Raw genomic sequence first — 121,896 nt, forward strand, 5'->3', positions numbered from 1 at the left:
TGATTTAATTTGCTCTTTTTCTAGATCTTTTGTTTTGAGGTCAGGTCTCTGATTTGAAGTCTTTCTTCTTCTTTTTAATGTAAGCATGTAGAGCTATAAAATTTTCCTCTTAGCAGTGCTTTTGTTGCTCGCAAGTTTTGGTATGTTGTGTTTTCATTTCTGTTAGTCTCAAGATATTTACTAATTTCACTTGTGATTTATTCTTTGACCCATTTGTTCTTGAGATTACATTGTTTAATTTACATTTACTTTTGATTTTTCATTAATTTCTATCTTCATTTCATGGTGTCCAGAAAGATACATTGTTTTATATCAATATTTTTAAATTTATTGTGTCTTTTTCTGGGACCTAATATATGGTGTATCCTGATGAACAATGTGTTTTCTGCTGCACTAGAGAACAATATGTACTCTGCTGTTTCTGGGTAAAAAGTTCTATATATGTCAGTTAGGGCTAATTGGTTTAGAGTGTTATTCAAATCTTCTATTTCCTTAATGAACTTTTGTCTCGATGTTCTATCCATATTGAAAGTGGTGTATTGAAATAGCCTACTAATGATGTAGAACCATCTACTTTCCCTTGAAGTATGTCAATATTTATTTTATGATATTTGGGGTTCTACTTTTAGTTGTATTTGTATTTATAATTGTTAAATTTTCTTGTTGAATTGACCCCTTTATTGTTATATAATGACCTTCTTGTCCCTTGTAACAGTTTTTGAGTTGTCTGTTTTACATGATTAGTGTAACTAACCTCTAGCTCTCCTTTGATGCTCTTTGCAAAGTATATGTTTCTTCCTGTCCTTTCATTTTCAACCTACTTATGTCTTTGAATTTAAGGTGAGTCTTTTGTAAACAGCATATAATTGGGTCATGCTTTTTTTTAAATCCATGTTGCCAATCTCTGCCTTTTGACTGGAGAGTTTAATCCATTTACATTTAAAGTCACTACGGATAATGTAGAACTTTCTTCTACCATTTTGCTGTTTTGTGTTTTGTAAGTCATATGTTTTTTGACTATCAATTCTTCTGTTGATACCTACATTTATATATATATTTGATTTTTTTGTTGAGTACCATTCTGAGTAACTTCTCATTTCCCTCTGTAAAATTTTTTCAGATATTTGCTTTGTGGTTACTAAGGAGCTTAATAGTAACATCCTGTATCAGAACAATGTTGTTTGTTTTTATGTCAAGTTAACATCAATAGCATACATAAACACTGTTTCTATATGCCTCTGCCCCCCGCCACGTTTTTGCTGAACATGCCACAAACTTGCCATGAATCAAACCATAGATTTATCATTTTTTATGCCTTTTTAGTTATTTTTTTATTTATTATTATTATTTTTTTTGTTACATGGGCAGGCACCGGGAAGCGAACCTGGGTCCTCTGGCATGGCAAGTAAGCATTCTTGCCTGCTGAGCCACCGTGGCCTGCCTTTTTATTTTTGAAAATGTACAGATTAAAAGTGGAGTTGCATACCAAAAAGTACAATACAGTAGTACTAGTATTTATAATTATCCATATGATTACTTTAATCAGAGGCCTTTATTTCCTAATGCTGCTTCAAACCACTGTCTAGTGTATTTTCTGTTCCGTCTAAATAATGACCTTTAACACTGCTTGTAGTGCAGGTCTAATAGTAACAAATGCCCCCTGCTTTTGCTTAACTGAGAATGTCTCCCTCATTTCCTTTATTTATTTATTTTTTGCATGGACAGGCACTGGGAAATGAACCCAGGGCTCTGGCATGGCAGGCAAGAACTCTGCCTGCTTAGCCACTGTGACCCTGTCTCCCTCATTTTTGAAAGACAGTCTCACCATTACACAATTCTTGGTTAGCAACTGTTTTCTCTCAATATTTTACATATTTTACCCCAGTACCTTCTTGCTTCTGTGGTTTCTGTTGAGAATTTGGTATTTAGTCTTATTGGGGCTCCCTTGTTGATAATGTGTGGTTTTCTATTGTGTCTTTCAGAGCTCTCTCCTTGTGTTTAGTGTTTCTCAGTTGAATACTCCATGCCTGGGAATGTTTCTCTATGAGTTTATCCTGTTTGGTGTTCATTGGGCTTCCTAATATGTACATTCATGTGTCTCATTAAATATAGGAAGTTTTCTGCCATTATTTCTTTAAATATGCCTTCTGCCCCTTTCATTTTTTCTTTCTTCTCCTTTATGACTTCTGTAATATGTATATTAGTACACTTGATGGTTTCCCACAGGTCTTTTAGGCTTTGTTCACTCTCTTTATTCTTTTTGATTTCTGAATCTCAGTCTAAATTATTTCAATTTTCTTGTCTTTGAGTTTATTGATTCTTTCTTCTGCCAGCTCCAACCTACTATTGAAGCCCTCTAGGGACCTGTTCTTTCAGTTATTATGGTCTTCTACACCAATATTTGTTTGGTTCCTTTATAAAATGTGTTTCTCTTATTTGAGATTCTCATCATGTTCCTTGTTGTTTCCCTGCTATCCTTTAGTTCTTTCTCTGTGGTATTCTTTAGCTCTTTAAGCATATTGGAGATCATTTCTTTAAAATCTTTGTCTGGTATATCCAGTCTTTTCTTCTTCATTGAAAGTTTATGAATTTTTATCTTGTTCCTTTACATGGGCCATCATTTCTTATTTATTTATTTGTTTTGTAATCTTGTAATATTTTAAAGTGTTAGCTCTGGAATTTAGTCCCTGAGTTGTCTGTTCTTTAAGTTTGTATCCAGTTAGTTATGTGAATTTCTTTGCGTGCCATGAGCTAACAAAAGCAAAAAAAAAAAATTACAAAAAACACACTTCACAGTCTTTGCAAATTGTATCTGTGTTGGCTGGTGCTCTCCCTCAAAGTTTAGCCTTCCTATCGAGAAGATCAGCTCTAGGCAAAAGTGTTACGCAGAGTCCTCTCCATCTTTTCTGAGCCTATGCCTCATTCTGGACTATGCCTATTCATATCTTTAGGAATGCCTTCATTTACAGGAATTTGAATGTTCCTTCTACTCAATGATATAGACCTTTTCCACACCCAAAATTCTCTATTTTATGTCTTAATCATTTGTCCCAAGCCACTTTGACTTAATTGTTTCTTACACTGATTTAGTTGTCCTCATACTGCTTTTGCTTCTTGGGCAAGTGCTGGGAGTGTGAGCCGAAATGAGTAGGAATTTTTGCCAATTCTTTCAGAATCTGTTCTTTTTAAACAATGTCTATGTCCTTCAGCTCCTTTTATTTGCCAGATTCTTCTACAAAATGCTGATTATCAAGTGCAAGAAAAGTTTCCTTTGGGGGGGCTTCCTTATGAAATATTTTCTTCTATGTAGTTTTTGTTGCTATGAAGAGTTTAATAACCTGAAAGAACACTGATTTCTAGTTTAAAATTTACAGTTCGGCAAATGTGTGACAATGGCTTAACTTTTCAAAGGCTCTGTTTCATTATTCATTAACTGCTGATAACAGCTGCACTACTGAGTTCAAATATAATTTTTTAACAGCAAGGGGAGATCAAGATTGGTACTTTTTTGTGTGTTTGTACTTGCTTTGTATACCACCTCTGTACATCTGTTTATTTTCAGTGTTTTAATCACTTTGTAAGGTTTGTCTCTTCTGTACCTCGAAGGGATGGCTGTTATCCAAGCTAATCTTCTGTTTATGTATGAGTACCAAGAAATATATAATAAATATTTACTGTATGACTGAATGAATCCCTAAATAGATCTGGGGTTTGTTCAAGAGTATTTTCTGTTACTTCACTATACATTTAAAAACAAGAGTAAAAATGGAAGAAAAACAGTAGATAAAATCCCTGATGTTTAATAGAAAAAAGTTGCTTGTTTGCTAGGTATATTTTGCTTTGGTATAGATGGATGTACAACAAGATATATGGAGTTCAAGAAACTGTTGGAAATGAACAAAGATCGGGCTCTGGTGTATGTGCTATAGTGTTCTGGCCACACCTTGCAAGAGGAACACATGCTCTGTATGCAGACAAGAGAAAATTTGATTTTTCATCAAATGACATTCCATCAGAGTCATTTAGTCAGTGAGTACATACTGGGTGGCATCAGTCCTGTCTGGTTGGGACCTACATAATGCAACTAGTTAAGTATTTTTACTTTTACCTCTGAATGACTTAAAAGAGTGCTTTTTTACACTTTTACTAAATTTAAGTATTTTCTTTATTTTTATGTTATTTCTTCATATGCCAATGTTGGTATGAAATGTTAACATTGTTTCAGTCTCTGAGAGATTACAGTCTAATTATAATTACATTTAATACCTAGCTGGACTTTATAGAAATATGTATTTGATTACCAATCTTGAAGACTGTACATACCAAATTTTGTTGTTCATGTTGATATCGGCATGTTGTTGATCTTGAGTACAATATACTCACCATACTCTCAAGTTTGTGGATCATTACAATGTTCACATCTTTTATGCTTTACTTGGACTTAGTTAATATTTACACTGGTGTCTTTTCAGATTTGTTTATTATATTTACAATATTATGGTTATAAAGATTTCCTTATGGAACAAACTATTTGACAGGGTATTTTAGAACTTTTGTTTTAAATAACACCAATCATGGAAGATATCAATATCTGATGTACACATGAAAAAAAATCATGACCTTTTGACAAGTGAAGTATTCTCAAAGATTCATAAAGCATATCACCTTGGGCAAATGTCTTATGTCTTTGAAAAATGGTTTTCTTACCTGTGAAAAGAGGATAATAATTTAGCATGCTTAAAACCAAGTGAGCTACATAGTAGTATTCAATATATTGTGGCTACAGTACATAAAATATCTGAAAATGACATTTTATAATGGTAAAATAGATCTCGTAGAAATATGTTTTTCTTATATGAGTGTGGTATTTTAGATTTATTTAAACTCTAGGATATAAAGCATTTCTGTATTGTACAGCTTTAATAACTACATGAAAATCAATTAGCAAGTTAGGGAGTATAAGAGAAATAAAACTGCAAATGAGAGAGATGTGGTACGTGTTGCAAATAAACACTATAAGTAAATATCTGGAGGTCAAAGTTAATATCTGTATTGAAGTAATTTTTAATTACTGTAAGAGTTGTTTAACAAACCCTGGCCCTTGTTATATTCAACTGACCTTCATATCCCCACATTGTTCCTTTTTCTCTCCACATACACTTCTGTCAGGAAAAATTGTGAAAGAGCTTTAAATGGTGCAACAACAACAAAAAAGATTAAACAATGCAAACTTCTGGGTTATCTCTGTTTTTGCTCTTCATTTCCTTTTAAGTTATTTTACAACTGTGTAGGTTGTAAAAAATGGATAATAATGCAAGTGATTCTTCCCATAGAAATGTAAATTCCTTGTGTCCATTAGAAGGCAACTGATATTGCCTAGGATAAATTTGTTTTCATCTATATGTGAATTAATTTCAGCATTTCTTTTCTGCATATATATGTGTGGTATTTTTAATTTCTCCATAACTTTTTACTGATTCCTTCATTAGGTAAGGAAATAAACAAAATATTTGACATAACAGTTCATTTCATATTTTCATGACAGTCATAATTTTACCCTCTTTTAAAAATTTTGGAGGTTTTCCTTAGTGTTGTTTAGTGAATTCACCTGATACAGCCAGGTAACCTGCTTTGCCAGAGATGGTCAGTACACGGGTGACTTAGGCGTGTCTTTCCTTGGCTCTCAGACACCAATCCTAAACAGCAACCAAACTGCTGACTGTTTCTCTCATTTCTCCCTGCCCCAGCACCCCTCTACCCCAGCACTCCAGCTGGCTGACTTTAACTGATTTTGTGCATTGGCTGTGATTTATTTGCATGTGATAAATTATTCTGCATTGTGGCAACCGTGATTACATGTCTGATAATTTGGTGATCACTATTAATGGATGAATGGATGAGAGAGCTCTGTTCTCCATTGGGTGAGAGGAAAAGATTCATGTTTGCTTGTTCTTTCATTTTTGTGGGTTTTTTTTTCCTATTTATCTATTTAAAGCTCAATTTAATTAAGAATTGTATGACAATCTAGAAAGAGAACACCTTTTTGATATTTAGACCAGTGAGTTTTTGTGTTTCTATATCTCTTGTATCTTTTGAGCTGTGGCTAAAATTATAACTGAAGGTATAGTCTCTTTATGTGTTTGCATGTCTCTATCTGTAATCCCTGAACAACCTTCATCTCTCATTAGTGAGTTGTATAAGGTTTTTTATATTTTGTTATATAATGTTTACCTGTCTTTGGAGATCATTAATCAATTAAATCATAATGTCATTGATATGATAGGACTCTATTCTGATTGGCTTATAAAAATAAAAGGAAGTGTTTACATAAATTGGATATCCCAGAAAATAAGAGAATTGAATTTTTAATACATTAAATACACTATACTCAGTACACACACATGTGTGCATATATACATATATGTGATATATATATCAGAAAAGTTTTAAGAACTCAAGTTCATATGGTTAAGATAAATCTTTGGCATACTAGACTAGTTAAATAATTTTAGTTCAATAAGTACAACTGTGTCTTTTAACAGAAACACACATTGTATTTTCTTGGGTTCATTTTTCCAAAAGTTAACCATTGTAGCAATATTACTCCTAAGTAGTGTTTAAGATTCTGAAAAATATACATTTGTTTAACCAAATAGAATTATCCTGATTCATTTTTTGCTTCAACAGTAGTTGTGTTTTATAGTATGTCAGCTTGAAGACAATATCTAAGATCTTTAAGTAATTTGAATTATTGGACTGATATTAATTTCAGTTAATTAATGGATAATCATTGGAAATAAAGATTATTTATAAGTAAGAAAATAATGAAAAAGTCCTTACTATGCATAATTTTAACTGCATATGTCTTTCCATCTTATTTTTATATGCCCAGAAATGCTATATCTTTGGGTCAAGTTCATTTTTGCCATTTTATAAATGTAAAAAGGATGTATATGGCTATAGGAAGTTGTTTCATTTGTGTTCATGAGCTTTGTTTATCACCTAAGATGTTTCTGAAATTGAAGTTAGCTCCTTTGTTTAAAAGTTATAATTATGAAGAATGGTTGAGACTGTATTTAGGAACAATAGTGACAGAAATACGGTTGTGTGTGTGTGCTTTTGTTTTTCAAAGAAAAAGTAGTTTTTTTCTAAAGAATTGGTTCTCAGGTTTTGGATTGGTTGATTTGTTTGAACTCTGACCTGTTCACACTTTCAGGATTTATTGAAAATGCCAAAGAGCTTTTCTTTATGTAGATTATATTTATTGGAACTTACTGCATTCAGAATTAAAGGTGAGAATTTTAAAAATTATTTATATTTTGATCCATTGGAAGATAGCAATGAGGAATGCATTGTATGTTAACCTAAATAACATAGCATTAATATTTTCCTCAAAGTGTACCTGAGATCTATTATAAATTGTTAGTTTATTCAGATATAAAGGAACATACTGAAGGACCTTAGTTGTAACATGAGTTTTATTTCCCTTGGTGTCTAATAAGTCAGGCTGAAAGGAAGCTATGAATATGTTAGATTTTAGTAGAGTTTGCTCAATCCTGATTGGACCCAGGCTAGATTCCTTGGTTTACTGATTAATTTCTTTGATAAAATATGTTCTTTACTTTTTGTGTAACCTGTCTGATAGCAAAGATTTCATGTTTTACCAAATTAATTTTCTGTGCTTTATATTGACTTCACTTAATACCTTTAACCAAGAAAAATCAAAACGAAGCAAAAAACACAGAATACCCACAACAAAAAAACTGAGAACTATATCCATATTCGTTAAAGAGCTAAAATTATTTGCAAATGTGTTGCCATATATGTTTATTTTTAAAGGTGTATTGTCACTTTCATTAAATAGGTAACCAAATACATTTCCTCAGGTAAGTTTTCTTGATTTTTGTCTTTCTAAAAATCAGATCCTAAATATAGAAAATAAAAAGAATAAAATTTCAGCACATAGTTTACACCTCAAACTAACACTGAAATTTCCCAGGAGGCCCTGAATAGCTGAAAGATTTATTCTTTTGTTGTTAAAAATGATGGCTTGTTTGATGTATTACCATGGTAAGAGTTGCGTGGGAACAGTTGTCAAATCTGAAGAGACACCCGGTCTTCCCTCGGTTTAATTTGTATAGGTAAAATATTAGTATGGTAATTTCAGAAATTGTATGGTTAGTGGAAAGTCCCTGGAAGTTTGCCAATGCCTTCTCTTTCCATTATGTGTTCTAACCTTGGAAGAAACACTGATCAAAAATCTTCCACGTTTCCTATAGTTATCAGTTCCTGGTAAGACTTTACCTAATGAGATTAACAGCAACAGTAAAGTGTTATCAGCTATGATTTCAGTCATTATTTTAAATATTGATTTTCCATAGCTTTATTTCTTTTATTTGAATCTAGCGTCTTCTAGATCTTTGGTTTTCTATTGAGGATGCACATTAGTCTTTTAAGTTATATAAAATACAGGTTCTGTTCTATTAAGTTATATAAAAATACAGGTTCTAGTCTGTATTTAATCTCTTTGCTTGATGTTCTTGCTCTGAAAATATGTCTCAGGATTTCTATATGTATTTATATGTATTTTAGCTGTATTACCTTTCGACTAAATTTTTTTGAATGGTATTATCTTTGTTTTGCTTGCCACATAAACAGCCACAGTTCCTTGTCGGTTGCATTATTTTTGTTAAGAACCCTCATCACAACTTTGACTTTTGAAAATTGTCACTAATAAATTAATCACAGCCATATTTTGTTTGTTTGTTTTGCTTACTCTGGTGCTTGCCTAAAGGCTCTTCTTAAATTATAGGTCAGAGTCTGTGTCTTCAATACAGAGGAAAATCACACACTCCTAGAAAATAAATGTAGTAAGTACTTCAAACTGTTGGCATTTCAAATAGTAGATACTTAGGTACATATTTAAATTTCAGACAGTGCCACTACAAGTGACCAGAATTTTGAGAAAATGTTTCTGTTTGCAGTAGAGACAGCTTCGTAAGATTGCTAATCTGACATCCAACAGAACAAGGATTAATTTCATAGAACTGCAAAAATTTATGAAGGAAGTTTTATTGTGCTGATTTTTATAGAAAACTGTGATTTTGTTTTAATATTCTATTTGCTAGAAGTTAAGTAAGCCTATTCTCTTTCATTCTGGATATCCAACCCACAGCAATTTTATAAACATTGTTTTAAAACTGGAATAAAACATTAAAAAATAATATTAGATTTTCACTGATCCTACAAAATTTAGGGAAAAAAAACTTGCCTTCTTACTTTTCATGGTAATAAAGATGTTTATATAGTTCAATAAGAATGTGTCCACCTTCCTACTAAATATTTAATTGGACAAATGAATTGTGCATGGAAGGACGAACTGAGTGTTAATTTGAGAATGAAGGCCATCACATGATTGTCATTATGGGGAACAAAGTCTGGCTATTCTTATTGAGCAAATGCCTACAAAGCCAACCCAGGAAAATTGGCCTGATGCCTGGCTTACAAGTCCTACATTATAGTTAAAGAAGGCCAATTCCTGGTATGTCACAAATCACATCTAATTTAGGGTACCTTGAGAAAAAAATTAATTCACGCAAATTTATGGATATGGTAAGTGAAATCAATAGAGAAACTTTCTCAGGTATTCTCCTAATCTAAAGATAGCAAATGCTAGAAGTTTGAAAAAGTCCAATCTAGGATTCCTTATTACAATATCCAGGCAGAAGCTCAATTTGTAGCCTTAATGGGTGTTCAATACTCTTTGGTTCTAGATTTGCAAAACAAACTTCAAGAGGTCGATATCATAAATTAATGCTCTTTATACACCTATGTAAATAATTAGGTTAACCTTAATGAGACCAGCCATATTTTTGATCAAGAGTATTTGTTCTTTGAGATTATTATGATCAGACTGTAAGGAGAAATCGCAAACTCTTAAATAAAACCCTATATGCATTTAGGTATTATATGTGCACATATATCTCTTTATATATGTGTGTGTGTACAGTGTCTTCTCATAATATTTATGTTAGAGATATTAGAGCATCCTTTCTAGTGCTACTTGTATTGAGCTATTTAGCAACTATGTGTAAGTTGCAGAAAACTGATAATGACGACTTGATTCTTGATCATAGAAATGCAAATTAGTTATGTTCAATGGAATGAAATTGATTATTGCACCAAGGATAGAGCTATTTCGCATCTATTTGCAAATTCATATCAGCATTTGTTATATTCTCATATATATTCTTATATATATGTAATACTTTGATTCCTCTATTGAACCCATTGTAACAACTTACTTCTTTAATGAGTTAAAATCTTTGACAAGCTTTCCCTTTGTATTTTAATGAGAGCCATTTGGCTCTCTTTTAAACATCATCTTTAATACTTCTTTTTTCCTTTCTGCATTCAATAAAAAATTACACAATGAAGTTCAAAATTGAAAGTGGAGAGGAATCCTGTACATTTTAGTATTTCTGTGCATCCTTCCCCTTCTCTTGGCAAAAGAAGGAGTTCTCATATATTGTGGTTTCTTTGGACTTTTCTAGCTTGGAGAACAAATCTGTGGCTTTTTCCTAATTGGCTTATTGAATTGATTTATTGATTTATTGAAGACTCTACAGAGGGCAATAAAGATATATTCGCTGATTTTAAAACACTGTGTTTATAAATTAGATTATTCATGAGTCTAATGAATATGAATTAAATTCAATTTTAACTTCAATATTTTCATACAGTCCAAAAAGAGAGATATGGTTTAAGTAGGCATAACATGAATTTTAATTGGTCAGATATATATTGAGTATGTTTTACAGATTAAAGAAATACTGGTTTTGATTAGCAAGATTAAAACCAAAATAAAATAAGTTCACATTTAAAAAATTTATATAAGCAATAAATACAGTGCTGCGGCTCCCAATAATTCTATGTACATTGGATTACATTTAAACAAACACTAAATTCCATTATGGATATTTTATGAATAAAAACACTGGAAAACAACTTTATAATTTTTTTAAATTGACAGTTTTTTAGAAAATTAAACTGCGTTTTTCACAAGTAATTGCATAAAAATAGATCTATATTTTAAAAGTGAGAAATTCCCAAATTGGTTTTTAGATAGATAACAAAGAAGTTTGCTTTTAAAAAGTACCAAATTTTAGCATTTCTTCATGGTTAAGATACAAAGAAGATCTTAGCTAGCAATTCAACTTTAAAGAAGACTAACATTTACAAATATTACTTCTAAAAAATATGGGTACAGTACTAACACAGAGTAATTGTGGACAGCCTATACCTGAAGACTGTACAACAGATGAACTCTGACCATATAAGAAATCTCATTTAAATTTTGAATAAAGCACAATAAAAAAATACTTGAAGATTACAATATCATTGTATTAATATAGTGGTCTCTGATAATTCAACATTTCTATTACACGTGGTTGTGGCTTGACAGTTTTTCTGGAAGAATGCTGAAATATATGAATACTATTAGTAAAGATTTGAATCTGCATTTTTAATAATAATTTAATTAATTTTTGAATAATAAAAAATGAATTAATTTATAGGATTTTTAAAAATAATTTATACAATAGAAAGCCCAGAAAAGCATGTGTTCCTTTTTATGATAACTACTATGAAATCTATAAACTTGAAACTAACCTGATAGTAACTTTACATGAATAGATAAGTTATAAATTGACCATACCATTTAAAAATATGTTAATTCTGACAAATTTGAACAGTTTTCCTGGATGATTTCAAATAAGTTCTGAACTCACAATCTATTGAAGGCTTAAGACTATGTCATTAGTTTAATCCATTTCAAACATATTGATGTCCTGCAAAAATGCAAATACATGATTTCTTTCAAAAATTAACTTTTACTAATTTACAAGAATTTGATTCTTTAAAGATTTCAGTGAAAATTAACCTTAGAGAAACTGAATCCCATTTAAATGTCATTTTGATTCATAGCAAGGCTTTCTTCCTTCTTAATTTAATTATCTCATAATTGTTCTGACAACAATTCTTCCTCTATAAAATATTCAAGTCTCTCATTGATTTGTATTAGTATATAAATTAACTCTATTAAAATATTCCTCTTTTTTTTCAGGAAATCTGAACATGTAAAGTGATATATATTGTTTCTATAAGTTTTTAAAAATAAATGAACATTTTCAAAAACATATTTCTTTATATATTAAAAGTCAGTAAAGTAATACTTTTAACAGGGTAAAATTCGTAACAGTAGAAAACTGACGTTCATTACAGCAGGAGTTCTTTACCTTTTCTGAATTAGAATGCAAGTTCATCGTCAAAATAAAAGAAGAAATATGTCAAGCACATCTATTATTAAAATATAAATCACCCAAGTTAATACATTCAATAAAATAATGGTCTTGAGGATTTTTTAAATAAATATTTTATATCCTATGTAGATGTTTCTATTCTCTTAGTTCTCATACTTTTGATCTTGGTATCTGGTTGTCTCTAAAATATTTACCAAATATAGAATTCCAGACTCTATTTTCTTATAAAATTAGCCCAGATACTGTGTCTGACATTAGCATGCATACAGTGTTGTATTATGGATTTGCTTTAAAAAATTAGGTTGTATGTATTTCACAGAACAGAATAATATTTACAAGCTCAGTTTCACCACAAATTTTTACATGCTCCAAAGAAAATAAGAAATCCTTCATTAATTTTCTTCATATAAAATGACGGCTAATTTGTCTACATAGTAGAAATGGAAAGGACAGATTTCTATTTTCTGATCCAAGGAAACAGATTCCTTCCCATGTGTGTAGTAAGACAAATAGTAAAAAAGCAGCAAGGTGTTTTTTTGTAGCATCAACCAAGATGTGATTCTAATGATACAGAAGTGTGATTGCGTTTCATTGCATGCTGCTTACCAAGTCTCAAGATCACGTATAACACCAGGTATAGCTGTCATGTATCAGCAAATGAGTAGCCCATAGCAGTTTTTCTCAGTTGCGTTTCTTAGGGCAAAGAGTATAGACCACAGGAATAATTACCTCTTTATCTGGTCCTTTTGAGAGGGACAAAAATGGTTAGATCTTGTTCTGAACAAAAATATTTGCACCAATGAAAATGGGATAAAAATTAAAATAATTTTTTTTGGGGGGGTAAAACTAAGCTAATTTTCCCTCCATGTCTACAGGCCTTAGCTAGGTTTCTTTAGGCAACAATAGAATCATGCTCAACATGTATATGAACTTATATGTTCTTATTTGTTTGTGAATTCATATAGTAGTATGCTGGACCGGGTTCGTACCAGTTCACAGGAGTTGATTTTTTCTCATCTCTTCCCAATTCCGTGTTCAGTAAAAACAAGTTGATAGCTTGAAATCAGCTGTAGCAGGAGTGATTAGTTCACAGAAACTGGCAAATGCAAGGATTCTGCTATCCCCCCACTCCCTCACTGACAGAGCTCCTTGTTAAACATTTACCAGCACCCTACTGAATTCATATGAGGATTTTCTTTGTGGCTTTCAAGAAATTCAGGAGTGGTTAAAAACAAAGTTAAGCAGTGATCCCTCTGTTATCAAACATATACATTTTCTGGATTTAAAACAACATTTTCAATCTCGTGGATGCTTTTTCCATTTAAGTGTTCACTAGGGCAGTCATGACTGTAACCTTGAACATCACTGATTGTTGACACTGTGTAAGATGCACTACGGAGACCATCTGAAGGGGTAAAGCTGTTTCCAAATTGAATTTTATATTGATTCCAGTTCCTTCTCAAAATTGCTTGAACCTATTAATCAAAACAAAGCAAAAAAAAAGAGCAGCCTTTAATTGAAATGAAGATACAGTATTTAGTAATATAACTTTGAAAGAAGTTAAAAATTAAGAAAAATATTTCATTTTATTACTTAATATTAAAATTATATTACATAAATCATCTTTATATTAGGAAATACACATTGCATGAAATAATATATTTTTAGATTTCATTAATATTTTACTCTCCATGTTTTATCTTCAAAGCTTTAATAATGCATATGTAGACATCGTTGTTAAATAATCTATACCCTTCTTTCAGGATTGCTTGTACAACATCTAGTTTTATTTCAATAACTTGATTAATAGAATGAGAAGATAATTAGTAAGAGTATAAAAGAAGAGGGAAAAGAGATAAAAAGACAAAGAAATTAGAGAGACAGGGAATGTAAATCAGCAGCAACCCTTTATTGAGATTACATTACATCAGGTATTGTTACATTATGAAAAAAAGAGCAGGGTTGTGGTCCTCATGGAGCTTACTGTCTAGAAGGCACAAAGGTATTGAACATATAATTACAAATCAGATAAGTATTGTGAAAAACTTTAGGCATGTCACTGTTCTCCTGTATGATATTTGGATCCGCTCAGCTCTGATGAATTTGAAGTTTAATGACTGCCTCATTTCCCATCACATACTCTCTCCCATTTCTTTTTCCTAAGTCACTGGAAGACTAGAGATCTGTGTTAGATAAAACATGTATAGTAACTGTGGTTTTAATTATAAGGCACTGAGGTGATTTCTTCATATTCCATCATTGGAGAACAAATGAGAGTCTTCAAATACGTCTCCACCTGGACATTGCCATGTCTAATGAATGAATTGACTGGCAAGGGCAAGTCTGCTTCTATATTAAGAATGTGTAAGTCACATCCCAGTGACCTGATCTGTGTATGCCTAGAGCGTGTCTTATTTGAGTCATCTTTCACAAGCTCTCTACTGCTCTTTGATCCTTGGACTGCTTCCCCAAAGGGAACCTTAGCTTTTAAAAGCAATTTTCCAGTAATTCATGTACTATAAACAGATTCATGAAACAATCACTTAATTTTCTACTAATTATTTAGAATTCCTCAATTTCCTGTTCTCCAAATTACAAACATTCAGTGGCATATAGGTATTCTTAAGAGATCAACAGTTATGTGAGATAGTTCAAAGTCCTGTTAGTTTCCCATACTCTGACATTTAAAGTGAACAGTTTTACTGTTCATGTTTTAACATGTAAGAAAAGAAGGAACAAATATAGTCAATAAAGTTCCTTAAACTTAAAATGAGATATTAGAATCTCCAGCTAGTTTGTTTCTACTTGATTCAAAAATATATGATTAAAAATGTAATAAATAGGTTGCAAAAGTTACATTTTTTATGCAAGTCAGTGATTTGAGAACTTCTCAGCTTACTTCTTTATATGTGATTACTGTATCTAAAGGAAATAATTTATATTCATTTGAACTTCCTTTGAAAATGAAAGCATTTATAGGACAACGAATGTATAAACAAAATTATACTTTGTTTCCCTGTTGGTTTAGTAATGTATTTCTAAATGCCTCAAATAAAATATTTAAATTAATGTAATTTAAAAGTAATACATACATCTGTAATATCTTCAAGAATATAAAAAAATGATGAATGGAATGTCTTTGGAGTGTGAATTTAAAATAAATGTTCAAATATTTAAAACAGATGATTTTTGGCCAGTTATCTAAAGGATTCTCACGTGAATTGTTTTTTTTCTGATTTTTTATACAGTATATAATAATATACAATTAATGTCTTCTCTGTTACTAATGCGGCACTCATTGAATATATGAACCTCATAGTTGCTGGTAGAAAGGAGTTTGAATGTAGCTCAGTACAGAAGATTCTATATAAATGTTAGGAAGAAGCTGAATGGAGGAAATTCTTTGCTGTAAATATAGTTCAATTCTATAAGCCACCATGGCCTTTAAAATATTTGAGTGTTTATTCTTGTTATATATATATATATATACTTTGATTAAGGTCATCACCCTATTTCTTCTTTGCAACTTAAATCATCAGAAAAAGCATGGAAAGTCAATTTCCTGAACTGAGGGTACTTTTTTACTAAAAGTTAAATGTAAATCTAATTAAAGATCCGCAGGCCTTGTAGATTTCTATTTGTTTATATTATTCTTGCTGAGGATGTTGTGTTTTTTAATCTCCTTCCTCTAATACAACATAACACCTGTTCAACAGAACATTAAAGTGTCCATTCTTAATAAACTTTTAATGAGAAAAAATGTAATGAGGAAGAATAACAAGGAAAACTGCCATGGAAGGGACATGCCTGATGTCATTAAAGATATGAATATGCTTTTCATAGTTTTATGCATTCATATATAAAAATTAACAGCCAACTTTTAGAATATAGAATTATAGCTTTATATGCCCTTTTACATATGTCCTCTTTTTGCTCTTTCTATGCCCTTTGTATATAGCATCTGATAAGCAACCAATTCTGTAAAACAAATTTAATTTTTTTTAATTGTTTCAAGTAAAGGAGTATAGAGTGTGGAATAAAACTTCTACCTAATTTTCATCATGTGGGTTCAGTTGTTCTTAAAAAATATTTTTTGGTAACTTTATAAAAACCTCTCTTCAGATGTTGTTAAATATAGTGATGTGATGAGGGAAGGCTCTTCCTTATGATTGGAGTCCCTAGGTTATGTTAACTGTGCATTTTTGTCTGAGTTACTAGGATTGACTAGTAACTCAGGAGACTAAAGTAGTCTGAGCACTAGTCAAGCTACAGTTATTTGACTAGTGAGAAATGCAAACAAAAAGATCTGGGCTAAAAAAATAAATAAATAAAAGGTGAGTGTAAAAAACCTTAGAGGTATTAAGCAAAAGGCAAGCTATTTGGCCTAATGTGGAAAACAAGAAGGGAACTAAGCCTGAGCAAATGATTTTAAGAAGTACATGACATAGTTGGAACAATGCAACATGAACTTGGCAGCAGTGAGTTCAAGTTATGAGTAGGAAAAACTAAAAGGCAAAGAGACAAAAAAGGGAGGGATTATAATATTTCTTAAGATGAGGAATGACTCATACACAAACAGGGATTGTATCTCTAGAGATGAAGAGAAGCGGGACAGATATTAGAAATGTGAAGAGTGGAAGTATTTGGCAACAACCTGGCTCACAGATTTCGTATTATTGTAACTTTTCAATGCCAAAATTTTCTCAATTTTAGGATATGGCAATAGAACAAGGTTCTATGTCTCTTTTGCTTACACAGAGTATAACAAAAAGTGCAAGGCATTAGTTTAGATATTTCCTGAATACTCTTTCTAAATAAAAGAGCCGATTTGAGATTTTCATTCCGATATGATTAATGTTCCCATTTATACATGTGTTTTTGAAAATGAGAGATTTGACAGATCTAATAAAGAATCTTAATATACTTAGTGTCTGCTGAGAGTGGAGCATGGTGTTAAAACCTTTACATACCCTAGCTTGCATCAATCCTCATAAGACTTGTGTAAGGAAGGTACTTGTGTAAGGGAGGTACCAAGACTCTGGGAAGTTCAGAGGATTGTTCAAGATACCCGGGCCAGGAAAAAAGTGGCAACTTCAGGGTGTAAATGCATCTCCGTGTCAGTGTATTGTATACTATCTCCTATCACAAAATATTTTATGACTGATTATGTTTTATACATTTGAAAATTAACCTTTTGTAATAATCAAATCTGTTTCTGCATTATAGTTCATTCACATTGTATGGCATGTTCTCCATATGACATTCATCTATATTTAATCATAAAACTCTATCTTAGAAGTATACAGGATTGTGTAATTTAACTTAAACAGTAAATTTATAGCGATACATGATAAATGCTATTTGAATGTTATAAAACAAATGATTTGTCTATTCTTTGTAACTGCATTCTTTGCTTATACTTCTCATTAACTTCAGAAAAACAGTTTATCTTCTCTGTATATCAGAAACATCATAGAAATAGCACCAAATAGTATAAAATTAAGCCTCTTAAATTAGATACACCCCATTATAAGTAATAAATATATTTTAAAATGCCTATATTTTGAAATCCACATTAAATATTGAATATTAAATTTTACTTTATGCCAAAAGAAAAATACAATATTACTTAAGCAAGGGAAAATAATATCCTATACTTTTTCATAACATGTACATGATTTGCTTATAGAGACGGTCTTTCTAAAATTATGCAGTCTGGTTCCCTGTGTTTCCCATCTGAAGCCCAGTGGTAAACTTCACAGTTTCCAAGTGTTTGAATCTCACTTAGTTGCTGTCCAGATTTCTAAAGTTGTTGAATTTTGTAAGAATCCTCCCACAGGTTAAAATGTGTCAAGTAAATTAAAAATATATAAAGAACTAAATCAATGTAGCTCACACTACTGAGCTATAGCAGAGTGGTATCAGTTTCAAAATGTTTGAAGTTTCACTATTAAGAAAGCTTTTGACATATATCAAAAAATACCCAAGAGCACACTTCTAGGTTATGTGTTAAAGCATTCTAATTTTCTTAAGTTGCCTAATCCACTACACCTCCTCTCTGAATAACTGAGAATTTAATTTTTTAAATCCTTTCCTGTCCACCATAAAACTGTTTCCAAAGGCCACCTCGCACATGGTGGAGAGGGCAGAAAAAGGGGAAAGGAGTAAGTGAGCCAATTTTATTTTCTATTAGACTGTATGTTCTACGAGGTTAAGAATTGCCTGGCACTGAACCTGGGACAAAGTCTACACATAATGGTATTATATGAAAAGGTGGGTGAAAAGATGAGATGAGTGAAAATCGGTGATGGTGCATTGTAAAGCAAGGCTAAATTTGCCCTAGCTTTGAAATCTTCTGACCTGAGCTTTTGGAAGAGTGTTACAACTGCGTAAAGAACTCTTACGGCTCTTTTCCTAATGAAAACAATTTGAAATCGTTGTTACTAAAGAATTTTTAATTCTGTCCCATGCTATCTTTTTTTTTTTAAGGAAACATATACTGCAAATATTAAATGATAAAAGGAATAAAGTCAATTACCATACCTCTCCATTAAAGAAGCAGAAAATTGTAGAGACCAAAAGACCCTGTAAAATATAAACAGAATTATTAGCTTCCTAGTGGAAAAGATAAATCATTTGTAAACAACTTGTTGCACACATAGTCAAAAATAAAACCAAAGATGTATTAAACCAAATTTCCCTAGCTGCCCGCCTAATGTTGAGAAAGCCATACCTGATAGTGCATAAGGATATGCATGACGTAGTCATAAACCTCTTCAGCAATTCTTCCTTCGGGTCGCCATGGAATCAGCACAAACTCAATGCCAAGCAGTGGAACCAGGATAAGTGTAGCTCTCACAGCTTTCATGTAGAGATTGGATTCTGCCTGGTGAGTAACTTTTAACTTGGTGATGAGAACACGTACAATATTTAATAGGAAAAAGAGATTCACCTAAAAGGAAAATAAAAACTCAAATAAAAATCATTTCATATTTAATATTAAGAAAGACTATTGAAGACCTCAAATTTCATAGACCTTAGAATATTTTCAGTGTAAGAGAATGTGTTCGATTAAAAGAAACACATTATATTCATTTATTCATTCATTAATTATATCTATTTTAATGGAGTTCTGTTTTAGAAAAAAAAAATAAGGTGGGACACATTCAGTTCATGATAGTTCTTTTAAACTATAATATTTTGTTTGGGAGTATTTTTTGTCAGGTTATTTTCTTATACAGTTTTTTTTATTTTGTCATAGCAGCGAAACTAAAGCTTTTGCATATTTTTAGTTCAAATACACACAAAAAATAGTATAATAAATGTTGAAAAGTTTTAAGCATCTCTTCTGTATCAGTGACCCTATTAGATATTTCTAAGTGCATATTACAGCATTATACCCATTTTACTCAGTTTTTTATTTCTTTTTGTAACAATAAGCCTCATAACAATATTCCAAGATAGTACCATACTTCTTTTTATTCTTATAAGGATACTGAGACACAATTGAATCAGTTGTTATTCAGCATAGTTCATAATGAAGCTTAGATCTTTTGGGTACTCCACAAGGCCTTTGTTAATTATTTTCTCTAGTTACATATTTATTCTGCCATAATAACCTTTCTAAAGAGACAATATTCCTTTGAAAAGAAGACCAAACTTCGTAAATATGGTAGGATGACTGAATAACTCAGAAGACAGAGTTCTGCATAAACATACCCATTTTTCTCTCTCCTCTCATTTTCATGCACAGCTACTTTCACTGTTTCTTATTTATGTTCATCCTAGTCAATACTTTTACCTCTGTCTTTTTTCCTTTATACCCATTCCTATGCCTTCTATAGGATTATGGACATTAGCTACAGGAGAATTACTAAGGGCTGATTGTTATTTTCCTTTTCTGCCCCTATCTTGGAGCAACTGCTCTTTGTTTAACAACCTAAAACTGTCAAACTGCACATCCTAATACATAATTTATATCAACATACCTTATAAATTGGAAAAATCATGGTAGCATCACACTTAATATAGAAAAAACAGTTAACTAAAAATAGGCATTTGCTAATTTAAGGCAAGCTTTAGGAAAATAACTGGGGTATAAAAATATTTCATTACTATTCTTAGAGAGTTCAATGGAACATATGCTTCTAAAATATACACCTCACTATAATCCTGGTGGAAACTTAGCCATGAAAAGTAACATGTTTACAGACCCAGGAATGTTTTTGCTAAAGACAAAAGCATAATAAGCCATTTCAACAGGTGTAAAAATGAAACATGCCAGCTGTTATTCCTCCTATCTGAATGTATTCCCTTCTAAGCATGCATTGCTGTTTTAATAGTTTTGACTAAATTGAAATTACTGGCAACCCACATAAGAAGAGCTAAAAATGCTCTTTTATCTTCTTATAAATTTAGAATATAGGCTATTTTAGAGTCCTAGTATATAAAATCATAGCTTGGGAAAATGCCAGTAGAACTGCAGATTTATATCCCCATTAAATGAAAATTTCTCAATGCAAAATCTCCTCCAAAATGGCAGTCCAATTTGAAATGTGAAACTATAAACCAGAATTGACAATGGGATTAATCCTTATGTTAGCTATTCTATAAATAGTTGAGCTAAAGTGAAATGGACACTGTTCTCTTTGCAGTTCTCCACAGAACATAGTTTTGGGATTTATGATATTGTCATCCTACTTTATTTTCTGTAAATACTTCCATTTATCTTAAACAAAAATAGGACAGGGATTTTTTAAATTTCAAATGAACTGTATCTAAGCATCCATTTTCCAACAAAAGTGAATATTTACAGTTAAGGACAAGTGACAACTCGAAAATTATATAGTTCTTTTTTATTTTTCTTCTGCAATGAAATTGAATATATCAGGTATAAGTTATCTGTTTAAAATGTAGCCACTAAGCGCAGTTAGCAGGATTTTAAAAATTGAAATATCATTGTATATTAATTATGATTTTTAAAAATGACATTAAAGTGAGCATTATTTTGGAGAGCCAGATCTGATGTCTAACATTAAGAATTAACTAAAATAGGCCAAAAATTTAAAAAAAGTAATTATGTCTACCAAAGGCCATTAACTCAAAAAAACAAAATTCAAATGAATTATTTTGAATATAATGAGGAAAAACACTGTTTCCTCAACCACTTTACAACCAAAACCAGAACAACCTACAACTCCATCCAGAAAACATACAAGTATTCAAAAGAATTGAAGCCTAGCTGTTTAATAAATCTTCCCACAATTTGAAATTCTAATGATTGTGGATGCAAAACTGATTCTGCCTCAGTGGCAGAATTCTCGCCTGCCAAGCCAGAGACCTGGGTTCGATTCCTGGAGCCTGCCCATGCCAAAAAAAAAAACAAAACCTGATGAGTCAAATACATATTGATAGTTACCACAGAAAAGAAGATGTTTCAAATACTTAGCAACTTTAAGGTTTGTTTATATTTAATAAAATATACTTTTTTAAAAAAAGTATAAAATTATACTTTTAAAAAAAATTTGCTGATGAATGAATTCTACTCTTGCCTTTTCATGCCTGAAGGGTATATATGGAGCATTTTTTCCTCTGTGCTTTAAATGTACAGCATTTCTTAGAAACATACAACTGTGCAGCTTGTTTGTCTAGCCATTTTCCTCTAATCCATTCCAGCATCCAGTTATTGGTGCATTGCTCCTAAAATCCCATTGAATTACAAGTTTTAGAAGGGGTGATATGCTGACATTGGTCAATTTCATGGCCACCTCTCTTGCCATATCTGTCCCCTTCAGAATAATTTAAGGTTTCACCTCACAGCTAATGCTGGATTAAAAAAAAAAAGTGATCACTGGCAGTGATCTGAAAGAACAGATATTAAAAAAAATGGAATAAATAAAAGTATCAGTACACTATTTTGAAAAATAATCATGACTAATATTTTAACCTATTTCTGATTTTTAAGAATTGCAAGAGTTTGTTTAGTCCAGATAGTCATAGTATAATTGCTATCAGTTTTTAATCCCAAATAATTTTGTAGGTATAAGATTTATTCCCAGATCACAGAGACAATTTAAAAATACTCTAGTTTCAAAAAATTTATGGAACAAAATAGAAAAAAAAACACTGATAATAATTTTAATAAATGAAAGAAGAAACAATTGGAAAAACTACATTTTTTCAAAGAACTCAATTTCAAATGTACATTTAGTTTATTAGAAGCATTTTTTTCTTAAAAAGTAATTAATGTCAACACTATAGTATATATTCAGGTTATATTTTGACCCAAATTAAAGATGAAAAAGAAGTCATTCTAAATGAATGACATTATTTTAAATTAGTAGATATTAATATTTTATAGAATGTGGAAAGAACACCACACAGGTTGAGAAAACCAAATGATATAAGATTTAATGACTGATTCAAATTCACTTAAAAAAGAAAAGATATTCTTAATATATTTCCTTTCAACAAATACTTATTAACTGTCCATGATTTAGACTATTTTTAAATGCAGGAAACTTGGGATGAATAAGAAAAAAAATTATAGAATAGTACCTTTAACACCTTGTAAAATCACTCTCTTTCCACTCATCACTTTGCATATAAAATCAGCACAACTGCACAGCATTAAAAAAATTTGAATTATTTAAACTTCTTTGGCTTTGTTCCAGGCACCTAGATACTGGGGACATGGCAATGACAAGAAAAAACAGGGTTTCTTCTCTCACGAGGCCAACAGTATATAGTATAGCTGTTGGTAAGTGATACAGAGAAAATAAAGCAAAGTAAGAAAGTTGGGAAATTACAGGAATGGAGGCAAAAGAGAGATTTTTAAAAGAAAAGGCCTCTTTGGAATGGTGAGCGAGGACCCAAATGAAATGGAAAGAAGAATTCCTGGCAGAAGCAAAGGGAGAGTAAATTTAAATATCTGAGACAGGAGAGTGATTTGGTGAGATTTAATATTCCCAAGGGAATTAGCATTTTGTCTAGGGAAAGCATTTTCTAGGAAAACACTGAAACTTCTCCTCCTGCCACTGTTCCTCCTGCTCCTCTTTCTTCTAACCATTGAAGATGTTATTATCATTTTACACTCAAAGGGACCCAAGCTTGGCAATATTAGCTAAGTAACAAGTGAGGAGGCACAAAGCTGCGATGAAATACAAGTTTGTAGTCTCCAAAGCCCCTACACTGACTATGATGTTTCTATACAGCCTCCACCATAAAGAAAACAATATTCATGCCACGTACCGAGGGTGGATTTTAAAAGCTTATGTAATTGGGGGAAGGGACCCACTTTCAGGAAAAAAAGCTAAAATTATGAATACAAAGTTTGAAAAAGAAAAAGTGAGTCTTTTTTGTAGAACTAGAAAAGAAATCACAATGGATTAAAATTTTGAAAAGTTGATAATTACCAAACATATCACGAAATTCAGAAGAAATTAGCAATCTTAATGAACTGCTTGACACTAGTCGATAGTATATTTTTCCCATTTTTTTCGCTGCATATTCTTTGATTTGTTATTCCTAGAACAAACATTCTGAAATATTTTTATGGGGCAAATAGAAAGATAATTCAGTTCTTCCTACAGAAGAATACAACTATACAAGAATAGTTGTATAATTATAAAAATTGTAATATTTTTTATGATTTAGAAAAGTTTATTTCCCTTCACAATTTGTTATTGGTAATGCCATGTATATTTTTAGGATTATTGTCAAATTAAGGAAAATCTTTATAAAATTTCTTTTCTATGTGAGCTGTAATATTTTGAAGAATTTTCTGGAGAAATGTTTTTGGCTTCATGAATTTCAAATCTGATTTAGCTCCAACGTCCACAAAGTTCTGGTAGCAGGCAGGCATTACAGATACTTTGAACCATCCCTGGATCACTACAAGAAGCAGAACAAATCAGCACAAATGGTGGTAGGAGAGTTCCTGGAAACCATTCCTGTACTGCAATGGCCAGCAACCACTTACTCATGCCCAAATTAAATGTATCCCCTCCCAACTTCCACTTAGAAGGATCTGAAACATTCTGTACCCATCCCATTCATGGGGAAATGTGACAAAGAGGAAGTCCAAATGGAAAGAAACTGATTGCCATTGAAATATCTTATTTATAAAAATTGTACCAAAAAATGTATATGACCACATGAACAATTGCTAGGGTCTTTCTAAAACTTTGGAATTGATTTGGACAAGTGAGGGGCCCTGGAACTTAAACTTCCACCTTTACCAATGACAGAACAATTTAACCTGGTAGAAAAAATAGGTTCCTAATCTTTTCAGGCCAGAGATGGAAAAAATTTTATGCAGATGTGGATTTTTCACTTCCTTTCCTACTGAGCAGCCAGATAGGCTATTTTGCTATATGATATTTTACCTTAGCTGCACCATCTACTCTTCTCTTCCAAAGTTGGTGTGGATAGGCTCTTTTAAGGGATGTGATAATTACTGTTATATTTTTTCACTTGCTTGGTGCTTTTACTTACTTCCTGAACCTCTGACATAGGAACTTGAATTTGCACAGTTAGATCTCTTGTAATAACATCGTGCCTTGTGTTTGTTTTGGAATCTCCTGGGTGGCTCAAACAATGCATCTTAATTTCTTTTGCGATCTTCCCAGTTTGAAATTATGGTATCACACGAATTTCAAGTATAGGAACCTTTTAAAACATTTTTTTAGAGCTGTTTATATTCTAGGCACTGTTAATCTCTTAACAACAAATATCTCGTTTAATCTTCACAACATTCCCTGAGGCATTTGCACTCATTATTTCCTAATTGCACATGAGAAAACAAAGTTACAGAAAGGTTAAAAGAAAAGCAAAACAAAGCTTGCCCTGAAATATACAAGGATTGTAGAGCCAGGAATCACAGCTGGCTCTTTGAATACAAAGAATGCCAAGCCAGGCAATCTCAAGGCCCAGTTTAAATGCAGAGGGTCACACAGGCTACCTAGCATGTGGAAGAAGCAAGGGAAAGAAGAGCTTCTGCCTTTGAAAATGTCACTAGATTCTTTAGGTCGCCACAGAGGGCCAATAAATTCTGTTTATCTTTGAATAAATTTAATCCATATAAAAAAACTGTGTAAATTCTCAGTTTAACAAATGAGGGAATTGAGGCACAGGGTGGTTAAATAAATTGCCAAAGTTCACACAGCAAGAAATAGGTGAAGGCAGCATTCAAACCCAGGCAATCTGCCTCCTTAGTTTCTAATAAAACCACATACTAAATTGCAACTAGTCATATAGTAAAATAATAAAATATCTCTGTATAAAAATAGTCTTAAAAAATATGGAAGCTTTGAATTTTAGTTAAGAAACATACCACCGTTATCTTTTTTATATATATAATTTCATACCACCTGTAAGTAAAGCATCACTCTTAGAGACTAGAAATACATGTCTTTGTAATGCTCCATGAGAGAAAGCATGTTAATCTGGATTAGTTTACTAACCCATTCAGACAATAAAATAAAAGCATGAAACGTGACTTCTGTTTCCCTGCGACCACACTTAACAATTATCGATTGGTACACTTACATTAAATGATGATTAACATAATAATAAAATAAAATAACAGTTTAAACAATACTCACATTTTCTAAATTCAAGACTTTTAAAAAATTGTAATACTACTCTGATAACTAAGATAAGTGTATTGCTTTTTTCTGTTCTCATTCTCACTTCCTAGATCCATCCTCTGCCTTCTCTTTTGCTCTGTGCAGTAGGTTGACCTTTATGGATGAATTCATCCCTGAGGCTTTCTTGCTTTCTGATATTTGCTGCATTTGGCCAATGAGAGGAAACAACACATCAGAGCCTGGGAGGAGAAGGAGGTAGGAGCATTTATTTCCCCTTCTCCTTCCCTATTAGGATGTGGTTTTGCCAGTGTAGTGGCTTTCCTCTACCCAAGGCCTCAGTTTCTCTTGGTCAACCCTTCCCACTGTTTGCCCAGCTCCAGTAACACATTTCTGTCCCCTCTTCAGCTCCAGTGGTGATTCTCACCATTGCTGATCTCTGTGTGGCTGTCTGTCTCTTACCTTTCCTGCCCACACCTCCAAAATAGTACTTAATTAAACCCTCTTCAAGTAAACACCAAGAGCATGTCATCTGTGTCCTATTGTGATCCCCATCCGTCCTTTAGGGCAGATGATTCAGAAAATACCATTGAAATACAGCAATAATGAAAAAATTAGAATTGTTATTACATACCAATAAAGCAGCACAAATTGGACCATGGATAATGTACAGAAGATGGGTATCAGAACTGATCCAGCAACTGGGAGAAAAACAGGGAAATCATGTTGGAGATTTTCATTTTACTTAGTTCCAATGGAAATCAAAAAGAGAAGTGATCTTACTTGTCATTGTAATATAAGCTTCTGGCAACAGCATGTATAAAAGCAGGAATCAGTGGGAATCCTGTAAATGTCAATGAAAAAGAAAATAAACAGGTAAATTTCCCTATAGATGGAACTCAAAAATGTTTCATGAAATAGGAAAATCAGACATAGTCTAGGAACATATATGTATTATGTAAATATCTATTCTAGTTAAGCAGTAAGCATGATATTTTTTGTTTTTGTGTATTTGTATGTTTTCTTATAATCTAAGTCATTTTTTAATTAGGTGGTCTGTGTCCTGAGTCTAAGCCCATTAATGTGCTGTTAAGCCCTGAGGCTTAGAGGAAATTCAAGATCTGTACATGTTCTGTGAGTTGGAATTGGCAAACATTTGGTAGATGATAAAATGTGGGAAAAAGTTAAGATAGACTAGAATTTCTACTGTAAGTGACCATATTAATAGCATGCCATCGTCTGAAGAAGAGATGGAGAAAGAGATGGTTCATGTATTAGATATTTGCTTGTTTTGAACATCCCAAATAAAAATTTTTAAACATGAAATAAAGAGATACTCTTTAGAAGTAACTCAAGTTTACTAAATATTGTGCATGTATACCTTTCTATATCTCTCTAAATATTGTTTCTTGATTAATTTTCTGTTTTTATATTTTACATTATTTCAGTTTTTCTTTTTCTTTTTTTTTTAAACAATGTCAGAAATGTTTTCCTTTTTTTTTGTGAACAATACCATGTGTTGGTAGGCATTTTAAGTGGACAAGTTATTTCACATATTTAATCATAAACAATGGAAAACATTTAATTCCCCTAGTAATTTTTTTAAATACAAATTGAAAGTCTATCTGATTGAAATAAATTTTTAAAGATAATATTTAATACTACTGGCAGTGAGAAAAACAGCTATTCTCATGTATTTCTATTGGAAGCTTGGAGATATATTAATATATATTTTGGCTACAAATTAAAAGCCAAAAGTGTTCATATTTTGAATTAATAATAGCACATCTAGAAATCTATATCCTAAGAAAGTGATAAATGTCATAAAAGACTTCAACACAAAACATTTATCACCCAGTTATAATCCCAAGTAGGGAAAGATATTTCGTAGAGATTAAAGGTCATCTTTTGAAGAATATTTTATAACATTCCTGTTTAAATGGAATATTAATATTAAAAACATGGTACAAGTTATATATTTTTAAAATGTTCTTAATTCCAATTCCATGAATGTGAGCCCATTGTAAACAGGACCTTTTGAAGATGATATTTTTAGTTATGGCCAAGTGAATCAAGATTTGTCTTAATCCTTTTATTAAAGGCCACAAGAGGAGTCAAAGCCAGAAGTCAGTGGAAATCCAGAAAAGAAAGGAGAGGAATCTGGCACGTGGCAGGAATGCCACAATACTCCAAGGATTGCCAACCCCCAGAATCCTATCAACCCGGGAGTAAGGCAAGTCTTCTAACCTCTGAAACAGTCAGACAATCAATTCCCATTGTTAAGCCAAAATCATTGTGTAGCAGCTGAGAAACTAACACAACATGTCAAATAGGAAAATGTAGATCTTGTGGATACCTTCAATTACTGACCCATCTACTTTTACCATAAAATGACAATATTTTTTTAAAAAACAAACATTTTTAGAGCTCATTAAGCACAGTGCCCTTATTTTATACAAGAAGAAAAAGGAGATTCGGAACAGTGCAAAAACTAGGCTCCTAATTGATGATTCTGATTCTACTGCTTTAGTCGCTACATGTTCAGTCATGACACATTAATTCACTGGAAGAGTAAACAGAAAAACATGCATTATTAACTTACCTGTGACTACTGAAAATGATAAATAAGCCAGTGGTACTTCGCTCTAAACATTTTCATTTACAGCAGTATGCAAAAGTTATTCTCCTGATTGTCTTTAAAAATGATTAACCATAAATGCATTTTTATTAGAAAGGAATCTTGCATCCTCCAAGAGTATTCTCACTTAGATGAAGCAGCAGATATGTGCAATGGTACTTACCCCAGCCAAGAAAATAATACCACATCAGGTGCTGTTTTTCTGCAAAGACAGCCACCACAATGAGTGTGTGTAGGTAAATGCCTTCACAGAGCATCCAAAAGTAATTACAGCCCATTAGATAAAGATGAATGAACTGGAATACTTTACAACTAACCTGTGTGAAAAAAGGAAGCAATTTAGTTTTAGTTATTTATGGATTCACATACAAAGTAAAAGGTTAGTTTAGATCAGTTATATAGAAACCTGGCATTTTTCTCTCCTCTACACAAAGTTTTTTATGCTAAAGATTCATATTCGTAAAATGCCAATCTTCATATTCACGGACTCTAAAGATTTATAGTGGTTAACTCCCAGAAAATGTGTGAACTCTAAATCTACTAAATTCAGTGGATATGTGTTTTCTTAATGTCTTAGTTATTATATGTGCTTTAGTTATTGTATAATGGCTTTACATCTATATATATCTATTAAAATTATGTTGTCATGAATCCCTTGATTCTTTCATTCTGTTTGAAAGTCACTAATACTTTTAAAGCAATTTATTAGAAGTGTACAATGCTTGGAAAGTCTTGCAGATTTCATGTTACCAGTACAAACGCTTATTAAATAATGAACGTATCCTATCTTATTCAAACACAGGGTTTCATATGGGTTTTCCCTTCCTCTTTCTCCTCTCTTTAAGAGATAGGAAGAGGGAGTTTCAAATATAAAGAAAACACAGGAGGGTAAGATATTTAATGTTCTCCCTCATCAACAGTGATAAATCTAAATCTCTCCCAGAAAAAAAATGACCAACAAGCACCATCAAGTCCAATTTCTAGTCTGGGACTCAATAAATAATTAAGTGGCAATTCTCGTTATTTTTTTAAAAATATTTTTCATAGAAAGGACAATTGGAAATGAAATGAACTGGAAGGTAAATATTGAATTATCATAGAATAATAATAACATTTGCATGGGAGTTAGCTTACCTTACAAAATATTTTACATATATTGTTTTATTGAATCTTTAAAACAATTCTATCAGGTATGCATTTTCACTGTTCACATATTTTATAGATAAAGTGAGCCCTAAAGAAGACAGTGGATTATTAATGCTCACACAATATCAATCAAAGCTATACTGCAAACACAAGTCCCATAATTCCAATTCTATTTTCACTACTTCATGTTGCCTCCTGATGGAAAGGTATTTGTAATACCTATTCCTTCATAAATACATTCACAAAATTCATAACATTATATTTTGAATAAGGTACCTTAATGTCAAACACAATATTATATTAACAAAACAATATTATATTTATCTCTCAAAAGGTAAAAAGTAAATTATTCAACTATATTACATAGTCTATTACATAGATTTCAACTTCAATTTTCTTATTTATATATTTTTAAGTATTTTCAGTCACTCTTATCTATTTGAGTTCTAATTCTTGATTTCATTTTTAAAATACTATCTATAAATTATTACAATAAAAAGAGCTTAAATCATGCTTTACAACAGTTTAAGTATAGGCTATTGGTGTTATAAAAAGACAGTAAGTTTTTCCAAGAAGATATTCAAAAAAATTATACTAAACTTGTAATTTATATAATCAAACAAAATATTGTTGTATATAAATAGAAGTATTAGAATCTTTTGCTCTGCAGTTTCCTGAGAAAACTCTAAATCTCTTTGCTCTACAGAAATTAATTCCAAAACAGCAGGATATTGGCCAGTTTTTTATACTGCTAATTATACTCCAGGGTGTTTCCTTACCCACTGACTTTAATGGAACATATACAAGATTAAGCAATCCGGATGCACATGTGCAGACAATGCAGGGGATTTTAGGCTTTTGGAAATAGCCCTAAACACACACATAAAACGCATATGACAGTGTTGATTTTTTTATTCATTGAATGAAAATTCCTTCCTTTCCTTGATTTCAGTACCTAGATAAATTAATCATTGAAAAGAATACTTTATATACACACACACAAATCCGTATGCACTTGCATAAAGAATTTATGAAAGCAGATGATTTTTTAAAATTAGCATGCATGTTTATGTGTGCTGTTATTTTAATTTAGATGTAGCTTATTACATGTGTGTAGCATATATAAAATTTATACACTGTATAAAGAAAATTTAACTTGTTTTAAAAAAGCTGGCTGTTACAATAGTCTCTGTACTTATTTTTTACTATCTTTTGATGCTCCTTTTAAAAATTGTGCTTCCAAAGGGGTTGGAAGAAAACAGTTTATAAATACCTTTTTAAAAGGCAATGAGGACTTGGTAGATCCTCTTAAATTTTTGCGTTGCTAAAATTTAACATTATGTATGAAATGTAAAATTTATTTCTTTTTATTGCCATTACTAGGTCAGCTTGATACCAAAAATATTTTTTTTATTAAAACTTGCCATTTTCCTGAACTGTTTTTTGTAAGTACACTTAATGGCTTCAGCTGATTTTGTTCTTGAACTAGGTGATAATGTTATATAGTCATAAACCCTTAAGTCCAACTATTAGCAGGATTGGATAGCCATAAAATGAGAAGGAGATATGTCTAAAATAACAAAATAATGAGAACAAAGAAATGCATTCTTCCCTTTGATATTCAATCTTTATGTCTTGGGGAAAAATGGAAATATTCCCCATAGGAAATAGATTAGAATATAGCTCCATATATTCTCTGTGTTTCAGGACTTAAAATATACACATAAATGTACTTAATTACATATAAAAAAACAAATAGTAAGACTCCTACCTTTCCCTCCACCCCCACACTAGTCACCACCCCTTGAACCTAAAAGCACTTTTTCATTTTACTTACAGGATTTGTAGCCACAAAGGGCTGGTTGTTGGCCACTGCAGTGAGGTGGATGATTGTGACAATGGAGTTACAAACGAAAGAGAAAAACAGATTTTTGTGCAAGGTAATCCTTTGGCAACTTAGGCTCCTAAAAGGCAAGATGAATCAAAGTGTATTCATTTCATAAGATGTTTCCATAATTTTGATTAATAATCATTCAAGTAACATAAATCCTTCAAGCTGTTAATTCAAAGTAGCTGCTCCAGATTTGGAAGAATGTTTTTTCTCCCCAAGAGTCACTTCTGAGAAAAATCTTAATTAGGGAAAACCCATAATTCCTTAAAGGGTAGACATAAGTAAGTTGCATCAATGTAGGTGGTCATATTTAGAGAGGGCGTCTATGTCTGTACAAGATCTCTACATAAATTTCTTCTGTTAATATCTCAACAAAGTGAATATTTTAATTCATTTTGGAAATGCACAAACTGAGATTCAGTAAAATTTGATAATTGGTCAAAAGATCATTCAGTACATTGCATTGAAAATTTAGAGTTTCTTTTCAATTTCTAGCAAAGATAAGGCTCTTTCCAATACACTACATAGGTTGCTCTGTTCATAAAGCCAATGTGATGTTTTGTTTTGTGGAGCTGATTGTTATGTAAACCAACCACGAAAAAGGTAATATGTTGTTTAGAATAAATGAAATGATAACATGAAGATATAGCCACCAATGGGTCTGTTCAACTTTACTGAATTTTTCTAATTGGTCTAGCCAACTACATTCTTAAAATACTGCTTTTTGGGCAGGCCACAGTGGCTCAGCAGGCAAGAATGCTTGCCTGCCACGCCAGAGGACCGGGTTCGTTTCCCGGTGCCTGCCCATGTTAAAAAAAAAAAATACTGCTTTTTAGCAGAGTTCCTCTTGTATAAAACAAAAGAAACAAACTGGCTTTTTGGAGTTCATATAAGAAGTCGAGTTCAGGAAAAGATATTAATTATAAGCAGTCTTGCTCTTCAGATTGAATCTATTCTAAGGTTTCTGGTATATGACTTGCTTACCTACACTAAAGGGCCAATTCAAGTGCCTCCTCTTCCATGAAGCCTTTCTTCAGGGGCTTTTTGTAAACAATGTTTTGAAATAATAGAATGGAATCCATTTGAAACTGAATGCTTAATATCAAAACCCAACAATGAATAAGAGGACACAAGGAATCATTTCATTACAGACACATAAAAGCTTATTATGAATATTTTACAGAATTATCTATTCTAATTTCTAACCTATATCATCCATCCTATAAAACTCATACCAAAGACTTCTGCTTTGGAAACTCTAAGGAGGCTTTCACAATTTGTATTACTGCATTTCTTTATCCTAAATGGATTATGTACACAGGGTATTACAGTTAGACTGGGAGACCAAAATTTTCTGCTTTTAAAATGCAGAGTTTAGGCTATATTATATCTGAAATTTCTTCCAGAAATAAGTCTGTGGCCCATATATATAGCTGTAGTATTTTAAGGAAACTGGAAGTGAATGTAATCAAAATCATAACTTATGAATCATTAATATATGCAATTAAGGGAGGCTTCAAGACAATTGACTCTTGAAGCAACCTTTCAGTGTGGGTAAGTTAGTCATATATGGATAAATATGAGAACTCATTCTGGATTCCATCAAAATAGAAACAGCTGGGAACTGCTGGTACTTTTATAGTAGAGAGTTGTTTACGTTGTCTTTGCAGCACATGGGGAGTAGTGAGATGCAGGCAGGGTTCAAGCCACAGAGTATAGATGATATTTTGTAGAAATGAAGAATTCTTGAAAGTATTTGAACAAAGGAGTGGCATTATTCCTGTTATTATTTAAGGAAATTCAACATAAGGGTAAAAAGGCCCATTTTCAATGAAATGCCACAGCAGCACATGATTACTTTGTGTTCATTAAGAATGAAGAGAATTGATGAATATAAGAAAAGGCCTGGTAAAAGAATATTCTTTTCAAATGACTTATGTTACTTTTAGTTCACTTCTTATAATTTATTCTTTCCTACTATGATAAAAGTTAAACGAAGTATAAAATTTGTCAACATGATCTTATTTTTAAATGCCTGCCTTAAGCTTACCCTGAGTCTATGGAGTGCCAAGTATTGTTTAGGGAGGAAATGCTTATCCATGCAAATGTGTATTTTTAGTAACAGAATTTGAGTACCTAACTTACTGTCATGGGAAAAGAAAATGTTTTCTTTAACGGGCTATTCTGCCCTCTCTTGCTGAACACACTTATATTCAGACCCATGGGTAAGATATATATAAACAATAAAATTACATACTTTTCAAATTATGACCAAAAGACTGGGAAATTCTGCCTAGACAGCAAATCTAACATATGTGTAAGGAGTAAATTGGAATGAAGGAAAGCAAGTGTTAAATAAGCCTTTCAGAAATAGCAATTCTTAATAGAAATTAGACCTGAAAGATAGGAACAAGGAATGTAATATGAATAGCATTTATAGTATAACGGTTGCTATTTTTAATATTCACATGTGACAAGTTTGGACAGAAGTAAAATAAAATGCTACCTCTAATTAGTTGAAAACAATCTAAATTTTACTTGTGCTTACTTAAGTGTCCTGCTCTTCTCTTGTGATAGTCTATTTCAGGTCTTCTCAGAATTCCCTTTTTTATCTTGACCCTGCTCCCACCTCAATCTGCCTCGAAAGTTAAGGATTTAAACATGGTATGTGCTTTCTTCTAAGGGTATGATTAGTCTGAGTACAGTTAAGAAAAATAAAGGTTTCTTATCTTCTTATTTGTGATAAAAGATTATACTGTTTTTCCCTCTTTTAGACCCAAACAATATCATGCTATGGCAAAGTTTTGAAATAGGAGAATGTAATCCACTTGAACAATTTCAAAACCAAATAAATGCTTAAGAGGACATAAGGAATCATTTCATTACAGGGACATAAAAGCTATTTTGAGTGTTTTACAAAATTGTCTGATTAATATGGTTGTGGTTTAAAGCTGTATATACTCCAGAAAAGATCATATTCCATGGTCCATTCCTCTGGGTGTAGACCTATTTTGGGTGGGACCTCTTGAATAGGATATTTCAGTTGAGGCCTGCCTCAGTTGGGTCTTAATCCTCCTACTGGAATCCTTTATAAGAAGTTGAGAGAGAAGGACTCACACAGAAGCTAATAGAGACCAATGGTAAAAGGGAGAAACACGCAGAAGCTCAGAGAGGAAGCCACTGAGGCCAAAAGCTGGAAGCAACAAAACCTCAGGAGAAAAGGAAGAGACAAGCCTTGAGCCTTTCCATGTGACAGAGGAGTCCTGGATTGCCAGCAGCCTTTCTTCAGGAAAAGGTATCATCCTGTTGATGCCTCCTTGATTTGGATGTTTTCATGGCCCCAGAACTGTAAGCTTGTAAGTTAATAAATTCCCATTGTAAAGGCCAACCCATTTCTGCTATATTGCATTTCATCAGCTTTTAACAAACTAAAACAATGGTCAACCTAAGTAATCTAGCCCATATAACTCAAACAAAAGATTTCTGCTTTGGAAATTGATAGCCGGTTTAGCTGTCCAAACTGTTGTATTAAATTGGACCACTGCCAAATGATTTCACTTCATGTTGAATAAATATATACTACCGTCTCATATATTAGCCTGTTGCTTTAGTTTCTTCCATTTTTGCCTCAAAGTACTGTGGAACAAATAAGTCCAGACAGATGCTATCTGACATACGGTTTTTATCAATGCCTAGAGGTAGAAATAGCTTTGATTTTTCTAGTGCTACAAGAGGTAGAAATAGCTTTGATTTTTCTAGTGCTACATATTGTTTCCTTTTAACCATATTTGTTAAGACATGTAAGTGGATTGATATAAATTATCTCAACTTGTAAATGAAAACCAAGAACATGTCATTAGTAAACACACTGGTTTCTTTAAATGAAACCCTAAAATATTTCTGTATTTTTTCAAGTGCTGACCTGCAATCAATTTTACTTACCCTAAATTCTTAAGTGTTCTTATTTTACTCAAAATATTAGAAGTAATTATTTTATAAGATTAGAGAGTATATTATAAAAGAACTTTCTGTTTCATTTAAATTTTATAATATCCCTTTCTATCCTAGTATAACCACAGAACAGAAAATGTGGTTTGTGCAAATTGATTGTTTCCATTTCACATTCTCTACATATGATTTTTTTAGTAGCGAAGTTGTAGATTTTGAGAGAGAAATGCAGAAAATACAGAGTTCTTACACATCTCTACAAATGGCTTTTTTAGAACACAATTTCAGTATCCAGGTTTGAAAGTTACAGAGGCAGTTGCTACAAGCGTGTCAACAAAAACATCACACTTCATGTGCAGTGTAGCCATATCCCGTCAGCTCTCTTTTGGAACAATAAGAGTGAGATAGCATCAAGTCAATACCAGGTGGTAGTTTAGAGAGGGTTTTAGAGTCTGACCTAAATCCAGGCTCTGCCAGGTACTGACAGTCCAACTTTAGGCACACTTTTTAACATCCCTAAGCTTGTTTCCTCATCTTCTAATATAGGGATAATAAAAGCCTCATAAGATTCCTTTGAAGTTTAAATGAGATAAATCATGTAAAGTGCTTAGCATAATACCTAACCCAAGGTGAGTATTTAATATTAGCTAGCTATTTTGAGGGGTGGAGGGGCGGGGGAAGGTGCATGGTCCGGGCATCGTACCCAGGTCTCCTGCTTGGCAGGCGTAAATTCTGCCAGTGAGCTATGCTGTTATTTTTTAACATAGTTACATTGCTGATTTTAATCAAGTTCTTTAATGATTTTCTGCCATAAATAATATAGCATGAAGGTTCACCTCACTACTATATAAAACTGCCTCTATATCAAAAGAAAAAGTATAATGTTCTAAATAACTTATGGAAATAGTAAAGAAACTATAATCCTTTGATTACAAAACACAAGGATTTAGCATTACATAAAGAGAATTCCTGAAGATGAAGGGCAGTAGGTTATGCAATCTAAATTCTGTTCCCAGAGAATTTCATCCTTGCCATAATTGTTTCCAAATTACCGCTTTCACTATTATGCTGACCCAGAGCATGATGTTGCTCTACCTTCAAAGTTCTTTCAAAGCATGAACAAAAAACTTGCCTTTGTTTTTCCATTTAGTTTTATGTGCGCTAGAAATTTCTAAACTACTTTCTTCAGTACTAATCATAAGCAATACCACTCATGGAAGGAGGAAATACAAGCAATTTAAGAAGAGCTCAGTCTACCAATTATTGCTTTCTTACTTTAGCTTAACTAATAAAATTCCCAAATGCTTAGACCTTTTCCCAAGAAAACATTAGCCATGTATCCAGAGGGAAAGCACATATCATATCTCAACACTGCCCAAAACAGCAGGCAGTTGAAAACAAATATATTAAATGAAATAGCAGTGTGACTAACTTTTTCCACTAAATGTAACTTTGAGTTGATGGTAACACCTGGCTGTATATGTGAATGGATATAACACCTATCAGGAGCCCTCTTTTGGAGATGCTGGTGATCCATATGGCCACATCAGAAAGACCTCAAGAAAGTTGTCAGCAAAGTTGCTCAATGAAAGTCCTTGTGGAGGAGAAATGCTTGCTCTTTCACTGTCACGCCCCATCCTTCCCTACTCTCAACTTATAAGCCTGCCTATTTAATGTAACATATGAGTACAGTAGTTCATAAGAAACAGCTATGCTCATTTTGTTTGGCTAACTCATTTCCTCTCATTTGTGAACTGTCCTGGTTTCTGAATGGACAGGAAATGAAGAGAAGAAAGGTTTACTGAATGTCTGCAATTCTTACACTCAAAAAACAAACAAACAATCAAAAACACATAAACCTTTTAAAGGTAAAATTCGTAGTAATAGCAGCTACTATTTATTGAGTACTTTGAATATACCAGCACAAAGATAAACATCTTACATTCATTTTCTCATTCAACCACTCCTGTGAGTATCATCTTACTTTAAGAAACTGAGTTAAGTTGCTCAAGGTCAAAATCTTAGTAACTGTTCTATTGAATTTGAATGTTGACATTCTTAGGAAAGCAAAAACTTTAAGGCTTCTGTGTATTTTACTATCCATTTAATCATTTGTATCTATTTATTGATGCACAATAATGCATTGGGTACAGTTTTCTATGTATTGAGGAAGCAGCTGTGAATAAGACAAGCAATACCTTGATCTCATATTAGTCGTGTCACAGTGGAGGACAAATAGGCATATTAAATAAACAGTGTGACTTCAGATAGTGTTATATATTTCCAGAAACTAAAGAAAGATTAGGAGGAAGAAGAAGACTGTGGCTTGGGTGAGGTGAAGACCCAAGACAGAGATGAATCAAGAGAAGATATGGGATAAAAGTATTCCTAGCAGAAAAATGAAAGCTCTGAACTTGAAGTTTTTGAGAAGCAGGAAGGACAGGCAATATGAATAGAGGATAAGGCAGAAGTCCATGTTTTTTTTTCCCCTCATGCTATTAAGAAAATTATAATCAATGGGCATAATTTGGTGAATGATTCTTGATTCTGAAGTCACCTTATTTTGTATTGTATCTTAATGTTCTATCAGCAAATACTTTCAGCATATTACTCAGTTATTCCTAGTTTCCTTTCTTTAAATACTAAAAACTATAAGCTACAGTTGGAAGGTTTACTTTGATTTTCTCTTCAAATATAGGCATATCGGGTGGGCCGCGGTGGCTCAGCGGGCAAAGTGCTTGCCTGCTATGCCGGAGGACCTCGGTTCGATTCCCGGCCCCAGCCCATGTAACAAAAAGCGGAGAAACAGAATACAATAAAACAAGAAAATGTTTAAAAAAAAATGTTTCCCTTTCTTCCTTCCTTCCTTCCTTCTATCCTTCCTTCCTTCTCTCTGTCTTTCCTTTTAAAAAAAAAAAAAAAAAAAAAAAAAAAAAAAAATATAGGCATATCTATGGGGACAAAAACTATGTTTACTAGAGTGGAAAACTGGATTGTAAAATATATTGTGTCTCGGAAGAGAAAAAGTTATATTAGTTCTATTCTCTATTTTAAATTGCAAAATTTTAATCCATTCAAATAACTGTATAGATTTTGCACCAAGAAATGAATCATTGGCTTTGTTGAAAATATTTCTTGTCATTCTGTTCCCAAGAAAATTTAGGTATGCTTAAATTGCATTTATATTTCAGTTTGCTCAAGGATAATATCAATTTGCTGAAGGATAATTATCAAAAAATAGCAGTATAAATGGAACGATGTGATCTTTGAGATACTGTTATGGCTTTAAATAGCGTATCTGTTGTTTACATTCTCTAATTCAGTTATTTACTTTTTATTTCCATACCCGGGACTCTCTTCCTTTGTAAACTAGTAACAGATTTATATTATAGAGAAACTGATTTTTTATTAGAGGAAATGTATTACTTCTTGTACTCATCTGTCTTTATTCATATTTGATACTCTCATATGGAAATTCAATGCTTTTGTTATAAAACTACAATTGGACATATTTTAAATTTTCCAACTAAGGCACACATGATTAAATAGGAAAGTTTTCAGCTCTTACCAAGTTCAGTGTGAGGGGTGGATTTTTCAAGACCTTGATTAAAATTCATTAATTTGGAAAAAGACTGAGTGAGCATGATCTAACAAAACATTATAAGAAAAAAAAAACAGTTAAAGAAACAGTATTTAATTTTAAGATGAAGAACCTTGGATGCATGCAATAAACTAGGATATATCTCCTGATCATAGTACATAACAAGCTTACAATGAATGAAATATACATGAGTTAAGAAAGCAAAGATGATCCTGGATAGGGAGACTGAGAGTTGTGGGGTTTAGGAGCCATTCATTGACTATATCTGAACTCAGCCCTTGTTAAACCAGTTACAGTACATATTTGCCAGGTTTTAAGCAAACTCCTTAAGGGAAATTTCTGATTTCCAGTCAGATACATCAGGAAGTAATTTGTAGAACAATATTCTCCATTCTACATGTTTCATTCTAAGGTTTCTTTAACTTGTTAGCAACCCTGACTGTGCTTATAATTGATTTAAAGGTTGAATCATGCATAATTTTCAGGAGAAAAATGATCACTTACAAAAGAATAGCATACATGTTTTGATCCAAGAGAAATAAGAAGAAACAGAAAAGGAGATAAAAATTCACAATAGTGAATAAATATATTTAGGTATGATCTAAGAAAAAAGGTTAGAATTTGGATCATGTATCGTGAAAAGCAGAAATAAAAAACATTAAAGAGTTATTTTAAGAAGTTAGATTGAGAAAGTTTTGGTCTATAAACTTGATAGAGTTTTTTTTTTTTTGTGGCTGAATTTTATTACTCCTTATTGCAGCTACCTAGAAACAATATCGTTTGTCTATATAGTTAAAAATAATTCAAGTTAGCTTTAAAATTGGTCAGGATCAGGGTCTGAATTGTCAGCAAAGTGAAGATGTTTTATAAAAAAGCCTGAACCATTCTTTTTCCCATATAAGCCAGATGTTATATGCTCTCATTTATGTGCAAGAAGATGGGGCCTTTTGTCTATGTTGAAAATAAGAGCGGAGTTTTGCTATGCTTTCAGATTTTTAACAGTAATTAAGATATAATTTATAACTAATTCCAGTAAAGTTTATTTATTTTTTTTATCTAAACAGTTCTGCTTTGTTTTTCCAAAGATCATTATGACTAAGAGTCATTGCCTCTCAAGGCTTGGCAAACCCCAAAGTTATGTGTCTATCTGTCACCCTCCCTTTCTGTTCCCTTTCTTTTTATCTCCCGCTCTGACTCTTTCCTTTAATTGGCTCTAATATAAAACTGAAGTATATCTGGTGAAGAGTGTTACATGTTCTCTGTTTCTAATTTAAAGCATAGATGAGTAGTAGAGTTTTCTCTCTCTAGAGAGAGAATAACAAACAGTCCCCTAAATCAATTTTTTTGTAAGGTTCTTGTTTTTTATCAGGGTGGGTCAGTGATCCTCAATTCCCACCCACCAAAAAAGTTTCCTCTAGCAAAGACTAAGCAAGAATGACTGTAATAAGAGGAACTGACATGAGAAGCAGAAAGAATATGTTGATAGATTTTTTTATACACAATGATTTTATGTGAAACATAAGCTTCTCTAGGAATTGTCTCCAGATTAATTGAAAGAAAGCTAATAATTTTGTTTGGCTCTGATTATATAAACATTCTTCATTAACAATTCAGTAGTGGTTTCTGATATGGCTGTGGTCATCCTTTGATAGAACAGCAGTTTATATTACATAGACTACTGATTAGAATTGTAAGGAGTCAGTGAGAAGTAGCCTAATGCCTTTGTTATTTTTTGATGGAGTCAGTGAGGCCCTTAAAAACTCAAGGGATTTATCCAGGGACACAGACAGGTATGGGAAAGTTAGTCCTAGAAGTAAGCTTCCAAACCAGTTCATGTGATCATTCCTCAAAAATTTATTGGGTGCCATGTATGTGCAAGGCTCAACTAGGGACCAAGGTCCCTAGTATGTGCAAGCTTCCCAGCCCCAGGATAGGTAAAGAAACAAAGCAAATGTAATTCCTACTCTCATGGAGCTCCCTTTGTGATATTCTTTCATTACTCCTAGTGACTTGTCCTGTTTTAATAGATAGTAGTAGAGTTCTTATTTAAGTAGATATATAGAAGGGCCTTAAAGTCAAAAACTACGAAGGATCCAAGTACTGAGTAAACTATTTGGTATCTTGTTAAGCATAAAAAGTTTTATTATTTTTGATTGATTTACTTAACCACAAGTTTTCCTGATATAATTGTTTTACTAATTTTGTTTGTAAAATTTTTCATTCAATGTTTATTTTTCTACAGGAACATCATAGTAGTTTCTTTATAATTTTGGTGCATCAACATCATAGTAGTTTCTTTATAATTTTGGTGCATCTAGGACTAGAAATTGTGTTCTTTAATTTGTTTTTACATAATATGCCTACCTGGGCTGGATATTTAAATTAAAAGCTTTTAGTGGACTAATACGAAGGAACACATAAGGACAATAGTATTTTCTGAACCAGGCACTCTGCTTAGCACTGTAAATGGATATCCTCAGCCCTTACAAACATCAAAGCTATGCTGCAGATACTAATATTATCTGCATTGTAAAAATGTGTAATTGAGAGTTGGAGGAATGAAAGAACTTGCTCCATGTTACACAGGTGGTAAGTGACAAAGGTGGATTCTGAGATCAGACTTGCCTGTTCAGAGCACACATTGTTAATCATTCCCCTCTAATGATGTGTCCAAACATAAAAAGTATTTAGAATGTTATATCTGCGTCTTACTTAAAGAGGGTTTCGTGTTTAATTTAAAGCCTAAGAATGTATAAAAGAAAGAAACATTTGCAGATCTTCTTCTTTCTGTTCAGTCTTCAATTTTAGAGGCAAAGTCAAATAAAATAGCTGAGCCTAACAGAAAGACTACAAATCAAGAGAAATTCTAGGAAAGTTAATGTCTTCATTTCTTATTGCTTACAATTTTTACTTTTTGAAATTCTACCTATTTTTAGGTGCTTGATTCAATAAGAGTATCACTTCCAAGAATCATCTTCTGATTCTGTGAGTCAGAATAAGTTTTTCCTTCTTCTGGGTTCCTACAGCTCCTTGTAACTCAGCAATGCCACTTGTATTTGACTTGTATTACTAGGGGGTTAATGGTTGATGACCACATACGTGTAGTCTGTGGGCTTACCTGATTGATAAAGTCTAATGATAAAAGAAGTAACTCTGTGTACCAGGAGATTCCTACATGCCAGATGTCATGCTCGCATACTTTACCCAGGTACTTTAAACAACATTATGACCCATTTTAAAGAAACTGAGACTTATTGAAAGGCAGAATCATGAGATCTGAAAGCTTCCAGTGTTTTTAACCAGTGTATTGTACTTTCCATTAAAATTATGTCCAAAATTGGGTGCACACTAAGTAATCATTGATAGATTCTTATTTTTTTTAGTTCACTATAGAAAATGAACAATTAATTTTACTTATAGTATAGACAATGTATTAATTTAAAACTTTAATTTTCCTTTTTATGTAGAGGTCAAGAACCAAATTCTATATATTAACAGGACCTTCATCTATTTTAACAAGGTTTTGCCTATGGAGCTAGACTAATGTGTGTTTTTCATAATGCATGCTGCACATCTTTTTAAAAGCATGAAAACTTCAGCAAATAACAGATACGCTTACGCATACAGTGCTCTTGCAATAATAAAATTTCTTTCTCTTTCTGTGACAAGCAAGCACATTCACACATGAAACATGAGGACAATATTTGGAAAAACACTAAATTTCTGGCCTCTCTTTTGAAATGCGAAATGTATCTACAGAATGTATCTCAAGCTAATGTACTGAGAGTGATTGTACAAAATCTTATTTAAAATAAGTGCTTTACCATAGAGAAGATAAATTAATTCTGAAATTTTAAAATTTCAAGCCTTCAATTAAAAACTAAAATTACCTGTGAATGTTGGTTGAATGGTATTCGTTTTTTCGTTAAACATGTGACTATAGATAAAAACCATTGAACCAGATTTTCTTTCCATTCCTAATTAATAATAAATATAGTTACCTGTATAGATTATTTTTAGCTCACAAAATGCACAAATAACTAACTTATTTATTGAGATTACGTATTTTGACAAAATATTAACTCTTTCATTATGATCTTTTTTTCCCAATTTTCTAAATTACTGCTTTATTCATATAATTTGGGGCCTGGAAGGCTCATTAGAGACCATCAGGTCCAGCTGTAAACTCAATCTAGGAATCCCACTCTTCAGCCTTCCTGACAGGATGACTTCAAAGCTCTGCCTGTAAACCTTCAATGACAGGAAGTTCAATTGGTCAATTGCTGGTTCTTTCATTTTTATTTAGCTTTTAGAGCTTTGTTTTAAAAAGTTGAGTCAAATATTTTTCCTCCCTAAGCCATACAAACTCTATTACCAATTATAATTATATTTGGATTTGCAATGTCATCTATTTTACCCCCTAATTTTCTCTTTTTCTGACCTAAATTCTTGGTACCTTGATTTTATTTTCTTCAATTTCTTTACCATCCTGATAAGACAATTCTTATAACATGCTGTTTTCCTCTTTCAAAGTCAGTCTATGGTGGGTGGAGTGCGGGAGAGGTCTGATTAGAGATTTGGAATTGGATATTGAGCCTTTATAGGCATTACATGGTCTGCAATATTGTTCTCCTTTGGCAGCCACACTATTGCCTCATTAGTTCACAGTGAGCTTTTGTTCCACTAAATCTTAGGCTCTTAAACATGAAGCTTTACTAATTTCCTCTTTGACTTTATAGAATCGATGTGGAACTTTACTTACATAGTTGCTTAATTCAAACTTGTTTGGGACCACAGTACTTGGAATTCTAGGAGACCATTTTTGTCTTTCTGACTACTGATTTTGGCACACAATATAATTGCTATATTTATTAACTTCATGTCCTTCAAATTTTGCTATTTTGGCTTATTACGTGTGGAATAAAAATAGATCTTTTAATCTAAAGAGTATCAGCTATATTTGTTTTAAATTTGCAGAGATGGTGGTCCCCAAAATGGTAATAAATATGGGGTTTCCACTGCAGTTTCAGAGATACTAAAGTAATGAATTCTGAAAAATTTCACTGAGGAAATGGTGCTAAAGATTAACTCTGAAAGATGAGTAGTTCACCTAGGCCAGGAAGAAAGAGAAGTGGAAGAAAGAGCATTCAGTTATAGGGCAAGCTAATGATTTTGATTTTACATGAATTACAATGGGAAGTCTAATTTTTAAAGCAGAGGATGACAAAACCAGATCTTTATTTGATCTAAATCTTTGAAAATATCATTCTGGCTGCTAAATGGAGCACCGAATGAAGAGAGGGTGAAAGTAGATCAGACAAGGCGGTGGTAGTAGAGATCAAGAAAACGGAACAGATTAGAGGGATTTTAGGAGGTAAAATCCACAGAATATGTTGATAGAAAGATACGGAGGGAAAAAGGAGAGCAAAGCATCACAGATTATTCCTCAATATCTGGCTAATGCAACTGGATTCATTTCATTAGTCATTCTGGAAGCACACCAACTTTGAACTGGGAGAGAGTACATAATGTGAATCTGATTTTGCACATGTTGATTTTTAGATATTTTTGAGATAATGTATTCCAAGAACCCTAAAAATAGCTATACCCTTTGACCAAGTAATTCCTAGATTCTGGGGACATAGTCTAAAAGCCAATATATGGCTAAAAGCATATTGATTTTTAGATACTTTTTGAGTTGGGAGAGGGTACATAATGTGAATTTGATTTTGTACACGTTGATTTTTAGATACTTTTGAGATAATGTATTCCAAGAACCGTAAAAATGTCTATACCCTTGACCAAGTAATCCCCAAATTCAGGTGATATAGCCTAAAAAATACTATAAAATATGGGGAAAGTCATGGCTAAAAATGCCCTCTGAGGCATTTTTTTATTAATAGTATTAATTGGAAGCAATGTTAATGTTCAAAAATAGAAGAATGATTTAATAAGCTTAGTAAACCTCCTAAATGGAATGTTAGTTACTATTTCAAATGGTTGTCTTAAGAACTCTGTAATGACATAGAAAACATTAAGTATATAATGCTAACATTAAGTATATAATTATGAAAGCATGTAAAATAATTGGCAAACAAAAATTAAATCTTTATAAAAACAAATGGATAGGAAATAAAACTGGAAAAATACAAGAACCTGCTTGATAGGATATTTGAGTTATATGTATATTTATTTCTTTTATTTATTTAAAAAAGTGACATGCTTATAGATTTTTTAATTTTTATATTAAAAAATAATTTCTTATTTCTTATTTCCCAAGATTATATTTTTTATCTTTTTTTGTTGTTGTTAATTAAGGGTGACTAAAAATAGATACATTCAAAACTTACAACATTTTTCTCTGAGATTTGTTAAGATAGTCTTCAAACTCCCCCCCCCCCCGTGATTTATTCTTTATGCCTTTATGGTAGAGGCTAAATTACTTTATATTCAGCAATAGTTGAAAAAATTTTCTTAGCTTATATTTAGTTGCATTTAAGTTCATTCTTTCTCTGTGTTTGTGGTATGTGTATGTATGTTCTGTATAGTAGATATGTAAATTTCATGAACTAAAAATCTGAGTTCTAGAATACTTCTTAGAATTTGAAGACATTTGAAGTTAGTTGCATCATATTTATTCCTCTGTTCAGAGTAAAAAAAAGTCATATAGAGATATTGACTGTACTTTAGGGCTTCAGTTTCTGTGTGAGACCACAGGAAGAGATGTTTATTTGGTATAAAATTTGTATTTTGTGTGGCACAATATCTAGTTTGACCTATATGGCCAGTTTATTTAAACAACATAATTACATGGAGATTAGAACAAGGAATGAGATCTTGTTATTCTGTGCAGGTTGATGTAATACCCTAATCCATCCTAGAGTATTTGGGGCAAAAAATAAAAGTGTTTGCAAAGGCCCCTTGAGGGAAGAATGTGGAAATATTAAACTTCCCCACCTCAGGAATTCATGATATTCTCACAAATATTAGAGACTCCAGTTTAATAAGTCAAGCCCTTGATGTTGGGGCCTGCCCAGTGAATTATTCTTTCAAAGGAGAGGTTAGGCCTGCTTATAATTGTGCCTGAGAGTCACCCCCAGAGAACCTCTTTTGTTGCTCAGCCAACTCTGCAGAGAGACTCACTATCCTCCTGCCTACATGAAACATGACTCCCAGGGCTATAGATCTCCCTGTCAATGTGGGACATGACTCCCAGGGATGAGCCTGGCTCTGGTATCATGCGGTTGAGAATGACTTCTTGACCAAAAGGGGGAAAAGAAATGAAACAAAATAAAGTTTCAGTGGCTAAGAGATTTCAAATAAAGTCAAGAAGTTATTCTGGAAGCTATTCTTATGCATTATATAGACATACCATTTAAGTTTCTGGTGTATTGGAGTAGCTAGAGGGAAAGACACAAAGCTGTTGAACTGTAGTCCCATAGACTGGATTCTTGATGTGACTGTATAATTGTATAGCTTTTTATCATGTGACTGCGCGATTGTGACTGACACTCCCTTTATCCAGTGTATGGGCAGATGAGTAATAAAATAAATAAAAAATAAACAAATAATGAAGGGGAATAAGGGGTATTGGATATTTTAGGTGTTGTTTCATGTTTTAATTTTTATTTTATTTTTTTCTTGGAGTAATGAAAATGTTCTAAAATTGGTTGTGGTGATGAATGCACAACTATATGATGATACTGTGAGCCATTTGATTGTATACTTTGGATGGATTATTTGGTATGTGAATATATCTCAATAAAATTGCATTAAGAAGAGTCATATTTTCAAATTCAGACACCTTAAATTTTTTTTTTTCTTTATACATGGGCAGGCACTGGGAATCAAACCTGGGTCCTCTGGCATGGCAGGCAAGCATTCTCGCCTGCTGAGCCACCATGGCCTGCCCCGGACACCTTAAATTTTTAAACTGTAAAGATTTTGTTTTCAGGAATAAAGACAACATCGACTGAATCTTTCTTAAACTGATTGGTCATTTTATTATACTACATGGGAATTTAAAATTTCAACTTCACTTTCTGCCTTTAAATCCACTAATTTAAATTTTAATCCTGTCTTACCTATTAGGTTTATTGGTATTAGCAATACTGTTTTTCACTTTGTCAGTTATCTTAAAGAATATATCACTGTGGGCTCGAGGTATTATTTGAAACTTTTCACTTTGAAAAATGGTTTATTTTCCATTCTTTAGATCAAGTACTTTTAATCTATTAGTTAAACATAATGAAGTTTTTCCTATTTTAAGACTACTATTCATTTTTAAAATTTTGTATGAATTAAGAGTAGTCAAGAGAATGTAGAGGCAATTGATATGGCCTAACTAACTTTAAAACCAGTGACTAAGACCTGGCAGTTTGTTTGTTTTGAGCAAGTACTTTTTGGTAACTTATAAAGTGTAGCAAATTTCAGTCATTAAGAAATGTCTTCTGTATTTCAGGTTAAAAATTAATTTCAACTTATTTTGATTAATTTTGGCACACTTTATTCAAAAATATGTCCCATTTAAAAATTTATTCAGATATTTAGATTATAGAGCAGGATTTTAAAAGTGAGTTTCTAAAGGTCCCTAGATAATATCATAAACCCAAAATTCCGTTATAAAGTGTCCATGAAGATTCCCCAAAATAACTAATGTTGAGGATTCTTAAATCGCAAGTTTGCCAAAAATGGCATTCTAATGTATTCTCCAGATCCAATGATTTTAAACCCAACCAGTTCGTGTTTATTTTGTTATTTGATGGACTCTGGATATTTGATGGACTCTGAGATATAAGCTGATGCTTTAGAAACATATGCGCCTAAAATTCAACTGTCTGATAATTTCTGGATTTGGATTATTTTGATGGTTACTACTGTACATGGTTCTGTAGCTGCTAATGCTCGAGGATATTGATGAAGATGATAGTGATGCTGTTGCTACTGCTGGTGATGATGATGATAATACAATGAAATGTAGCTATTAAATGTTGTACACTGCATTCTATAACTTCCGGTAGTGATCAAAATGATGAAAACCATGTTACAACAGTAGGGAAAATAATGCATATTTTGAAATTTATTTTCCTATAAATGACAAAAGAATTATTTGTCAATTGGTAGAATCAAGAAATAGAGTTGGCTCCCAAGGAGAAAAATGAAAGGAGTAAATTTCAAAATTAGAAAATATAATTTAACCTTAAGAAAGCTGCTCAAATCAGAAAAAAGCTTACCAGATTATATTTTCAGTATTACATTTTGTATGCCATTGTGATCATTCACAAACAATTCTGGTTCCAATAATGTACCATGTACACTGAGAGTAAAGTTGACCAAAAATTGAAACTTCAATTAAGAAGATCTATAATAGCTGACAGTTCCCAAAGAAAATTAAATATTAGTGTTGCCACCCCTCTGATTACATGACTTCATTCTTACACATCTACTAATCTTGTAATACTAAGCTTAAGATATTTCCTCAACCTCCTCTCTATATACTCTTTACAAAGCCAAGATATGGTCAATTAATTTTAAACATTCATTTTATTTTAAACACTTAAAACCATCTATACTTTGTGTATTTTATTAGTACATGACAGTGTATTCACCAAAGGCTCTTGGCAAAATTTTAAAATATTTTAAATGTACTTACTTGAAATAAAAGAATATGCCAAGCGAAATAAGCAGTGATGCAATAGATAATCCATGCCCAATTATAGTCAGGTAAAACAAATTCAGTGCAGTCTGTGATTTGTATGAATAAAAAACAAAATTAAGGTGCATATTATTACCATAAGTATCTATAATTCTACATTTGTAGAAGCTCAAATTCCATTGACAATATTAGATTTTTTAAAGCTTGAAAAATGATCTGATCAGCTTACAGTCATTTGCCTGTAAACCAATAATAACTTGAATAACATGGAATGAATATGATATTATATAATATTTATATAATGCATAATTTATATAATTTGGAATTTGTATGTATACAGATTTATCATCTGGATTATCAAAATTTATAAAATTTAATGCCCTTTACATTTAAGAACTTATGAATCACATTTTAATATACAAAGTAGTCATTTTATTAATCTATGCTGTATAATATATGTAAGTAGCATTTTATATTTAGGAAGACACTGGCATTTTTAACTCATTATTTTGTGTACCTGAAATCACATGCTAATTTGATGACTGTTTTAATTCAGATCTAAATCCAGATAAGGCTTGTGTTTCTTTTTTTTCTTTGACAAATTTGAGACTCAGGGACAAATCTCAATATGGTTACTTAAAGGATCCTATGATCTGTGTATTTGTGTTTTATCTAACTTCCCCCTTGTTTTGACTTTTTATGTTTCATTTTTATTTATCTGTGTTCTATTTATTTATTTGTAGCTTACCATTTTATTGTATATTATCATAATTCTCTTCAAACCCTTTCCTGAAGGAAGCAAAGGATATATTAACAGTATTTATAATGACAGCTGCCTTTTATCAATTGATTACTATATACCAGGTAGTCTTTGACTTGTATTAAGTCACTAATGAGAGCAGTGAGAGTGGAACTATTGTTATCCTCCATTTTATACAGGAGGGGACTGAGACAGAGAGAGGTTAAATAACTTGCTCAAAGTCACAAGCTGAAAAAGCAGTATCAAGAGGAAGTAGGATATCAGGATTGTCAGTTTTCATCACTGTGACAAACCGCCTCTATATACACACATACAAATCTATAAAGGCATATTCTATCAAACCTTGATTGTCATTTCAAAGTCTGCTTAACTTTGACCTTAATATATGGTGTTAAAAGTAGGAATGTGTTCGAGAGTTACCTTCTAACTGCCAGTCAGAAATGGATCCTTTTGCTGTGTTAACCCCCTGCTGGGCTTAACATGTTTACTTGAGCACAATTCCTGAAGGTAATTTTAGAAATTTAGCCACAAATGAAAGTTTCCACTTCCTTACACTTTTAGAGTATGTTTTCTTTGTAAAATTTGATACCCCAATACTGAGACATAGACTTGTGGATTTACTATCGTTTAACAGGATTGTTTTCTCAGTGTAATGATAGAATCAATAATAATTCTTTCCATGAAGATTTCTTCATTATTCCTCTCAAATTATATTATGAAATGACTACAGTAGAATGGAAAACTGGCTAAATTTTCTCCAATAGTGTATTGGGCAAATAACTTTTCAATGGATACTGCAAATTAAACTTGAGTTAATAATTTTTCCTTACCTTCACTTTCTGATGTGTGTTGACGTTACACTGAGTATAATTTGTCCATGTTCTGTTGCTTGCTGGATGTCTAAACCAGTGTCCATCTTGGTCACAGATCTTTGTAACTTTTTCTTTATTGAAAAATTAAAGAGGAAAGCATTAATTTAATCAGCCTAGGTTTTATTCAATTGATGTCAAGGAGATTTGTATGTGGATTTCTGCTTATACCTGAAGGATCAAAGTCCTGAAAGTAATCAGGGCAGAGCTGCATTGATTCAGTTCCTGCCAGAACATCATTCCAGCACAGCCATCCATCCCAGGTTCTGTTGCAGTAAATACCTGAAGGAGAAATGAAAAAGCATGAGTCTTTAAACAATTCCCTCTAGTTATGCACAAAGACATCAAAGTCTCAATGGTGATTCTTACTCACATATAGTAAGTGCCTTCTGAACATGAAGACATCATATAGAATCTATAACAATCATGGATTTTTCACCAAGGAATTATTAAAATAGTTAAATTTCTAAAATAAATTGAGAAATAACTGAAAATATAATACCAAAACTAAAAAAGAACTACACACAAATATTGCAGCTTTTAATAACACAAATATATTGTGGGTAAACATAAGTATTTGAGATGTTATAATTAAATTGTAACCCTCAGTTGATTCAAAACACATCAAAGAATTTAATGCAATAAATTGCACTGGATTTTCTCATTCACAATTCAAGTATTTAATGTTATATTACCCATTAAATATGTATTTTATGAGGAGATGAGCTCCCACCCCAATCAAGATGGCAATTGAGGAAATTCAGATTCTCTCCCCCCACAGATGTTTTAAACAGTTGGCAAAAAATGACAGAACTATCTTTTTTCTGGAGCTCCAGGAAACAGTTAAAGGTGCACTTATAGAGTGTGTGTTGAATCAAGAAAAAGACAACTTAAAGCTGTAGGATTTCATGGCACCCCAGTTGGCCCCACCCCTACCCCTTCACTGACTCAGTGTGAATCTGGCCCATATTCCTGGTGTGGGTCCCTGGTTCTTGTTTTCAGGGGGAGATGAGTAACACTCATGCATATACTAGGACTAGGTACATTTGGCCCAATCTGTGGTGGCAGACTGAGGAACTGAACCAGGATACTCATCATAGGCTTTTCATCCCAGAATTTGTGCTGTGTGTAGAAGGCAACTCACAGAATGCTGTAGAAGAGAAGTCAGGTTGTGGCTGCCTGGGTAAGGGATTGCTTACTATAGGACGTATAATGCATTGCCCTAAACTTTGAAAAAACTGTTTCCTAGGGAAGACAAATCATTCCTTTCTGTGTAAAAGGGGGAACTCCTAGAAACACACATGCATGCCCAAGACTAGACACATGCATAGCCAGGGTCAGGGAGACCCCAATGCCTGTGTTTTGAGCTATTTTCTAAATGCACTGTATAGATAATTCTGAAGGAGAGCACTTGTACAGGTCAATCTGCAGAGGGAACCTATGGGACACCATCAAGCATACCAATATATGCACTGGGCAAGTTACACAAGGAGAAGTAAAAGAGAATACTGAAAATATATTCAAAGAAATAATAGCTGAAAACTTCTCAAGTTTAACAAAAGACATGAATGTACACATCTAAGATGCTCAGTGAACTCCAAACAGGTAATCCCAAATAGACTCACACCACAACATATTATAATCAAACCACTGAATGCCAAAGATAAAGAGAGAAGTTGGAAAGCCAAAGGAGGGAAGCAATGTGTCATGTACAAGGATTCTCAATAAGAATTGCCGATTTCTCATAAGAAACCATGGAGGCAAGAAGACAGTGGTATTTTTTGTTAAAAGCAAAAATTGCCAACCAAGAATTATATCCAGTAAAACATGTTCAAAAATGAGGGAGAGTGATATATTAAAAATGAGGGAGAGATTAAGACATTCCCAGATAAACAAAAGTTGAAGGAGTTTTTCACCACTAGACTGGCCCTAAAAGTTATGCTAAAGAGAGATGTACAGATTGAGAGAAAAGGACAATAGACAATAGATCAAAGCTGCATGCAGAATGGAAAATCTCTGGTAAATATAAATGCTAGTACCATTGTATTTTTTGTTTGTAATTCCACTTTTTTATTTGTTAAAAAATAGAACGGGCAAATGCATAAAATGTAATAATAAATCAATGGTTTTGGACTTGTATAAGCATTTATTTTGTGACAATAATTACATGAAGGTGGAGTATTGGAGGAATATAAGAAAATAATTTATGTGTACTATTGAAGTTAAAGCAAACGAGATGGTTATAGGTTTAGGATGTTAAATTTAAACTTCATGGTAACTACAAAAAAAAATCTGAAAACATGTGAGTTCATAGAGACAGAAAGTTAGGAGCAGGGGAGAGAATGGAGACTACTTGCATAATGGGAGTAGACTTTCTGTTTGGGGAGTTAGGGAAGTTTTAGTAATGGAAGGTGATGAAGGACCTGTGGGATAGTGAATGTGATTAATCCCACTGAATAGTATGCTAGAAAGTGGTTTGGATGGGAGACTATATGTTGCTATTCCTACAACTGAAAAAAAAAGAATGACTAAACATATAATGACAGTTAAGGGCAATACATAATCCTGGATGGGATCTAATAAGGGAGGAGAAAAGACTCAAAAGGACATAAGCTTTCAATGTTAATTGTCTTTTAACTTGATCATAGCACTTAAGGTAGTTACATAAATGAATGTCCTTGTTCTCAGGAAATACACATGGCAGTATTAAGAGAATGATTTATACAAACTATAGTCAAAATATTCAGAAAATAGAAAGTATGTATTGATTGTTGATCAGAAGTGTTTGATGGTAACAATACTTGACACACATTTTGCTAAATTGATTTTGCAAACTTAAAAACATACTTCTTAATATATGAAATCTACCTAAAAATTAAGCTTATAATATGCCAACCAAGAAAAGCTTTATTATGAAGAGACATTTATAGAAATGTGCAAATATTTTCTCTCAAGTTATAGACCTTATGTCATTATTCTTACAAAAATGGAATAGATTATAACACCCAAATGAGAATTTCCATGCACTGAGTAAGTCAGTACAGTTCAATGGGCACTTGACTAAGCTTCCTGCCTCCAGGAATATATCGCATATTGAATTCATGACTATATGACTACTACTTGAGAAATCTTCAGATAATAAAAGGATTGCTTTGCACATATTTGGTGTTTTGTCAGATTTTAAGTGCAAAATAAATTATGTGTCATAAAATGTTCTTTATAATTATTAACACTGCACATACCAAAAATCTATCAACTAGTCCATATTTAATCATGGACCTTAGGAACACATAATGATGCAATGGGATAGTTTTCCTTTAAAAATATATCATTTTAACAATTGAGTAGGTACTTTTACCTTCTGTTTGTTGAATGGGGTCTTGCATAATTTTTTGATAACATTCATATTGAGCAGTCATTATTTTATTTCTAGTAACACTCAACTGAATTAAATCCTCATGGCTTTCTTCTTCTGATTCTGCTATGACAAGAATCTAAAAGATTATTTTGAAAAGTAAGCAAAAACATTTTAGAATTATGAAAATATTTTTGTCAGAGACAGCAGAAAACAACAAGTGCTGTGGTTTGCTGGAGTGGTAAAAGGACTGGGGGAAGGTGTCCCTGATATGTAGCATTTGTCTATTTCAATAGTATAAATATTCCCACCATGTCCCATTTCAAGCTACCAACAAGACATCACCAGTGGCAGAGTTGGGAAGGACAATTGGGTCTTGAAAGCCTGTTGGAACCAGCACCAGCCCAACTCCTAAGCAAGTGTTCTAGGTTGCCAACAGAGCTATATTCAGAACCCTCCTCTGTTTCTCCTTGCTCTGTGAATGAAGGCAAGGTATTCACTCTCCTTAAGCCTCTGCTTTCTTATTAGAATGCAGGAAAAAATATCAAGATTACAAAGGATATATATATATAACACATTGAAAATGCTTGAAAGAAGTTTTGCTATTTTTAATCATTATGTTTTGATAATCAAAATAATGTCAATTTATTTATGTTGCTGTTGAAAAGAATTTTTATTGCATGCTTATTGGTAAGGGTTTTAGACAAGTTATATATTTATATTCTTCCAATTTTATAGCACTACTATTTTAAGCTTCACTTCTGCTTTAATTTCTATAAGATTTTTTCCCCATTTTATAATACAAGTGCTGTACAAATCTGTCTTCAAGAACATTTCTCCATCACTTTTGCTTATTTCTTTCAACGATCTTCCATAAGCAGTTTTCTCTCTACTATGATTTTTCCCTTAATTCTTAATTTTCTTTTCTCTATTAGGAAATTGAAGCTAAATGTGTGAAATTCAATTTTCACCATCATCTCACCTTCATTTAACCTTCACTCATTTACTCTTCGATTGGTTTTAATATCCTAAGAAAAGATTTATGTGGTGGTTGTGCTGCACACAATCAAGTAATTAATGGATTTTTGTAACATCAGGAATATTAATATTTAAAATGACATAGCTCCTGTTCTTTGCAGGAAGTTTATAGAATTGCATAAATTTAATACCATTTTCATTCTCATTTGAAATAAAAACTCAGATTTATACACTGTGTGAATCAAACTAGAGCAATGATCACAATTCCTTAAATAGTCAGAATCTGTTACAGAATTACCTGCAGGAAACCAATTTTGGCATGCACAGTCCTTTGGCATGCTTAATAAAGGGTGTGACCTGAAGAAACAGGAGTCCTGCTCCTTGAATTCTAATCTATTTACACAGGATAACATCTAAGAAGTAAAGAAATTGAACTGCTCTTAGACTTGAGAATGTTTTCAAATACAAATGCTGACAGGAATGAAGTCTAGCTGTTTATGCTCACTTAGGTTTTCTGTATTTGTCTTGCATTCTTTGCTTGAAGCATTGCAAGGTTTGCTTGGAAACACCATAGGAAAATTATATTCTGGCATGGTATTAAATGAGATTATGTCTCTCAGTTTCTCATACATATAGTAGGAGAAGAGCGCAGTAACTATTTTAATTTAAGGATGATAAAAATGGGAGTAAGATAGGAACTTTCAGTAAATAAAAATAAGATAACATTTATAGGCATATGGCCCCTCCAGTAAAGTGATTGCTTTTTAGTCATCTTTTGTCTATGCTCAACTGCTGGCCTTATACTCCAGTACATACATGCAAGAGATATACACTCACATGCACACCTGCCCCAAACTTAACATCAATCTCTGCCATAAAATGGACACAAAATACATATTTGAGTGAATAGATAAATAAATTAGTTTAAAGTACAGTGCGTATTTTGAACTGCCTTTCAAGCAATATAAGTAAATCAGTGGCCAAACAGGAGGAAAATCAGTAGGATAGAATCTGCTGTTTTAACAGACCTAAATTAAAATCAAGGGATCTGACTGATGATATTTTATCTATTATGTACTTTTGTTTAGGGCCATCACTTAATGTTCAAACTCCAGTAATCACTTTTCTCTGGATAAAAGCAATCCACTGTTGCACATTTGTATCCACTAATCTTCCTCACTCTCACCCTCTCCTGGCCTATCCTTATAGTACCTTAAATTATGCACTGAAAAAAATAAATGATTGCTGTATCAATTGAATTAAAAATTTTAATTAACTTATATATCAAATAAGTGCATTGATTTTATTGTTATTAATCTTTATCTAAAGTAGTTTTATTGAAAGTTAAAAATAGAAAAGCACAGATAGATACATTAGAGAAATGTATGCTTACCATAAAAAAAGGCAAGAGAAACAGAAAATACAGGATATGCTTTTTCTCCATCATTAAAGCCAAAATGAAATATGTTATATAATATAAATGAAACTGCAACAGAAAATGAAAGAAATATAATTCAATATTAATGAAATATATGTGGTTCTCAACAGAAAATTTCTTTTAAAACAATGCAATAATTTTACTTTAAGTAGATGATTAGTAGGTTTTCTTTAGATTTTTTTAATTTGTCATTGATATATTCTATATATTCACATACCATGTAATCATCCACAGTGTACAATCAGAGGTTCACAATATCATCATATAGTTGTGCATTTATCATCACAGTCGATGATAAAAACGACAGCATCATGGTTTAAGGTATGAAAGAGCTTAATACATTTTAATTTAGTTCTAATTAATTTTGCAAACAAGAACTTTTTTACATATAAATTTTAAGTAATTAGAAAGCATCTTTCTTTCTTTGCCTTTATTGGAATGAAATGATTAAAATACCAAAATTAAGATTTTTATATGACAATAAAACAAATCTTGGTAGTGTATTTTATTATAAAGATTATCTTTATTATCTGTAAATATTAATATGGTTTTTAACTCGATCTTTGGTACTTAAATGGGGGAAATTGTTCTCAGGCAAATTTTTTTCAATCAACATCCCTGCATCATAAAAAAATGGCCTTATAATTAACAGAAATTGTCCTTCATTACAGGAAACCAATTCTTTTCTTAAATCAGGAAATGAAAGATTTCATAAGTCACCTGCATTACTGAAATAATGTTATAAGAGATGGATAATATCAAATAAAAGTATTTCAGGTAAATATTTCTAATGGTATGTACAATACTGAGCTAATGAAGTAATGGCCTCTACCTGATGATGCCTGCTAGTCTCTTAATTCTAAGAAACAAACAATGCTTGGGTATAGTTTCTAATGCTTACTTCTTATAAGGTCCATGAACAAATTACTCTAACATAGTATTTTGTATGAGATATGAATTTTCATGGAATAGTCATAAAATATATTATTCATTTAACTGCCTGTCTCAAAGGAGACAAAAAAAAATTCCAAAAATTGATAGTTGTCTTTGAACTGTGAACTTAGAGTTAATTATGTTTAGAAATCTGTCATTATTTTTTGATAGGGGTAATATCAGAGTAAAAATTGTTAAGTCTTTCCCGTATGTTCTGTTTATTGTTTTTTATTATCACATACAATTAGAGCACATAGAATCTATGCCATACCTTGCCGTCACTGGTGACTCACCTGGAAGCAGTTTTCCTTTTCAATTGCAGCAATCTTCTGGAAAAATTTCTCTTCTAGCAGCTATAGGTGTTTTTTCTTATTAGATGATCTTAAGAAAAATATAACCAAAAACCAGGAGGCATTGTATTTTAAATACAACAAAAATAATAGAAGAAAAACAATGAATCAAAGTTTCTGCAATTCAGTAATTAATGAGTTGAAATTTTATTTCATATTACATTTTGTATGAAAAATCTAATTTTCCAATACTTACATGCGCAATTGTCTCCAGACTCAAATCACATTTTCTCTTGGATCATATCTGACATTGTCTTAAAGAATTTCTTAAATCCAAGGGTCATGACCTGAAATATTGATCGAGGTTGCAATAATTTAATATTATTTTAATGAGCCAATTATTTCCATGGTAAATTGGAAACTTCAATAAATTGAAAACTCCTACCAAATGAGATTTTTATTAAGCCACTCCAATTTTTAAAACTGTGTTCAGCCTACAATATATTTGAATTACAATATATTGCAAATTTATTGCATTTAACATTTCAATATGAATTACAGATATATAGATGACAAACTTGGTCTGGAAATGCATATATTTTCTATGATTAAGTAATTTCTTTTTTTGGATGCTGTATGGCAGGGTCACATTTCATTCTTTCACCATGTGAGTATCCCATTATTGCAGCACCATTTGTTGAATTTTGGTTTTGTTTTTGTTTTTTGTTTGTTTTGGGGGGAGTGCATGGGCTGGGAATCAAACCCAGGTCTTCCGCATGGCTGGTGAGAATTCTACCACTGAACAACCGTTGCACCCCCGGTTAAGTGATTTTAGAAGTGATTGTATTGTTCTCACAGAAATTTTTTTAGTTTTAGAAATACTTACTTTTTTCCTTTTTTTTCAAAGGAATCCTTAAATATCTTTCTCAGACATTTTAGGGAAATGTAATTTGAGTGAATATAATAATATTTACCTTAATTATCTTTATTCATATAGTTAAGATTCATTCTAGAACATACTGCCTTAAAAAAATTGTTTTCTAATCTTCTCAGTGGACTTTTAGTTATCACCCCCTATGATTAGAAAGAGGGAAAGGAAGCTTTTTAGTTTTTACACGTGTGTTTTTAAGTAAGATTTGAAAATAGTTATAACAGTATAATTCTAAAACTCTCTATATCATATCAGTAATTTATTCTGATTTTGTATTAGAGAATGAGAAATTAAAGCAATTTAAAATTCATCAGATTCCTCTCTTAGAAGCATGTTTCATACCTGTGGAACTAGGGAATGGAATGGCACAATCTACAGGTGTTCATGATGACTAAATGATTTTAAATGTGTCAAGGAGCTCTGAACATTTTCTAACTTATGGTATGTGCTCAGCAAAATTCTCTTTCATACATAAGACAATCTGATGGGGCACCGATTTATCTGTTTTTATTTGTGAGATTGGAATAAAAATGTACTCTGTAGAGTCTGTTTGCAAAAGCACTTATTTATGTATGCAGAGAAAAATTTTATTTTATTTTGAATGAATTACTTTAAACAATATCACATTCATTTTGCAGAACTGCAGCATTTAATCCCTGTATTATTTAAACCATCCCTAAAGGTGCAATGGTAATTTGTTTTTTGTATTAACCATCTTAAATAGACAAAGTTTATTTTGCAAATCACTAATTATTTGTATTTAACATAGTACCTGGCACAAAGTGAATGCTCCAGATATTTTTGCTGAAGAAATGAGATAAAATACTGAATAAATGATCAATTAACATAGAATTAATGTCCCTTTCTAATCAGCTACTGTGTTTCTATTTGTTACAAATATATTTTCTTATAAATTTTCTTTAACTTCTTTAATAATTATTAGTTAGTCTCTCAGTGTAAAGAATGGAGCCAGATAGTTACATATTAATGTGGAAGGCTTGACAAATTTAATCCTAAATATATAGAAAAGTTACACAAATATTCCCAACCAGTTAAGTTTATCAACACTTTTCAGATATATTTATTGTAATATTTAGTTATAATTTTGATACAAATATTTGTTGTTTTCTGTTAGATGAAGAAACTTATTGACCATAATTTTAATTTATTTAGGGTGGTTGAGAAACTGGGTAATCTAACTGAAAATTTCATGTAAGTAAATTTCAAAGAAAAAGAACACTAGAAAATATTTTTTAAATTAAACTATAGTTTAATCTTCATCTGAAGAGCTATCTTTAATCAGTTATTGGGATGTATTACTATTCTTATTTATATGTATGTATTTAATTTGCTGATGCTGTTTCTCAGAGGCAGAAACCACATATGATAGATCTTTGCATGCTTTTTGACTGGCAGTTAATGAATGCTTGCTATATAAAAGAATGAATAAATAAATGAGAAAAAAATGACTTGACAAACTATTTTAGGACCCTAAAGTCACAATCATGAATGCTAATCATAAATATTAATTAATTATTGTTTTCTCTATTAGAAAAATTGGAAAAAAACTTCTCCAAGTATATTTACTGTCTTACAAAAATAAGTCTGGAAACTATTTCAGTTATTCCAGTTTTTTGATTGTTTGGATGTTGAAATAATAATACTTAGTGTATTGAATTTTAAAGGAATAAAGGTTAAGCCGAATTTAAAATGTTGGTAGTTCTTAGTTTTCTGTATTAAATATCCAAATAAGAATGTTAAAGGGGCATTATACTTTGGAAATCAGATAGATTTTACAAAGCAATATTTTGATGGTTTATACATGAGTCAGGATAAAGTAATACATACACACCCACACACATACATATATATATATATACACACACACATACATGGGCTTAAAAATTAAAGGAGAAAGTGCTAAAAAAAACTTCTGTGGAATATTCCCAAACCCAACATATTTGAAAAATATTTCACTCGAGACTAGTAGATATTTTTGCTGCTTATCTAATAAACTTGAAAATCAGAGTTCCAAAAAGTATTTTAGTGAAATATCTTAGTGGTCACTAAATCAGCCTGGCACCAATAATTTTAGAGGACTTTATATTCTATTCACAAAATACGTATCAGTGCCAGTAATTCCACTTATATAACTTTCTTTCTTCACCCCATTCCCTCGTGATCTGGACAATGTGCTACTAGAAACAAGGTTGTATGTTTCTTTGTGTGCATTTGTGACATTCCTGATCAAGGTACAGATCTATGGCTCCTGGGTTTACCAAATTGGATGATAGTCTTTCAAGCAATATGGTGGATACCTGTACCTTCCATAAGATCTGAACAATGTCCTTCTTATGTACTGCTTCAATTCATTTGATGCATCTACTCTACCAAGGAACTATCAGAACTTTTCTGTCAGTAGACACACAGAGTGAACAATATTTAGGGAAGAATTATACTTTTTACCAAGTGTTCTTAAGTTACTAATGGTGGTGGCAGTACTGGGTATTTGGATAATGCCATTGCATATACATGTGAAGGTCAACTTGGACTGAGTTTGGTATTGATAGTGAAATAGCAAGATTATTCTCAGGAGAAGTATGTTTAATTGTCATCATCAGTTTAGTTCATTGGTTCTTCACGCAATTCAATAATTGGCTTATTAAATACGTGGGTCCCTCTTCTATATTTAGTTTACTCCAAATTCATATTTGCTAAAATATACTTGATATTAATTGACCAAAGCCATTAAACAATTTATTATAAATCTACTTCAGATCTTTTTTAAATTATTGAGCTACATATTCCCTCGTAAAATATGTAGTTCCCATTCAATTCTGGGAGAGACTAAGCAAATAATGAAAGGAGGTCATTAAGTGACTAGGTCTGCCAATGGATTTTTCCAAGTGTGCTTGGTTTTGTTCTGTGGGAAAAAGATTTCTGCAGAACTAAGAAGGCTGTAATTTGTATTGTTTGGTGAACTTGCAATCACAGTGGTATTAGTAATAGTTACAGGTATTTTCCCTTTCTGTTAGCCTTTTGGATCCTATAAGTATTATTTTATGTTCTCTTCCCAAAATTGAACAAGGAGGAAGATTTGATTCTACTACTAGAGAAAAGATAATATTCTTTGCTGTACAAATAAAATAAAAATAGCTTGTTTCTAAATATTCTACATGATTGTTGACCACAAAAATCCCCACTGTTAAAATTATAATGATTTATTTAATCACTGAAAGGACTTCCAAAAATGAAGGCTAAAGTCTTAGGATTTCAAATACTTTTAGAAAAATAACTGCCTAGTTATACAGGGCTTTGTTTAAACTTTATGATTTCATTTCCTAAAATCACTTTAGAACCACCCTACATGACAGTTTTTCATAGATCTGTATTTCCAAGTCCATACATTCTAAGAGAGCAAATTTTTGTTTTACTACAGAATAAAAACATGTTTTATTCCACCAAAAAATTGTAAATCAGTGTGATTTAGCCAATACTAACTTTTAAATCAGAAAACTATATACATCTACATATATATCTTGTAAATGCATACCAATGTCTTATAAACGTGCTTCTTATTCTCCCAAATTTTTATCTCTATAAATGAATTTATTTTTCTTTATAATAATTCTTATTTTCAACTTATTTCCCTCATCATAATATAAAATGTATGCTCACTCCAAGATTAAGGAAAAAAAAAACTTTCATCTTCTACTACACCCTTTCCAAAATAACTCAGATTTTTACAGGCCCTAAGCCATATTCTTTTCTCCATTTATTTATCCAGTCACTATAAAGTTGGCGAACAGACACATTTCCCACACATATCACTTGCCACTAAGTATCCTCAACTTTTGTGTGAGCAAAGCTAAGGTACTTCCTATTTTGTATTAACCTTCCATTACTTACGGCATATTAAGCAATGAGTAAGTAATGAGCTACACTTCTCCTAAGTTAGAACAAGGCATAAACACTCTTCTTTGATCCCAGTGTTCCACAGCTGTATGACACATTCAAACTTCTATCCATCATTCTGTACTATATAGAATAGATTATATCACTGAGAAAAATGTCAATATGCAGTAGCCTAGTTACCTTTTATTCATTGCAGTTTTATTTTTGGTAAAATGTAAGTCTTTGTGTCAGAATTATTCTAGCATGTTACTCACTGTCTTTACTTCCAATGGACTCTTTGAGTAAGAAATGCCAGTGTAAGGTTTAAGTACTCACTCCCATCTTGGCCTGAAATATTCCTTTTAAGTAGTAAGAAAACCAAAATACATAATTATAAATAAGAAGCTTCTCTTTACTGCAGTTCTGTTACTGAGTAAGAAACTCAAAATATAGGTCCTTTTTCACAGTGTTGTTTGGGTTCACATTATTTTTAAGCTATTGTATAAACAAGAATCTGGTAGAATCACTGGCATAACATCAGCTAGTGTTCTGAAAGATCAAAATCATCACCACAATTTGCTGAAAATCTTAGCCCTTCCAGGTCCCATATCCTCTGAATCAGAATCTTTGGGAGTAGAAACTGGGAATATGCATTTTTAGTAAGTGCCCAAGGAAATTTCTTGCCAGTTAAACATTGGAAAGCACAGTATAAACACATCATCCCCACTGGACCATACCAAACACTGGGCACACTTACAGTTCTGTCTCTGGATACTGGGCAGACTATTCTAGAATGGATTATAAAATATAAATGAAGAAAACTATTCTGCATATTCCCAGGCACACTTATCATGTCTCTTAACTCACAGAGAACATTATTCAGATGCCTATTTTAAAATGTATCATGTAATGTTGTAATCATTTCTTTACATATCTGTTAGTACCATTCTTCCTGTAAGCACAGGAAGAATAGAGAAGGTAGCATAGTCTGTGTGAATCCAAACCCTAGCAGAGTGACTGTCATAATGGAGCAACAGAACATGTTTCCTGAATGCATTACCTACAAAAGGAATTTAATGAAGTTGAAGAAAGTTGGTGCTTTTAGGCGTTCTTAACCCTCCCAAACACATTATAGTTTTTTGATACTCTTAAATAAAAAACTAGAAAATGAAACGATTGCCCATATTACCCTCTAAGAAATTCTGATTCAATTCATCTTTTTCTTTTTTTCTGTTTCCCAAGTGATTCTAATATACAGGGCTAAAACATCGGATGTAAACCTCTAGTATTGACAGAAGAGTCCTGTGGTAGGCAGAATAATGGGTCCCCAATTATTTCCCTGCCCCAGCCCCCAGAATCTGTGATTGGCAGATATTAGTAAGATTACAGACCATAAAATAGGGAGATAATTTTGGATTATCCAGGTAGGTTTAATCTGATTACTTAAACCCTTAAGAATAGAAGAGGAAAGCAGAAAAGTCAGTCAGAGAGCTATGACAGAAGAGAAGGCAACATTAGGAGTCATTGTGGCTCTGCGATGCAGAAGGCTATGTGCCAAGACCAGAGAGACGCTTCTAGGAGCTGGAAGTGGCCCCCAGCTGAGAGCCAGCAAGGAAATGTGACCTCAGTCCCACAACCACAAGGAACTGAATTCTGCTTCCCACCTGACCAGTCATTCCTTCTTATCTTAAAATCCATAAGACTCACTCATGAGATTGTAAAGAGGAATGATTCCATCAGCATTTGAGACAGAAAGTTGAAATCCTGATCCTTACTCCTAAACTCTTCATTCACTGCGTTTGGGCAATTTACATGCCTTCCAAAGTTTCTCATTCGTAAAATGAGAGAGTAAGATAAGCCTGTGTGTGAGTTCCAAATTTAATTAAAAGAAAAAAAATGACTAGTATATAAGAAGCGTTTTTGTTAAGAGGAACCTAAAACAAAATAACCTTGAAAAAAGTCTCTCCTGACACTGTTTTTCCTGGCTTTGGAAGATTTTTCTCTGGGTCTCCTACTACGAATAGCCCAAAGGAGTTTGTGTTTAAGAGAGTGAAAACAGACCATTTGGCTAGATGACTTTTGTTTTGCTAAACGGAAATTTAGGGGAAAAGTATCTAAACCAAAAATTGAGTCATTTATCTTGATTCCACCTCTTCCTATCCTACCTCCTTTTGAGAGCTATTCTTACTTTTCAAATGCCATTTGGGAAAAGTCTAGTTCTCTCTTCTCCATTCCAGAAAGTCCACATTGAAAAAGCAAGCATACTTCTCCATGAGCCCCCTTGCCAGACTCCTTCAAAATGGAATTTGATAAATCCATCTAACCCAAGATGAACTTATTGCCACCATTGTTGGAATAGCCCTAACATTTCCAGGACTTGGAAACTAACAATTTCTGTATTTTTAATACATTGGGTATTAACCTTTTTTTTTTCATTTAACAGAAAAAAAATGACTGTTATTTGTTTTTAGAAAATACAGAGTGATGGGGAAACTATCGAGCATGCTAGGAAATGGCTCACAATACATAAACTCAGCAGTTTAGTCAATGCAATAATAAGAGAAATTACTATATTAATTCAACAAAATTCTATGGTGAACCTAGTATATAAAATCACATTTAATAACACATTTTAAAAAGTTATAAAGGACTCCTATAAACCCCCCAGAAAATATTTTATTTTTGAAGAGACACACAGATTTACATATAATGACTATGATACATCTATTGTTAGTATTGTCCCATATCTTAACGACACATTTGTTTTCTTTTTTCAGAACTTGAAATTAAAGAAGTAACATCCAACCACTACTTAATAACTAGTATAATAGAGGAATAACGCATGATACTTTCGACAAGTAGAGGCAGTAGTTGTACTGGTTACATATACAAGTTATATTTCCTAGTTTTAAAAACTACCTCAGTTACACACTATCAAATTAAACAACTTCTATAAGCCTTGTTTTCTCATCTACAAATTCCTTAATTAGAAGGCTATTGTGAAAATACTCAATATGTTAGCTATTGTTAGTATATCGGATTAAACTTTCAGAAATATAAGTAAACTTATACATGTTTTATTTGCCAAAATTTCAATAGCTTTATAAGTGAAAATTAACCTTGCACTTCAAGGTCATGTACATCTCCATCTTGAGTTTATTATCAACTGCAGAAATAATATAATTGCTTTTTTATTTTGCCACTTAAGTCAGTGATATAAATATAAAATAAATTCAATGGTTTCAGGTATATTTCTTGATACAGTCAATATAACTTCACCTTTACTAATACCAAGTCTATATAAACCAAACTCTAGCTAAATTTCTGTACACATTGTGTAGTTGATTATAATAACCTTTATTAACATTGTACTAGAAAAAAAATGACTCTACAGTCGCTTATCTAGTGAACATTCCAGTTTGAATAACTATTAAAGAGAGATTATTTTGTGATTAAATTTGGGACTATTTTACAATCTGAAGTAGTTATTTATGGGGATAATTTTCCCATTGTGGGCATAATTAGCCATTTTCCGGTGATATGGGTCACTTTTTTTATTATTTGAAGGAGGCAAGTGGCCAAATCTCAGCCCAATTAATAAAAGGTAGGAGGAAACCTGAAAAAAAAAATGCTTTCAACTTCATGGAACAGTCTCCCTCCAGGAGAGCTAATATGGAAAGAATTAATTGTTCAAAGAGCACAGAAACAAAACACAACATTCCAGCTTTCTGGATGATGATTTATACCTAGTTCCCTTTCACAAAGTCAAGTCAACGTCTATGTGAAAACGTGCTTTTTCCAGCAACAAAAAAATTTTAAAAACTATAGTTCTCCTTGAATTTTCATTTAAATTGCAGTAGACCATCATCAAAGTTATGACATTCTTGTTAAACAGAGCTTTCTAATATTTCTCAAAATAAAATTCATATAGCATCTACTAACCTTTGTCAGCATTTGAGTGTAATTGGACTGTGTTAATTCTATATGTCTAGCACACATTTCTTTCTTTCTTCTGGTAAAATAAACTCCCCTTTTTTCTAGAGACTTTTCTCTGATTCAAGTGAGGCTGCCTTCCTGTTCACCAACATAGGATTGACTGAAATCTGGTCAGACCAGCACAATACACTGATTTGGGTTTCCTTAGTCATTGGCACATAGTCCAAGCAACACCATCAGTATTCTTGCTGGGACATTTCTATAAGTGCTATCGGAAGATTTTATCTTTCTGCTGGGTTTGCAAAGTAAGTAGTTCTCGATTATCTATTGACTGGGTTATCCTCATTCATCTTTCCTATCACGTATTGAAATCCTATTTCAAAATAGTGGAGCCATGCAGAGGCAGTCAGCTGAGCACTGAGGAGAAGGAATAAATCCTGTGACATTATTAAAAGCCCTTTGAATCTGGCCATACTTGGAGTCAACTGCAATTCTGAAATTCCTTACCAATGCAATCATTAAGTTACATTTTTTGCCTAGAGTGGTGTGATTTGGAGATTTTTCTCTTGTGACCAAAACATTTCTCCATACATTTTGGGGAACTCTGGTGTAACAGAATGATCAGTAGGCATGCATAAAAAGATAATTAACATCATTAGTCATCAGGGAGATGTAATTCAAAATCACTATGAAATATCACTTCACACCCTAGAGGATAGATAGAACAACAACAAAAAGACAGATAATAAATATATGAGAGGATGTGGAGAAATTGTGATTTTGATTGCTGATGGCAATGTAAAATGGTGCAACCACTATGAAAAACTAGACAGAAGAGTTACCATATGGCCCAGCAATTCCAGTCCTGGACATTTAACCAAAAGAAATGAAAATATATGTGCACACTAAAACTTGTACATGAATGTTTATAGCAGCATTTTTCTTAGTAGACAAAATGTAGAAGCATCCCAAATGCCCAAAAACTGATGAATGGATAAACAGATAGTGGCATTTCTACACCATGGAATATTATTCAGCTATATAAAGGAATGGAGTATCAGTACATGCCACAACATGAATAAACCTTGGAAACATTTTGCTATGTGAAAGAAGCCAGTCACAAAAGATCACATATTGGATGATTCCATTTATAATGTCCAGAATTGGTAAATCTATAGAGACAGAGTATTTTAGTGATTGCCTAGGGCTGAGATAAGGTAGAGATAGAAAGTAACTGTTAATCTTTTCAGGGATCCCTTTTAGGGTGATGAAATGTTCAGAAAATAGATTGTGGTGATGGTTGCACAACTTTATGAATGAACTGAAATCACTCTATGTATGCTTTAAATGGGTGAACTTTATGATATAATTTATATCTTAGTAAAGCTTTTTAAATAATGCAGAAAATACATGTTCACCTAAGAGAAGAGTTAGTCTGAGCAGAATATCTAATTTCCTCTCAACTCTCTCTCTCTCTGTCTCTCTTGCACTCATGTGTTGGAAGACAATAAAGTTCACATTGTAAAATAAAACACACTGACTAAAAAACTTGCCTGACTTGAACAGCAACCCATGGATAGGAAGTTGTTCCTTCAATTTGATGCATGTTCAACCATAAAAATATTAATTCTATTTTAAACGTTTGCAATTGTTTTGCTTTGTAAGGCAGAGTAAGTTTTCTTTGAAATTTACTTTCAACACCTAATTTTCAGGTCTTGGGTGAAAATAGTTTAATTTCTTTGAGAAATAAATTTTAGTTTATAATAAATAACCATTGTACAGAGTTAAGGCAAAAGGTCTAGTTATATAATTACAAAATTTCCTTTAGGTTTAGATGGGATCTACAATCTTTTTCTCCTTTTAGTGTTTGTTTTCTCTTTACATTTCCATGGCCTTCAGTTTCATTTTTTATAAGAGCGGAAAACTGGAGACATATTAAAAAATGTATGATTTTTATTACATTTGTAAAATATTTTATTTGTAATATTATAAACAATAGCAATGACAAAGAAACACCATATAAAAATGTTAGGAAGAAAGAACTAGTAACATCGTCAAAGACCCAATTTCCAAATAAGGTCACATTCACAAGACAGAAGTTAGGACTTTAATATGTCTTCTTAGATATAGAATTTCAGCCCATAGAATTTATGTAGTTAAAAGTGCTTGCATCCCAACTATTTCCATTCTATGGAGGTATTACTTGGTAAAAGAAAAGTAAAGGAATAATGGAAGGAAGAAATGAAGGAAAAGAGAAGATGAGGGAGGAAGGGAAGAAGGAAGGAAGGAAAGAAAAAGTAATGTGTTGGTCTTAGGTAAATGCATGCTTTTATATGATATTGAGTTTATTTTCCATTATTTTATAAAAAAAGCAAAATTAATACTGAAATTTATTCCTCTGCAGCCTCTTTATTTCATATAACCATTGGAACATAATTCAATCAATATTCTTAAATTTTTTGTTCATTTATTATTCATTCAGACATATATATTTAATTAGGATCTAATATGTTTCAAAAGCTATATTAAGTACCATTGATCCCAAAATGCTACAATTTCTGTTCTCAGAGATATTCAGAATCTTGTAGGGGATGGCCTGCATGTACAAATATGGATAATAAAGTATCATATGTAGTCAATAAATATTTTTAGTGTCAATCTGATCAGGGAAAATGACCACTTTCATGTGGGGCTGTTGGTATGAGTACGTATGTGAGACAGGAAGAGATAGAAACATAGAGGAAATGAGAGAAGGACATATCTATAAAGACAATGTGACACATAAACAGAGTTTGAAATATCAGTAATTTGCAAGTGCTAGGTGTTTGAGGGATGCAGGGTATATGAGAGATAGAGCTAGCCAAGCAAACAGGTAAACAAATTAGAAGTGGTCTCTTCTATCATATTGAGTAGTTTAGATTCAATGCTCTAGGATATTTTCATCTTGAATGTCCTCTCTGATTGACTGGTGATGGTAACCAGGACTCCTGTCCTGAGCAGTTTTAAAGTTATAATCTAGGCCTGGTGAGAAAGTGTAACCCGAGTTGACATCCATGGCCTGCTCTGGCAGACTTTCTGGTCATTGTGTTTAGTTTCACAACGTGAACATTACTGTCTCCCAACAAATGTCGTGTGTGAAAGAGACAGGGGCACCATACTGCTAAGGGATAACATGTATTTCAAGTATTTGCTAATCCTCCTGCAAAAATGTGGATCATAATTGTAGGGAGACTACCTATTAGAGCAATATGACAACATTATTATTTTAGAAAGCAGAAGGATGCAGGGGTGCAAGGGTAGTTCAGTGGCAGAATTCTTGTCTGCCATGCAGGAGACCAGGGCTTGATTCCCGGTCCATGCACTTCCCAAACAAGCAAACAAACAAAAAATGCAACAAATGGTGCTGCGATAAGGGGATACTCACATGGAAAAAGAATAAAATGTGACCCCTGCCATACAGCATACAAAAGAAAAAGAAAAAGAAAAAAAAAAAAAAACAAAAACAGAAGGATGAATTCAAAAGGCAAAGGCATTTATGAAGAGATAAAACTAGAAGGCTACTGCAGTGAAGCAAGCAAGTAATCATGTGGGCTAGAAACAGTAATTCTAATTCTGTTGGAAAAGTAATAATTGGGATGCAGAATGTTAAAAGGCAGCGATATTAAGAAGTTCTGATCTATAAGAATGTGAAAAGTTAGTGTAAGAGCCATAGAGACAGGAAAATAGAAATTGTATTCTAAGAGAAGTGCACATGAATTGAGTATATTTCAAAACTTCAGTGTTGAAGGGATTCAAAGTAATTAAGAATTTATACTGGCAGAAGACAGAAGGTAGTGTACAGAAGTGAGCAAAGCTTGTGTAATTAAAGGTGAAAGTAAAGACCTGTGCAAAACTCAAGATTCTTTTTGTGAATAATGAGTGGAAACCTGGATATGGGACATGGGGAGGCATTGGTTAGCACACAGTCCCACAGTGCACACTGTGAACTGCATTAATACTTTTGCACTTACACAACACAGCTTATTTTAAATTATGTACTCCTGTGACTAAGTCTGGGTTGTGATTTAAAAATAGATATCCAGTGCAAAAGGAGTTGCACAGGAAGACGCTCCTTGCTGAATTAAACTGTGCTTAAGTGAGAATTGCCATTTAAGAACAACACGTTCCCTGTGAAAAAAAGATGGCAAATCCATTTCAGTGGGTCTAACCTTTACAGAGTGCTATTATCAACTCAATTGTATGTTTTTTCCTGTTTCAAAAACATGTTCCCAAAAGACTTTTAAAATAGCGTTCTTTCCTGCTAAATTGTTGTGCCAAGCACTTTTTCTGATTCTCAGTCTTAACTGGACCAGGATGTGTTAAAGAAATGCTCTGTCAAGCTTGACATGGCATAACAGACGTTAGCAATAATAAAACACTCTTCCAACCTACCGGATCTCTCCCTGATTTAATCTGTAAAGCAGTGCATTTTTATCAAAATGCAAAATACCTTGATGAAACAAAAGAAGCAGTAGCTTCCAGAAGTAGTCACCATTTTAATGAAGACATGAAGTAGAAAATCTGTCCCCCAAGGTAGGCTTTTTTTTTCTAATAAAGAGAAAAAAACACTACAGGAAATAGAACTTTTTTCTTGTTTCTTTTTTTGTAAAAATTAAGCTAAAAGAAAATAATCTAAAACATCGCATAGAATGGTTCCTGGTACCTAATAAATCCATGTTTTTTGGTGGAAGAGAAAACGACTATAAGATTCTGAAGTCTGTCAAGGTCATTCCAAAACTAATCCCATGCATTGTTGGGACACGTTTCTCAAACTGCAGTTTCGTTTACAGTACTATGTGTGTCTGTCTTTCCAGTGAGGAGTGTTTCCTCACCAAAAATATTTCTGAACAGCGATAACAATGGCAATCTCAAGAGAGGGGAAAAAAGAGAGGAGATCATGAGAGTAAATAAAAGATAAACACATCCTGATGGATGTTTTAGTGGAGTCTATGGCTGTAAAAATCACATGTGGCTTTCTGGGGCAGGAGTCAATAGTTATCTGGATGATACACTACCTTTGGCAGCAGATAACAACAATTAAAAAAAATAACAACAGTAGGAGACTTGAAGTGGAAAAAGAAAAAAAAAAGACAGGAAAACAGGAGAAAGCAAGATGCAAGGTTGAGAACAAGTTTTTTGAATGAGACAGCTCTGGGTTTAGATACTAGCCTGTACTCCTACAAATACTTTACCCCAGTAAGATGGAGACAATACATGTATTACAGGTATATTGTGGGGATTAAACAACTTATATAAATCACCAACCACAGTATCTGAGAAGTGAAAATTGCGCAATATGTGATGGTCTCTCTCTTCGCAGGATCAGAAAAGGGTTTGCTTTAATTTGCTCCAGCTGCAAGATTTATATGTGAGTATTTTAAAATGCCAGCTTTCCCAGCTTTCTGCAAAGGAGGGCTTTGTCAGCAATAACACCTAAGGGTGAGTGAGAATGGACACAGTCTCCAAATTTCACTTCTTATCAAAACTGTTTTGCTCTGTGTACCTACTGCTGCTGACCATTTCTCTGCTGGGTGGTGTCTTTTTTTTGTTTTAAATATTACTTCTCTGCTCCAGAAGTGGTGGTAAACACTAACACTAAGTCTCACCGTACTTTAGATACCAAGAAGAGTATTCTTAAAGAGTTGAGGTATTTTATGCTTTGTCACAAAAACAAACTCTAAGGAGAATTCTCCATTTATTAATTCTTGGCATTTGTTAGCATGACCAATCACTAACACTAAGTCTCACCGTACTTTAGATACCAAGAAGAGTATTCTTAAAGAGTTGAGGTATTTTATGCTTTGTCACAAAAACAAACTCTAAGGAGAATTCTCCATTTATTAATTCTTGGCATTTGTTAGCATGACCAATTCTTGGGAGAGAAGAAAACTAGTAAAAGTGAACGTGTCAGATACATTACCTGGAAATAGCGGGAATTGTTATAGTTGAGTAAAAGAATACAAGTGAATGGTGTAGAAGAAAGAAAGAAAAGCCCACAGGAGTTAAACTTGGGAGAAAGTTTGGTAGTATTGAGGAAAGGCTGCTGTTTTCCTGAGAGCTACTAGGATGCTAAAGCTGGCGAAAGAATTTCAAGAGATTTCGCTCTCATCAAAATCCTCCTACTTGGGCTATTTAAATCATGCATCTATGGGCAGGTGTGTGTACAGGTGTGTATATATGTACTTGTTTTAATTATTTTGGACAGTCTAACATTCTATCTTTTAATATGAAATGATACTAATATAGAGCTGTGAAGGAGTAGCTCTTGATCACCTTATTAGTATAATGGATTTATCAAAACTTGATACCCTAACCATGGCTCCCACTCCCCCCATGGAAAAGAAAAATAGTTGGTATGTTTCTGTGTGGCAGAGAAACAAAAATACTAGTTTATTATCTAAACTGATTTTTTAAGCTCAAGAATGATTTAAGTAATTTCTTGTTCTGTAAAACTGCATATATTTTTGTTTAGATTTTGGTATTTTATGAATATCATTTGTAAGAAAACATGTAATTTTTAAGTTGTAAATGAATTGTGTTAAATAGTAAAGATGTACAGAATATTCAATTCAGAATTAAATTTTCTACTGAAAAGAGGTGGAGAGGAATTTTGGAGGATCTAAACTTCATCTATCTGACTGTATTCTATTTATCTCTCTATCTCTATCTATCTATCTATCTATCTGTCTGTCTTTCTAATCATCTATTAAGCTTTATTTATCTATGGTCTTTTTTACTAATCATTGCTTGTATTTATTGCTGTGTACTTAAAATAAGCAACTGATAAGATTTTTAAAAGTAGCTTTATCGCCTTTTGTTGTATGTGTGTATATATATATGTATGTATATGTATATGTATGTTGCTGTTTGTATGAGAGAGAGAGAAAAGGGGTGGGAGAAAGGGAAGGGAGCTAGAACTGGAAGACAGATGGACAGCCTTTCCTGATTTATTTCCTACTCAAGGAAAGAGTGATGGGATCAACATCCTTATATACACAAGTTAACTGTCATTGGGAAATCTTTATTCAGATATATGAAGAGCAGAGTTTTGGAAAAATAGAACTATTTTCTACAATGTTAATAATATTGTGTGAAGGATCTAATTTTCAGGACCTTTCATCATCCCCCAAACCCTCTCTGAATTATTTGTTTCTTTAGTTCCCCATCCCATGTCTACCTATACCACAGATAGGCTTAATGCTCCTTCTTTAGACATCCTTTAACAGCGTGTTATCACACTATACTAAATTAGATCTGTTTGGTTGTTGTTTTTTAACTTCCCCACTAAATGTAAACAGTTAAGGGCATGAAAAGGCATTGTCTTACTAACCTTTAGGTCCTCAGAACGTTGCCTGATATGTATTAACTGTCACTAAGATTTTTTTAAGGAATGAATGAAATGATTATCTATTGCCCATATTTATAAGAATTAACATTGTCTTAATGCTTCTTAAAGTCTGATAACTGCAAAATGTATGTTTATTTAGATTAAGTAAAAGACTAGTTAAGATAGTTTCATCCATTTGTAAAATAAAGAAAAACATTTAAACTATTTAAAGGAAGTGTCTTCTATTGCTTTTAAAGAAAATAACAAAAAAGATAGGCAATAATAATATCATGCCATTCAAAATAACAGTGAAAATTTTCATTTGAACTATATCTTTCAATTTTTGAGTAGCACAGATTGAAATCTTTAGTAGTATATTTTTGCCTATTAATCCACGAGTCCATACAGACATTAATTTGATGATTTGAGAGAAAAAAACCTGAATCTAAAAATAAAAGAATGAAAGGTCTCTGGCCATAAAGCAAAAACTGAAATACAATGCAATATACTTATACACTGCTTTGACATTAAAACTTTCTTTAACAATAAGCACATATTTAAGTAAAACAGTATCTTTTTAAAATTCAGATAGCATTAGATAAAGTATGAATAAACCTAAGGTTCTGATTTAAACCAGACCTGGAGATCACAGAGGAAATGGAATGGAGGCTGGCTCTAGCAACAATATGGTGAGTGTACCTACCATTTACTAGTGTTCCCACCTCCGTTTTGTCTTGGTTTGAGTCACTAAGTAAGTCCTGTATAATTTGAGCAGAACCATTTATCTTTTGGTAGTCTTAGTTTTGTTTTTTTTTTTTAATCTGTAAATTAAGGGTATGGGGCCATATTTTTAAGGTTCTGTTGAAAAAAAATTTATTATATACAAGACATATTTTAATGCAAATATATTAAATATTAAAAATGCCAGACTGAAAAAAGAATGAGCCTTTTCCCCATTAATTTACTTCAGGTATACATGCAACAAGGTATTACTCTGTTTGCAATATAATGCTATTTTGATATTTGCTTATAAAATAAGAACACTTATTTTTTGGATTCTGTTTTTCAGTTATAGTGTTTTTTTTTCTTTTTCGCCTCCAAATGCCTTAATAAATACCTAAGGCAACATCCATAAGAAGCATTTAAAGTTTATTTAAAATATTAGTAAGGAATAGATATTAGATATGAAACCCAAGAGCAGCATTATTTGTAACTGCCAAAAGATAGGAGTAACCAAGTGTTCATCAACAATGAATGGATAAATAAAATGTGGTATATACATTCAATGGAGTATTATTCAGCCTTAAAAACAAATGAAGTCCTAAAATATAGGACAATATGGAGGAACCTCAAAGACATCATGTTGAGTGAAATAAGCCAGACATGTAACCAAGCAGTTAGGATTTAAAATGCTTGTGATGCTGAAACATTATATAGATATTTCTTTTTACTTTTTGCTATATTCAAAATAGCCTGAGAGAAAGACCTGAATTTTCTGATCTGTAATCCAGCTGTCTTGATCTCTGATAATGATTGTATAACTATATAGCCTTTATCTTGTGATCGTAAAAACCTTGTGATTGACCTCACTTGGACCCTCTTACCCAGTTTTTCGACTTTAGAGTCTGTGGTCACTAAAGACAGTTTTTAATGTTTATTAATGAAGGGCCTTGAGTTAGCCTAGAAATAACCTCACCCCAATTCCAAACTCTCTTGCTAGACAGAGCTGGATCTACCAAAAGTTGGTCCACCTAACATGCAGTAGCTTAGACTTTAACTTATAAATGATCTAGTACTCATTAGAATACTAAAACTCAGGCCCATCATCATATTTAAGGTTGCCATTTCCTACATATAATTTATGATTAAGCGTGTAATCAGTGTGCCCATGCTCAAAAATGAGATCTCTAACCTCATCATCTTGAGCCATTTTGCACATTATCTTAAACATGTCCATCTTTTAACACTATAAAACTGTCAGGGTTACTGCAGTTCGGAGAGACAGATTTTTAGGCTGATAGGCCATCTGGTCTCTGGCTATGTGCCTACCAGTAAAGGCTTTCTCTTTTTGAAATCCCGATGTCTCAGGAATGAGTCATTTGAGTGCTTTGGGCAGAGAACCCACCACTTTTGATCAGTATCAGATACAAAATATTGTGTCATCTCTGTATTCTGAAACAGAGAATTAGAACAAGCACACTCATAGAGCAGGAATCTAGAATAGAGGTTACCATGGGTTGGGGTGGTAATAGGGAATGGGAAGTTCAGGCTTAAAATGTACACGGTTCCTGTTTGGAGTGATGGAAATGGTTTGGTATTGGATTAGTGGTGACTGTGGCACAACATTCTGAACATAATTAGCAGCTCTGAAATATACATCTGAATATTATTAAAAGAGGAAATGTTAGATAGTATATATGGTAACAGAATAAATTTTTTTAAAAACATACATGGAACTGTACTATACAATGAGCCCTAAGTTAAACCGAGGACTATAATTAGTAGTACGATTATAAAATTGTTCTCTCATCAATATTGACAAACGCTCCACACCAAAGCAAGGTGTCGGTGGTTAATTGGTTTATGGGGCTCTATTTCATTCATGATTATAAACCTACAACTTCTCTAATAATAATTTTTAAAAAATGAAACCCAAATATTTTAAATAAATTATATACCTATAAAATTATATTATGCATAGTATCTTTCTTTTAAAAAGCTAACATGACACAGGACTCCAGAGCCTATTGAAGAAATAAATGAATGAATTCACTACCTCCTGTACTGAAATTCTCTATTTTGTACTGACGAGAATAAAAACTCCCTTCTGCAGGTTTCTTTCTTTTTGTTCTTGTGATAGCCGAGAGTGGCTTTGCAATTTATATACAAAAATTCTTACATCTCAGAAAGCCTACCAGCAAAAAAAAAGAATTTCTTTTTCAGTAAAGGAAAAATAAGTAATTTAATCACTGTATAGTGGAGTGAAAGGATTATACTCCGGTAATAACCAAAGAACATCAAAACCAAGTAATATTAGATTTATAAAGGTAGTAAAAACATTTTTTATTCTATTTTGATTTCCTTCACAACTTTTCACGGAAGTATAGAATTTTTTTCCTAAAAAGTAAGTGGCAATTTCACTTTAAAGAGAGCCCGAATACATTAATTCAGAGCACATAAAATATTCACAATTACTCTTGGTTAAAGGTCTTAAATCCCTTCCTTCTCTTCCCTGCTCTATTTCCTCCCCCACAATTTTTTCCCAAGACTGTTAACAGTCCCTGTGAGCTCACTGTGAAGTAATGTTTTACATGTGAATGACTTTGACTCTGTTTACCAATTAATGATGGATAATAGCTCTGATCTCCATGGGAAATTGTTTACAATCTTAAATCTTTTCTCCCTCCGTTGATCAGCTTTTCAAAAACTTAATTGTTTTAATTCTGGGAATACCCTTAGTAGAGAGTCAGGATTAATCCCTGGAACTATAAAGATATTATGATGAACCAAGGATCTCAGAAAATAAAAAAAAAAAATTAAATTCTGATATTTTCTTTATAAAGTAGTAGGCACAAATAATTTTAAGTAAAAAGACAGTAATAACATTTGATTTGTATACACCATTGAAGATAGAAATGATCCAAAGCATAATCTGAAAAGTCCAACTGTTGAATGACATTATATATTCTGGAAAGGTTTAACTTCATTCACTCATTCATAAACTGTTTATTGAGTTTCTAGCATGGGCCTGATATTTGGTCAGGTACTGGCAAAATAATAGTGAATAAAAAGAGATTAGGTGCAGGTCCTTATAAAATTATGATATGGAAGACAAAGGATTAATAAATTCATATATGATATTAAATAACTATGACACAATAAATTAAATATTACAAATGGAGGCAAGTCCTGTGAAGAAAAGGGATTCCTTTCCTTTGAGAGCATTTTAATGAAACCTTTCTAATCTGGAGGATTAGGGATGATTAGCAGGAGGAAGTGGTATTTTACAATGCCTCCTGTCAGGAAGGCATGGAACATAGAGGTCAAGTGAGAAATCAAGCTGTATGACTTGAGAAGGAGAATTAGGGAAGAAGCAGACTAAGCAAGGCATTCTGGAACTTGTTAAAGTCTTTGGCCTTAATTCTCTGACACTGATATACCTGTGTTCTCTGTAATTGGCGGACAGAAGATTTAGTTTAGTGGGGGAGTGGGGGTGGCGGTGGGGGTGGGTAGCAAAAAGTCAGATGTGAAGTTCAGCTGTGAAAGAAGACAATGAGAATAAATAAGTCTTCTGAGAAAGTTGCTTGTAAAGGGAGATGTAGAAGAGAACAGTTTTGGATGTGAGACAATCTGTAGAGCAGAAGGAAGAGTTTTATTTTTAGTAAGCATAACATGAGCAAATCTAAATATAAATGGAGCATCCATTTAAAAGGAAGAATTTGAATATAGAGAAGACACGAGGCTCTTAAAATTCCCTAGAGGAAACAGGATGCAAACTAACATTGGCGGGTGTACAGGTGGTTCAGTGGTAGAATGCTCAACTTCCATGTGGGAGACCCAGGTTCGATTCTGTACTATGCACTCAAAAAAAAAAAAAAAAAGCATTGGCGAGCTGTCTTAAAAAAGAGAAGGGATAACTAGTCTACTTTAAGAGTTAAGAAAAAAATTTTAAAAAGTGCTGATTTAAATAAGCTTATAGGTATAATGGCGATATGAAGGTGAGAGTTGTATTCTGAAAACTTCTGTTTCCTTTGTGAAACATGGATCATTGAGAGAGAAAGAGGAGATAAAAGGGGTCATGAAGATTTGGGGAGTGTGCAGATGATTTGAAAAGACTATTTCAGAGAATGCAAGAAAGTATTTATTAAATAAAATTAGATATCTGTGCAAGAGAAACTCTATTTGATGGAAGTATTCTCTATGTTTTTTTTGTAGCAGACATCCACAGAGTTTAATGATATTTTTTCTTTCTGATGAAACATCCTTAACTTTTTAATATAAAAGAATAAATTAAATATATTTAAATTTATTTATTAAATAAATAAAACTATTTTGTTTTTTTTTGGTATGAACAAAAGGAGGGCATGAAATGATAATGAACTTCTATTACCGATGAAAGCTTAAAGGACATAATTTCTTTTGCAGATGAGAATTTTGTTATAAGGGCCCTTTTTTACTTCTTAAATTCAGATGTGCCTAGAAAAACTGAAAGTACTTTAGCATACTAAAGCATATTAAGAAAAGAGGTAGTTCAGGCAATTTTAAAACCATTCTGGCAAGTTCTAAAAAGACATTTCAATATTTTAACATTATACATTTTCTATAAAACTAAAGAAAACATTCTAAATATATTGAATTGATTGTTGCTCGTGTGTGAGCATAACAGTGTCTGCTATGCCTAAAGTGCTTTCAGGTGAAACTGTTTTCCCAATTAAAGTAACAGAAGTAAAGGATTTTTAAAAAGTTATGATTTCAGAATCATTATATAGATATTTCTTTTTGTTTTCTAGTATATTAGAATAGCCTGAGAGAAATACCTGAAATTTCTGATCTACAATCAGCTGCCTTGATCTCTAATGAGTTTCATCTTGTGATTGTAAAAACCTTGTGACTCACCCTCACTTGAGGCTCTTATCCTGTTTTCAACTTTATTCTTAAGATCACTAAAGACAGCCCCTAATGTTTGTTAATGAAGAAGTCAGCTTAGAACTAACCACACCCCAATTCCCAAACTATCTTGCTAACCAGCACTGGATCTAACCAAAGGTGGCCCATCTGACATGTGCAGTAGCTTAGCCTTTAACCTTAGACCTAAACCTCTGTAATACTAAAAATCACGCCCACCAACATATTAAGGCCGCCATTTTCTTACATATGTTCTGTGACTAAGCATGTAATTAATGTGCCCATTAATTAGATCACCTCTAACTTCATTGTCTCGAGCTATTGTGCTCATCATCTTAAAACCTGCCCATTTTTTGATACTATAAAATCATCAGTTACTACAGGTCAAGGAGACAAATTTTTAGGTCAGGAGGCTGGCTGTTTTCCTGCTTGGCACTTAGTAATAAACCCCAGTGTTGTTATTTGAGCACATTGGGCAGAGAACCCGCTGCTTTTGATTTATATCATTACTACTGTTGATTGGGCAGGCAAGGGAACTACAAACAAGGGCAGCCAATTCACAAGGTGGGAAAGCAACCCATAATATAACTAACTTATAGTATTAAAAAGTTAGTTGAGCCACTTGGAGTTTCTCTTTCAAAATTTTATAATTCTCAAAATTTTAAACTGAGAATTAATCATTTAAAAGTGGATATGTAACGGAAACAATACCTGGAGAAAAGCCAAGATGTGGAATCAGTTAATCATAACATAAGAAGGCCATTAAATACCCTGATGTATTATGATAAACTAAAGGAACAGGGAAACAGATAAATGGAAAAGCAGGAGTGTGGAAGAAAACAAGAGACTGAGTGGAGAGAACGTATCGCACCTTTTTAAAGAGAGACATTGAGAAGCAGAGCTATTGACAAAAAGCAGGTAGCTGAGACATTGATGGCAGAGATTGAACAGGGTGAAGTTAAAAGAATTCACAGGCTGAAAGACTAGCATTTCCCACGCTCCTATCAGTTCTTGAATGGAGTCTTAATCTTCATGAGATACAGCTCTAAGTCTTTTCCTAGTTTCCAGAAACATTCCTGCATTTCTTATTCCCATTATTTGAGATAGCTTGATCAGGCACCAGCTGTTGTATTTTAAACACATACATGAGTTATAATTGTATGTAATATTTTTACTAGTTTATTTCCTTTTATCTACTCCCACCACATCCCACCTCCATTAAAGAAGGCAACTGAATGTTATAGAACTATAGTAATAGACAAAAGTGGGTTTGGGGTAGACTAAGTCTCCAGCAAATAGTGGAAATTATTCTTCTCTTCAGCAATTCAGATGATAAATTCTATGAAGTAATTGTTATGGTCTTGATGTTGAAGTAAGCCTATTTAAATAAATCACAGGAGAAACAAGACTGCAAAGAAGTTAATTACTTGTCTTCAATTTTTTTTTTTTTTTGCCTTATGGCATTATTTTTATTTTGATGCAAACACATTTAAAACAAAGTATTAATCTTTAGGTTTTATGAAATTTATAAAACTTTATAAAAGTTACACTAAAAGTATTAATATAAAATCACCTCAGTACCATAGAAAAGAGGCTGTTCTAACAGTTACCTGTTAGTTTAACCGTTTATAAAATATAAAAGTGATCCATATCACAGGATTTTTCACATTTCCAAAGTATTAAGAGTTGACCTTTTCATCAACATTACTTATGTTTCCTGTATGTTTAATATCTTTGCTTAATCCCTATGTAATCAAGCATATTTCTGGGCAGTTCCAGCCTAGTTATGACCCAGTTTAGTTTACCTGAAGTTAAATCGCTTAGAAAAGGGTTTGATTTTTCAAGTTCGTGGGGTTCCCTCACAGGTCTCTCTGTACTGACCTTTTTTATCTGGACACCTGCCCACCCCCCAAAATTTGATGCGCACACCTGCTAACCCTGGAATTCTTTGTTGTTTCTGTTTTTTAATAAGTAAACCTGATTATCACCCCCTGCATCAGTTCCAAAAGTTGTTCTCCATACCAGTATTTAGAGTAGGAGATAATAATCAACTGAAGCTAGAGAATGTTCGTTTGGGCATATAATTTCACAAAGACAGAGGATTATAATAGGAATATTTGGGAACCATCCTTCATTCAAATCTTCCCATTTTTTTCTGGATCTACATGTCAGTATTACATCTTTATTTTCCATACATTGTCCTACAACATCTACTTAATGGCATTGAATCATGTTGATTTTGAGTCTCCTTTCCTCGATTAGTTTATAATCCCCTCCAAGAGGGACTTATAATCATGTCTTATATGTCTATTTCCATTGATTGCTCAGTTGAATCTTCCCAAGAAAACAGTCCATTTGAATAATCTCATTCATCCTCAGTTCTCTTCCAGAATTTCAACAGCTCATTGTAGGCTTTTGAAAAATTGGTTAAATTACTATTTAATTGAAGTAGAATAAAAAATTTCAGGCAATCTACCAAACAACAGAAAACTGAGCTACAATTATATGATCCTTCAGCCTTCCATATCAGGCTCAGAGATGTTTTGGTTTTTTTTTCTCTTTGTTTCCTCACATTGTAGAAAATTATGTTTTTATTATGGGGTTAGTGACAAAATCAATGAGAGAATTTCAGATATTGATGAGTTCTATGAAGACACTAATGTAGAGTGCAATAGAGCATTTTTTCAAGGACTATTTTAATTTAGGTAGTAAGGTAAGCCTCACAGCGCATGGGAAATTTGATCTGTGACCTGAAAGACGAGGTATCAGCCAAGTGAAGATCTGCTAGACAGGCATTTCAAATAGCGGAGGCAGTAAATACAAAGGCCTTATGGCTGGGGCAAGCTAGAAACAATGAAGAACTGGTAGGACAGGCTATCGTAAAATAGGGATCTAAGAACTCAATGTACTCAGAGAGGTAGCCAGGGCCTAGTTTATATAGGGAAATAAAGAACATAGAAAGGAATTGAGATTTTATTCTCAGTGTACTGTGAAGCTATAGAAAAGTTTTAAATGGGAGCAGCATAGTCTATTTTCTATTTCTTTAAATGTTATGTTTCAGGCAATTACATTTTGAAAGATTGTGTGGAGAGTAGACCATAGGGAAATAAAAGCAGAGTGAGAAAGATTCAGTAGCTGTTGCAATAATCTAGGCAAGAGATGACTGGAGAAATCATAATAGTGGATATGGCTAAGTGGTCTAATTTAGGATAGTTGGATGCAATGATGATGAATTAAGTATGTAAGGAAAAGAGAAAGATTGAGTTTGACTCATAGGAATTCCAGGAGCCAATGGGTGGACATTGGTTCCCTTTACTAACATGGAAATATTTGTGAGACTACAGATTTTAGAGGAAGAAATAAATAATTCAGTCTGGCTCATATGAAGTTTAGATACTTATCATGGATCCAAGTAGAAATATCAAATAGGTAGTTTTTTATATACAGGTTAGAAGCTCAAAGAAGAACATCAGGCTAGTATGTGAATCACACAACTGAATTAAATCCTCAAAGGAGGGTATGGATCAAGAGGGTAAACAAAGAAAAAAAGCAAGGATAATCACTTGGGTTTTGGCTTGAGGAGATGGGTGGCAAGTGGCACCATTTACTGAGATGGGAAAGAGTGTAGGAAGAATAGATATGGGAAAAAAACTATTTTTTTCAGTAAACATTTTGATATCAGCTGGACTAAAGATTTAAATTTGAGTGTTATTGGCATAATAGATGTTATGGATGATTGTATTTTATTTGGTGAGTCAACTCATTGCTAGAAATAGCTTTGCATTTGTCAAATAACTCTTATCTATTTCAACTATCTTTTCTGTTTAAATAATGTCTTAGAAATTGTTGGGTTGGCTCAGCTCTCAGAGCTTGATCTATAGTGATAGCTAGTGAAAAAAATCCAAGAATTTTATAAATAATATTTTAAAAAATTATCTCATTTTAAAAACTTTTTTATTACTGAGTAGGGCATTTCATTTATTAAAAGATTAAAAAATAAATACATTCCACTTTGCAAATGAGCAATTTATGTTCACTAAAGAAAATATTTACAGTATGTGAAGTTAAATTAAATGCATTAAAAAGGCCTCTCTCAGATTACTTCAACTAGAAATATAATCTATCTCTAAGGAATCCATGATACATATCTATTGGTTTGTTTGTATTGGTTTGTTAAAGCTGATGGAATGCAATATAGCAGAAATGGAACAGCTTTTAAAGAGAATTTATTATGTTACAAATTTACAGTTCTAATGCCATCGAAATGTCCAAACTATTACATCAAGGCCAAGATGCCTGGACTCAAGAAAGGCAGATGGGTCTAGAACACTTCTGTCAGCTGGAAAGACATGTGGCTGGCATCTGCTGGGGTCTTTTGGCTTCTTGTTTCAGACAGCTTCCCAGGGGCGTTTACTTTCTGCATTTACACATGTCTGAGTCTCATGTCGGTTCTCTGCTTCTATCAGATTTAAAGCTTTTTCAAAATGGTTCCCCCTTAAAGGACTCCAGTAAGCGACCCACCTTGTTTGAGTGGAGACACATCTCCATGGAAACCACCTAATCCAAAGGACCCACCCATAACTGAGTGGGTCACATCTCCATGGAAACAACTTAATCAAAAAGATCCCACCCTGCAATATTGAATCAGGATTAAAGAACATGGCTTTTCTGGGGTATAAAACAGTTTGTAACTGGCACAGTGTCTGAAGGCAGAATGACTAATAGCGTAATGTTCAATCATTATATATATAGCAGTTTTACTCTATGATTAATAACTATTAGTTTTAGAACCACATGCCTTTGTTTTAGAAATGGTAGCTGGTTCATATACGACTGAATGTCTGTTTTGCCCAGCTAATCACTGAACCCTTAGTTACTATTATCAGCTTTAAAGCTTGATATGAATTCATATCACTGAGATATGAATTCCTAATGGAAATCACTGCAAAATCTGTTAAATGAGACAGATACTAACATTTCTGAGCCTTCAGAATAAGAACATTAAAAAATAATTTTCATGTATTGGTTAAATTAATGAAATCTATTGATATTTCAAGGAGTTAAAAGACCATATTTTCCCAAAATAGTGAATTTAGAAGAGAACTTTCTAACTTTTATATCAAGAATCAGTGTGAGTAAAAGATATTCAGTTAACTAGTTCTGGAGAGATCAAAGTTCTTTCATGAGATTATGACATAATATTCATAACACATACCTTGGAAAATAATATCTCATATATTGAACCACAGTTTTTTCCAAGTATAAAGACAGTATTATAATTAAAGTGGTTAAAGGTATAGCTCAAATAGGTTAATAGTCATAACCATATTTCTTCTTCTTCTGAAAATTTTTGAAAGAAAAATAGCAAATAGATAAGAAGTGTCTGTCCCTGTGGTGAAGACCATTCTAGAACACAGTGCTTTTGTGAATTTCACAGTTTGCCTAAAGTTGCAATAAAGCTTATTGCAGCCACCAAAAAAAAAAAGCCTATTAAAAGAATACACTGAAATCAGTTGTAAATTCCTGTCAAGCATTGCCAGGAGGAAAATAAGCCAGTAGTTGCCTCATATAATGTAACTGGTGGTCTCAGCTTCAGGGGAGTTCATATGAAATTCTGTGTGGTAGATTGACTCATGTAACCTCAATTTAAATATGTTCTTAATCCTAACTTGCAGTTCTGGGGGTGTGAACACAGTATAAATGGTATCATTTAAAAATGTTATTTTAGTTAAGGTGTGTCCCAAATGATAAGGTTTAGTCATAATTAGGAATACTTATGGCTTTATAAAGAGAAAGAAACTGGAAGAGGGAGTGAGAGAAAGCCTAGGGAAGGAGGTGGAAGTCAAAGGAAGCCAGTAGAGAAAGGAGAGGATATTTCTATTTGAGGAGACTGAATTACAAGCCATAGTACGCCAAGAATGACCTGACACCAGTCACCAGCAGCAGAATGCTTCGTCTTCAGGGAGAAAGATACTCTGCAGATAACTTGATTTTGAATTTGTTCTAGCCTCAAAACTATGAGCCAATAAATTTCCATTGTTTAAGCCAACCCAATGTATGGTATTTGTCGTAGCAGCTTGGCACATTAAGACAACATGTTTGAGCAGTATCACAGGAGAAAAAAAAGGAAATTAAAATATAAGCTTAGAAGTGCATAGGTGTAGGAAAAGACTAGTGTTCAGATCAGAAAATGAAACAAAGAAAGGATCTAATGTCTACTACCTTGGACTCTGGCATTCCATTTGTTTTCTTTGCTTATGTTAAGAACATGAAAATATGCTTCAGGAAAAAAACAGATCATATTAAATAATAATGAGCAATTTCTGCCTTAAAATTGTTCATTTCAAGAGCACTCACATAAGACTTGAAACCATTATGACTCCCTTTTTTACGGATAGCAAAACAGTATGCAGCATGATTTCTGGAAGATTATGTAGCATGTTACCCGTTGGATAATCTAAACATGGGTGACTTGTTGACAGATAAGAAGATTAAGATATGGAAGGCACTTTCAACTCAGTATTTTACTCTTGCAATTAGTTATACACGCAACAAGTAACTGTATTGTTGTTTACTATTTTAGTAGAAATATAGGCCATTTGAAATAATTCAAAACAGAAACTCAGGAGCCAAGGAGCCAAGGCTTTGATTTAGAGCAATCAAAGTTAGCAAGACCTAACAATTTCATTAGTAATAGTAATAATAGCTTTTGTTTGCTGATAACCCATTATATGCCTTTTATAAGTGTATGAATTTGTTTAAATTTATTTTAAATTTATTTTATTTTAAATTAAATTTGTTTTTAGTATAAACAAGATCAATTTGCACAAAACCTTTATTTTATAGACAAAGACCCTTAGGACAAAGAGATGGAATGTCTTGATCATATTCATTCAGATGGTTAGAGGCTAAGGAGAGATTAGAAGCATGTCCTCTACCTCAAAGCCCTTTATTATCCTAGGTTGTTCTGATAACTTACCCTAGAAATGCAAAAATCCTGTGAAGTTGTGAAGTGACCTAACAGCATTCTCAGTAAAAAGTGTAAATTCTTAATTATATCCACAAGTGGCCAAGTGTTCTTTATTATTGAGATTTTCAATTGAAAATTAGTATTTTAGAAAAAAAAATATTTGTATATGCATTCAGGCAGATTAATAATAAACAACTAAAAGAGTTAAGTTTAATCAACAGAGTCTCAGTCTTTGTTCTTGCCTATTTCACCAATGTTTAAAGCAAACTTGATGCCCTCTGCTGACAACCAAACTTCATCTTGGGTAACAGGATACATTTTTTTCCCCCTCAACATTTTCCCAAAATGAAAACTTACTGTCTCATCATTCTTTTAAGGCCCTGGTGCAACATAGGTCCAACTTGATACATAAGAGAGAAACACAATACACAGAGAACAGGTAGAGCTGGTATATTGTTCATAGTAGCCACCAAGTCTCTAAGTATACAAATGGGCCCGCTGTTAACTGAGAAGCACCATGTCAGAATATGGAGAGCAATTTCAGAAATTTATTTGATGGGATCAAATTTTTTTCAATACAAGTATCAATAGTATTATTTATTCAAACAGGGTTGTACCATAATCAACAACAACTTTCCTGAAATATAAAATACAGCAGTGTATTATATGCTATTAGAAAATAACCTGATGGCAAATTCAGTGGACAACAGATTGGACATGAATCTAAATGGGGTGGTTTCTTGAAGTCTAGACTTAGCAATATGTGGCAATTTATTTAGTCACATGGTGAATGAGAAGATTTATCGAATATGTCAAACAATACTGAGAATATTGCATTAAATATTAGAGAATGCTTTGTTGAGTTCCAAATTCAAAATACAAGGATATTTCCAGAAGAACATGGAGAAAAATTAAATTTATATATAGAATGGAGTGCTACTCATTGATAACTTCTAAAAGACTTTATTAAGTAATTCGTAGCCATTTTACAGATTAGTCAATAGAAGTGTATTGAAGAGAATTGTGTACTAATCCTGGCTGTTCTCTAGATTGCTACTTTGTTTCTTTTTACTAATCTTTTCATTTGTCTGCTTCTCAGCTCAAAAGTTGAGGATTCTGGTTTTTGTGTTGTGGTCAAAAAACTGAAATGATCTTTCTGGTCTTAAGACTTAGTCTTACAGTCTTAGTCTTTATCTGCTAATAAATCTGCTAATATATTTGAAGATTTGGATAGAGTGTTTTTAAAAAGTTTGGCACCCAGAAATGGCACCCACAATTTCAAGGAATGGAATTGCAATAGAAAATAGGAATTACAACTCACATTACAAAATTTAAATAGGACTTGTAAAAGAAATCAGTGGCTCCACTGTATTAAAAAATAAGATCTATTGACACTACTAACATTTTTCAAAGATGAATTTGACCTTCAAACACATCAGACTAGACAATAATAATAGAATGTAATAGAAGAATTGTTCTGGCTACAAGTAAATAGACCTTTCTAAACCAGTCACTACAAAATATGAACTAGAAAATATAGTGCTACTCTTTTTAACTTAAAATGTCTATGGGATCAAACAATTCTTTCTCATTTTTATTGGATGGATTTTTTTATTCAGAGTGAATTTGAATTTCAACCATGTTTCACAGTTACATTGCACAAATGTATTAAAATATAATTTGCCATGAAATGTTCTATCAACTCATGTGTTATATGAGACATTATAAAAGCATTTAATATCATTTTTTCTTTGTAAAGAAACCATTAAACATATCTTAATATAGTATAGTTTGGGGCATATATTTTCAGATATCATTGTAAAGGTAAATTCTAATGTCTTCTATGATTTATAAAATTTATTCTTATGTTAGAAAAGTTCATTCTAAAGTATTTTGTGGCTTTATATGCATATATATGTTTCTAGTGATACTGAGGCTTATGTGTCACAGCATTGTTATCTCAATCCTTTATTGATATATCCAAAGCTTTAAAAAATTGACAGTAAATAGGGCAAAATAATTTTTTTCAGGAAATAAGTAGCTAAAATTAGCATATTCTGTGAAATGTAATCCTAATGATTTGGAGTCAGCACTTGTTACTAACTATACAGTAAACATGAAAAACAAGTTTACCCGAAGTGTGAAATAATAAATTTTTCTTTATAGATAGGACACTCCTCTTTAAAACTGAATTAACAATAGTCAAGTCTAATAAAAATATATAGATATGCCCAATGAGGTAATTTTTTGCCATGGAATTGATAGTTGGCTATTGATAGTCAAACTTCTCTTAGTTAAGGTTTAATATATCGTTTGGCATTATGTAGACAAAACTTTTGGAAGAAGTTTTCAATTCTCATTGAAAGATTTTGGTGTCATGACAAATAGACCTAAAAAAATGAGTGGTTATAGAGGCTTGCTTGAGTTAACTAATTGTTGGCACATCTATTTGCCAGGCTTATTGAATTGTCGCTTTACTTCCCTATAAATCAAGGTCTGTTTTTCATTGGCAAGAATGCTTTAGATTCAGCACATTAAAAGCTGCAAGTATTTATGTTGGGTTTTCCCTTGATTTATACTTACAGCAGTCTGAGAAAACAAAGAACTTTTAGTTACAGCAGGAACTTCCTGAAAAAATACTGTGCAAAAATGACTGTGCTTTCTTCATAAGCCCTTTGTTTCTTCAAGGCATTTCTCTACTACTTAAGGTGGAAATTTTCTCATTTTCATAGGGATCAAGATATGTAGAACTGTTTGTATTTGGTTTTAATAAGAGTATATATAATAAATATATTGGTAAGTAAATTAGTAGGATTTTATATGTTAATGCAACAACCACAAGGTGGAATGGCTTGCCCATCTAGCCATTTATAAGTAACCTGTGAATGATGAAGTAATATAGACAGAAAATAGATAATCTTTGAAAGGTATAAAGATGGCTAGTTTAGGAAGAACTGGTTGCAAGTTAAGAACTGGCAGATTTGGAACACCAATAAGTATAAATTAATTGTGACATAGCTGGATTGAAAATTTAATTTGGTCATATTCATACTAAGGTCTCCATATTTTAAGAAGTGGAAAGATTTTGTCAAAGTTGATATATTACATAAAAGAGACCTAATTAACTTGGAAAGAGTTAGGAAGCTTAAGGAAGGCCTGAACAGCATAATGGAAAACAAATGGAACAATAATAAATTATTTAAGTGCAGAAAATATATTTTTGTTTATTTGTTTTTAAGGTGGTGTTTTTCTACATAATGGAAATATTCACCCCACTGATTATTAGAATTCCACTAGAGTCTAATGGATTCTGATTGAGAGGTGGCCAAAGGAATCTAATTCTTAGGGTAAGTCTGGGTCATTATGTCTCATAGAAAGAACTTTCAGAATCTGACAAAACCTCTTCTAAATAAGCACCCTCTGTCCAAATGATTACTTATTTTATGGGTTAGACCATCTTGAGAAAAGATTGTGGAGCTTTCCCACATCTTATGATACATGAATAATGACAACTTCTTCTGCTTTGCCAATATATAATGTTTTCATTATTAAAATAAAAGTAGGCTATTTGTTACTAATCATAGGTCATGAATATAATATAAATTGTTGCTCTTAAACACAGTCCCAGCTGTAAGGGATCTTTCTTAACCTCCTTACAATATTTGATCCTTAATAACAAAAAGAATGTCCTTTAGTATCTACCAACCCATTGCTTGCAAAGGGTTTTACTTGCTTGAAAAGCATCAACAGCACAATTCAAACTTGGAAGATGAGGCTAGGTTTTCTGGCCACAAATGCACTGTATAATGAGAGGCATGATGCTATAAAATCATTTTCATGATAAGAAAAGTTATATGCATATTTTAATAAACCTACTGTATGTGTATTTTTCATGAGGGAGGGACTACAAAAATGAATGAAACACTTCTGTCTAAAGCATTTTTCTTCAAACTTTTCTGTTGACACCCACTCTAAAGAAATTTTCAAATAGCTTCCCCCACTTAAGTTGACAGCTAAATTGTAAAGCATGTAATTATTGGCACATTTCAAATGTTGACGTTTTAAACTATAACTGTTATATCATTCTTTTAAATGTTCCCAATAAAATATAAATACAAGAACAACTTAACACCTACCACATTCATTTAAAAATAAATGAATGTACTTTCTTAACAGTTGGAAATTTTCCTTCATTTCTTTGTCTCCCTGAAATCACATTCCATTCCAATACCTACCCCCTCCTCTCCACAGATTTGTATTCTATTGAAATGCATTTTTATGTTTCAAATTTTTTTCAATGATCACCTGAAAGAAATGATTAGGCATGATAAAAGAAATGAAGTGAGTAAAGGCAGAGTGGACCTATATAGATGGAAAAAGATGGTAATAGATCATCACCTGACCGGGTGACATTTTTAAAACTATGCTGTGTTGTCTTCTCTTTATTTTGAAGTTTTGCGTTGCTGCTTTGTAAAATACTCTGAATTTGTTCTGATGAAAATCTTCAATAGGTCTTCTTAGCTCAAAGAAGTTTTTTTTTAAAAAAAAAGTTTTTTTAGCTCAAAAACTTTTTGACGTCACAAAATATGTATGTAAATTGAATTTTTTTAAAGATTTCCTTTCCAAATGGCTATAAATGAGTGTTTGAAAAATTGTTATAATTTTTATTAGAAAAATGGTAATGATGATGTTGATAATAATATTAGCTAACCCTTTTGGAAGGCTTATGAGATTCCAAACATTGATCCAAGCACTAAATAGTTTTATCTAAGTATGGACTTAGCTACCTATTCATATACAGTGTGACTACCAAGACTGGAAGCACAAATGGTACATACAAATAATTCATTAATATTACATTATAATGTATGAAAAATAATATCATGTTCCCAGACTTTATGGTCACCTTATAAAAAACATAAAAGGTAGGTACTGTGATTATCCCAGGTTTATATATGAGGAAACTGAGGTACGAGTTTGTTTATTAACTTTACCAAGCAGTGAAAAAGTGGTGGATGTAGGATTTAAACCCAAGCAGTTTGAATTTAGTCTATGCTCCAGACCAAAACACAATAAATTAGAAACTTTGACACCTAATTCTTAAACACAAAAATAAAATTATTTTAGAAATATATACTTGAATGAGATGAAGGAAGCAGAGAACTCATATGCCCTATTCAAAGGAGATTTGGCAAACATTAATGTATCCATTTTCCTCTTATTTGTAATGGGAGATTTTTATACCCTGCAGAAATGCACTATAATAAGATTCAGGATGAGTGAAAGAATGTGTGTGTGTGTGTATGTGTAAAGAAGGAAAACGATAATTGTGTAAGGTGAGATGGAAAAGCAAAACTGGCCTGAAGCTGGGACTTTAGCAGTTTTCTAAAGCAGATCAGTTTTAGGAAGGGGTTAAAAAGGAGCCTCAGCATCTGAAAATTGACTGCTGTAAAACAAACTGTTCTTGTCTAACCCTTAAGAGTAGTCACAACCCAATTTGTAGATCCTGAGGAAAGTATAAACCTTCAAGGATAAAATTTAATTCTATGAAAACTAAAATGTAGAACCATTACACTGGACAATGTAGACAGAAAGATGAATAATACATAAATCCTATTTTAATATACAGTAAATATGAAAAGAGACAAATTAGAAGTAAATATTTTATGAAAGTTCATTTGTTTCTACACTTATAACAAGCTTCCTATTAAGTTACAATGAATTTATTTCTAGCTCATTACATATTAAATAATTGTTATCTTAACATTGGCATCAGAATTCCTTTTAAGGAAAGGACTTTCATTTTTGTTAAATACATTAAAATCCAACTAGCATGGAGCAGGCTCTTGTTCATGAATATATTCAAAATGCAATACCTATTTAGTAAATTATCTTAGACAACTGTGCAAGATTCTGAGATACCATCCAAGCAATTTTCTCTTCCTCTCTTCAAGTAAGAAAAAAAAAAAGAATAACATTTCTATGTGGATAAAAGGGAGATAGAAATTATAGCACCAATAGAATATAATATCTCTATGTAAACAAAACTCTGGGGTCTCTAGATATTATCATATCTCTAAATAACAAATTTTCTTTTAAAAAGCTAGCTTCAGATTTTTAGTCGTATTTATTGTTTGCTAGCGTGACAAAGCATCAACTTAATCAAATTGGTTGCACTGCATTAGAGTCAATCTCTAAATATTCTACAACTAAAACCCTGGTTATTTGCTTCCACATTTCTGGAGAAAGTAAATTTGGATCACTTTATATATTACCAGTAGAAGGAACCTTTCTATGTTTTCCATAGCACCCACCAAACAAACATCCTTATTAAAAATGTGTGTGTACTTTTCTGTCATCCCAGTAAGATATTAAAGTGCCTTACCTGCACCCAGCATAGTCCTTGCCACTGCCAGTTACTTACAAATGATTTGTTATGAAAATAAGTATTTACTATTGCTATAAGAAAAATTAAAAATATATTAATTAATAGAAATTAATACTATCTCCAATTATGAAAGGAAAAAGAAATTGTAAAACATTTTATTGCCAATTAACTTCTTGCCATGGGTGATTATAAAGCAATAAAAATTATATGAATTTCAAATACTGTAAACTTTGAAATCACCTTTATATACTCGTTAAATCTATCAATAGCGATGTAAGCTAAAATGCTATTCGTTTTCAAAGTACTTTTTAGAACCTGTATGTTTATTTAAAATATGTTACATTTATGGACCATCTGCTTTGGAGACCTTCTCAGAAGACAATGATAGATTGATGATTTGTTAATTTGAGGGCAAAGATTAAGCCATAGCATTAAGAGGATGTTAACTTCCCTTCATATAGTTATGGTGACTGGAGTCACAGTGATGTTAACTATTGCAATGCCAACGTAAATGACAAATGTACAAAGAAAAGTTCCTCTCCTGTTATGCTGAACTCATTTTGTAGAATCCATAATGTCTATTTGAGTTATATTTATTGGAAACACTGCTCATTACACAGCAACACAGAAAAGTTATTTCCAGATACTTTTTTTGGAAAGTACATCATTTGATTCTTTAAAAACTATAGTTTCTAGGTCATTAATTATATTTTCTATTCAGATAATAGTATACCTGTTTTAAACTGCAAACAGTAAAACACTGTGCTAAAATTTTCAAAGGATGGTAAGAAAACTGTTCATGAATTTGATACATTAAGCACATTTCAAAACACTAATGGCAGAATTTTTCTGGAGTGAATTAATACCAGTGAATTTCTATAACATAGTGGGAGGTATGAGGAGTAGTACAAGAGATTTAAAGTAGTTCTTGTTTACAGATACTTCTTTACTGTAGCTGGGGGATAGGAAACATGCACATGAAAAATTAAAGAACAGAAGACAGGATGTGAAATGTACTGCAAAGTGAGACAGATACTGTTAAGTGATGAGCCAAAGTGACCAGGAAGAGGAGGAAGAGGTAGAATTAAGAAGGAATTTAAAGTTAATTTCAGGCAACCTTCAATTACATTTTTCAGATTCAGTTTAATCTCCAATTATACAGATGTGGCAACCAAACTCTGATCTATTTATGGTGCTTGCCTGCATCAAAAGCTTAGCAAGGAGGGATGTGATGACAAACTAGGCTGGTCCCCAGAGGCCAAATCTTCTCAATTACATACCAACACCCTCCTTGTTCCTTGTTTTCTCTGACCTTTGTAGCCAATGAGATAGGTTTACCAAGTCACCTACGATTTGGAGAATTACATGTGATCTCGGAGTAAATCAACACACTCTTGGGAGTTCTTTTAAACACACACACATACAGACACACACAAGCTCGCGCACAAAATCACAAATAAAAATTAAGTACAGGACCGTGGAAAGGCCCTTTGCAAGTAAGAATCCCTGAAGCCTAAGTTTCATTAGCTTAAGAGAAAATCTACCTTTTTCTTCAGGTTTACCTTAATTTACTTTCCACTGTTCTAAAGCAATTGATTTGCTCCTGATTCTCTGAACAAATGATATTGTTTGCTGGGAAAACTTTCCTCCTGCACCACTGTGAAAGTCTTATCCAACTTTCAAGAAAGGGGTCCCCTCCCCTGCCTGTCTAAAGCCTTTTTTGAGGAAAAATGTACAATTCTTTTGACAGATCTAAAGTAAATTTTTAATAAAGAGATGTTTTTTATTTTTAGATGGGAAACTTAAAATTATGAAGATGCTTCATTGTCCCTAAAATAATCTATAAATTTAATGCAATCAAGGTAATAGCCAAGCAATTCTAAAGTTCATTTGAACAAACAAGCAACAACAGCAACACAAAAATGGATCCTAGAATACAAAACAATTCAGTTAATAGTAAATTTTGAATTTCAAGTAAATAGTAGAAAGGATGGACTTTATAATGAAAACTGCTGATATAACTCTCCATTCATTGTGTGGGAAATTTTTATATCCAAAATTCAACTTCAGTTAAGGTTCAAATGTGAAAATGAACCTACTAAATTATTAGAAATGTTTGAGTGAATATTTTTACTATCGTGGAGTCAGACCTTTCCACAAGATTATTAAACTTTAGTGATAACTAGAAGCATATCCCTCCATTGCCAAAATTGTCAAGCTAGAGGCATTGCTCTTATTTTTTTCTCTTTCCCACCTGTTACACATCGGTCAAGTTCCAGAGTCTGCTGAATATATTCCATAAAACAATGCAAAAAATTCAATGTCAGAGGAAATGAACAATTACAAATCATATAACCTGTTACAAAGAACACCAGATGATATTTGATTTCTGCCTCTTATCTCTAGTTCGGGGTAGTTACAGTCAGATTCCAGGATCCCAGCATTGGAAAGGGTCTGAGAAGTCATAGTTTAACCTTCTTCTTTAACAGATATGTAGGGTAGGAGTTCAGGAGGATTTATTGATTTGCTTTATATTTCTGAGTAGAGGTGGATAAACTAGGACTAGGAATTTTCTCTCCTATATCTTAGTTCCATGCTCGATTTAATAGGTTAAAACCAAACCATATATGATTCAAACTAATATGACAGCAAATTGCAATCTGGTTCTCAGATTTTTAATCTCCCCAGAAATGAGTTTTCAACCTCATTCTTACTGGAATTTAAGTTCATTTCCCTTTAAACTGTCACTATTAAAAATGAAATAAAAATAATTAGCTTCTCACAAACAATCTTACAGGTACTATGAGCTCAAGTAAATGAAGCAAAACCACTTTAAGTTTGGACCTTTCATTTTCACCTCACTTGCAACTTATCTTCTTCAAACTCTCAAATATATATTTAGTAAGTTGGAAAGACTTTTAGAAAGAATCTTGTCAAATCATCTTAATTTCCACCTAAAAACATGACCAATGCACACAGATAGTGGATAACAGAAACCAGTTCTTTCTAGTGAGTGAATATTCTTTCATGTTATTCTCTTATCTCACTAAGCAAAATCCAGTCCACATAAGAATGTTCAGGAAGAAAAATCCAGCTGTCAGATAGAAGGCATTCTGAGTTTGCAAACCTTGCTCTAATGAATAGTGACTCATATGAAATGTATTGTACAAAGGAAACTGACACATAAAAGGATTGAAGAACAATGATGAGTTTCCAAAGGCATGTTGTGGGACCAAGAACAATTATAGAGGGTCTATTTTTGGGTCAAGCAGTATTTTTGGGAATTTAAAAATCACTGCTTAGGTACAGACGAAGAAATTATGTCACCCAGTTTTGAAGTTAAGATAAAATAAGTTTTGAATTTAAGATAAAATAATTTATCTGAATGATCATATTATGCTGTTATAGTTTATTAGGATGACACATAATTTAATTTTTAAATACTTTTCAATGTAAAAGTATCTTAATTTTCTAGGGAAAAGTACGGTGAGATGTAATTGTACAGTTCACATGTTATTTGACCTAGTACTGTATGCTAAATGTAAATAAGAAGACGCATCCATTTGCAAAGTAATGTCTGTGTATATGTGTGTTTAGATGTGAAAATCTTCCTAGGAGGTAATTTCATAATTAAGAAGGCAAGGGTATTAATATATGCCTTCAATTTCAGCACAGAATATTAAACATTAGGTCTCGTGATCACATTGAACCATTTCTTTTTTCACAGACAACATGTTTCTCATTTCTTTCACAAATCTTCCAACATTACTTTCTAGTAGCACGGCCATGTCATGTGAATATCACAACTCACGAATCATGAGATTTAGGAAACATTGGCTCCTTTGAGCCCATTAGGGACAAAGAAAGAAGGGCAGGATTTTGCAAAGTTCCAAAATCTCTTAAGTTCCCAAGTGTCATCTTTTTGTACTACATGTTTCCATATACCACATTCTTCATGATTTTTCTTCAGAAATTCATGCTCTTCTGGATTCAAGTGAATAAGCTATATGGCTTTTCCAGAGCTCAAAACAATCTTTGACCGCTTATCTCAATTGTGATGAACTGACCTTTCTACTCTCTTCCATTAGCACTCTCAAACCATGTTTTTCCATCATGTGCAAATGACTCCAAAGAATATAGGTGATTACTTCTTAGATACAAAAGAAAGGTCTGACAATTTATTTGAACATTGGTTATCCTTTATATACTAACGTTCCTTAAGTTTCCAGTTAATGCCCAGGATTGAAATTGAAACTGCTTTGCCAGGGAGTTCTAAAAATAACAGCAGGAGCTGATAAAATTTTTTAAATTGTCCTCCCTCATTTTCCTGTTCTCTTATTTATTAATCATGTGTTCTCTTATGTTCCAATAATGGGAAAGTTTTAAATCTCTTTATAAGCAAATGAGAGTGACTATGTGAATCAGTAAACAAAGAACCATACAGAGTTCTACATTCCTCTGTAGGATAAAGGAATTTTAAACAACCAGCCTAGGCCTGTTATTTTATAACATTAAAATAATTCCTCATCATATATATATACCTATACACATATATGTTTTGCCACAAACGTTATTATATGATTATATGTGATATCCATGACTCATCTCACTAAATCTATAAGACATTCAAATTAATTTAAGGTTCCATCTACTCAAGGGAACAAGAATATTGGAGCTAAATCCACATGCCAAGGTCCCAAGGAAATTATTTCAGAAATTTGACAGATAATTATAATTTCCATCTTTATCAGTGTTTTGTTGTAATGCCTTTCTCCAAGGATTTCTTTTATATAGAAGTTAAATATTCTATAAAATCTCTTTCTTTTATTAACCAATGCATATTGTCTTTGGTTTTGTTAGTAATACAACTTATTATTTCATTATGTCAAGAATGTTCTTTTGTAATGTATGCAATACCTGAAAGTAGGGACATCCAAAGTTTTAACAGGTGGCAGCACAAGAAGTTGGTATGTCATCGTAGGACCCTGGATGACAAGAGAACATTCCTGTGAATTTAATATTATTAGTGGATGGTGGGATTTTACAGAACTTAATAATTTAAATTTATATACCAGTGTGTTTCTTTGCTAAAATTATTAATGTATATGATTAAATGTTGCATAATAGTGGGTAGTTGAGAGCAGGCACATTTAATTCAGGTTGTCACCATGCTAACTTGAAAATAATCAAAAACTTGGTTCTATCTTAATAATAGAGGATACAAGGGGCACATGGTGGAGGCAGATGATCCTTCTTGTTCAAGAGCTTAGCACTGGAAAGAGGTGAAATCTAGGTATGCCAGGCTGTAGGATAAGACAGTCCATCCCCTCATGTAGCTTATATTGTAGTGGAGAAAATAAACAATAAGCAAATAAATCTTATATAAAATTAGGAGGTAATGAATGCTATGAAGAAAAATAAAGCCAGCTAAGGGAGTAGATGATGTATCCTACACAGAATAGTCAGAGAACACCTCTACCAGGTGGTGGCATTTAAGTAGTAACCTGTAGTAAAGGAGCAAGTCCTAAAATGTTCAGGAGATGGGTGTTCCCAGATCGGATGAGATGGTCAGTGGTTATAAGTTGGGAACATCTTGGCTGTTTCAATGAACAGAAAGAGGGTCAATGTAATGAAAGCAGAATGAATGAGGAGGCAAGAGTGGTCAGGGACCTGGTCAAAGAGAGAGTCAGAAGCTAGATTTTTCTAGTAAGATTTAACTTTATTTAAAATATAGGAAGTTACTGAGCGTTTATGTTCAAAAACTGCTAACCCTTATGGATCATGGATTTGGTGCTACTGCAAATAATCTCTGAGTTTATTGCCAAGCATTTTTATGAAATCAGTTGGGATCTCTATGTAAAAACTCAAAAGTATTAAGAAAGCTTATTATTAAAAGTGATATCTGCAAACAAATTTTTGTTAACCAAAAATGGTTTTGAGTATTTGTATACCTTCATATTTTTCTAACTTATTATGTATCAGTAAAAATTGTCTAATATATTTTATAATTAGGATCATGATCTTGGCATTCTAAAGAGATGTATATTTGTACATTAACTGAAACTCTATATATTTAGAACCTGGATTTTCTGCATTCTATTTTGGAGAAAAGTAAATTATTTTCAGTCTCAGTCTTTATTAGCATGTATATGGAATTCAGAAGGTTTAAAGCTTAAGTTTATTTGGAGCACTTTCCAAACTCTCTAGAAAATGCCACTCAAATTATAAATGACCATAAAGTGTTTTTTTGTTTTTTCTGCCTGGGTCTAGAAATTTCATTTTTCATCACAGATTAAAATGCTATGAGACAATATTTCCACCCTTTTGATGATTTGGAACAAGTAGACTACACAAATATAAATGGTTACTTCTGACTATCAGAACATTCTTTAAATCTTGGTTAGTCAATGTGTTGCAAATAATAATAAAATAGCACAGTGTATGCACTTGCATGTAATGCTACCACTTTCCTTCAAAAGAATATCAATATCTGCAAGACAAAACTGTGTACTAAAAACAGATTAATGCCTAAGAAGAGAGGGTACAAAGAAAATAATTTGATGCCCTAATGAAAAAGATAACACCTAAATAAAGCAACAAAAAAAGAGCGCTAATTTTGGTCAAGCAGCATGATTGGTTGAAGGACCTGGAAAGTAAAATAAAAATCCTGATAACCTAGAAAAGAAATAAAGCAAATAATAATAATATGAAAATTCTCTTGATGTAAAGTTGCCATGGTGGTATACAACAAAATGAAAGGAATAAAGGCAAACTTAAGTGTATTTATAATGAGGAAGTCAGAACCCTGAAAAAAATATGTAGGCTAAATTCAGCTAATGGCTATAAAGACAATGAAGTGGCTTCCAAAATGAATGTATAAGACACTAATCCCAATGTCTTCTATGATGTTTTTCCATGTAAGGAATAATTTTTACAACAGTAGCAAGAAAGACACTATCACTTTCAGGAGATTTGTGGGTTCTATCAATTATATTCTATGCTGAGCAGATGAAAAATGAAAAAGCACACACACAAATCTGAGTGGATTTTTCCCTCCCCCTTTATTTTCACAAGAGATTAATAGGTTATGATTCCAGGTTCTGTCAATGTATGTTCTTGTTCATGATAAATACTATTCATAAATTACCAGTTTTAAAAGCAATAAACAGGGAGGTGCAATAGTGGCTTAGTGGCAGAATTCTTGCCTGCTATGCTGGAGACCCATGATTCCTGGAGCCGGCCCATGCAAAAAAAAGCAATAAACCATATTCCTTCTTTTCCCTAAGTCACCTTACCAAAAAGAGATAGTTAGTCCTTTTCTCAAATAATTATAAGCACATATTGGCTTGACTGTAATTTTACTATATTAAGTCACTGCCATCCAATTAGAAACAAATGTTTCAGAGAAAAAAATTCATTTAACATACAAAATTTGCTGTGATTCACAATGATGGAAATACAAATTAAAACCACAATGAGATACTATGTTACACCCACCAGACTGACGAAAATTTAAGAAGTCTGACAGTAATACAAAGTTTGGAAAGGATGTGGTGCAATGGAAATACTCATGCATTGTTGGTGGGAGTATAAATTTGTGCAAACACTTTGAATTGTGAGGACTCTATAATCCTGCTCCTTAATACATTCTGTAAAGAAACTCAGAAACATATATATCAGGAGATATGTTGTAAAAAATGTTCATGGCTTCATTGTTAGTTAAAGCCAAAACCTGGAAGCAATACAAATCTCTCCCAACAGTACAATGGATAAATACATTGTGATACAGCCATACAAGGGAAACTGCAACAGTGAAAGGAAGCACAGCTATAGACACAGACAATGATGGCTCTCAGACATATAATGCTGTATGAAAGCAGTAAGTCACCAAAGAATGTATTCAGAACATTTCTGCTTTCAAAAAAGCAAAAATATAAAGAGTTAAACTAAATGATATATTTCCAATAAACACATACATATGTGGTAAAGCCATAAAGAGAAGGGAATGATTATTACAAATTTAGCATAATAGTTTACTTCTGGGAATGTATGTATGACTCAAACAGGGAGGAGCACATGTTAGTCTTCAAAGCTGGATTCTAAACAGATGGATTTTTATTTCATTATGAATATTTAAAGAGCACATTTACACTATATATAATCTTCTAAGTGTATGAGATATTAAAAATTAGAAAATGTTTTTGTAGAATCGTATGCCAATTATGGAATCATGTATTTGTTGTGGACCTAGGGATCAAAATATACAAAAATGCCCAAAGGAGACTGAGATTTACCAGCAGGTCAGACTCAGTGAACCCTCCACTTAAAAGTAGACTTTTTGTACTGACCATTTGGGTCCAAGCCTTAGAGCCTGAGACAGAGATTTCTACCCAGGAGGTGGTGTTTGCTTTTCACAACTTCTTCATAAGCAATCCTGAACTCCTAGCAGAAGGAATACCCCATATTTAACACTCAACCCTATTCCCCAAACAAAAGATCTGATAAATTTTTCCCACCCTAAATTTTAAACAAAGCAGCTGGAAAACATTTGTGCACCAGGTTTTTGTCCATTGGCCTTAAAACCAAAGCAGCTCTGCATTTTAACTGATGGGATTCAGTGCTGACATTTTATTTCCTAAACTTCTCTGCAAATGAAATGTCTTATTGAGCCATTTTATTTCCTTTCATAGCCTCTCTCTTTTCCTCTCTTTATTCTGTTCACTTCCCTTTTCATTTTCTGGTTTCTTTTGTTTCCCAATTTCATCACTCACGCTAGTTTTATATCAGTCTGTTCATTCAATAAACTATAGTTACTAAGTACACTTTTACTGTCATATATGCCTATTGTTTTGTGTGTGTGTGTGTGTGTGTGTGTGTCGATGGGGTTGGGGGGGTGGTGTCTCAACCTTGTCTGTTCTCCTGGTTAGCCTTTCATTCACTAATCTTGTTCATTTCATTTCTACTTTCATGAACTGTTGGGTAAATTGCCAAACCCTTCATATTGCCATCTGCCGAAAGGATGGTAATGAGACCTGTAACAAAATGTGGTGATCTGGATTTACTCCATAGAAGCAAAGTTTTGAGTGTGTAAAATTTTTAAATAAAATGTTTTAAACACGTGATACATGGAGAGCTTGAAAGCACATGCAGTCCTTTAAATACATCTGAGGTGAGGATCTAGTGAGCAGTAGGAATTATTTAAAATAGGACTTATCAGAGAATGGTTAGTAATCTTTGTCTTTGGTCCAGGTCATGGATTGCAAAATTTAAGGTCATATATCATGCTGTGGGCTAGTTACATCTCTGGTGTCACCATCAATGTCTTGGCATAAAGATATATAACACTCAAGGTGATCCAACAAATATAAAAGCTGTATATATCCAACAAATATAAAAATATAAATAGTCCTACTAAAACAGTTACGAGTCTAATGCTATAGTCTAAAATCCAATATGCAATGGAGAACAAATTATAATAATTAGCAAAACTATTTAAAATTTATAGCATTTTTTACACATGATTCAATATCAATTATTCAGATTTCAAAACTGTCTTTCCTCACCCTACAAGTAGCATTCAATTGTGAAATGTACTCAGGAATATCTGATGCTTCTGCTGAATCTAGATGAGAGTGAACAAATATTTTGGCACTGCCTCTTTTTTTTTAACAGGAGTACAGAAAATATCCATTTATCTTTGTTGGGACCCAAGTAAGTAAAACCAGCCTGAGAAAGAGTGAAGGGTCTCTACTCACAGTGAAAAATTAGTCATGTCACTTAAGTACAAAATACTTGAAATGAAAATTCTCTCACACCTTCTATTGTGGCCTTTATTTATGGAGTCTATCTTTAAATAACTTTTTCAGTATTTCATCAAGTTCATCAAGATTAGAAAAACCATCTTTCTAAAATTAATGTTTGTCCCAAGTCTATTTTATAATTTTTAAAAATATTTTAAGGTACATGGTACAAAGAAAATGTTTTGTTGAATCTAGGGTTATTTTGCTATATATAAATATACTAGAAATAATCTGAATGTAGACAACCCCTAAAATAATATATAGCTTTTCTTAGGATTTTATTATTGTTTATGTTTAGGACTTTGCTTAGGATTTATATTGCGTTACACTATTCAATAAGGACCACAACAATAAATTCAGAAAGCTTGAGAAGTAGAATAAAAGAACAGGAAAGGATGTCAGTAAGAAGAAACCATTTTAGAATGCAATACTGTAGGAGTCAATAAGGGGGAGGGGATAAGGAGTATGGGATGTTTGGTTTTCTTTTTATTTTTCTGGATAAATACAACTGTTCTTAGATTGACCATGGTGATGAATGCACAATCATGTGATGATACTGTGAACCACTGATTGTATACTTTGGATGGATTGTATGGTCTGTGAATATATCTCAATAAAATTATATTTGGAAAAAAAAAGGAAACCATTTGACAATTTTATTATGTTTTGAGCAATACTTCATTTAGGACAGGGAGTTGTTTAATCCAAACAAGTTTGTTGCTTATAGTTTAAAATCCAGTCAATTGTGTCATTAAAAAATATGTTGAGGTAGCAGTAAAATTACAACTGACAGATTTTATACATGTATTTTCTCTGAAAACTATAACATCTTTGAGGAATCAGGTTATTTTTCTCAATAAAAATTATTTTTGTTTTTCTAAATTTCCTAAATTTTCTTTTGGGCTCAGAAGAAAATAAAAACTCAATTGTGATATCATTAGGTAGAATTAGTGACAATGTTGCTTTAAAAAAAAAAAAGTCAGCTATATGAGTCCCAAACACATTGGGAATTTAAGTTAGAAAAAAAAGTTGCATTGTTATAACTTGTGTGCTGTATCAGTTCAAAAGATATATTTTGTAAAGATCCATCATGCAGCTCTCAAATCATGATTTAATCACAAATGCATTTATATATATACATACATTTCAATTGATATATAGTTTATATTATATAAATATATATTATATATAATTATATATGTGTATGTGTGTGTAAAATAGTTTTTTGGCTCTCTGATTAGAAAACTACCAGAGCTATGCAATGATGAAAGACTATTGACAGTTTACATTCTTTTTAAATTTTTCTTTAAATATTTATAAAACAACACAAAAGTCTGATAAATTATAGATGAACAAATGTGTAACTCATCACTTATACAACAGAGGTATAAATTTTTCAGCAAATAAACAGAATTTGTATTTTACCAGACATGCTTTTTTATAAGTGATTGAATTCAATCTCATTGTTTTGTTTTTGCTTTAACTCTTACCGAACCTTTAGTGCTTTTCTCCAGAAAGGCACTAAGTACTGGATTAAGCTTTTGTTGGGAGGCAACACTTGGCACATTTGCCAGTTTCAACAAGAAATTTCTGCCAATTTCAGCCTTTGTTTTGCCATTTGGGAAAGTGCTTTAACGTTTTGTGTAAAAATACTGGGCAGTCTTCACATTTCCCCTAGTTTGATAGGTTACTCCTTGGAGTTGAGTGAAACCTGAATGCTAAGAACATGCTGAAAGCATCTTAATTTATTTTCCTTTACAAAAACAGTGAAGGGATAAATATTAGGTTGACCTAAGAATAATAAAATGGTAATTAGTTTCTGAACATTTTCTCTTTGGCAATGTGCTCTATTTCTAATACCTTTACAGTTTCAGCTCTGGCATCTATTGTATACTGCGTACAAAATCACATAAAATCAATATACAGTTATCTGTGAACCGGAAATTGTTTTAAAGGAAAATTAATTCATTTATTTAATCATTTTTTTCATCAATTTTTAAGAACCTAGTATATGCCAGGCACTTACCTAAGGGCTAAGGATATAATAGTGAAAAACAACAACAGAAATCCTTGCATATGTTATTGGGACAGAAAATCAACAATAATATGGCAATATATAAATTATGGTAGATCCTTTATTTAGGTGACTATTGTTATGGAAAAAACTTAAAACAGGCTACAAAAGATGAAGATGGGTAAGAAGGTTCAGGTTGTGCAAGTATATGTTGTGATTTTAAATAGTGGCCAAGTAGGCCCCAAAAATGTTGGCATTTGAACAAAGACAGGATGGGTAAGAGAGTTAGGATAATGAATATTTGAGAGAAGAGTTTTGCATGATCATTAAAAAAACCTACAAATAATTTTTAATCTTCATTTAGATAATACTTATACCTTATTTGTCTCCAAAAGTATTTTCTTGAGCCATAAATGGATTGGTCATAAGTCAGCTTAATAGAGAATTAATACTGGACATTTGATTTTAGCAAAAAAAATAAACCATCATCATGATTTGGAACTGTGCAATTCTGAATAACATCTTCTAAAAAAGCCCATTCCTGTGAGTATGAACTCTTATACATAGGACCATAGGACCTTCCTTTTGATGAGGTTACTTGGTGAAGTAACCCAGCTAACTCAGGGTGGGCCTTAATCCTATTACAGAAAGCCATATGGGGAAGGCACAGTGAAGATAAAAACCACAGGGAGCAGCCAGCAGCTGGAAATCAATGGAACCAAGAAGCCAAAAGAGGCTACCATATGCATTAACATGTTAGAGAAAAATCAAGGAGCAAGGATCACTGGCAGCTCGCCCCAGAAAACTATAGTCTTCTGGGAGAAAGCATCACCATGATGATACCTTGATTTTGAACTTCTCCTTATCTCAGAACTATGAACCAATACATCCCTGTTGTTTAAACCAACCCATTGCATGGTATTTGCTTTGGCAGCCAGGGAACTAAAAGGGTCACTAATGATGAAAACCTAACACTCAGTGTTGCGAAGAGCCACAGTGAACTAAACATCTGGATTGTTCTGGATCAGGGTCTCAGTAATTGGGGAAATGCAGAACAAGTAAGTTTTAAAATTTCATCTCCTTAAATTTGTTGCCAGTTGATGTCAGAAGTTCTAGCAAAAAGTAAACTTGCCTGATGTGAAGGACTCAACAAAAAGAAGAAGCAATACTAAAATCTGGAATTTAGGAAGTACAGTTCCCAATATAAAACAGATGAGCACTTTTTTCATATTCAGATTCTGTATAGTGATGCATATGTGATGAACAACAGAGAGAAGACATGATAAACTTAGAAATTTTCTCAGTTAATTCATTCAAATAAGTCCTTCCTCATTGGTTTTTATTATAATCTACCAATAGAGTAATATAATCTCCTACCAATAAAGCAAAATAATGCATAATTTTAGTTCTTTATTGCCTATAATAAGGTTAGTTTTATTCCAAGTAGTTTTTCAAATTGGAAGTGGTATACTATGATATACTATGATAAAGCTCCAGACATAAAAGCTCAAGTATTGCATAACATTGTATAACTATCTCTGGAAAGAAAAGGTAGACCATCCTTGAGATCTAAACTGTTTTTAGCATTCAGGAGCAAGTGTTGCCTAAGTGCAAAAATCTTTTTTTTTTTTTAACCACATGCCATTTCAAGACCTATGCCATAGTAAGATATAATGAAACCTTCTGAAGGTACATGAACTGCAGTCCCCTAATTCTAAAGTAGTAATCCATTAGCTAGATTTATTTAACTTATTCAGGGCTCTAGCTTGGGAAACTGCATGTAATATTAAAGGTTTTGAACATGTTGTCTTTTATGTTGAGATAATTGAGATCTTGTAACATCTGACTCTGTGAACAAATTCAACTTGTAGGGCTAATCTGAAAAATTACCACATTATGATAATACTATATGTGAATTTTTCTAGGGATATTTGAGTTATACCAACACTCAGAGGTAAACTGTTAATTTATGTAAATTTATTTTGAAGAAACTTGGCTGGAATCTTGTTCATTATATATGAACATATATTAATTTTATGAATTTAAAAACCTTAGTAAATTTCTTCTGATAAATTTAGAAATGATATCAGGGAACATAACATTTAAATCCTTTTGGAAAGTAAGTAATTAAGGAAGTTAACTATCATGAGGAATTCAATTAATTAAAAATTAAACAATGTTAAGGAACATCATTTTATGATTTTCACCCTGTCAGTTTGTTCTAGTGTTTATCATAACTTATATCTCATTTTAAAGGCCTTGATGTTCAAATTAACAAAACATTCTTCAAACCCTCATTCTTAAGACTATCAAAACTACATTCTGGGAAGATTTTGGAGGAACTGTGAAGAGAATGATGGAAAAAAAAAAAACTACATTCTTTTCATCCTAAAAATTATCAATTTCTGATACACATCCATAACATTTACAGTGGAATCAGGTACAAGATTGCTCGGTTAAAGTATGAAAAGTCAAAAGTTTTATGAGAAGTGTTTGAAAAGTGATTTTCCAGAATATTTTAGCCAAGGAACATACAATTGTAACCTCTGTAAAGTCCATTAGATTGCTCTTTATTTGGGGTTGTTCTGTTACTTCATTTCTAACCCAGTATTTCCCAAATATAATACATATACACAGAAGTGCCTGATTTAACAGACTTTGTCACTTTAGAAAATACCTAGTTAAAACATTGAGCCCCAATTTTGTGAAATGATGAAAAATACAATGGCATGAGCAGTGTGGATTTAGAGTTCATACTTTGATCAGCATTGTCTTTGTATCGTACTGAGGTGCAGGTGAAGTTGTCCAGATAAGGGGGCCTGTCTTACTTACCTTTAACACCTAGCATAGGGCCTGATGTATCATAAGTGCTCTTTAAATGGAATGTCCTTCAGTTTAATCACAGCATCTCCTAATAGCAATAATTGCATAGTCGTATGAATTAAAATGTAACTGTTCCCTAGTGGGATTAAACTTTGGTATGAATAGAAATCAGAATGGTTTCTTCCCAAAATAAAATATACTGCAATGATAATAGATTTTTATTTGGTTAGAGGAAGAACAATTTTGGAAGGTCCTATGTGGATGATGACCTCCTGACCATCTGACACCAGAATGTAGTTAATGGGCATTGGTTCAGAGGACAGTGAGGGTTAGGCAGGTGAAGGTAAGAGAAATAAGTGGAAAGAAAGGGTTGCAGAAATGGAGATGAGAAAATACCAACTGCAGCATTTACATACTGTGTAGTTTTTTTCTAGAACCCTGCTATTTTTATGTTCTCTGGTTGATGGAAGCAATCTTACAGGTCATTTGTTTTTAAGTGCTGTCACTTAATATATGATCTAAAAATTATCTGAGCTGGCTGAGAATAAATTACCTCATTCTAAAAGAATGATTCTCATTTATATTAATCAGAACACAGGGTCTTAAACTGAGTCCAAACTTCTAAAGGATCTATCAAAAAGTGGAGATCCCATAAATCCCCTTTAAATATATGCAAAATGTGACTCCTGGAGAAATTGTTCATAGTTTCATTACATACTCAATATGAGCTATGCTACATAAAATATATAAAACCAAAAACTTAGAATAAATTATTTCAAGCATGAAAGCAAAAAGTTTTCACTATTCCATAGCATATGTACTCTTTCTTTATATTTTTGATATGTAAAGCTAAGAGAATATAGGTTTGTGCCGTTAGGCAGTTTCTAGAAGTCCCTGCAATAAAGACATTTAAAAAAAACAAAATAGCCCCCCAAATTTGGAATGCTACAGATTAAGTTCAATTTTCTCTTTCTTAATGTTCTTTTCATTTTGAGCTTCTGCATCTATTATAGTAAAATTTCTCTACAGACATCCAAATTTGTCACCAGCGTAGTATTTTCCACAAAAATCACATAAATAACCCAAGTAGTTTTATTGTTATTATCTATCAGAAGATTTTAAGTTTAAATTTGGTGGATCATTATTCTTATTAGACTTTGTGAAACATTAGTAATGAGAGGTCTAATAATATACAATAGACAATAATATAACAGAAAACATTTAGGATTTAGAATCACTGTAGACCTAGTTTAAAGTCATAGCTTTGTCAATGATGATTGTGTGACTCTTCCTAAATCCTCAAATTCTATAGAAATGGTATTTCAAATATCAATTTTTTAGGTTTTGGCATGCATTATATAATGGAAAAATTGTGATTACTCTAAAAGCTAGTTACAAATCACGTGTTCACTCTTCTGATTTTATAAAGAGGTTGCATTCTTATAAGTCTGTGCGTATGTTGGTTATTTGCAATTAACTTTCTCATAAGAACAAAATATGTCCTTAGTCCTGTTCACTTAGGATGATCACTAAAATTTGTTAATAGCCACTAAACACCAAATGCTGTGCTCTAAGTACTGCTCATGTATTATTTCAGGTATTCTCCACAACACTATAAAACAGATGATTTTATCGCCTCCATTTTATAGATGAGAAAAGGGAACTAATAAGTGGTGAATTTTGTGTTCATAGGTAAGTGATCTGAATCTAAAGTCCATTAAACTGCACTTTAGTAATATAACTTATATTGCAGCTCTGCTCTTTCAGCTACTTTAAATAATCCATCTTTATTGCAATGGACAAGAAAGAAAGTAGGAACAAGAGACATTATTTAAAAAGACAATCTTGCTGAACACGTAAACACATGGTTATCCTGGGAACCTAAGCTTGTTTACTCCATTGTTGTTTCAATACTGACAAATTCTGCACTTTAACCTAAAGTTTTGAGAACAGAGTTCACTTGCAGGAGGGACCTATCAGACACTAGCCACCTGGAAAGGAAAACAGGGTGGTTAAAAGCTTGAGCTCTGCACCTAGCTAGATAATCAGGATTCAATTCTTGCCTCTGCCCCTTAGTAGCGATATGACCCATATGACCTTGGGAAAGCTACTGAGAAGCTCTGTGCCTAACTAATCTTTGTAGTTTATCATCTACAAACAAGGATAATAATATTTCCTAGGGTTGTTCGGATAATTTCATGAATTAATATGTGAATAATTAATAAATATATGGCACATGGCAAAACCTCAAAAAAGAGTCAGCTGAATAACCTTGCAGCAAGAAGCCACCTCTTAAAAAGACTTCTTTTTGTTAGTGCAATGTGCAAAGTCTCCTACCACAGCAGGGAAAGGTGGACTTTTATACCTTAGGTGAAGAAAGATGTTACACAACTACTTATTCCTCAGGGATACTGAGATATATACATCTAAGTTGCTGTTTCATCTAATGATGTCTAGGACCAATGGGTAAAGCTGACGATAAAAAACATATGCTTGACAAGTTCCAAGATATTATAGTTAGTTAACTAGGAGCCTAAGGGAATTATATTCAATGTCCTCAAAATTTAGCAATGTCCTATAACCTCTTAAAACCCCTATGCTATATACGACACGAATATTGTCTAAGATGAATCCTTTCCAGACAATTGCTTTCAAACAATTATACCTAAATTTCTAAGACAGAAATACATAATGCCTTAGCTAATTATATATTGGCATGTTTTAAAAAAGACAAACAAAAATTTTCATTGAAAGTGAATTTAGATTGATTAATAACATTAAATGTGTCGTTCTAACATTGGGTGTTCATTAACTAAGCTCAAGTTTGCCTCAACTTGAATAGAGAAATGACTATAGGCTTCTACAAATTTTACGCCATTTTAACATTTTTTAATTAAAAGAAAATTTCCATGTTAAGGCAAGTGAAACTCTGCTGGGAATTTGGCTCCATCCAACAACGTTATAAAATCTAGAGCTATAGCCTCAATACCATAGAAGTTAGTTTATTTTGTTTGGTTTCTGTTGGGTTAGGTTAGTTTTGGGTTTTGTCCTCTTAATTGGTAATAAGGTAAGAAAGATATACATTAATTAAAACTGTGAAGGAATAACAAAATAAACCTTGTTTTACATTTTAAAATTAAATACATTATTTTGACTATTCTTCAAACAATGATACTTTAGTTTGTTAGTTTTTCATGACACTGTTTCTTTTAAGTAAACAATTCATTTAAGAGAAAATATGGAAGAAACGTGCATTCTAATTTAAATATTTGCAATTATTTGCAATTTATTATCTGATAATAATACTAGTGACCTAGTTGAGTATGGACTGCAACTGAGTTAAAAGCAAGTGATTATATTTTGTTTTATTTCACAATAGAAAATAATTACTTTATTGTGTTTTTCAATATTAATCAAATATTTCTTTTTTCTAAAATAATTTATTAAATTACAAAATAAATCAATTTGATTTTAAGTTTTCTCAAATATGGCAAAATGCAGAGCTTAGCTGACCTAATTTGGCTTAATGAATAATATCATAATCCCAACTAGACATGAAAAAATAATAATTTGGTTTTATTTATTTTCTCTATCTAAACTGGATTTGCAAAAAAATGTATAAAAGTGTATTTCTTATTTTTAAAATATATTTATTTTCCCTTGGGAGCCTTCACTTAAATAGGTTTTCTGATTTAATTATTGTATATCTGATCTGTATGTTCAGATATATCCATTAAATGTATTCTATTTTTTTTTTTATCTTTAGAGAAGTTAAGACCACACATCTTCAAAGTAATATACCAACATATAGGTAGGTGAAGGTAGGAAAATTATCCCAGATACTTATAGTTGAAAAATTGCTGCTGATGAAAGCATTTGGGCAAGGTTGGTTGTCTGTATGAATTCAGTGAGTAAATGATTGAGATATATGTTTACTATGCAGAACTAGCATTTTTGGTAAGTGTTGATTTTTTTTTGCGTCTATCTGCATCAGAACATTTTCAGATATTAGATGAGAAGAGTTCTATAAATAATTTGGTAGTGAAACATAGAAGTACTTTGAGAGAAAGAAGGCTCTTTTCTGAGAAAATATGAATGTTTATAGTTCATTCAGACACAGAGATATGTCTCAAATGGCTTTGTACTGATTGTTCATTTGAAGTGTAATCTCTGAAATTCTGATTGAGTCAAGAACTAAGACATGCTACAAACTTGAATATTTGAGAGTTTTTCATTAACACCATTGCAATGGCACTGCTTATGTTTATAGGTGAAAGCTTCTCATAATCCTAAACAAATATATGATAAGGAGGGAGTGAAGCTGAAGACTTTGAGTCATTCTCTTTGACAAGTGTTTGTTGTCTGAAAAGTTGACACCAAAATCATTGTGTCTCTAAAAATAAAATTATTTTTCAAATGGTATTCAAGTTCATATGTGGAGTATGAAATAAGTTTTATTTGGAGAATACATATTTTGACCCCTTAAAATTTGTTTTGTTAATTTTCCTAATAAGGTCAAGGGGACCCTTAAAAATTCAGTTACCAACAAATTTTAATGATATAGAGAGCAAAGTGATAGCAAAATATTGTTATAATGGTTGCACATATGATCTTAATTAGAATATTATGAATATCTTAAATATGTGATAATGTGATTGATATTCAGCTCATTTTTATGTATTTATCAAAGAGCTTTCCCACTTTATCAAAAGCTTATATGATATTTTTGTCTTAATATTTTGAATTTGTTGTTGAAATTAATTGCTGGTATTCATGAAAATAATGCCATAACATACACAGGCAAATGTAAAGGTTCTTATAAATATACCACGGTGTTGACTCCATTTAAACCTCATCAAATTTAGGAAGCATCAGGGAGTAAAGCACATACATCTGGACCATTCATTTAAAACAATTTTTAAAATTGCAGATCTAGCTCTTATTTCTGTTTACTTTTGTTATTCCTAGTTTTTCAAAAAGAATAAATACTTTGATTATTTTAAAAATGTATATATTTTAACCTAATAAGGTATATTTGGGCATGTGCTAACTAACATATATTAAGAAAAAAAGAGAGGCTGCATCAATTTAAGATAATTGAATATTTTGGGTAAAACACATTTCAGCTCACACTGTTCATGTGATATCTCAATTCTGTTTAATTATAGATACTAAGTATTGGTTGTTGATTTAGTGCCTTGATTTTATGATGCTATAGGGAAATATCATCTATAAAAGTAAGTTCATTTTTTATGACTAAACGCACAGATATTCTGATATTCTCTTATAATTAAAGGAGACAAATTTAGAATATAATAATACCAAATTTTTACTTCAAAAGTCCAGTTATTTACTCAAATTATATGTCTTTGCCTAATGACCCTCATTGCCTAGTGTTTCTCAGTGGTATTTTTGGAAAATCAGGATTTAAAACCATATTATTAGTACAGTTCTGAATATTTAATTATGTAATCATGGAGTCTTTTGGCTAGCAATTAAATAAAAATTAGAGAAGTGGTAGGAGTTCCTTATTATAAAATATATTAACTTGATATAACATATAATTCTAAAAAATAATCTAAATTAAGATAAAATTATTTTTAATTTGTTCCAAAACCATGGCATTGCTTTAGGCATTTAAACACGTTCTTTCCATTTCCCCTCCCAGATATCTAATGGCTACTTACAAATCTCATTCTAAAATCCCTTTTCCCATTTCCACACATATTGAGGGAACATAATATAATTAAAGATTGAAATGAAATAGGAAATCAGCCGCAATATTTTTAAAGTATCTCAAGTGTAAGGCTATTTTAAGTTTCCATTATATTGTATTTCCAGCGGAAAATTACTAAGGACTTACTCAGGATGATTTTCTAGCCAAGTGTTGCTGCGCCAGATTATGGGTAAGTAAATATAGGATGCTCCCATTGAAGGATGTTGCGCACAGTATAATTTCATTTAGGTAAGAAAATAAATTAATTATAAATTGTGTCAGTCATTTTAATTTGAACCCAAATCTGACAAATTTGCAACAGATTTGTGATATCTCTATACCAACAACTAATTTAGTAAACACGACTTTCTTAAATTGTTCAGGACAGTCTGTACTGTTGGAAGGAGCATTACAGATGCTTTATCTCAACATTTTGGTGAGTTTTGTTGTGGGAATTCTTTTTTATATATACTTTAATTTCTTTGTGGAATGTTCTGATACACTCATTTGCGACACCTCTGTTATGTTTCTCTAGCCCTACATATCTTGATATCACACTCTTCCCCCAAGAACTTTCAAAAGAAGACCAACAGGTTGAAGAAACACCAACTATTAGCTAAAGAAATTAAGATTGATATATATTACTGTCTGTACATTTTTTTTCAACCTTAGCTCTAGTTTTCCTTTGAAGCCCACCCCAAGACCCAAAACAAAAGAAACAATTCAGGGTTAGCAAAAGAGAGCCATAATCACATCTGACCACAATGAACAATGAAAATTCCATTAATTCAGTAGTTAGAGATACATGTGTACATAGAGTCAAAAGACAAATAGAAGGCAAATATAATGAATCCACCAGTGATTACTTTCAACTATCCCTTATATTCAGTCACACAGTGAGTGATATTCCCAGACCCCAAATAGTTATTCTTTTATCCTTTTCTTAGAATATCAATTCTATGGAAAGAAAAAAATTCTTCAATGTTTTCCAGCTGTTAGAAGAAAGCTTAGCAAATAATAGGGCTAATTTAAAAAGGCATTGCTCCCTGATAAAGATATTTGTTCAGAAGTATACCTTTTGATCCATTTTAGATTTTAAGTATTGCTGAATTTATTTTCTTGAATACCACTGTAAATTATAGTAGCTAGTAGCAATAGATTTTATATGCCTTTTTGGGCAAATATGCTATAGTTTTCCTAACATGCAAAATAGATGAGACTATGTTTCAACATAATTTCAATATCACTAACTAAATTTTGTTGTAGAAACATAGTTAAACTACATGGGAATACTATTCAGAATAAGCATATCTATTTTGAATAACATACTTACCCACACACAGCTCTTAAGGAAATTCTTGATGTAATATTCTTAGGATGAAATTTGAGTTTCTGAGATTCCACAGAAGTGATTTACCCCCAGTCAAGGTGGGGAAAAGTGAAAGCCTTGCAATGGGATCCTGCAGGCAGAATGAGATCCAGTTAGCAGAGCTTGATGATCTTAAACCAGGAGGTGACACTCTCTGCTGGAGAGAGGAGGGTTGTTCTGAGTAGACTGGAAATGTTGCAGATTGTTAAATGATCAGCAGCAGAAGGGAAACATCAGAGCTTCCTGTTACATCACTCTGACCCCGCCTGCAGTTAGTGTTAGGTTACTTTCTTTCTCAAATAGCACACCCAGGAAAGCAGTACTCTTTCTTATTCTGACAGAAGAGCAAGAAGCAGCCTGAACAGACACAGATCATATGCTGTATGAATGCATTGTTACTAGCAAAGGCGGGCTGTGTTTCAGTTTTACTCAGTTCTGTTAGAACTTGCCAACCAGAGTTGCCCGTGATTTGAAGGAAATCTGAATATAATATTCTTCTCAAATAATCAAAGGAGTTAGGTGTGTGCCTGTGTGAATCACAGTTTACAAAACAGCCGGGACAAAATTTGGTCTAACATTCTTCGCTTCATAAGTGAGCAAGAAAACATAATAACTGCATTCATCATAATTAATTCCATAATCTGCTTCTTATTAAATTGGAACTCTGATAATTAGATGCTGTTCCTTGATCGCTTTTCCTCAATTAGATCAAGAAATTTTATCCTGTAGGTTTTTTTTTACTTTGTTCATGAAATAACTATGCATGTGTGTACATGTATATATGCATACATATAGCATTATTTTTCATATTTAAGCATATATATTCGAGAAAGCAGACGTTTGAGAACATACACATAATTTAAAAATCATTGCACATATTTTAAATGGAGATTGATTTAATTATGTTACCACCTATAAAATGAAAAATAATTTATACTGTAGGTTTGAAGAAAATGCAGCCGTTTAATAACCATAATATTATGGAAAAAATGTAAACCATATAACAAACTTTTGGTCTGATTTTTTAAAAAAATGTTACCTCAAAAATAAAAATTTATTCTGACTGTGTTTAATAAATCACCCACAAGCTCCAGAAAAGGAAGTTGTAAATTTGAAATACATTTTTCATCTTTGACAGTATGGTAAATGTGTGAGGTACAATACTTAAAATTCCTGAAACCTAAGTATCACAGAAATCACTTAATTTCCTTGAGCTTCAATTTTCTTGTCTGTAAAATAGAAGATATGGATCAAAGATATCTGAAAATCCCTTATTATCTCTAGACTCCGAATCAACCAATTCTGTAACATCTAGAAATGGATGAGACATTGTGATCATTCAATTCTTAGCAAATTTGAGTCCAGAGGCTCTGAGTAAAGGCAAGTTATGGCATTAATCAGCAAAAATAGCTATGGGAGGGCAAGGCAACATAAATTAAAGTGATAGTATGTTTCTGAAGCAGCACACTCCTGTGATATGGAAGAAGATGATTATATAATCTTTGATTTTAATGGCGGCTAATCTCCATTGATTATAGTTTAGAGGAAAGACTTGTAAGAAATTGAGTTACACCAAATTGTTTTTTTGGGAAATAGAAAACAACTAGACAATTTAAATTGTCAAGTTATAGAATATTGCATTTTCTAGATAAGGGTCTGGTTCTGATTTCCTTTGGGGAACTGCTTATCTGAACTTCATTTTGAGCTGCTTCCTTCAGCCCTTGAGAAGAGAAGTCAGTGTTGCACGCTGTGACTTGCTCTACACACAATGACCATTTAATCAGAAAACCAACGTGGTTATTTTCAGCCGAAGCTGTGGAGGTAACTCAGTCTGGGAATGAGTGAGAAAAAAGTACAAAGCATGGGGATTGTAAATTCCAGCCCTGGAACTGAAACTTAACTTGGTATGACCATTGCCAAAAACACTCTCTAGTTCTTGTTATCTTCATTTTAAAATTCACAACAGAAGTGAATACTAGATTTTAATATCTGCATGATCAGGATCCTTGTATTTTTCTCATTTCCCATGCTTGGCATAATTTATGACCCCTAGAAAGAAATCAATGTGCATTGTTTGAATTGTATTAAATTATGAAAAGCTAAAATTTTTCCATATAAGCCTGTGAGTCCCCTAAAATTTTTGTTCTACCAAAGATTTATCAATTTTATTTGTACAACTGTAGTATATGTTGGTACATGGAAAAATCCCTGCTTAGCACTATAAGTCTTAAGATATTTAATCCAGTGATTTTTCTCCTCTACCACACATCAGGTACTGTACTAAAATGGGAAGGCTAGTATTGGCTATAGTATTCATACTTATTGGGCAGGCATCTGGGCCTAAGGTGTTAGTTCATGATGACTCTTGGATAATTTTTATTAGCATCATATATGTCTTATTTAGAAATAATATGCAAATTACCCTCCATTAATCACATATTTAAGAGCTGCCATTTTATCAGCGCCACCTCCTAAAAATATAACTTTAATGATATAATGATTTTGAAGGGGGGAATGAAAAGACAAGTAATGCAAACCCCTTAAAGACACACTAAAACATGACAAAATCTCTTTGGAAAACTACAGTAAAACAAAAATGAAAATATTTCAAAAATCAGTGGGGTGAGATTCAAGGTAGTTCAGTGTTAGAATTCTCACCTGCCATTTGGGAGACCTGGGTTCAGATACCGGCCCATGCACTCCCCACCTCTCCCCCCCCAAAACGAAAATTCAACAAATGATGGTGCAATAATGAGGTAGTCACATGGAAAAAGAATGACGTGACCCCCACCATAAAGCATACCAAAAAAAAAAAAAAAATCAGTGGTTTGATTCTAAGCCAGTGTGGCATTAATTAATTAGTTCAGCCTTGCTATATGCATGCTCTCTATATGCATGTACTTATATTATAATCCTTGTTCCGGAACAGATTAAAACCACTCTCAGTCATTTAATAAGTAACGATAAAGTCTTACTTTGAGCTTGGTACTATAATAATTGTGTTGAGGAGTGAAGGAAGAATAGGATAAGTCCTGCTCTATAGTTGCTTCCATCATAGATCGCCTAGCACATGAAGGATCAAGTGCCAGATTTTCTCTAATTAGCAACTGATGCTGCCAGCAGAGTGTGGAGTAAGCCATGCAGAGCACTGTCAAAAGGTGTTTTTGCAGAAGGGTCAAATAATATACAGGTGAAATTTGATACATATAACTGAATAGTTACATTTATTCCTTTAAGAACCCTCATTCAGCAGCTGATGTATTAACCTAGAGATAGATTTGTGGCCCCAAGTAAGTCTCAAAATTACACTAGTCTCCCAATAATGAGTTGTGATTATTATGTGAACTGCACTTTGAATCATGCTCAGGGGGAAGCTAATGCAAAGTCTCTGGGTTACTATTTGGTTTGATCTAGTTAATCAAATTAGACCCAAAATGTGGTTTGACAAATTTAGTCTCAACAGGCTGAACTGACCACTTATTTTTAATTCATTTGGATACTGACTTGGAAAACTGCCTTGAAGCAGAATTCTGCCACAAAAGCAAACCAAAGCAAAACAAAACACTTTTACATGATGCATAATGGATCGAACCTCTTTGGTGAGAGTACAAGAATAGCGGGGTCCAATAAGCTCTTTGAAAACAATATATTAATTTTTAAGGTATTATTACCTTATTACCTTTGTTTTGGTAATATCTGACAGTTATTATTTACACCTGGAGATAAATTACACAGTCAAAAATTATATATACTCTTCCTAATTAAAATATGCAACAATAATGTAAGGAGAAACAAATAATCAGTAAAATCTTCATTTTAAAATAAAAATTCTTCCAACAAGGCACTCGATCTGACTGTTTATTATTTTACCTACCAATTACTGCTAGCATTTTTCAAGCTATTTCTCAAAGCAAAGCAAAATAAATTACATTTAGTAAAAGGGCCTGGATCCATGACAGTCATTGAGAGTGAAGATGTTATTTTCCAAAAAGTTATTCCATCTATCATTACAACTAATGGGCTAATTTTTCACTCCAATTGCATGCATATCTTAAGTTATCATCTTGAGGGAAACATAATGTTATTTTAAAAAATTGCTATAATAAGGGTTTTAAAAGAGCGGAAAATTGTTTAAATTTGAAATAAGTAGACATTGAATGAGGTCCACATATAGGTAACTAAGACTGATTTACTAGTTTATATATGCTACCTTTCTTAGTATTTAATAATGTGTTTGACTAAGAAAGTCAGACAATATATCAAAAACAATTGGCTAAATGCCTATTGCAACTGACTTTTACTAAGTTCTGATGGATTTGGATCTACAAAGGAACTCAGTATTATCTTACCCTGAAAAATAGGGGAGTTGATTGCTTGAATAAGAGCTGGTACTGACAAATGAGATATGCCATGATCTAATTAAAATGGATTGTTATATACCACAAATTATAAATGTATATTTAAATAAAGGTGTGACATGTTCCTCCTGAGAGTGAACTTCCTCCAGTGTAGTGTGGGTGAATATGATAAGGTGATGATCATATGTCCAGTTACCTACGGCAATCCCCATTCACACTTTTACTCTCAAAAGTGACCAGGTTTGAACCATAAATTTTATATGATCACCCTTACCATACTTACCCATACTACACCAACAAATGGGACATAAATCCTGCGGGTGAGTCATTCAGTAATTCATTTGGGCAACTATATCTCTTTCCCAAGAAAGTTCTAAATAGTTGTTCATAATTCTAAGGTAGTTTTAGTTGTCATATAAAAAGGTAGTTTCAGTTGGCATTCTATAAGAATTGATTGTGAATTATTCTGAAATGCTTCTACTGGTGCATATTAATGTTGATTTTTAAAATAAAAAGATTTTTTTAACTGTGTGCTTATACATGTTGATTTAGTAACATTTGATAAATGTCCAAGTCCAGCATTTTGCTTAAATAATATAATCATTAAATTCAACAGTTGCTGAATAATCAGACTGTTTTCTGGTATTAACAGATGTTATATTCAGCTATCGTTATTATTTATATAACTTTTAAGATTTTAGCAATTTATATTTTTCTCTGCTGCTAGCATTTTCTTCAGTTGACAAAAAACTTCCTAGTTCTTGTTATCTTCATCTTAAAATTTCTGCTTTTTTCAATGACTTATTCATGTTTAACATTTTATTTCATACAGCAAAAATGTTAAGGAATATGAAACTATATACAGTGCATACATTAAAGAATAATACAATATATTTGCATAAAAATTCAATATCTTTGAGAAAGTGTCAGATTCATTTTATTTAGCAGTGAGGAGTTAGGTATCTATAGTCTGTCTCATCCTGCCATCTAGTGTTAACTGTTCTCAAATTATAAAATTGCTGTCTAACTGGAATAAAAATAAGAAGCAATCTTTCTTTTTCTAATGAAAATTTCCAAAAGCTAGTGAAGATTGCCAAAAGACAATTCTAATGTGTAGGATAACTAGAATTATAATGGGGACATACATATTATAAACTATGTGATTAAAGTGCCAAACTATATATAGTCAAAAAGCATATTTTTCAAAAAATATGAATGCAGTGGTGATCAATCACTGAATAAATGTTAAAATAATTACAAATTTAAAAATTAAAATAATGCAAATAATTGCAAATTAAAGTGACATATGAACTTTGATCATCCAATGAACATATATATATATGTTTTTGAAATGATCCAAAGCTGGGCAACTCTGAAATCGCTGGCTAAGCTAAAGTGGATTGACTCCTATATATCTGGATAGCAAGACAAGTCAGTTCTTTACCAATTTACAACAGAATGATAACAGTTCCTCACATCTGCCAAACAAGGCTCCCACTTTATTCAAGCAGGCAAAATACTTGCTCTACGACTATATGCTAGGAAAAAAAAAAATTATTTGTCTATGATCTAGGACCTGTTGAATTCTGGCTTAAGACAGCTGACATTTCAGAGAGGCAGTATTTGGAACATAATAATCCCCAATCCGTCCCTATTCACATTTGGATAATCCAAAAGCAAGTTTTCTGAACTATGGACGGTCACTAGAAGAATATTAATTGATTATTTACCATGTGCTAAACATTTGGATAGATACTGCAAATGCAAAGTGTGGTAATAGGGACATGGTTCCTGCTATCAAAGAATTTGCTTTCTACCCTCAGGTAGACATTTAGAAAAAATAATAAGGAGTAATGTGTTGAATTACTGAAATGAACCAAGGATGAGTAGATAGGAAAGTAGGAAAGAGGGAGAAGCTTCTTCTTGTACCCCAACATGGTCTCTGGAGATAATAATTACACGGGACCTAAAAAGCAAGGAATGGCAGACTTGCCAGAGATTAGAAGGAAGCCTGTCCTTGGCAGGGATCTCTAGAAGCAGAACCTCAGAGAGAAATTTTGTGCCAGTGATTGATTGAGGAGTGCTCTTCTGAATTTTCTGCTTAAGAAAAAGCAGTAAGAAAAGAATTGGAGCAGAATAGGGAAGGAGAACAAGATAAAAGCAAAGATTTGGTCTCAGGTAAAGTTCTGCCTTGGCCTAATCCATATGGAGTGTTTGGAGCATAAAATATATGAGTCATCCCTCAACCCCACCCCCCACTGCCCCTGCCCCATCCACAAACAAGGTCATCTGTTTTTGTTAGCACCTTGTCAGTCAAGTCTTTCTTGGGCCAACCCAGGCAGTGGGGAATTCACACTTTCCAGGGAGAGCAGCTATCATCAACTGAGGACAATTCTCTGTAGAAGGGTGCAGCTGGGAATTGTTAACAGCCAATTATCCCAGCAACTGGAAAGTGAGTGCACTGGCTAGCTTAATAATGCGGATGTGGGCAGGCACCAAAACAGAGTCTAGAATCAAGACTATTTCCGATAACAAAAACCTGTTTAGGTGCTGTATTTAGAGGGTTCCTGGAACCTGGAGATTAGCAAGCAAGAGTCTCAAGAGAATACACAAGGATAGAAAATGCTGGGCCATGTAGACTGTGGTAAGGAATTTGTATTTTATTCTATGTAGATTGGTTCATCGAATCCAAAGCATACTTTGAGAAGGCTCTTACTGTTGTTGGGGCTGGGGTGAGCAGGTAAGTACAAAAACTTTGCCTGGGAAGTGTTTTTGTGTCTTTCTGTAAAGTATTCATTTACGTTAATGTTCTCAGCATTAACCATAGACTCGTATATAGTATCCTTTAAATTCATTTCTCTTGGTTTTTTGTGGATATTCAGAAAATAAAATAATATAACTCAGAAGTCTTTCTTTTTTGGATTTGACTATAAGAACAAATTCAACTTTAGGTTATACTAATTAATATAGCTTTAAGTTTTCCATTCTGTTTTAGGGGAGGGTGAGGCAGAGAACAACATTGTTGGCTTTTTTCCCAGAACTTTGCTCAGTCCTTTAGAGAATTTCTTTATTTAATTCTTTCCACTTCAAAAATGAAGGAACAGACTTTTACTAAGTTCACTCAACTGAAAATTGGTAGAAGTAGAACTTGAAGCTAAGGTGCTTAGTTATTAAACCTTCCTCCTTTTTTATATCATGGGCTACCACCTATTTCCCAGGATTTGCATATTATTTAGTCTGGAAACCTATTTCACATATTTTTGGAAGAAAACTGTATGGATTTATAAACCAATGATAT

The 121,896-nt window shown here is 32.5% G+C and overlaps 1 protein-coding gene across 2 annotated transcripts; it reads right to left on the reverse strand.

Annotated features, from left to right (window-relative positions):
* Nucleotides 1-10,761: 10,761 nt before the first annotated feature.
* CALCRL (calcitonin receptor like receptor) lies at nt 10,762-114,619 on the reverse strand. Of its 2 annotated transcripts, XM_077154388.1 has the most exons (16): nt 114,205-114,619; nt 97,436-97,503; nt 57,665-57,755; nt 57,412-57,499; nt 56,141-56,233; nt 53,773-53,908; nt 50,586-50,696; nt 50,376-50,488; nt 48,783-48,874; nt 31,528-31,654; nt 28,708-28,861; nt 26,690-26,750; nt 26,541-26,607; nt 19,054-19,272; nt 18,864-18,905; nt 10,762-13,795 (listed from the first exon to the last, which is right to left on the reverse strand). In XM_077154388.1, exons 5-16 carry the CDS (start codon nt 56,192-56,194, stop codon nt 13,580-13,582), a joined length of 1,392 nt encoding a protein of 463 aa, XP_077010503.1. In that variant the 5' UTR covers nt 56,195-56,233; nt 57,412-57,499; nt 57,665-57,755; nt 97,436-97,503; nt 114,205-114,619; the 3' UTR covers nt 10,762-13,579. The 2 variants fall into 2 exon arrangements, with proteins under 2 accessions (XP_077010503.1, XP_077010504.1); XM_077154389.1 differs by lacking the exon at nt 97,436-97,503.
* Nucleotides 114,620-121,896: the final 7,277 nt, after the last annotated feature.

This window comes from Tamandua tetradactyla, chromosome 3 (genome assembly GCF_023851605.1).
Source record: "Tamandua tetradactyla isolate mTamTet1 chromosome 3, mTamTet1.pri, whole genome shotgun sequence".
In the NCBI taxonomy this organism is placed as follows: Eukaryota; Metazoa; Chordata; class Mammalia; order Pilosa; family Myrmecophagidae; genus Tamandua; species Tamandua tetradactyla.

What these genes read in the sequence shown, in the direction of transcription:
- CALCRL (XM_077154389.1), bottom strand. Translation starts at nt 56,194, where the DNA reads ATGATGGAGAAAAAGCATATCCTGTATTTTCTGTTTCTCTTGCCTTTT. An exon ending in GGCATATTCTTTTATTTCAA is followed by an intron (nt 31,655 to 48,782) that starts GTAAGTACATTT and finishes CTTGCCTTTTAG; the next exon opens with GAGCCTAAGTTGCCAAAGGA. An exon ending in AGCTTATATTACAATGACAA is followed by an intron (nt 26,608 to 26,689) that starts GTAAGATCACTT and finishes TTTTTCTCCCAG; the next exon opens with TTGCTGGATCAGTTCTGATA.